Source organism: Acomys russatus, chromosome 12 (assembly GCF_903995435.1).
Source record: "Acomys russatus chromosome 12, mAcoRus1.1, whole genome shotgun sequence".
Taxonomy (NCBI): Eukaryota; Metazoa; Chordata; class Mammalia; order Rodentia; family Muridae; genus Acomys; species Acomys russatus.
Window position 1 is genome coordinate 36,967,862 of NC_067148.1, and position 144,179 is coordinate 37,112,040.

At 44.8% G+C, this 144,179-nt stretch overlaps 3 protein-coding genes across 3 annotated transcripts in view; all 3 read left to right on the plus strand.

Moving 5' to 3' along the window:
• Positions 1-48,513: 48,513 nt before the first annotated feature.
• Cab39 (calcium binding protein 39) lies at positions 48,514-118,681 on the plus strand. Its single transcript, XM_051154231.1, has 9 exons — positions 48,514-48,659; positions 79,964-80,120; positions 96,999-97,163; positions 98,965-99,083; positions 105,319-105,487; positions 110,804-110,863; positions 113,917-113,982; positions 116,874-117,017; positions 117,620-118,681. Exons 2-9 carry the CDS (start codon positions 80,007-80,009, stop codon positions 117,806-117,808), a joined length of 1,026 nt encoding a protein of 341 aa, XP_051010188.1. The 5' UTR covers positions 48,514-48,659; positions 79,964-80,006; the 3' UTR covers positions 117,809-118,681.
• On the plus strand, positions 73,456-74,385 carry LOC127196487 (transcription initiation factor TFIID subunit 9). The gene has a single exon (XM_051154238.1). The coding sequence runs from the start codon at positions 73,587-73,589 to the stop codon at positions 74,379-74,381; it is 795 nt and encodes a 264-aa protein (XP_051010195.1). The 5' UTR covers positions 73,456-73,586; the 3' UTR covers positions 74,382-74,385.
• Positions 118,682-141,424: 22,743 nt separating the features above from the next.
• Positions 141,425-144,179, plus strand: part of Itm2c (integral membrane protein 2C) — a 14,259-nt gene continuing 11,504 nt past the window's right edge. The window contains exon 1 of the mRNA XM_051154236.1: positions 141,425-141,653. Coding sequence (XP_051010193.1) covers positions 141,528-141,653 — 126 coding nt within the window. The 5' untranslated portion in view covers positions 141,425-141,527. The remainder of the gene's footprint in view (positions 141,654-144,179) is intronic.

Here is a 144,179-nt window from a genome sequence, read left to right on the forward strand (position 1 = left end):
TCATTGTCCTTCTGCCCCCTACTGTGGATATCATGTTTTAAATTCCCACCTTTAAGTCTCTAGTAGCAGACAGTAAAGCTGGGTCCAGAGGCAAGCTGATCTCTTCAAGTTCAAAGCCAGCCTGGTCTACAAAGTGAGTCCAGGACAGCCAGGGCTACACAGAGAAACCCTGTCTTGAAAAAAAAAAAAAGAAGAAGAAGAAAAGAAAGAAAGAAACTATGTCTTGAACAACCAAAATAATAATAATAATAATAATAATAATAATAATAATAATAATAATAATAATAATAATATAATAACAACAACAATAATAATAATAACAGTAACCTGGAATTGTAAGTCAAATAAATCATTTCTTGCCTAAATTGCTTTTGCTTGTTTGCTTGCTTGTTTATTTGAGACACGGTCTCACTACATAGCCCTAGCTGGCCTGGAAGTCACTATGTAAACCAGGCTGGCCTCTGACACTCACTGAGTGTCTGCCTCCTGAGTGTTGGGATTAAAGCCTTGTGGAACTCTGCAGCCCAGCCTAGTTTTGTTGTTGGGGTGTGTGTGTGTGTGTTTTATTTTTTGTTGTTGCTGCTGTTTTATTTGTTAAGTTGGTTTTGGTTGGAATATTTTGTCACAGCAACACAACTGAAACTATAACAGGCCACACCCTGTAGGTGGAACTCATAGGACTTTTTAGGGTGCATGTCCTTTCGTAGCTGGCTTGTCATAAAAGGCTCATATGGCGATTTCCTTTAGAGGTGGCTCTCTGGCACTCTGATTACATTAAATGAAAGACATGCATGAACTTCCCTTATCTGCCTCCCTTGTAACGCCCTTCCTCAGATCATTGGCTACAGGGAAGTGACTCATAAGAGAGACTGAAGGTCAACGTGTCACCTAGACAGACTTCGGCACAGCCTGTCCCCTATTCTTCCGGACCACTACCTGAAACATTGTCTACTTAACAAGCCGATCTCTGTTCACCATTCAGCTCCTCCTCTAACCCTCCCATAACCTATTACCACCTCCTCCAAAGCCTTGAACCCCTATTTTTTTTTCCTGGAAAGCAGAAAACTATAGGAACAGTAATCCTCTGCCATTTTAGTCTCCTATTTTACATGACTAGCATGCACATGCATAAAGTTGAAATCTTTTTTCTTTTGTTCAGTTTTTCTGCTTATTCCAGAGACCTAAACTATCAGATGTGCAAAGAGTGGAAGGAAAGCTTAAAATTCCCCTGTACATGGTGGAATCTTCTTCCTTTTTATGACTGAGTAATATTCCATCAATATGCCACATTTCACTTACCCGTCTATTTGCTGATAGACACAGGTTGCTTCCAAGTTTTGTCTATTGTGAAGAGCGTCCCTGGGAATGTATGAACATAAACATCTCTTCACATCTCCACTGGCAAGTCACTGAGCTTTTCTGGAATAGGCCAGGTCACCTCTGAAGCACATAATATGTCCCAATGCCCCGAGGCTTGCAAGCTGTTGTCTATTTGTCCAAGTGTGTTCCCATCTAATCTTCAGCTTGTTTGACTCACAGCCTGCAGGGCAGCAGGGAGATTACCACATCTATGGCCAGGAAACCAAGGGCAGCTTTCACAGTGTGCAGCTCTTTTACCCCATAAGATATTTCTAATCAGCCAAGGGCGGTGGCGCATGCCTGCAATCCCAGCACTGGGAGGCAGAGGCAAGAGGGTCTCTGTGAGTTCAAGGCCAGCCTGGTCTGCAAAGCAAGTCCAGGACAGGCAGGGCTACAGAGAGAAACCCTGTATCAAAAAAACAAAAAGGTATTGTCAACCCTACAGGATGAGAATAAGACGACTACCTCAATTCCTGAGCCAAGTCTGAAGCAAGATTTAATTAAATACTGTCCAAGATGATAGAGTGGCTAGGACCATTCTGGGTTCCCAGGAAAATGACAATGAGTAAGTCACCTCTTTTTGCAGAGGCTTCAAAGGTAAATACATGGGGTGGAGAGATGGCTCAGGGGTTAAGAGAACTGGCTGCTCTTCCAAAGGTCCTGAGTTCAACTCCCAGCAACCACATGGTGGCTCACAACCATCTATAATGAGATCTGGTGCCCTCTTCTGACCTGCAGGCATACATGCAGGCAAAACATTGTATACATAATAAATAAATCTTAAAAAAACAAAAACCCATAAGGCTACATATTTCCCACCAGGTCCAATCAGGGACTAACACATATCCTGACACACTTCCTGGCCACTTCCTTCCTGCCTACATCCAATCAAGGGCAAGCATACGTCCTGACGTATTTCCTACCTACATAACTCCCGCCTACGTGTGATCAAGCACATCTGGTGCAGTTGAGTCAAATAAACTTGTCTAGGGGAATGAAAACACGTGGCTTGTTATCTTAACATGAACACTAGCCTCCAGCATTTCAGGAAGTATCTGTCCTTGGGCAAGGGGCTTACAGGTTAGAGGCATTTTTGTTTTCTGAATCTCTTAGGTACAGTCCTTAAAATTTAAAACAAGGCCAGGCGTGGTGGCGCACACCTTTACTCCCAGCACTCAGGAGGCACAGGGAGGCAGATCGCTGTGAGTTCAAGGCCAACCTGGTCTACAAAGCGAGTCCAGGACAGCCAAGGCTAACACAGAGAGACCCTGTCTCGAAAAAACAAAACAAAAAAACAACTTCACACACACACACACACCTACCTGCTAGAGTATGTAAGTGACCCACATCCATTTCTTAGTGAAGTCTCAGGTAGGTCTTCTTCGCACTATTTTGTTTCTGGGGCTTGCTTTTGTTATACAGCTTCTTGTGGGATCAGGTGAGATTTTTTTTTTTTTTTTTCTGTCCCTGCACTCACAAGACAGGCTTACCCACCAACTTCCTCCTTCTAGCCAGCTGGGTGGGCCAGACACTGGTTTCTAAGAATAACCTTTAATCTCATTAAATTCCATCAGAAAAATTACGCTTTTTGCCAGGAATGTTGATCCCCATCCCCACCCCTGGAGGAGGTTAATAATTGTATTACTCACAAAATTGTGTTACTCAGACCAGTTTGGCCACAATTTTTCCTCTTACGGATTGTTGACATATATTAGAATTACCCACAGTACTTACTAAAAAGGACCAGCGTGTCACAAGGGCAGAGGGCTGTTCCCTTCATGCTCCACCTTTGTCCAGGTGACCCCACAGACTGGTTTGCTACTGTCACACCAAGCTCAAAATCCCCTGGGAAAGTGGGGCTCCCCCTAGGGTCCCTAAGAGCAGGGAACTTGGAAGAAGTACAAGTGGGAAAAGAACCTTGGCCTCCAATTCTTGTGCATCTGACCTTTAGTGGATATTTCAAAACAGCAAGAGTTTTGAATGTTCTCAACACAAACATTGGCGGACTGAGGTAATGGATACACTGATTACTCACATGTGAAAACGCACGCTGAATATTAGTGTTGAAATACAACAACAGTTCCTACACTGTTTCCATTAACAACAATAATGTGCAAGGGTGAAAGGGCTTTGCCAAGACAGGCCCCTCTCCACCACAATGGCAAGAAAGATGTGAATGTCCTAGGCCAGCCTCCCACACTGTCTTCCTGCCCTTCCTACTCACCCCTAGTCTGAGTCCCAGGCCCCAGCCCCAACGCTAAGAACCATTCCTGCTCACTTTAATAGCAGATGATCCTTAAACCTTATCCCTCTATTTCTTTTGCATATCAAAAGACTTATCAGGGGACTGGAGAGATGGCTCAGTGGTTAAGAGCACTCACTGTCTGCTCTTCCACAGGTCCTGAGTTCAATTCCCAGCAACCACATGATGGCTCACAACCATCTATAATGTGATCTGATGCCCTCTTCTGGCCTGCAGGTGTATGTGCAGGCAGAGCCCTGTATGCATCATCATCATCATCATCATCATCATCATCATCATCATCATCACCATCATCATCGACTTATCAGTGACTGACCAGGCTCATCCCACCCAGGGGAAGGACTTAGGTAGTTTAGTGGCCTTATTGTCTGTCACCTCTTCCTCTGTGCCTCTTTTTTCTCAGAGTCACATCTAAGGGTTTGGAACAGTAAGGACCCTTTGATAGGAATGAAGCCACCAGGCCCAGAAGTTGTAACCTTCTACCATCTGGGATAAAGTGCATCTTCAACAAAGACTAGCTGGATAAATGTCAACTCTAGATAAAGTGGGAGCTGGTGGCAGCCACTGTCAAGGGCACTCCTAGTGACATACCTCTTCCTGGACAGTGCTGCCTGCCTCAGAGGGCCATCCCAGCGTGGCTTCTGCTACAAACAAGGGGGAGAAAATGGAAGAAATAAATTTTTAAAAAGTGGTCTGTTAGGAAGGAGCATGGAATTTCCTAGAAGGCTAAGTAGCTGAGACACAGAACACATTGTAGAATAATAAAGTTTTCTTGATTTGAACCTACAGAGAGTTTTAGATGAGTTTAATGCTATCCATGTATTAAGCACCTAATAGGATTAAGAACTGTGCTGGGCACTAAGTGTTGGGTGTACTAAGAACTGCCAAAAGTCCTTTGCCCCCATTCTAGAGCCAGATTCTCCCTGCCTTCAATGACTGAGAGAAAATGCCCCGCCATCACTAAGAGCCAATGTGATGCATTTCCACCTTTGCTACCATGATGTATTTTTCTCTGTACCCAAGCTTCATACCACCTATAAAGTCTGCCATCATGATGTGGTCTGCCACTGTCTCCATCCTTTCTCAGAGGCAGCCATTTTGCACGACATCCCCTTGGGCCTCTCTCTATCCTCTGGCCCAATAAATCTCTTGCCTGAGGTCTGTTGCGTAGTGTGATTTTTTTTGTGGCATCCTTTGGCTCCTGATCACCAAGATATTCACAAAACCTTTTCAATGAGGACAAACAGTTGGAAAGAAGACCTCCAGGACCACAGGGTTGCAAGTGGGAGACAGCCATCGACAGGTGGTCCCGCCTGTACCATGTGCACACTTTTAATGTCAGGGAGATGCAGTAGGATTGCTGAGAGGGGAATCCAGAAGCCTTGTCCCCTGAGCTGATGACTCTTACTGGCCCTAGTAAGCCATAAACACCATGGAGGTCAGGACTATGGTGCACACCTTTAATTCTAGCCGTTGGGAGGCAGAGGCAGGATTCCTTCTCGGTTCAAGGTCAATCTCATCTACACAGTGAATTCCAGGACACAGAGAGACCCTGCTTCAAATAATCAAAAATAAATAAATAAAATGGATTAAAAAACAAAACAAAACAAAACAAAACCAGGGCCTCATTATAAAGCCCTGGATGGCTTAGAACTCATCCCATAAATCAGATTGGCCTCAAAATTACAGAGATCTCCCTGCTTCTATCTCCTAAGTGCTGAGATTAAAAGTATGTAGCACCACCTCTGGCTACAATGGATATATTTATTTAAAATGTGAATGGACCAAGTACAGAGACCCACAGCCAAATAATATACAGTGAGAGACCTTGGAACAGTCAAGCTAAAATATTTTAAGTAACCCTAAATATCAAATCTTTCCTCTCAGGGTTCAGGGAACCCTGAGGAAAAGGAGGCACAAAGAGTGTAGAAGCCAGAGGGAATGAAAAAGAATAAATAAATAAAATGTGAAAACTTAGAAAGGGAGATAGTGGCATAAGCATTGAAAATAAAATCCAGGAGCTGGGAATGTGGTTCAGTTGCTAGACAGCTTGCCTAGAATACACCCAGGATGTGGACACACACCCACACACACACACACACACACACACATTCTCTCTCTCTCTCTCTCTCTCTCTCTCTCTCTCTCTCTCTCTCTCTCTCTCTCTCTCTCTCTTAATCCTGGCACTTGAGAAACGGAGACAGGAAGATGCAAAATTCACAGCCATCCTTGACTATGTAGTGAGACTGAGGCCAGCTGGGCTACACGACCACTTCCGTGGGCCTGACCTCAAGTTTTGAGACAAAGACAGCTGGGAGTGTGGCAGACAGCTTGTCCACCGGGAGGGGGAGCCTGTTTGCCTTGCCTGGAAGGCTCTTGTGGAACCTGTAGGATCTGCATTTCTAAGACTGGCGTTGCTGTAAAGAAGGGCTTGGAAGGCAGCCAGCTGTGGAGTAGGCAAGGCGGTAATCAGTGGGCGAGGTTAAAGAAGATGAGGACCAGGAAAGGAAGGCAAGACCCAAAGAGTCCAAAGGAACCAGCAGTATAGTGGATGCTGTGTGGACAGGAAGTCACAAGGGGTCACAAAGGGGTGAGAGGAAGATTAGTACCTGCATGATGACCATCATATCGGTAGAGGAGTAGCAGGTTCTGACTTGCAGATGACCATTCGAACCCCACCCTTGCCTTCCCTGGCCTATTTATTGCTGGGATGGAGTTTCCTTGTTTACATTTGGAACATTCTCTATAGTGCCCCAGGGCTGTCCAAAAGCAGCTGAAAGGACACTGGGACCTACATCCAGGTCAGTGAAGTCATCTCTTCAGGGACCTCAGCAGAGTCCCTCCCTGTGGACCAAGGCAACCTGTCATCCCTGCTGCTCTACTAGGTCCTCTGGTTGGCAGTGGAGTCTACAGTTGTATTAAAATGGCTAGCCGAAAGGGCAGGCCCATAACTGAGTTCTCTAGAGATGGGAAGGAACTGAAGACAGGCACACCAGGAGTAGCGCTTCCACGAGGTCTGAGGAGGCTGGGGATGGGGTCCCCAGAGCTGGAGATAGGCAAGGAAAATAGAGCCCACCAGGGCCCTGCCCTGTAAATGGTCAGGGAAGGACAGAAAGGGCACCTAGCGTGGCTCCAGACGAAACTGGCTTCCTCAGTAATAACACAGCTGCTGTTGACCGTGGCTTGCCCTGGCCAGGCTTGCTGCCAGCATTTTTGAGCATCTCATTTTATGCTCATAAAAGAGACCAAGCACATCCTCCTAATTACTATTAGCTCTTGCCTTTTTGTCCTATGGCTCTGCCAATTGTCCCATGCCTGCCTATGACCTCTCTAGCCTCAGACGGCGACCCACCGAGCCCTCACCATCTAGTTTCTGGCATAATCCACGGCCCCTCACCCAGACGCCTCCATTCTGAGCGTCTCTGAAGTTCGTGGGCCTTTCAGTCCTCACCCACAGTAGGGTCCTCATACTGGAGCCCTGAGGCTGTCAGGTGGTTACACAACCTATGGACACGCCTTCCCTGGACTGCCTCCCTCCTCCAACCACCAACTTCCTCCTAGGTGTCCCATGCCCGTCCAGCCTGTGGGCCCTTGCATCAGCAATGTCCTCTTTAGGCTCTTCCCAAAGGAAGTGCCCTGTGCTCCTGTTCCTAGGCCTACCCATTTGCCCTGCTTCTTTCTATCCTTACCATTGTCCCATATCCCAATCAGGAGTACATAGGGCTCCTGACCAGACACTGCTGCCCCGGCAACACTTCCTGCTATTCTGTTTTCTGCAGCACCCTCTCCTGTTCCAGTCCTGGGGAGGTCAGGTTAGCCCTTGGCATCCTGTCGCTTCGGTTCCGAGCAGTGTGAAATGCCCCCCCCCCCCCCCGGCCCCCCCCCCCCCCCCCCCCCCCGTTTCACGGCACACCATTGCCTCCTTCCCAAGGAGGAGACAGACAGCCCCTTCAGAGGACACAGGAGCTTCTACTTTCGGAAACTGCAAATTGACCCAGAAAAATGAAAAGCAGGACACTGAGTGGTCTGCTAAGTGAAGCAAGGTGCCTAGGCAGGGTGTAGGCCACGGGAGGTGGGGAAATGAGGAATCCAGGAGTGAAGGCAGTTTTGTTCATGTTTCTTTTTAAAAGACCCAAGAAACTAGTCCCGAAGTAGGAGAGCTTGTGGTCAGGAGTCAAGAAGACCCCAGCAGGACCCGGAGAGACAGTCCCTACACTGTGGCCATCCTCCTTCAGCAGGTGCCAATCCCACCCCTGTGACCACAGCTTAAGAGGCTCCAAATGTGTACCCAGCAGCCTCTGCTGGGATATTTTCAGGCACCTAGATCTGGGACCCGACAGCCTTTTCCATTCGGGGCAAGCAGGCACGGCCTGTTGTTGCAAGCCCATTATGTCTACAGGTTTCCTATCAACGTTGGGTCCCAGAGATAACTGCTGTAATGCCACATCCATCTTACTACCTGCCCACCTGCTGCCCAGTGACCAGAAGCAGAAGGCTGTCTCCTAAGAGTCATAGGCCATGCTTCTGGCTTCCTTCTCCACTCCCTAACTCCATTCTAGCCCCACCTCAGTCCAACATGGTTGGCTCTAAACACTTAGTGTCCCTCTTGTCTGGGAAGGAAGGAAGGAAGGGGCCAGGATCCCAAGGTGTGACTTCAATAAAAGAGGCGGCTGCACACACCTTTAATCTCAGCACTCTGAGGCAAAGGCAGAGGCAGAGGATCTCTGTGAGTTTGAGGCCTGGTCTACAAAGAGAGTTCCAGGACAGCCAGGGCTATTACACTGAGAAACCCTGTCTCAAAAAACCAATGAAACAAAACAAACAAACAAAAAGCAATCAATAAATCAGTATGTGGTGGTGCATGCCCGTAATGCCTCAGGGAGACAGAGGCAGGCAGATCTCTGTGAGTTCGAAGCTAGCCTGGTCTACAAAGGGAATCCAGGACAGCCAAAGCTACACAGAGAAACCCTGTCTGGGAAAACAAATAGAAAGAAAGAAAGAAAGAAAGAAAGAAGGAAAAGAAAGAGGGCGAGGCCTCCAGGTAGCTTCCAGAAACAGAGTTTGCATGGCCCCTCAGGCTCTCACACGGAAAAAGAAAAGGAAACAAAGACTAAGAGCCAGGGATAGCCCTCTGCTAGCAGGAGATGGACAGCCTGTTGCCTCAAGGCTATTGTAGTCCCTGAAATTCCAGCCCCAAAGATATTGCCTTTGCTTGTTCTGGTGTACACTGGCCAGGGCATCTCACAGTCAGCTGCTGACAGAGGCAGAGGGCTGGAGCCCTTGGCCAACGCCTCTCTACAACCCTGTGAAAAATGGCTGATTAGTGACAGACCCTGAAGAGCACAAATCCAGACTTGAGTTGTGAGGCTGAGGTCATGGGTGGGGGAGGTGGAGCAGGCAGAGGGATTACAGACCACGTGGGCGGTTTAGATCTTTGTCACACTGGTTGGCAGTTTCCGTCCTCTTACGCCCAAGCTTCCTTCTTGGTTCCCTGCCTGGCACAGGCCTGTTGGGGCGGGGGGGGGGGGGCGGGGGGGTGCAGCCAACTACAACCAATGGCAGTGCTAGGCAGGGTGTGAGCAAGGGTTAGCTTCACGGTTAAGACAGCCGGCACAGACAGAGCCGCCGCTGCGTGAGCTCTTGCTCGCTAAGCCTCAGTCTCCTCTTTCGTAAGTGGTGATGACGTGACTAACCAACTCTCACGGCCGCGCAAGGATCATACAAAGAATTATAGGACACAACGAAGGCGTGGATCAGGGCCTCGGTGTGAACTCAAGGATACTGATGTGACTGCGTGCGGTAGCAGGAGAGCTAAGGATCCTCCCGTACTTTTCTAGCTACTGTACCTCCCCAGCAGGTCTGTGCAGGTCCATCACTGCCTGAGAACTGCAGCTGTGACACTCACATACCCTTCCCACCCAAAGCCGCCTCCTCCACCCTACTCCACCCTACCCCATTCCACCCCCTTGTCCCCCACTGACCTCAGTGTCTGAAATTAGAGACTAGAGCTTTGCACCAGACCTAACCCTAACCTAAGACCACAGGCCCTACACCCACACCCGGCACACTGTGGTCCTTGGAGGTACAGAGGGGTCCAGCCTTGGCCTTCTGAGGGGCAGGATGGAAAGAGACAGATCTGACCTTCCACAGGCTGCAGGGACCCCGGGGGTCAGTCTGGCAACGTCCTTCCCCAGCCCATAAGGCCTGCCTTTCCTTCCCCCAGGCCTCTCATCGCAGCTTTCCAGAGCATCACTTCTGCATTTGAGGATTGTGGTTAGGACGAAATGCGAAGAGCTAGGCAAAGGCCTTTCAAGGGAGCTAGACACAGACAGACGTAGGCTACCTTCAGCAAAGCAGCAGGAACCTAGGACTGCCTGATCTGCCTGAGAGCCTTTCCACCTGGCGGTGAAAGCTGCAGGTCTGAGGTCAAGTCCTCAGATGAGTGTTTCTCCCCAGGCCTCTGGTTGGCTTGCAGGGGGCTGCCTTCTCCCCGAGTACTCCTGTGATCATCCTTCAGTGTTCATCTGTATGCTGAGCGCCTCTTCTTATGCAGGTAGCAGACTCGCAGATTTGAGTGAGCCTCCTTTAAGACAGGCCACGTGTAGATGCTAGGACTCAACACATGATGAGCACGGGACTCAACGCATGATGGTGTTTTGTTTTGAGATTCATTTTGTGTGTGTGAGCACCCCTTAGTCCGTCTGTCTGTCTGTCTGTGTGCATGTTTATGTGCACTACGTGCATACATGTGGACGTGAAGGGTTAGATTCCCTACAAGCAGAGTTGTAGTCAGTTGTAAACTGCTTGATGTGGGTGTTGACAACTGAACCTGAATGCTCTGCAGGATTAGTAGGTGTTCTCAACTGCTAAGTTATCTCTCCAGATCTTGCTTGGGCTCTGTTTTGCTTTGTTTTGTTTATCAAAACAGGGTCTCACTATGTACTGCTGGTTGTCCTGGAACTCACTCCATAGGCTGGCTCCAAACTCAGAGATCTGCCTGTCTTCACCTCCCAAGTGCTGGGATCAGAGGTATACCACCATCACCTAGAAGTTTGTTTGCTTGTTTTGCTTTGCTTTTTGTTTATTTGTTTGTTTGTTTGTTTTGAGAAAGAGTTTATCGCTGGGCTAGTGGTAGCACATGCCTTTAATCCCATCACTTGAGAGACAGAGGCAGGTGGATCGCTGTGAGTTCAAGGCCAGCCTGGTCTACAAAGAGAGTCCAGGACAGCCAAGGCTATACAGAGAGACCCTGTCTCGAAAAAACAAAACCAACAACAACAAATCCACCTGTCTCTGCCTCTGGAGTACTGGGATTAAAGGCGTGCACCAAGCCCGGCTATTTTTTGTTTCTGTTTCAGTTTTTAATTCTATCTATTCTTTGACAATTTTATACATGTATATAATGTGTTTTGATCATCTTCACCCTCCCCTAAACTCTCCCATCAACTCCCACTCCCTTTGAACCATTCCTTCCCAAGGAGACCTCTTCCTACTTCCACGTTTGCTTGTCCAGCCTCTCCTGCCTCCACAATCACGTCCTGGTCTAGACATGTGTTACCATTTGCCTGAATCATCCCCCCAAGGTCCCCCAACTGGTCTCCTTCCTGGATGCTCAGCTCGGTCGCCTCAGAGCAGCAGCAGAGAAGCCAGCCCTTCCCTAGTTGAACGCCCTCTGCTATTTCCCTGTCTTTCTGATGGCTCAGCGAGTCACACATCGTAAGCACCCAACCACAGAACAGCTCTAGCCATGTGGGAACATACTGACTGTTTTCCTGCCGCAGGACCTCTGCACTTACCACATATTCTGCCCAAGAGCACTGGGCTGACTCTCACCCTCCAGACCTTGCCTGGCAGTTATCAGAGGCTTTCTTGGTCTCCCTGTGCTAATGAAAATGGCTCCCAGTCCTGCCTCTCCCCTGACCACTCCCCTGCCTGCTTTCCTTTCTCCATAACACATGTCACAATATATGAGAAGGGCTGGGTCTGTTTTATCCTCTGCTGTGCATGCAGCATTCCATCTGTGTACACTCTATGAGCAATTGAGTGAAAGAGCAAATGAGCCGGAGGGAGCAGTGGGGACTAACCAACTTATTGACCCCTCTGCAGGAGGTGGCATGGCTTATCCCACAGACTTGCCTTCTGCAGCCACAGTGAAGAAGAGGGAGAGAAGCCAAGCAGAAATTCCCAGCTGAAAGAGAAGCTGAGAAGGAGGTCAGTGGTGCTGGGAGACAAGATGTGCTGAGAAGCTCGTGGTCTTGGTGAGAGCAGCTACTCCTGAGACAGAGACTGTAGCTCAGTTGATAATGTGTTCCTGAGTTCAATCCCCAACACCATGACCACACTTAAAGCAGGTTTGGTGGTGCTGGGCACACTCCTTTAATCCCAACACTCCAGAGGCAGATGCATGCAGATCTCTGTGAGTTCGAGGCCAGCCTGATCTTCAGAGTGAGTTCCAAGACAGCCACAGCTGGGCATGGTGGCACATGCCTTTAAATTAATCCCAGCAGAGACAGAGGCAGGCAGGTCTCTGTGAGTTCGAGGCCAGCCTGGTGTACAGAGTGACTCTAGGACAGGCAGAGTTACACACAGAAAAACTCTCTCTCTCTCTCTCAGAAAATAAAAAATAAAGTATAGAAGTTCAAGGTCATCATTGACTTTGAAACCATGTGTGTTATTGTTGTTTTAAAGCCACTCCTAAAATAAATAAATAAATAAATAAATAAAGCCACTTCTGTGCCCCAGTCTGCTTTTAGGCTAAGAGAATAAATGCCATTTATTTGCCCTTCATTGCTCTTAAGCCATTGTATTCTGAGGCTGCCCTTGGTTTCTGTTTTTCCTACAACACTGAACTCTCCTTGTCCTTACCACAGAGTCCACGATGCATGTATGTCTGGAATTCCTGAAAGGGCCTGGATGTTGCAGTTAAGGTTTCTTTGGCTTTTTTACCATCCAAGATAGTATATGTGGGTGCCCGTGTCCTTGGAAGTTTAGGAATTGCTTCCAAATCTGAGCCACATTTCACCCAGGCCCCTGCTGGGGTCTTTGGTCACCCCCTAGTGTTGTGGGATAATGAGCCCTCGCGGTTTGGAGACACTACCTCCTCTAGGTAGGGTCCTTGCTCTCCGAGTCACCTCCCTCCTAAGTTCCCAAGACAATAGGAGTGATGACATCATCCTCTGACCTGAAGGGATGAGTGTATATGTTGTGTGACCAAAGACATTATCATGCCATTCAGATCCAACTTGGGCAGCTACATAAACAAAAAGCCCCACCCCCAACATATTTGACAACTCATGAAAGATGCATCATGGGAGTTTCCTCTCCACTTGACCTTCCACCCCTATACACTCTAGCACAGTGATTCTTCAACCTTCCTACTGCTCCAAGCCTTTAATACAGTTCCTCATCTTGTGGTGACTTCCACCTTTTCCGAGACAGGGTTTCTCTGTGTAGCCTTGGCTGTCCTAGACTCACTTTGTAGACCAGGCTGGCCTCAAACTCATAGCAATCCACCTGCCTCTGCCTCCAGAGTGCTGGGATTAAAGACGTGTGCCACCATGCCCAGCACGATACAATTATTTTTGTTGCTTTTTCATAACTGAAATGTTGCCACTGATTTGTAATGTAAATATCCGATATACAGATGGTCTTAGAGACCCCTGTGAAAGGGTTGTTTGACCCACCCCAAAGGGGTCACGGCCCACTGGTTAAAAACCACTGCAGTCTAGCAGTTCCCTGCATCACATACAGTGAGGTAGGATGTCATGCAACTGGAAGGAAGGCTGGAAGAGTACGTAGAATCCATGTGAAGGTCTGAAAACACACACACACACACACACACACACACACACACACACACACACGAACGCACACACGTACGCACATATACACATACACACACGCACATGCGCATACACACTTTCTCAAGTGCACATGCTCTCATACGCACACAACTTCCTTAAGGCAATGTTCATATGCCTGGTCTTGTGAAGGTTTCTGTCTGTGGATCATCAAAACTACAGCACATCTACTGCCCAGAAGACAGAATTCTGTAACAGCAGATAAGAGTGAAAACGTATCTGGGCCCAGACAGGACAAGGTATCCATATAGCCAACCAATGTCAGGGCGTGCTGGGGGCTGGTCTAGCTTCCTAGGTCTGCTGCACCAGTACCCTGAGCTCGGTGACTCAAGAACAGAAACCCACTTTAGCTTAGGAGGGAAGCTGTGTGAATTACACTGGGTCACACTTCCTCTGAGAATGCTGGGAAGGACTTAGCCCATATGCATCTCCTGGCTTCCGGAAACTTTTCTAGCAATCCATTCCACACCAAGCCTGTAGAAGCTTTGCTGTGGCCTCTGCCTTTACCTCCATGTAGCTTTCTCCCCTTGTGTGTGCCCATGTTCTCCATAGGGCCCACACTACCCTGGACTGACCTGTCTTAATAACCTCAATTTCCATGGATCACATGTGCAGACCTAGAAATTAGGCCTTTAACATAAGAATTTGGAGAGGGAAGAACTCAGACTTTGTGGAACTGATGAGATCTGGAAAGCAGGAGGTAGGCTGGCTACAGGGGCAGCCCCCAAATGTCACTGTGGCTCTTCAGGACTTGAAGAGAAGTCAGAAATTCTGACTTTCTGTCTAACTGATCCAACAAGTTAAAAAAAAATCTCACCACTGTCCCCACCCATCCACCCACTGAAATGTGTCTAATATAAGTGGCCAACTTGTTACCCATGAAGAATCTCCCAAAAAGAGGCCATGTTTGGTTTGACCTAATTTCCAAAGCCAGGTTGGACAACACATAGGGTTGTGGTGGGAGTGGGTGAAGACAGTTGAGAAAGGAACTGCTGCTATGTATGCAGGAGGCCAGCCAAGGGCAGGGGAGGGAGGGGTAAGAGTGCAAATAGAGGCAGACTGGTTTCTCACAAGGCCCTGCTTCCCTCATACCTTAGGAGGACTTTTTGGATTTTACTGCCCATGCTCAGCTGTGCTTTATTTTCCAGAAACTTCTAGCACTGCTGAAAATGAGAAGTCAAGCCAGGTGTGGTGAAGCACGCCTTTAATCCCAGCACTTGGGAGGCAGAGGCAGGTGGATCGCTGTGAGTTCAAGGCCAGCCTGGTCTACAAAGTGAGTCTAGGACAGCCAAGGCTATACAGAGAAACCTTGTCTCGAAAAACCAAAAAAAAAAAAAAAAAAAAAAAAAAAGAGAGAGAGAGAGAGAGAAGTCTAGTGACCACCAATAGCATTTATTAATATTAGTTACTGTTCTTACTGCTGTGACAGAATGCCTGGCAAAGCATGTTAAAGAAGGAAGGTTGGGCTGGGCGGTGGTGGCACACGCCTTTAATCCCAGCACTCAGGAGGCAGAGGCAGGTGGACTGCTGTGAGTTTGAGGACAGCCTGGTCTACAAAGCGAGTCCAGGACAGCCAAAACTACACAGAGAAACCTTGTCTCAAAAAAAACAAAAAAAGAAGATGGAGGAGGAAGAGGAGGAGGAGGAAGGTTGGAGGGCTGGAAAGATGGCTCAGAGCATAAGAGCATTGTCTGTTCTTCCAAAGGTTCTGAGTTCAATTCCCAGCAACCACATGGTGCCTCACAACCATCTATAATGAGATCTGGTGCCTTCTTCAGTGCCTTCTTCTGGCATGCAGCTCACACACCGGGGCAGAATACTATATAAAAAAAATAAATCTTAAAAAAAAAAAGAAAAGAAGAAAGAAGGTTGGGGGTTGGAGAGATGTCTCAGCAATTAAGAAACACTTGCTACTCTTGCAGAGGACCCAGATTCAATTCCCAGCACCCACATGGTGGTTAATGCCTTCCTCTGGCCTCTCCTGGTACTGCACACACATGGTACACATACATACGTGCAAGCAAATATATATAACATAAATATATATATATATATATAACATAAATATAAATACATTTGTGAAAAAATTTAAAAAGATAAGCAGTGCCTGGTCCCATTGCATTGTGGTCAGGAATCAGAGAGCAGCAGATACTAGTGCTTGAATTGTTTTCTCCTATCCCATTTGTTTTTCAGTGTAAGGCCCCAGCCTCCACATTCAAGGGCGGGCCTTCTCTCCCCATCAGACTTCTCTAGGAATGCCCTCACACCCATGCCTCCTAGGTGGTTCCAGGCAAGTTGACTATGAGGATGCCCCCATCAAATGACGTTTGTAAATTAGACTGACGTTTGTGATGGTCGGAGGAGGCCACCTGAGATTGGAGGAAGATGAGAAGACATGAGGGTACTCCAAGTACTCATTTTGATCTGTTTTCTGCCACTGTCATGGAACACTTGAGCCTGGGTCAACCTGTGCTATGATTGCCAGGGCTGGGACTCTCAGGAGAACGTCTCTGGCATCACCTTCTTGGTTTCTCGCAAAGCCTTGGTGCTTCTTCAACTCATGGGTAAAGCGTGAAAGGGCAAGAGGGCACACGGAAGAGGCCACACACCAAGGACACGGTTGTTGTAGGCCAAGTCACTCTCGTGGTAACTAATCTACTTGAGGGAACTCCTTCCAAGGCCCTAATCCCTGTTGATGACCCAATCGTCTTTTAAAGGTCCCACTTTTGGGACCAAGCCTAAGTGTAAGTTTTCCTGGGGCCAAACCATATCCAACCCACAGTAGCAATCTGGGAGGTAGAGCCAGGCCATGGCTGTCTGATGTGGGGACAGATGCTCCATGCCCTCAGTCAGGGACACCCCTTTCCCACCCACTCACATGCATACACACAGCTGTTCCTCACCCACTCAGACCAGCTTCTGCATTTTTTAAGGCATCCCAGAGTGTCTTAGCAACCTGTAAGACTCGGTGGCAGCAAGTGTACGACAGTTTTGGTGCTGGGATAAAGCAGAGGGGGTTTCAGGCAGAGTTGGGAAGGGTCTGGCTCAGGGTAAAGTGGGTGAAGGCGGCAGGCTTTGTGGTCATTCCTTCCCAGTGTTCCTGGAAACTGAGCTTGCCCACCATGGCGTCTGGTCATCAGGTACCACAGACCTGAAGGGGGAAAAGAGGAAGTGGAAGACCAGTGTCAGGAAGGAGGGGGGCAAGGCAGAGGCTCTTCTTCCCTCTTGCCAGACATTGCAGGACAGGGGACCTCCCTCACCCCACCACCCCCCATCCCCAGATGAGAGCCCACATTCCCACTGGGAGCTGTATGCCCTGCCACCCAGTCCTGGGTAGTCTGCTCTGCCTGGGCAAAGCACACCGTGCCTGCATGAACTTGCTATTTCTGAAACCAGAGAAGGCAAAAGGAGTGAGGGGGGAGTCCTCCCCAGCCTGGGCCAGCTGGTGGGGCTAATTATAAAATTGTCACAGCCCAAACAAAGCCCACTAAGCCCCTCTATTCTGGAAAATGTGTGTGGCTCAGTTGGTACCTTCGTTCATGGTGTCCTCTACCTCGCTCCCCTCAACAAGCCTTTCTCCATCTACTTTCAGTCTCCCTGTCAGCCTTCCTCTCTCCCCTAGCTGCCACCTCACAAAGATCCCCAGTTTGGAGCTCACAGTGAAGCCCTGTGTCCCTAGCCCTGGCATAGCGCTAGGACCAAAAATAAGCACCCAGTGAGTCTGATGGAATGAATGAACGAGCACTTTAGTACACAGTGCCATAAAATACTACTGGAGGGTAAGGCTAAACTTAGCAAATACTGTAAGGTTAAAAGAGCCCAGGCTTTAAATCATGCTAGAACCCATCAGGGAGGCCTCCCAGTGAACTGACAGTCTGTCTGTCTGCTGTCTGTCTGTCTGTCTGTCTGTCTGTCTCTCCCTCTCCCCCTCCACCCCCCCCCCTTGTTGTTTTGTTTTTCAAGACAGGGTTTCTTTGTGTAGCTCTGGCTGTCCTGGACTCTCTTTGTACTCCAGGCTGGCCTTGAACTCACAGCGATCCACCTGGCTCTGCCTCCCAAGTACTGGGATTAAAAGACTGACGGTTTCTTAACAAGTCCTGCCTCAGGCCCTCCCGCCTGCAAAGGGGCGCCTGTCCTCTCTCTCAGCCCTGGCAGCCGTCTGCCTCAGATTCAGCACTATAAGACATTGCTCAGGCAGTCTTGAAGTTCATGCTTTGTGCCCCCTGCCGAAGAACCCACACCTAGAACTCTATTGTTTGTTTGCTTGTTTTTTGAGATAGGGTTTCTCTATGTAGCTTTGGCTGTCCTGGACTTGCTGTGTAGACCAGGCTGACTTCGAACTCACAAAGATCCTTCTGCCTCTGCCACCCTAGTGTTGGGATTAAAGGTGTGCGCCACCACGCCCAGCGAACTCTTGTTTTATACTGAATTTTTATTTTATTTTCATTTTATTGAAAACAGATTCTTGCCAGGCATGGTGGCACATGCCTTTAATCCCAGCACTTGAGAAGCAGAGGCAGGTAGATCTCCGTGAATTAGAGACCAGACTGGTCGACAAAGAGAGTCCAGGACAGCCAGAGCTGTTACACAGAGAAACCCTGTCTCGAAAAACAAGTCAAAAAGAAAAGAAGGGCTGGAGAGATGCGTCAGAGGTTAAGAGCACGGTCTGCTCCTCCAAAGGTCCTGAGTTCAATTCCCAGCAACCACATGGTGGCTCACAACCATCTGTAATGTGATCTGATGCCTTCTTCTGGCCTGCAGGTGTACATGCAGGTAGAACACTGTATACATAATAAATAAAATAAATATTTTTTAAAAAGAAGAGAAAAGAACAGGTTTCTAAGAGATAATATTAAAATATAATATGATAAGATAAAACAAAAAATAAAACATCCAAGTTAAACAGGACAAACCAACAAGAAGAAAGAGTACAAGAGAAGACACAAAAATCAGAGACCCAGCTGGGTGCGGTGGCGCTCACCTGTAATCCCAGGACTCAGGAGGCAGAGGCAGGTGGATCTCTGTGAATTCAAGACTAATCTAGTCTACAAATGGAGTCCAGGCCAGCCAGGGCTACCCAAGGAAACCCTGTCTCAAAAAACAAAAAAACATAAAACATAAAGCAAGCTGGGCGATGGTGGCTCACACCTTTAATCCCAGGACTCGGGAGGCAGAGGAAAGTGGATCCCTGTGAGTTCGAGGCCAGCCTGATCTACAAAGTGAGTCCAGGAGAGCCAAGGATACACAGAGAAATCTTGTCTCGAGAAAACAAACAAAAACAAAACAAAACAATCCCCCCCTCCCAAAAAAAAGCACCAAACCAAAACAAACAAACAAATCAGACTCAGCTGGGCATAGTGGCACATGCCATTAATCTCAACCCTGGCCAGCCTTGTCTACAAAGAGTTCTGGGATAGCTAGGGCTGTTACGTGAAGAAGCCTGTCTTGAAAAACAAAACAAAACAAACGAAGAATCTGATACACTTGCTCTATACTCATAAATCCCACAAACACTAAACTGGAAGCTGTAATATATATGAAGAGAGCCTGGTTCAGAACTGTGCCGACCTGCGTATGCTGCTCCAGCCTCTGTGAGTTCATATAAGCTTTGCTTTAGAGGCCATGTTTTGCCTGTGTCCTCCATGCCCTCTGGCTCTTACACTTTCTGCATCCTCTTCCATGGAGGTCCCTGAGCCCTGAGGGGAGGGATTTGATGCAGACATCCCATTTAGGGCTGAATGTTTCAAAGCCTCTCACTTTCTACCTAATGTCTGACTCCACAGTCTCTGTATTTGTTCCCATCTGCTGCAGGAGGAAGCTTCTCTGATGATGCCTGAGCAAGGCACAGATTTATGAATATGGGAGAATGTCATTAGGTGTCATATTATCCTTACATTTGGTTGTTGTTCTTGTTGTTTTACCAGCAGTGTTTGGTTTTGCACTAGGTCCCTGGGCTATCTAGTCTCTGGTTCATGGACACCCAAGCAGTGCCGGGTATGGGCTCCATCTCCTGGAATGAGCGTTAAGTCAACTCAAGTATTAATTGGTTACTCTCACAAGCTTTGTGCGCCATTGCCCTAGCATATCTTATAGGCAGGACACCATTGTAGATCAAAGAGTTTGAACTTGCTTGGTGTTTATATTTCTCTTTTAGTAGCATGCAGAGTGTCTTCCTGTACTGAAGATGCTAGCCTGTAGAGATAAAGGCTCTAGGTAGGTACCGGCTTGACTTCTCCATGTTCAATGAGTTATGCAGGTGTTACCTTCAGCAACACCTTGCTGTTACCTTGCTGTCAGATTGTAGAAATCAAGCTATAGTCTTGGCAACAGCCTGGGTTGTTTGGAGATTCTCATGAGACCCCTTTGGCCAACAACTCAATTAGAAATAACCAAATCCCGGTATTGGAAGCTTCGTTTGTTGACAAGACATGGCCAATTGGGACTCTGTCTCCTCTATTATTTGGTGATTTCATTTGATGTCTCTCCCCACATCTTCCCATTCCAGCCTCCCCATCCATCCATCCATCTATAACTATCTAGTCTATTTTCCTTTCCTATCAAAATCTATCTGTCAGGGGCTGGAGAGATGGCTCAGAGATTAAGAGCACTGTCTGTTCTTTCAAGGTCCTGAGTTCAATTCCCAGCAACATAGGCTGGCTCACAACCATCTATAAAGAGATCTGGTGCCCTCTTCTGGTGTGCAAGCATGCATGTGGGCAGAATACTGTATAAATAATAAATAAATCAATCTAAGATCTATCTGTCCCCTATAGTCCTTTACTCTGTACCCACCCACTGTGGGTCTACAGATTGTAGCTTGGTTATCATTGACTTAACAGCTAATACCCACATATAATCGAATAATACCATATTTGTCTCTGAGTCTGAGCTACCTAACTCAGGATGATTTTTTTTTTTAATAGTTACAGCCATTTACCTGTAAATTTCATAATGTCATTTTAACAGGTGAGTAATGCTCCGTTGTATAAATGTACCACATTTTCTTTATCCATTCTTTGTTACGGGACACTAAGTTGTTTCCAATTCATGACTATTATGAACAGGGCAGCAATGAACATAACTGAGTAAGTGTCTCTGTGACAGGATGAAGTATTTTTGCATATATGCGAAGGAGGGGTACAGCTGGAGGAATTGACATGCTGATTTCCATAATGGCTGTAAAATCTTCACTCCCACAGCAATGAATGAGTGGTCTTCTTACCCTGCATCCTTGCCAGCATGAGTGTCACCTGTCTTGTCGAGCTTAGACATTTTGACACACATCTAGAGAGCTTTAGAAGCTTTGCATTGCCAACCTCCTTCAGGGGCTGCCCCTCTGTTTCCAGGTTGGCTAGGGCAGGGTTAAGGAACCTCAGATAATCTAAAGAATGAAACCAGAGGCCGAGAGGGGGCACCCACACACACAAGGTGGAAAATAGACAATGGGCCCTTTAGGGGCGACTAGAATGTCCCAGTGCTAAGGAGCGTAAGAGCATGAAGGACCATAAAAGCATACAGTGAAAAGAGATCGCTGCTCGGGCGGTGGTGGCGCAAGCTTTAATGCCAGCACTCGGGAGGCAGAGGCAGGCGGATCTCTGAGTTGGGAGCCAGCCTGGTCTACAGAGTAAGTTCCAGGACAGCCAAGGCTACACTGAGAAACCCTATCTTAAAAAACCAAGGGGGGGGGGTGGGGAAATCTGGGTCCAAGCAAAAGAGGGGGTACTCCAGGCTAAAACCCCAAAGGACCAAGCTGAGTCAGAGTCAAGTGAGGAGGTGCAGGCCCATGAGCCGGCAACTTGGGAAGCAGAGGCAGGAATGCTAGAGAGTTAAGGTCATTCTCAGCTTCATAGCAAGTTGGAGCTAGCCTAGATTATATGAGATCCCATCTTTAAAATAATGAAATAATGGGGTACTCGTCCTCATTTCCTCTCTCCAGTTCAGTCAGTTTTCCTGCCTTCTTATTTCCCAGTTTCCGAGCAGTGGAAACTAAGGCGTATCAGATGCCCCGCCCCCTCCATCTTTCCTCAGCAGCTATCTGTGTTGGCTGCCTTCTTTCTCCAACTGTATTTAAGGATTTCAAGAGTGAGCTGTAGACACTGGGACATGTCACATCCCCCAAATACTTCGGCTGCCTCTCCTAAGAATTGTGCACTGCTACATAACCACAAAGCCACAGAGTCAGTCATGAATATTTGAATTTTTTTAAAAAACTAAGTATTTCTTCTAAATAAAGAAGCTTTGCATGACTAAAAAATAAATAAATAAATAAAGGAGGGCTGGGGATTAGAACTAAACCATACTAACCTAAACCCAGATCCTCTCTGAAAAACTTCTAAATTAGGTTCTCCTGAGAAGTAAACAAGTGAGCCTTCAGCTCTGCCTAGCATCTTCTCAGGAAGCTTCTAGAATGGTGCATATTAAGCAGCAAGGCTCCCAGGCACATGTTTATGCTTCCCACAATGGTGCCTTGTGTTACTAGAGCTTTTCCATAGACAGGGGATCTGCATGCACATAGTAGGTGCTTACTAAATCCAAATATACTGTTAGCCTTTGTGGCAAAAAGTCCCAAAGTCCATACCATATAGGTCTGCTTGAGGCTAGCCCACCTTGAACAAACTCAAACTCAGCCTCAAAAAGATGGCTTTACTTACCCACAGGGCACATCCTCTAGTCCCATCAAGGCCCGAACTCAGCCGGGCGGTGGTGGCACATGCCTTTAATCCCAGCACTTGGGAGGCAGAGGCAGGAGGATCTCTGTGAGTTCAAGGCCAGCCTGGTCTATAGAGAAAATTCCAGGACAGCTAGGGCTGTTACACAAAGACGCCCTGTCTCAAAAAAACAAAACAAAACAAACAAACAAGACCCTAACTCTAGCTGCTCTGAGATTTCCCTGGCTAATCTTCCCAGCTTGTCTTCTCACATACATCCCTAGTTTATTTGTGCCCAGTGTGTATTAGTCCTTTCTCTCCTCCTCTTCCTCCTTTCTCCTCCTTATCTCCCTCCTCCTCTTCAGTTTGCTTTCGTTTTTGTGAGACAGGCTTTCTCTGTGTAGCTCTGGCTATCCAGGAATTCACTCTGTAGACCAAGCTGGCCTTAAACTCCCAGAGATCCGTCTGCCTCTGCCGCCTGAACTCTGGGATTAAAGGCAAGTGCCACCGATGCCCAGCTTGGCTTTAAGCTTCTGAAGTTCTGATTTACCCCAGAAGCCCTTTCAAACACATTCTAAAGGAATCTTCATAAAAGCAGACTCTTGGATTTCACATAACAGGGTGCCCCATAAGCACTCAGGAACCTGGGCAGGTAGAAAGAAGTGTAACTTACTTTCCTTCACTTTCCCCACTATGCAAATAGATGTCCAGAGAGCTGCAGACCAACCGTTGGCATCTGGATCACCTCTCTGATTCCAACTGGGAGCAACTGTGAGGAAGGTGCCTGCCCTCGCCTGCTCAGGTTGTGTCCTGAGACTGGGCATTGTCTCCAGGGGAATTGGTTGTTGGTTTTCTTTTCCACAACAGATGACCAGAGGAAGATACCTCACATTCTTTCATGACATGTAAGATAGCTGTGTGGGTTCCAGAGGGAGGCCAGAAATGGCATGCATGGAGTTGCTAGAAATTTGCAAAGGAGACAAAATAAAGGGCTGACTTTAATAAGTTCCTTTATCATTTGAAGTCTTCATGATTCAGAAAATAGGAAGAAAAAGGTAAGAGCACTTGGTTCTTTTCAAGTGGTCAGAAAAAAGTTGTTTTGTTTCTTGCAAAAAACAAACAAACAAACAAACAAAACGTTGTGCTGTGTATGAAGGATGGACGAATATGAAAATGTACCTGTTTTGAGATAAGGTCTCAGTCTGGAGTGGTGATGCACGCCTTTAGACCCAGCACTCGGGAGGCAGAGACAGGCGGATCTCTATGAGTTGGAGGCCAGCCTGCTAGTCCAGGACAGCTAGCGCTGTTACACAGAGAAACCTTGTCTCAAAAAAACCCCAAACCAAACCAAAGAACCAATCTGAAAAAACAAAACAAAACAAAAAAAGAAAACAAAACAAACACTCAAGAGGCAGAAACAGGTGGATCACTGCGAGTTCGAGGCCAGCCTGGTCTACAAAGTGAGTCTAGGACAGCTAAGGCTACACAGAGAAACCCTGTCTCAAAAAAACCAAAGCCAAACAAACAAACAAAAACCAAAAAAACCCCAAAAAAGCAATGAGGGCAGGAACCTGGAGGCAGCAGCTGATGCAGAGGCCTTGGAGGGGTGCTGCTTACTGGCTTGCTCCCTATGGCTTGCTCAGCCTGCTTTTTTTATAGACCGCAGGACCACCAGCCCAGGGATGGCACCACCCACAATGGGCTGGGCCCTGCCCCATCAATCACTAGTTAAGACAATGTTTACAGTTTGGATCTTATAGAGGCATCTTCTCAACTGAAGTTCCCTCCTTTTGGATAACTCTAGCTTGTTTGTGTCAAGTTGACATAAAACTAGCCAGCACAGGCCTCTGAGGGGAACTTACCCCTCCTGCCTCTGCAGGGACCATGAGGACAGGTTCCCAGGCTTCTATGGAGGTCCAACAACTGGGGCTTAGAATTCAGGGCTTAGTCTGTGGGCAGACACAGTTCTCTGAGAATGGCCTTCAGAGGCCACGGCAACTAAGCGGGGTGGCTGTAAGCTGAGCACTCACACCTCAACAGGCCAAGGGTGCGGTGCCTGGGCAGGCTGTGCTAAAAGCAGAACAGCCAGGCACCGTCCCAGCAGAGAACAAGTGGTCCTTCTTCTACAGAGAACCCCTTCCTAGCAGCAGCTCCCAGCAGCAAGGGCCAGAGTGAGGAAAAACAAGATGAGAGAGCGCAGCTGAAGTCCCCATCCACTCCCTGGCCTGCCAAGTCTTTGGACCATATCCCATCTTCTGGAGTGTTTGTCATCAGGTCCTAACCCTGACAGCTCCTATGCTGACCCCACTCCTAAGCCTCTCTTCTGTGACAGAACAAGTCCCCGAATGCCAGCTAGGCTCTATGGCCCAGTGTGACTGACTGCAGACTGGCTTAGCTTTCCAGTTTAAGAAGACGAGCACCAGAAGCTACCATTGCTTTTCTATCCTTTCACTAAGACCCCCTTGTACCTTCCTCTGTCAGTTCCAGCTCCATTCACACCCTCAAGCCTTTCAGTGCTGAGGGTACCAGATAGTCCTATCTTTTTTGTTTTGTTTTGTTTTGTTTTCCAAGACAGGATTTCTCTGTGTAACAGCCCTGGCTATCCTAGACTCACTTTGTAGACCAGGCTGGCCTCGAACTCACAGAGATTTGTCTGCCTCTGCCTCCGGAGTGCTGGGATTATAGGCATGTGATACCACGCCCAGCTGAGCTGTATTTTTGAGGCAGGGTATTGTGTAACTCAGGCTGTCTCAAGCCTGTTTGTAGCTGAAGACAATTTTAAATTTCGGGTCCCCCTGGCAGCACTTGAAAACTTGAGAGACTGGTATAGGAGGATTGCCCTGAGTTCAAAGCCATCTTGGCCTACATGGTAAGTTCTAGGCCAGTCTGAGCTATAGAGTGAGACTCTTTCTCAAAACAAACAAACAAAAAAAAATTAAACATGCCAAAATAAATACTACTACAGATCACATGCATAAATTGTTTGGTACTTTGTAGAGTGACACTACATTATCCCACTTAGATCTCAAAAGACAGAAGATGCCTGCAGCGTGATAATTTGGAAGCTGGAAACCCAGGACATAGCTTTCAGCCCAGGCCCCAGAGGCCACTGTGAGTCAGAAGCACATGAACTTGGTGTTCACTTCCTTCCCCGCGTGATCCTGGCTTCAAGCGTTGACTAGAGCCTCCCAGGACTCTTAGAAAAAGGCCCAGTGCTGGGCCTGGAGCTCAAGGGTTCAGATAAAAGGATTCCTAGGAACCTGAATGTTTAGAAAGCGCCAACTGATGCTGCGGCAGGTCCCCAGAACTCTACTAGGAACGAATCATGAGCCCATGGAACACATTAGCAGCTTAGAGAACTTTGTTCAGGTCCCAGCTTCTCTTGCGAGATCTACAGATTCAATACAACCTGACCAACATTCGTTTATTCAGACGAAGCTTTTTTTTTAAAGCTGGGGACAGAGAAGGACAGGATGTTACACAGAGAAAGAGAACCCAAAAGAATCCCAAATCATCTTTTCTTTTTTTTCCTTTGAAACAGGTTTCTCTCTGTGTAGTAGCCTTGGCTGTCCTAGACTCACTCTGTAGACCAGGCTGGCCTCGAACTCACAGAGATCCACCTGCCTCTGCCTCCCGAGTGCTGGGATTAAAGGCATGCGCCGCCACCGCCCAGCTCCCAAATCATCTTATAATAATGACCAGCTCTGTTTGGTTCAAGCACACAAGTTAAACAGACCAGTTAGACTATTTCTGGTTGTGAACAACAGAGAACTATCCTGTGACTGGCTAGACCCAAGAGATTCGTAGTGCCACAGTGACAACACATCCACAGAACCTGTCCCTCTCAGCTTCAGGCATTGTGCTGGGGGTGCAAGATATCTAGACAGGAAGCCGAGCTGGAATAACAGGTGGTTGGAAGCTGGGTGTGGTGGCGCACGCCTTTAGTCCCAGCATTTGGGAGGCAGAGGCAGGTGGATCTCTGAGTTCGAGGCCAGCCTAGTCTAAAATGCGAGTCCAGGACAGCCTAAGCTACACAGAGAGACCCTGTCTCAAAATAAAATAAAATAAAATAAAATAAATAAATAAAAATAAAAATAAAAATAAAGAAAGAAAAGGAAAAGAAAAGTGGCAGATGCCCTTGAGATCTGGATTGGGATAAACGCTGAGCACAAGCTTGAGCTCTGCCTGAGGCCACCACACAGGGGAAAGCCTTCTCTAAGAGGCAACACCTGAGTCGGAAACTGAGCTCCAGTGAGAATGAGGCAGAGGAAAAAGGAGTGGGAGAGAGATTCCACTGCATGTATCAGAACTCAGAAGGGTGAGGGGATGGATCCTGAGTAACTTAAACTGGAGATGAACACGTAGAAAAGGCAGGATCCAGCCCTGAGGCCCACACATCATGTTGAGGAACTTGGTGGTCTGCCACGTGACTACTGTTCATGGTGCAGCTCAAGATGCAGTTTGTGGGCTTCAGGGTTTGTTGTCGGTGTTTTGTTTTTGCATCGTGTGTGTGTGTGTGTGTGTGTGTGTGTGTGTGTGTGTGTGTGTGTATGTGTGAACTGAGATTGAATCTAGGGTTCACACATACAGGCAAGCACTCTATTCCTGAGCTGTATCTCCAGTCCCTTCCTTACCAATTCAGAAATGGATGCTGTGTTTTATATTAACATTGCTGAAATCAGAATGCAAGCACAAGCAATGGTGGGTTGTAGCATCATCCACAGGGCTTTCCCCCTTTAACATTAAGCAATAATGAATCTTGCATGCGGGTGTCTAGATTCCATTAAATTCAGCATTTTCCTTTTGTTTTAGGACCAAAAATAATACAAGCAAAAGAGCTCTTACCATGGGGCACCCACATTATGGCTTATCAAGATCTATGGCTTAGAGTTCCTAAATTTTGAAGACTTAAAAACACAATCAGAAGCCGGGCGTGGTGGCGCATGCCTTTAATCCCAGCACTCGGCAGGCAGAGGCAGGCGGATCGCTGTGAGTTCGAGGCCAGCCTGGTCTACAAAGTGAGTCCAGGATGGCCAAGGCTACACAGAGAAACCCTGTCTCGAAAAACCAAAAAAAACACAATCAGAAGAGATGGCTCAACTATCAGGGGCTCTTGCTACTCTGCAGAGGACCTGGGTTTCACTCCCAGTACCCACACTGGGCATCTCCCAACCACCTGTCTTTTTGTTGTTTTTTATTTTGCTTTGCTTTGCTTTGCTTTGTTTTGGTTTGGTTTTGGTTTTTGAAGACAGAGTCTGTCTGTGTTAGCCTTGGAAGACTGGCTTTGTAGACCAGGCTGGCATCGAACTCAGAGCGATCCGCCTGCCTCTGCCTCCCGAGTGCTGGGATTAAAGGCGTGCGCCACCATGTCCAGCTTCCAACCACCTGTTATTCCAGCTCCAGAGTATCCAATACCCTCTTCTGGTCTCCCTAGACACAAACACAGACACATACTCATAAATAATAAAGTGATTAAAGAAAAACCTTTAAGGTGATTGTGAGCTGTTAGGTGTCTAATCTTAGACTCTGTACAAATGTCTTTCTAGGCCTCTGAAGTATCCAAGAGCAAAGCGCACTGGCAAAGTAGGTGCTGTTAGAAAACAGGCTAGAGCTCCCAGAACTTGGGAGATAGAGATAGGCAGATCTCTGTTAGTTTGAGGCTAGCCTGGTCTACAGAGTGAGTTCTAGGACAGCCAGAGCTGTTACACTGAAAAGCCAAAAGAAAAAAGATAAAGAAAAAAAGAAGAAAAGAAAAGAAAACAAATGAGCCCAGAGGCAGAAAAACAGAGAGAGAGAAAGTGATGAGGTAGAGGTGCGTAGAAGACACACAGACAGAAAGAGAGGGACGCACTAAAGGTGAGTGATATTAACCCATCACCTCGTTGGAACTCTGATTAGCAAAAAGTCAAAGACGCCAACTCTGAGCCTGGGAAAGTGCAGATGAATTGACTGAGGCCCATGGATGCCTCTGCCAAGAGTGATGCCGAGCACCCGGATGAAATGTCCTTAGCCCCAGTGGGCTGGGATGTGAAAGAATTGTTAAACAGTGAATTCTCATCATTGTACAGTTGGAAGCCAGTTGTCTAAATCCCTTTCTTTATGATTTAATTTGGAAACGTGGAGGCTACTGATTAGTGAAAAACTGAAAGAGAAGAGAAATACTATCAAGGTTCAGACTACAGCCTGGCAGTAGTGTGCACACCTTTAATCCCAGCACTCGGGAGGCAGAGGCAGGCAGATTTCTGTGAGTTTGAGGCCAGCCTGGTCTACAAAGAAAGTTCCAGGACAGCCAGGACTATTACACAGAGAAACCCTGTCTTGAAAAACAAAACAAAAGAAAGAAAGAAATCACTTAAAGGAATGAGGCCATTTTAAAGGAAACTCAAGGTCAGATCTGCAGTTGTCTGGAGGATTGAGATTGATCAGTTTATAACTTTTTAGGGTCATTTATTTATTTATTTATTTATTTATTTATTTTTGGTTTTTCAAGACAGGGTTTCTCTGTGTAGCCTTGGCTGTCCTGGACTTGCTTTGTAGACCAGGCTGGCCTCAATATCACAGCGATCTGCCTTCTTCTGTCTCCCTTAGTGCTGGGATTAAAGTTTAGGGCCAATTATAAGAATAAAGAAGGGCATTAAAACATCCAGATTAAAAAAAAAAATCCAGATATATAAGCTTATACAAAACTCATGCAAGTACAATTCAGGGTGTTTGTTATTTTCTGGGAAGAGAAGTATCAGTGAGTCACTTTGGGGTAGAATTTTCAATTATGTGTACTCTTTATGGCAGGATCAATCAATTGTGAAGTTGCTCGGCTGTGCATGCAGCCCAATATGAGTCTGTGGATTAGTGTGGCTAATTCTGCAAAGTAGAAACTCAAAGTTAAATGAAAGTCTTACAGTCAGAAAACCCTGATGCTACAGAAATACAGAACTGATATTTTTATCGTAGAATACCTTGGCAAAAGCTGACCTCGGTGGCACTTAACAGTAAGCGTAGCATTTGGGAGGTGGAGGCAGGAGGATCAGGAACTCAAAGTCATCCGCAGCTACAAAGCAAGTTCAAGGCCAGCTTGAGCTACATAAGACCCTATTAAAAAAAAAAAAAAAAAAAAAAACAGAAGATAGCTCTGCAATTACTCACAGGTTTATAAATATCTATGATGTAATTTGTCCTTTAATTCAATCAAGATTCCTGTAGAGAAGAACTGCGTTAAGGAAATTGGTAATGGAACTTAATTTGAAATGCTGAGTTCAAACCTGACTTCTTTTAGTGTACTATTAACTGGAAACATTCCATGCTATTAGGGCTAATTTGCTTGGTAACTTTAACCGGGGCACACAATGCTTATTGGTGAATTCACTGAGATTTTTATGGTGGGTTTTTTTTTTAAGTGTCTCACCTATTCATAATCAAGCTTTCACCCTGGGGTGATTTGTGATGTAGTCATCATAAAATAAGGCTAGGCCAATGCACACCAGTGACTAACTAGGATATAAAAGCAGACTGTCACTTTAATGAAGATGTCACACTGCTAGTATTTTATACTTCACAAAAGGAATCGTTACCTCTTTTAATCTATAGGTCCTTTATTGAATAGTCATTCTATCTCTGGGCTGACTTCTGAATCGGCTGGTGATTTATTGTAACAATCTGATCCTAAGGGTGTGGAAAGCGTGCAGTAGGTGTAGGATTGGTATGGCTGGAGGATCTGGGCTCTGCAGAGCTTGTGCTGACAGTGAGCGTGTGACTCCTCAGCCTGATTGAAATCAAGTTTCATCTGTATGTACCTTGCATACTGTAACGGACTGTCCCCACAGACACTGTGACAATACAAATAACATCTTCTGCAATATTCCCAAAATAGCTGGAGACATTGCTGTTCCTTCTTATGCCCTGCTGGCAAGGACGGGCGAACGCCAAGTCCATCCACTGTACTTTCACTGCTCCAGTCCAGGCATGAGTCATCGCATGCTGTCTGCCCAGACCATGCCGGGACTAGAGAGAGCCTGCCTGGACCTCCAGATAGGTCTGAACAATCTTTTCTGGAAGCATCAGGGCTAAAGCCCAGAGGCTGGCAGTGTCCCTGGGCTCTCTTCACTGCGGCTTAATCATGAAAGGGCTAGACTCCAAGCCACGGCCGCCACTCAAGCATCACGCCATGATATCTCCATGCTATTCCCTGCATGGCCTTGACCCCCTCCCCCAACCACCTTCACCTAGAAAGTGAGCAGAGGCCACAGGTCACCCTTAGGAGGAGGGCAGCTGTGCCGTATTAGGGTTTATCCCACCTGAAGACTCAACCCAATGAATGGGTCTCATGTGTTTTTCTCAGTGGGGAATAAAGTGAGTGGAAGATGCAGGCTAATGGGGTTTCACCTCCCTTTGCTTTCCTAACTAGCCCAGCAAGCACTGTTTGGCAGGGGTGTGTGAACTTTCTGTCTACGTGCTGTGGGGTTCATCTTGCCATAGCTCTGTCATGCATCATGCTCTGTGTCATGCACAGTCATTCACCTGTATGCATTCCCCCAAAACACACCCTCAACAAATGGGCAAACTACTTGTACCACCAGGTGCTCTGTCTCTGTCTCTCTCTCTCTTTCTCTTCCTTTTCTTTGTTTTTTTTTTTTTTTAAAGATAAGGTTTCTCTGTGTATCCGTGGCTGTCCTGGAACTAGCTCTGTAGACCAGGCTAGCCTTGAACTCACAGAGATCCTTCTGTCTCTGCTGGGATTAAAAGTGTGCACCACCATCACCCAGCTCCGCTATGGTTCTTTAGTGGACCCGAACTCATAGAATTATGATATATTATTAAAGTGTGTGTGTGTGTGTGTGTGTGGTCTGTGGTGTACATGAACAGAGGCCAGAGGTTGATGTTGGGTATTTCCTCTACTCATCTCCATATTAATTTTGTGAGACAGGGTATCTCACCAAATCTGGAACTCGATGATTGGGTTAAATTGGACAGCCCCTCCCCGCTCTGCTTCCCAGCACTAGAATTGCAGGCATCCACCACTGGGCCCAACTTAAAAGAAAGTTTATGAGATGTGACTAGGAAGACAACAATAAGTAACTGTACACTGGGGAGACAGAGAACCCAGCAGCTTTTCAGTCTATGAGGCTACATGCCTCAGCAGGCCTGGAGAGGAATTTTAATCTAGCAACATGGCTACTCTGGCAAGGTATCATATCCAAAGACCTAGGTCTGTGTGATCTAGCTGAAATACACATCTTTAATCCCTCTGGATGGAATACAGATACACCTTGAGTATACACCTTTAATCCCAAACAATGAGGTCCTATTGAAAGGCAGACAAAGTGTCAGAGTCAGATTTGACAGAATGAGTCAGAGATAAGATTACCCAATGAGACAGAGAGACAGAGACAGAGAGAGAAGAGAGAGAGACAGAGACAGAGAAAGAGAGAAACAGAGAGAGAAAGAGAGAGAGAGAGAGAGAGAGAGAGAGAGAGAGAGAGAGAGAGAGAGAGAGAGAAAGGGAGGGCTACTTGAGAGCAGGCAGAGAAGCCAGAGCGCCTTTAATCCTGGCGCTCTGGCAACAGAGACAGGTGGATTTCTGTGAGTTCGAGGCCAGCCTGGTTTACAAAGTGAGTCCAGGACAGCCAAGACCACACTCATACAAACTCTGTCTGGAAAAAAAAAAAAAAAACCAAATAAAACAAAACAAAAAGAGCAGGCAGAAAGACAGACTGTGCAGGAATCCGATAGAGTTTGTGCAGTCGACACAGTACAGTTTGATGCAGTTCAGTTCCTGGAGTTCACAGGCAGTTTTTCTTTCTTTTTCTTGTTTAAAAATATTTATTTATTTGTTATTATGTATACAGTGCTGAAGAGGGCATCAGATCACATTATAAATGGTTATGAGTCACCATGTGGTTGCTGGGAATTGAACTCAGGACCTCCAAAAGAGCAGAAAGGCAGTTTTTCTTTTTTCTTTCTTTCTTTTTGGTTTTTGAGACAGGGTTTCTCTGTGTAGCCTTGGCTGTCCTGGACTAACTTTATAGACCAGGCCAGCCTCGAACTCACAATGATCCACCTGCCTCTGCCTCCCAAGTGCTGGGATTAAAGGCGTGAGCCACCACCGTCCAGCGAGGGGCAGTTTTTCTAAGCAGAGCAATTCAGTGAAAAGATAAAAAAGAAGCCAGTTTGAATCAGCCAGCTTGGAGAAGAGTTTTGAGCCAGAGCAGCTGAGTTGAGCCAAGCAACCAGAGTTTAGAAAGATCTACAAATGGCGTACTTATTCAGCAATAAGTCTCAGATGCTGACAACATTATAGGCCTAGATTAGCAGCAGAGGCTGGCAGCTGAAGTCTTCAAAGACTGGGATTACAGAAGATTAGATTGTACAGAGGCTAGAAGCTTCCAGGACTAGGCCTATGGATAGACAGAAATGCCCTGTCCTCAGCCCAAGGTGTGTATTTGTAAAGCTTGGGTATGGCTCTCATCTCATCTGAGGAAATAAAAACAACATTTACACAGCCCTAATCCTGCCAGAAGACCCCTGAAGTTCAGATGGCATTGATTCCACATGGGAAGGCTGAAGAAGCTGAAGAAGTATCTGATGCAAGCTGAGGAGAGCAACAGGAGTAAGGCGTGTGCTTCAGAAGCTGCAAAGTGGGGCAATGCACACTGCTTTTTCCTCAGGTCTCTATAGCAAAGCCATCCACTGGAAGGCTCTTCCTACTCTGAGAGTTGATCTCCCCTTCAGTCACTCCTGTCCTTCAGACATGTCCAGGGGATGTGTACTCTTGTGATTCTAAATTCCTTCAAGTTGACAATCAAGACCATCCATCAAATCACCTACATGGGTATGTTAGCGTTCTACTGCTGTGACAAAATACTTGAGAAAAATCAATGTAAAAAGCAGAAAGGTTTGGTGATGCACGCCTGTAGTCCCAGCACTCAGGGAAGCAGATGCAGGTGGATCTCTGAGTTCAAGGCCAGCCTAGTCTACATAGTGAGTCCAGGACAGCCAAGGCTACATAGAGAAACCCTGTCTCGAAAAACAAAGAAGGAGAAGAAGAAAAGGAGGAAGAGGAAAAGGAAAGGGGAAGTTTATTGAAGTCTGACTTCAGTGATCAAATTTCCTTTCACTAGGCCCCACTTTCTAAAGGTTCCATCACCTTTTAATAAAGGCCTAATAATAAGCCTTTTAAATATGGACCTCTGAGGGACACTGAAGGTCAAAACCATAACAATGGGAGAACTATGCAAACGGGCCAACATCTAAGAGAACCGTGATATATTGTTTTGCTTAACAGTAATCAAAACTCATTCCTGAGCAGAAAAGATCTAGTCCTCTGTGGATCTGTGATCTTTGAGACAATAGGTGATGGGGTGTTGGGGAGATTTCTGAGCACTGTGCCCTACTACTATGGACCAGTAGATAGCATAGTTGAGTCTCTGCTCTGAGGTGCAGAGGGACCCCACAGATCTCTTTGACTGCTGACTTATCTCCTCACGGACATCTCACTGCTGCTAGTGCCACCTAACCAAAAGCTCTTGGCCTTATCCTTACTTAGATACTTTGATGTGAAGCATCATCTGACTTCTTGCAATCAGCATCACCTGAGGCAGTGTGCTCCATCCTGATTATACCAAGACAGCTAAATAGTCATAACCATCTTTTAAAGTTCAGATCTTCCATCCAAGGCAATTGAGAAAAAACTTACTATTGGAATTAGCCAGTGTGTGCCAAGGCTGGCAGGTATTGCTGTCTTTGTAAAGAAAAAGAGCAGAGAACTTTATCAGAAAAAGGGTACCCCAAGATAAGAGGAAGCCGTTTGGAAGGAAAACTAGGAGCCTGCTCTATTTCACAGTCATCAGATCCCATGTAAATACTTAGATCCCAACACTCAGGAGGCAGATGCAGGAGAATATGAGTTCAAAGGCAGCTTGATCTACATAGCCAGTTCCAGGCCAGCCAGCTGTTTTGAAAAAACAACAGTATGGTGGAGAGATGGATCAGTGGTTAAGAGCGCTGGCTGCTCTTCCAAAGGACCCAGGTTCCATTTCCAAAACCCACTTGGCAGCTCACACCTGTCTGTAACTCCAGTCCCTAGGAGATTAGACACCCTCACACGGATGTATATACACACAAAACACCAATGCATATTAGCTAGATAGATTGATAGATTGATTAAAAACAACAGCTATGACTCAGAGCCATCATTTTCCTCCCTGAGGCCCAAACTTTGTCTTAGTAACTTAATCAGGCCCATCATCGTAAGAGACTGTCACTCACTCACTGGTGAACTTTTTCAAGGTATAATGTCAGCACAGAGGATTCAGTCTATTCATAAAATTGAACTTCTGAGATCACATGGCTCAGGTGTGGGCCTGCAGGCCAGTGAAGAAGCCTTTACAGACACACTTGGGCCAAATACTTAGAAATACTATGGGACTCCTCCTGTAGCACAGGGCATGGTTTTTTTTTTGTTTTTTGTTTTTGTTTTTTTTTTTTTTTTGGTTTTTCGAGACACGGTTTCTCTGTGTAGCCTTGGCTGTCCTGGACCCACTTTGTAGACCAGGCTGGCCTCGAACTCACAGCCCCTGCCCCTGCCTCCCGAGTGCTGGGATTATAGGCATGGGTCACCACGCCCAGCTCACAGGCCATGTCTTAATTAGGGTTTCCTTTGCTGTGAAGAGACACCATGACCACAGCAACTCTTATGAAGGAAAACATTTAATTCAGGCTGGCTTACTGTTTCAGAAGTTCAGTCCATTATCACTATGGCGAGAAGCATGGCAGCGTGCAGGCAGACACGGTGCTGCTGAAGAAGCTGAGAGTTCTACATCTGGATCTGCAGGCCACAGCAGCAGAAGACAGTCCCATCCCACACTGGATGGAGCCTGAGCATAGGAGACCTCAAAGCCTGCCCTCACAGCGACAAACTTCCTCCAACGAGGCCACACCCACTCCAACAAACATATGAATGTCCAGGACAGCCAAGGCTACACAGAGAAACCCCGTCTCGAAAAACAAAACAATACCAAACAAACACATGAGTCTATGGGGGCCAAACCTATTCAAACCACTGCAGGCTCATTTCCAGCCACCTACTTGCCAAGGTGGTGTTCTAAGTCACCAGTTATCTAGTGGTCTTGATTAGCACCCCAATTGTAGAGTCCTAGTCCATGGCTTAGTGTGGACTTATCTCTGTTTTGTTAAAATATTAAGTGACAACTGGGCAGTGGTAGTGCATGCCTTTAGTCTCAGCACTTGGGAGGCAGAGGCAGGCGGATCTTTTTAAGAGGCCAGGCTGGTTTCAAAAGTGAGTTCCAGGACAACCAAAGCTGTAGATAAAGAAATCTTGTCTCTAAATACATACATACATACATACATACATACATACATACATACATACATACATACACACACACACAAGCAAGTGAAAAGTGACTCAGGTTCCTGAGAGCTTCCACCATTGCCAGACACAGCTCCTTTTCAGCCAGAATTCACCCTGCTTAGCACTTGTCTGCATCTCCCTAGTTATTAACTTTTGAGAAAATATTTTCAACATCACCCCTGGCAACATGACACACAATCAACATGACCCGTTTCCCTGCCCGCCTCTGTCCAGTTTCCCGGCTCTGTCGTTCTTTTATGGTCCAGAAAACACTTTCCACAGTGAGTTTAGCTTCTCACTTGCCATGAAACGCTTGCTACCAGCACCATGCTGGCCTGAGAACACCACATAGGCTATCCAAGGGTGCTAGGAATTCTCACGGATTCTCTAGTGACCACTAGTCCCTGGGACGAGCTCCAGATATGCATATTTGCCCGTGAGGAGATAGATCCCAGTACAGTTGCAGATGGTGTCTCCCTTTACTCACTGCCTTCAAACATGTGTCCTGGCTGCACACAGTCTGTCCCATGGGGCTTTCTTTGCCAGCTCTCACTGCTCTGCCAAGGAAAACAAGGAAGTAGAGTTAGGTTAAAGTCTCGCATGTCTTCTTATTTTATATTTTTTGGCCCTCTATGGCCTCCCTGGCCCCAGTTTTCAGAGTCTCCTAAAGACTCACCCTTTTTCTTCATACTGGTAAGTAAGCTACCTGAGTGACCCCTGTGCTTCTGTCTGCCTTCTGCCCTGTGACAGACATTGGGTGACATCAACATTGGGTGTCTCCCTCCACCTGTTTTGTTTGGGCAGGGTGTGGAGGTTTGAATGAAAATGGCCCCCATGGACTGGAGAAATGGCTCAGTGGTTAAGAACACTGCATGCTCTTCCAAAGGACCTGGGTTCAATTCCTAGCACCCACATGGCAGCTCATGACTGTCTGGAACTCCAAGATCTGACATCCTCACACCAATGCACATAAATTAAAAAATAAAATAAAAAGGAAATGGTCCCCATAGGCCCATAGGGAGTGGCACTATTAGGAGGTGTGGCCTTGTTGAAGTAGGTGTGGCCTAGTTGTAGAAAGTGCATTGCGGGTGGGGGTGGGCTACTACTTTGAGGTCTCAGAAGCTCAAGCCAGGCCCAGTGTCACTCTCTCTTCCTGCTGCCTGCAAATCCAGATGTAGAACTCTCAACTACTTCTCCAGCACCGTGTCTTCCTGCGTGACATCGTGCTCCCTCACATGACGGTGAAAATGGACTTAACCTCTGAACTGTAAGGCAACCCCGATTAAATTGCTGTGGTCATGATGTCTCTTCACAGAAACAGAACACCAGCTGAGACACAGGGTCTCATATAGGTACAGCTAAACTTGCCACGTAGTCAAGGAAAACCTTGAACCACTGATCTGCCTGCCTCCACCTCCTAAGTATAGGGATTATAGGCGTATACCACCACAAAGTTTTGTGTAGTATTAGGTAGCAAACCCAGTGTCTCATATATGCTAACCAAGGACTCTAACAACATCCCCAGAACTCCTTCACTTTATTTTTTTGTTTTTACAGGGTCTCTCACTGAATCTGGACCTCATAAGTTTGGCTACACTGGCTAGCCAGCAAGCTTCTGGGATCCTCCTTTGGCTGTCTTCCTAGCACTGTGATTAGAGGCGAACACGAAAGTGCTCAGCTTTTAAAGTGGATGCTGAGAATCCAAAGCCAGCTCCCCAGAAGTGTGCACCCAGTGCTTTGCCCACTGAGCTACCCCAACCCCCAGCACCAGCACCTTCCTCCTCTAGTCTGTTTGACACTGGGATGGTGAATGGACTGTATGTAGTTCATAGGGTTAACACCCCCCATGACTAAAAAGAGCCCCAGGGCACAGATGGTTGTCTCTCCAGCAAGACAGTCAGGGTGATGCGTTGGCTACCATTAAAAGCAGTCCTCAGCCAGGCATGGTGACACACACCTTTGATCCCAGCCCTCAGGAGGCAGAGGCAGGCAGATCTCTGAGAGTGAGGCCAGCCTGATCTACAAAGTGAGTTCCAGAACAGCCAGAGTGACACAGAGAAACCTGGTCTTTAAAATAAAAAATAAATTAATTAAAAATGTAAAAAGTAGTCCTTAATGGTACAGTGATAGCTAAAATTAGCTGATAATTAAGAAGGCAGGTTTTTTTGTTTTTGTTTTTGGAGACAGGGTTTCTCTGTATAGCCTTGGCTGTCCTAGACTCACTCTGGCCTCGAACTCACAGAGATCCACCTGCCTCTGCCTCCTGAGTGCTGGGATTACAGGCAAGCGCTACCACGCCCGGCTAAGGAGGCAGTTTTACTCAGTTCTTATTCAGGATGATCAGACATCTTTCTTTATTGAGGAGTACCTCAAAGAGAGCCTGAGGTTTGTAGATGCAAGTTATAGAAAGGCACCACCCCTGCAGGCTACAGGAGTCACGAGAAAGGATGGAAATGGGGTTTCTGACTAAAGTTGTGAGTTCTATAAGGCCCTTTATAGTCAGATAGTTCATCACTTCTGAAATGTACAGGGCAGAGGCATTTCTTAACCATGACTAATGAAACTGCCTAAGACTCCTATATAGTGCTACACTGACAAGCCCAATTCTGCTCAAGGTGGCTGTCTTCCATCAGTGAACATCTCCAGCAAGCACAAACCTCCCAAGCGTGTCCAAGGACTGAGTTGGGTCTGCGTATTGTTTGATTTCAGTTCTGAGGACTGAATCCAGGACTTCACACACTCCCAGAAAGCACACCTCTCTCTCTAAACTCTACCCCTGGCCCTTGGAACCTTCAGTCCTCCTGACACAGCCTTCCAAGTGCTGGCAGTACAAGCTTGTACCACCACACCCACTTCTCCTTTAAAGTCCAGTTGAACAATCTGTTAAGAAGTAGGTTGTGGGGCTGGAGAGATGGCTCAGAGGTTAAGGGCACTGACTGCTCTACCAGAGGTTCTGAGTTCAATTCCCAGCAACCACATGGTAGCTCACAACCATCTATAATGTGATCTGATGCCCTCTTCTGGCTTGCACTGTATACATAATACACAAATAGATAAATCTTTTTGAAGAAGAAGAAGAAGAAGACGAAGAAGAAGAAGAAGAAGAAGAAGAAGAAGAAGAAGAAGAAGAAGAAGAAGAGGAGAGTTGTTTTGTTTGGTTAGTTGTTTTTGATACAGGGTTTCTCTGTGTAGCCTTGGCTGTCTTGGACTTGCTTTGTATACCAGCCTGGCCTCGAACTCACAGAGATCCACCTGCCTCCCTAGTGCAGGAATTAAAAGTGTGTGCCACCATCACACCCAGCAAAATGAGTTGTTTTAAGGTCTTAGAAAAGGATGCAAATCTGGAATGGTGTGTCTTACTATAATCCCAGTACTTGGGACACTGGAGGCAAGAGGACCATTATGAGTTGACACCAGCCTGGGATAGACACAGTCTCAAAATAAACACATAGTAAAATAAATAAAAGAAGGATTCCTGAGATAGAGAAATAATCATACAAAAGGTCCATTACCAAGCTGGTAAGATGGCCCTGCAGAAAAAATTACTTGATATTCAAGCCTGTCTGTCTGGATTCGATTCCTGGGACCTACAATAGAAAGAGAGTTGTCTTCTAACCTTCTTTGTTTGTTTGTTTTTGTTTTGTTTTGTTTTTTTGAGACAGGATTTCTCTGTGTAGCCTTGGCTGGCTGGCCTCCCTTTGTAGACCAGGCTGGCCTTGAACTCACAGTGATCCACCTGCCTCTGCTTCCCGAGTGCTGGGATTAAAGGTGTGCACCACCACACCTGGCTTAAGAGGAAATCTATTTGTTGTTGCTGTTGTTTGTTGTTGTTGTTGTTGTTGATCTTCTAACCTTCTTACATACACTGTGGCATACAAGTGCACAAATGTGCACACACATAATTATAATAATAATTAATTTTAGCTGGGCTTGGTGGCTCAACTTTTAGTCCCAGCACTTGGGAGGCAGAGGCGGTTGTCTAGGACACCCAGGGCTACACAGAGAAATCCAGTCATCAAAAAAAATAAATGCCAAGCATGGTAGCACATGCCTTTAAATCCCAGCACTCGGGAGGCAGAGAGGCAGTGTGTCCCAGTGAGTTCTAGGACAGCCTGGTCTACAGAGTCCAGGACAGCCAAGATAACATAGAGAAACCCTGTCTTGAAAAACAAAATAATATATATATGGCATACTTTGCAATAAAAATCCAGTAGCTGGACCGTGAGAGAATTACTTCAGTGGAGTCCAACATCACTAGAAGAAAACAATGTCCTGGTAGCAGTCCTTGCACTCCCTAAGGCTGAGTTGTGATGTTCCTAGCAGTATCCTTAGCCTTGCTCCTTTTCATATGAGGACATACATGACCTAAGATCTGGGCTAGACTCCTTAGTGGTACAGTGACTCACCCAGGGAGAATTCTTGTGGTCTGCTGAGGTGTTTCATGCAGTAAGGTTACGGCCAGGTCAGGGTTTCCATTTGCACAACTGCCATAGGTTCTGGGGCATAGGCCAGCTGCAAGGCAACCTCAACTCTTGCCAGCCTAGGCCAGTGGAAGGGAAAGTCGGGGATTACAGTGAAATACGAAAGAAACCTGGAGAAACGGGGAATGTGGTACAGGGGAACTATTTGGGTGAAGAAACACGATATGGTCCAAACAAAACAAAACAAAAGGAAACCATTTTTTTTTTCCTTGAGGAGTGGGGTAAGGAATCAATTAAATCTCATCGTCAGCTATCTGCATTGTATGAAGAGAAACAGGAAACTCAAAGACGCGGGGAGCAGCATTGTGTCCCATGAGTGGAAAGAGTGTAACATACATTAAAACATGAGTTTCCTTCTCTTTTCATAAAGATTGTCTGAAAGAACCTTCTTGATCACAGACGAAGGCCAGTCTCCTTAGTTTTGGCCACTGTTTCCCAGAAACAGGAAGCACGGCAATTTATCTTGAGCTTGATTTGCTGGGCAACCTCAATAAACAGCCTCAAGCTGTTTATTTCTTATTTGGGTTGTGATGTCCCAGTCTGGTCTCAAGCTCTTTCTGTACTTGACAATAAAATCAGACTTCTAATCTTCCTGCCTCTCCCTCCCAAGTGTTCAGATGGCAATGTTTTAATTCATTAATGTATTAATTGAATGCCCAGGTGCTGGAAGCCTTTGGAGACTAGAAAGCCAAAACCAATGAGTTCGTATTGAATTCATTTCCAGAACATATAAATTTGAACAGATTTGCCAGGAATTCACCTTCCTTAGTCTCCTATAAGGCTAGGAGCTCTAGAAGCTCTATATAAATTCACACTGGGCGTGGTGGTGCACGCCTTTAATCCCAGCACTTGAGAGGCAGAGGCAGGTGGATCTCTATGAGTTCCAGGTCAGCCTCCACCTGCCTCTGCCTCCCAAATGCTGGGATTAAAGGCGTGTGCCACCACGTCCACCTCCAATTTATTTTTTAGTACTTCTTTCCTTTTAAAGTGTCTTAGGGCTGGAGAGATGGCTCAATGGTTAAGGAAGGGCACTGACTGCTGTTCCTGAGGACCTGGGTTCAAATCCCAGCACCCACATGACAGCTCACATAGGCATGTATGCAGGCAAAACACCGATGCACATAAAGTAAAGGTAAGTAAAATCTTAAAAAATGGTTAAAAAATGTTTCTTCCAGGGTGGTGGTAGTGCACACCTTTAATCCCAGTACAGAGGAGGCAGAGGAAGGAGGATCGATGTGAGTTCGAGGCCAGCCTGGTCTACAAAGTGAGTCCGGGACAGCCAAGGCTATACAAAGAAACCCTGTCTCCAAAAACAAAAAACAAAAACACACAAACAACAAAGCACAGTGTGGTAGTATACACTTTCAATGCCAGTACCTGGGAGACAGAGGCAGGCAGATCTCTGTGAGTTCAGGGGCAATCTGGTCTACACAGTGAGTTCCAGTACAGCCAGGATGGCACAGTGAGACCTTGTTGAAAAAAAATTAAGAGAATATAAAATATTAGAATTATTAGGCAACATGGACTCCTGAGCCAGGTTAAGATCACAGTTACTAAAGTGGGCGTGGTGGTGCACATCTGTAATCCCAGCTCTCTGGGAGGCAGAGGCAGGTGGATCTCTGTGAGTTCGAGGCCAGCCTGGTCTACAAATGGAGTCCAGGACAGTGAAGGCTACACAGAGAAACTTTGTCTTGAAAACCAAAACAAAACAAAAGACCATAGGGGACTGGAGAGATGGCTCAGAGGTTAAGAGCACTGAGTTCAATTCCCAGCAACCACATGGTGCCTCATACATGATGAAATCTGGTGGAAGAATACTGTATCCAGAATTAAAAAAAAAAAAGATCACAGTTACTGTAAACTAATTCTTGACCATTTCAAGTCAGCATACAGTATTTTTTCTTTTAATAAATGTGGGGAGATAACATGATGAATTCCAATTTTTCTTGAGATTTATTTTTGTTCAAGTAACCAAGAAAACCACAAAGTCAGCAAAATCAACAAAGATCGTTCAGATAAAACACGGGTTTTTTATCCTTTAGGTAAACTATACAGGGGAAAACAATAACAACAACAACAACCAAAAACCCATCTTTCCACAAACTCCTGTTCATCTTCTCTTGCTGGTGTACCCAATCACTAGGAACCCACAGGGTTCAAACAACACACACACTACAAGAGAGTAAATGGAGACCCGAAGACCAAGATCAGCGCCACTGAGCCAATATGTAGCAAGCAGCAGGACACAGTCTTCCAGACTTGAACAGAGAACCCCAGCCCAGGTCCTTAACATCTACAGAGTTTCTTCTCACCGTATAATGTCTCTTCAGATTACAAAACTTCGGGCTTGGACATCTTTGGAGGACCTCCTTTAGGGAGACTTATAATCTCATTTTAACATCCAAATTCTAGCAGATGTGAGATTAAATCTCATTTTACATTTTGAATTTTATTTTATGTGTTTATTTACTTTTGGTCTTTCTTTCTTTTTTGTTTTTTCGAGACAGGGTTTCTCTGTGCAGCCTTGGCTGTCCTGGACTTGCTTTGTAGACCAGGCTGGCCTCAAACTCACAGAGATCCACCTGCCTCTGCTTCCCTGAGTGCTGGGATTACAGGTGTGCACCACCATTTAAAAATTTTTTATTTTGTGTGTATGAATAGTGCCCTCCGAGGTCGGAAGAGGGTAACTGGGTCCCTTGGAACTGGAGTTATGAATGGTTGGCCATCATGTGAGTGCTGGGAACTCTGTAAGAGCAGCAACTGCTCTTAACCACTGAACCATCTGTCCAGCCCCTAACGCTCTTTTCTACAGTCTCACAGACAAAGCCAGTGAGATGGCTCAGCCCATAAAGGTACCTGCCACCAAGCAGGCCTGCCACAGATTCTCAGGCTTGACCTCCCACATGGGCACCACAGAAAGTAGGCACATACATGTACACACACACACACACAAAACAAACAAACAAACAAAAAACCTCATATAAGTCTAAAAAGCAAAATGCTTCAAACCTCAGCCAGAATTGACCACGACAAAACTTCCTTTCCCAGAACCTTCTCAACTTTCTATATATCCATTCACTCTGTGTCCTACACTTTCTCTTTCTCATTCTAGAACAACTTGTCATTCACATCAAGATAAAAGCATCGCCCTTTCCCCCTTGACAGAACACATCTGGATCCCGCAGACGCAGGACCTTTTTCCCCTTCCTTCCACTCAGCCAAGCCTCTTCTGGAACCTCCATTTTCTTCTTTCTCTGCTATTGCAACCCTTTCCTTCCTGAGAGACCTCTGAAAGGCTGTGAGCTCAAGCCTCATCTGGTTTTCTAGAGCCTTCCAGCAAGATGCTCCTCTCCAGCTAGACTCCAAAACTTTTCTCCCTGCTCTGTGGTTTCATTGTACCTATTGTCACATCTTAGGTTTTCTGACACCTAGCTTCTTCACTCAAGCCTCTTTCCCCGAAGAAGAAGCTGTTGCAGCATTCCGCAGCTTCTCCTCAGACCTCTTATCTCTTCCCCTTCTAGTAGCTTTAGACTGCTAATTAGTCTTCCCCTGAGTGACAACAACGCTTTCCTGGTTTTCCTCCAGGCTTCTGATTGCTACAAGATAACCGCCCATCTTAGTAAGTAGCCCTATCAGCCAAACGGCCCCTCCCCCCACCAAAACCGGCTTGCTTCCTGGAGTCTTCCTTCTTTCTTATCCCTACCAAATCATTAGGTACTAACCTCTAAAGCTGCCTGGCTCATTTCGACTTGTCACCAGCCCCAGCTCAGACCTCCATTCTCTGTCACCAGCCCCCAGCTCAGACCTCCTTTACCTCTTGGCTGACCCCAGTAGCTTCCTACTGGTCTCACTGTCTGTAACCTGGTGCTCCTGTCATTCTGTGCATGTTTGATTAGAGAGATGTTTTGAATTCCAAAGTGCACATCTGAACGTGGCATCGGGATATCATTCAATGGGACACTGCTTGCTCTGCAGGAATGACAAGCAACAACAACAAAAACCCACACCTGCACATGGCACTCAATGGTGGCATCCAGTTTCAATGTGCACTCCCAGTACATCCATGCTGAAGTCCAGGCTCCTTAGCATGGAGGACTTAGCTTTTCAATGATTACAATTTTGCTTATCTTTGCAACTTTATCTAGTTCTATCCTTCCCCACGCCCAACCCTAAGCTCTAAATATACAACTACTTGTACATAGGCAGGTCCTCTAACTCACCATGCTGTCTGTGTTTTCCCTCGAGCCCCATTAGTCAACTTACTAGATCTCTTAGTAGCTTTGTGTCTCCCTCTCCTGTAATTGCCCACTTGACCTGAGTGTCTTCCCTGGACACTAAGTATCAGCCACTGCTTCGTTGCCATGATGCAAGGTCATCATTTACTCTCAAGAAGCATCTGTCAATGAGATTTGGAGACTCAGGTTTGGTGAGTTTGAGGGTGTGGCCGGGTGGGTGGATGAGAAGGGAAGCAAACAGGAGTGCTGCAGAGCTCAAGCTTCAAGGGCAGAGACATTCTGGAAACCACAGTGTCCAGGGCAGGGCTGGCCTAATGGCTGCTGAAGTGGAGGGCAAGTGAAGGTCATTGAGACAGCATGTGAGGGGACTGTATCCAACAGGGTGAGTTGCAACGATATAGCCAGGTGAAGGAAGGCACTGGGTGGGGTGGGAGGGAAGCCATGAGTCAGGCTCCAAAGTCCTTTCCTAGAGAGTCTAATTAAGGCAGGGAAAATGCTTGCCTCCTGTGCCCAGCTTCAGATAGGAAGAGAAAGAGAGGGATGATGGGAGATTGACACGGGATGGGCCCTGGCTCTAGGGAGACAATGACAACAACCCATCTTTATGACCCTGTGTTTTGTGGATACAACACAGGAAAACAAAGCACCTCTGAGAAAGTTTCAAGATGAAGACAGAGAACTTTCTAGAAAGTAGTGGCATGTACAGAGAAACAGTTTGGGTAGAAAAATTTCCAGAGACTCCTAACAAAAGAATATGGACAGCATCTCTCCAGTGTGAATTCAGGCAGAGATGGTGGCACACACCTTTAATGCCAGCACTAGGGAGGCAGAGGCAGGTGGAGCTCTGTGAGTTGGAGGCCAGCCTGGTCTACAAAGCAAGTCCAGGACAGCCAAGGCTACACAGAGAAACCCTGTCTCGGGGAAAAAAAAAAATCCAGCGGCCAGATTCAAACTAGAATTTGTTAACCCCCATTCTGGAAATGTCTATTGTCTCCCTGGTACAATTCTTAGTTGTTTTGGGTTTATGCAAATTAAAAGGTTAATCAAGAATGTTAGTCTGAGCCCTCAAGCAAAGGAGCCACAACTCTGCATGTGGAATTATGCATCCTATGCATTCTTTTCTTCTTCTTCTTTTTAAAAAAGATTTATTTATTATGTTTACAGTGTTCTGCCTGCATGTACATCTGCAATCCAGAAAAGGGCACCAGATCCCATTATAGATGTTGTGAGCCACCGTGTGGTTGCTGGGAATTGAATTCAGGACCTTTGGAAGAGCAATCCGTGTTCTTTTTTTTTTTTTTTTTTTTTAATTTATTTTTATGTTCATTGGTCTTTTACCTGCATGTATATCTGTGTGAGGGTGTCAGATTCCCCTGGAACTGGAGTTAGAGACAGTGATGAGCTGACATATGGGTGCTGGGAATTGAACCTGGGTCTTCTGGAAGAGCAGTCAGTGCTCTTAACCACTAAGCCACCTCTCTAGCCCCCTAGGCATTCTTTTATTCTGTGGGATGAAAAAAGCCTCTCCTCTTAAAACAAAGAGGGTCAAGTCCAGCCTAGTCTACATAGTAAACTTCAGACTACCCAGGACTATGCAATAAAACCTTGCCTCAATAAACAAACAAACAAACAAAACAAACAAAACACTAACAAAAACTTCATAGGCACACATCACCAACGACAACCCCAGAACCATGTGTACCAGTAAGTTTCAGAATTAGGTAACATTTGCTCACCCTTGAATTTCACTTGCAAAGGGCCAAGGGCTGCACCCACCTTTCACCCTCCCACAGCCACAGGGAGAACATGCAGGACAGCTCTTGTCAGCTGCCTTCCCATACTTGGAGGCCTCTTACAGAATCTGGCTAGGTTCTCTAGAAGCTTCCAGCCTGTTTGAGGTGAAGCATCCTTGGTTGAATGGATTTTAAGCGTTAGCATGCTGACTTTTTTGTTTGTTTCTTGAGATACATCTGGCTGGTCATGCCACATCACCAAGACGACCTTGAATGATTCTGTCTTCCCCTCCACTCCCAAGTGCTAGGATTATAGGAATGCACTATTACACCTGACTTTTACATACCTACACACAGTGGACATATGTTTTTGTTTTGATGTGTGTGGGATGTGAGACAGACTGTGTAAGGGTGTGCGGTGTTTTTCCGTTGAAAACAGAATAGGTGATGTTTGTCCACTAGAAAAGGAACCACCAAGCCGGGCATGGTGGCGCACGTCTTTAATCCCAGCACTCGGGAGGCAGAGGCAGGCGGATCGCTGTGAGTTCGAGGCCAGCCTGGTCTACAGAGTGAGTCCAGAACAGCCAAGGCTACACAGAGAGACCCTGTCTCGAAACCCCCCACCCCCCAAAAAAACATTAGAGTTTAACAGGTCCTCAGACCTTAGCACAACTGATACCAGGATGGAAGTACCATTCAGGCCTTGAGGTCCAGGACATAGGCAGCGACACCTGCCAAAAATGAGAACAAGGGCCTATTTCCCCAAAGTCCACAGTTTTGGGAAAGTCCATAAATGTACTAACCTTGCCTTTTGGCTTCTGCAGTCCCAATTCTGGATAACTGTTCTTGCTAACTGAGGCATGTCAACCCAGGAGATAGTTTTTTGTGCTTAAAAGCTCATCCTGGGAAAGGCTCAGGACTGCCCTTGTGTCCCAAACACCAAAAAGACTTTCTATTGGCTTGACCCCGTGCCTGAGTGGTTTTTCTCTGGTACATGCCTCACAACAATAGGCACAGGTCATCCACTCTGCCTCCCTCTTCTGAGTCTCAGCTTCCTCTGTGTGCACACAAGCCGCATACTAAATAAGACAAGCATTCAACACTCGCACCGTTCTAGAGGGTTTCAGCAACCTCTAACTCCGGTCCTTGCTGAAGTCCTAGGGCCCTTCACTCTGGTCTTCACACACGGTCACAGTGATCAACGACCTTTTAAGACTGCCAAAGCCTGTCCCTTTCCTGCTTTAAAGCCTACGGATAACTCGCCCTTCTCGGGGAGAGAAGTCCTCACAGGAGACTCACACTGCAACACACACCGTCATCCCTCCTCACCCAGGATTTTAAACTATTCATTAGTACATATTATTGCTTTGGTTATTTGCTCTACTTCACAGGAGCAAGGACTGCTTGAGGGTCACTGCTTCTACCCCCGCCCTCATAGTCCTTAGCACACCGGTAGTTGTCCAAAGAATCCTGATAATCTGCCATCAGACCTCTATAATGCATTATTTTCTTCCTGTGAGGGTGCTTGTGGCAGTTATCACTGTGTCATTGCATTTATTTTATTTTTTATTTATTTATTTTGTTTAGTTTAGTTTTGATTTTTTTCAAGACAGGGTTTCTTTGTGTAGCTTTGACTGTCCTGGACTTGCTTTGTAGACCAGGCTGGCCTCGAACTCACAGAGATTCTCCTGTCTCTGCCTTCCTGAGTGCTGGGATTACAGGCATGCACCACCACCGCCTGGCTTTTATTTTTGTTTTTTGAGACAAGGTTTCACACAGCCCAGGCTGACATGAACCTTTGAAGCCTAGGATGACCTTGGGCTCCTAATCCTCCTGAGTTCACCTCCAAATTACTGGGAGTACAGGCATCCCTCTGCTCCACTTCCCTCTGGAAGTAGGATTTGTACCCTGGTTAAATCCTACTTCTTTGGACTATTTCATTCTCATTCTCATTCCCTCCCTCCCTCCCCCCCCCCCCCCCCTTCTGTCAAGAGATGCCAACATGAAGTTACGGGCTCTGCAAAAGCATGGAAGAACCAATTTGAAACAGTTTTGAGTCCTCTGCAGAATTAAAGCTTTAAGATTTGAGGAAGTGAGCGTGTGTTCCTCCAGGAATGGGGATCAGATGCCCAGGACCGGTTGAACACCAACCAGCAAGTGAAGGGCACTTAAAGATAACTCCAGTTCCGTTTCTGCTTTTTTCTGTGCCCCAAGCCCTCCTCTTGCCCGAGAGTCAGGCGTCCTGAGTCCGCCCGGCCGTCCGGGGGCGCCCGAGGCCGCAGAGGGCGTTCCGGCGCCGCCCGACATCGCGCCTTCGGCGGCTGCGCAGTGCGCACGTCAAAGCCGGGCTCAGGCCGGAGCTGGGCGCGGGGCGCCAGGAGCCGCGCGGCCTGAGAGAGTCTGGGGCTTCAGTGTCCGCGCGTAGGCGGAGGCGACCTCGGAGGCGAAGGCAGTGCCGGACCTCACAGCCACAGCCCGACCGAGCGCAGCAGCGCGGCGGCCAAAGCAGGAACCCCTGGGCCACCGTCCGCCCGCGCAGCCGCCGCCGCCGCCGCGGGAGCCCGTCGCCCGGTGCAGCTGCGGGCGGAGGACAACGGAGGGCCGGAGCGTCCGAGCCGCGCCGCGAGGACCGAGCGAGCAGCCCGAGGCGGCGGCGGCAGAGGACGGGGACGGCGACGACGCGGAGAGGGAGCTCCCTGGCTCGGCCCAGCCTAGTGAGTGACCCCCCGGCCCGGCCCTTCTCGCGACGCGGACACGGACGCCCGCCGGCTTCCGCCCGACCCGCCTCCATTTTCCCGGGTGGCGGCGGCGGCGGCGGGAGCGGCCCGGGGTAGCCGGAGTCCCGGGCGCCGCCCTTGTCCTCGCCGGTGCTAGGCTCCTGGGGCCTGCGGGCCGGCGCTGCAGCTAGCCCGGGGAGAGCTGGCTCGGGCAGCTGTCACTCCCGCAGCGCCGGGGGACTCCGGGCACCCAGTCTCCCGAGCCCCGCGCAGCCTCCCTGTTAGCGGGACGCAGACACTGTCTTTGTAGGGACCTTTCAGGAAGACACCTAACTGATTTCTGGCTAGGAATTGTGCGGTAGGCGCGTTCCCAGATTCGGTTGGAGCAATCCAAAGCGCCGACTGCGTGCCGGTCCCCGAAGCGACTTCTAGATGAAGCCGGCCCGGAGGTCCCCTCCCCCGGGGGAGCTTTAACGTGTGATGTTAGAGATAAGACGAGAACACAAATAACCAAGATACAAGGCAGGAGGGGGCATAGATAAGTTCCGTTTAGGAAGTACCAATTGCTGAAAAGGTGCTCGGGGAAGACTAGACCTGTCGATCGTTTCCGCCTTCCCACGAACCTGGGAGGCTTCCTGGGCGAGGCGGTGCTGAACCGGGTGTAGAAGACTCGATTGGATTCTGGAGGAGAAGGGGGTTGCAGAGGAGAAGGGCGTGGAGGGGCAACAAAGCTGGAGGACAAAGGTACAAGGAGCTTGCGAATGTTGTTAATTCCTTCACCGAGTGCAGCGAAAGGTGGGGTAGACTAAAGAGGCAATTGGGGTCGGAGCTGTTTGAGCGACCTTCCACGGAAAACTTAGAACTCATTTTTCAGTGACTCATGAGGCCGGAAATGTATGCTAGGGCATATTAAAGACGCTCTGGTGAAAGACAGGAGAGCAGAGGAGGCCACAGTCAGGAGTTGACATTGTTCTTAAATGTAATGCAGTTTGAGATCGATTTTTTTTTTATTTTGACAGCTTCCGGGATATTTAAGCAAATCTATGTCCAAGCCAAGGAAAATACCTTTTGCAGAAAGTGTCACTTGATGTGTGTTTGTCCGAAGTTATGAAAAGAGGTGCTTAAATTAACCTCTGCCCACACAAGGCATTTGTGTTGAAGAGTTCTGTAAAATTACCTGAGCAGTGTATTGAAATAGAAATGTAAATGCCAATTTATAAAAATACTAATAAGAAAAACCAAACTGTTAGCAATAGTCTAGATAGACAGACATACACCGTTTTCTAGACAATTTCTTTTGCGTTTTTTGTTTGTTTGTTATTGGTTTTTCGAGACAGGGTTTTCTCTGTGTAGCCTTGGCTGTCCTGGACTCACTTTGTAGACCAGGCTGGCCTGGAACTCTCAGTGATCCGCCGGTCTCTGCCTCCTAAGTGCTGGGATTAAAGGCATGCACCGCCACTGTCCGGCTTCTAGAAAAATTATTGTTTGGTTTTTAGTTACAAAAATATTGGAGATCCAGAAGTGAAAGTTTTTAAGGTCTGTTTCATCGGTTAAAAAAAAAAAAGAAACTATCAAGTTATTTAGTAACAACGAAAAGCTTACAATATATACAATTTGTAGGAATTGGCTTAGAACTTAATATTGGTTTTGTAAGCTCTTATATATATATATACAAGGAAATACTTAGTTTTTTCAGTTTTATGATGGCGATGTACACTTTTAGTCTCTACATTTTGGAGGCAGGAGTTTGTGGCCAACCTAATTTACATAAGGAGGAGCTCCAGGCCAACCAGATAGATCTCAGTGAGACTTTTTTTTTTTTTTTTAAAGTAAGACATGCTCTTTGAAACGTGGAAGTAGTAGTCCATCTCTTTTTCTCTGCACTTCCCCCATCTCCCCTACCCCCACCTCCCCATCTTTTGAAACAGTGTCTCACTGTGTGTTCTCCTGCTTTGGGCTTCCAAGTGCTAGAATTGCAAAACCAATTTCCTTTTTTGTTCTTTCTGTGTATATTTTTCAGTAAAAAAAAATATTTTGTACATTTATTTATTTATTTGCTTGTTTATTGGCATTTTTGAGACACTGTCTTACTGGCCCAAGCTTGTCCTGGAACTTGCTGTGGTGGCCAGGCTAGCTTTAAAAACTCCAGGGAGTTCCGCCAACCTAGCCTTCTAAGTGCTGGGCATGAATCAACAGCCCCTGTCTGAAAATCCTCTTAAATGTTTTGTTTGGTATACCTGACAAGGTTGCATTGTTATTTAAGGCTTCTTGTTTGAAGTATATTTATTAGCTTCTCTTCAAGGTTTGCTGCTTATTGAACATATTTTTATTTGGCAGAATGCTTGTATGTGATGGTGAGGGGTGGAGAAGAGCACACAGGCCTGGTTGTGTGAGCAGTGCTTTTAGGAGGGCACTGCTGGCCTGGAGAGATGGCTCAGTGGTTAGGAGTCCCGGCTGCTAGTGAAGAGGTCCTGAGTTGTACTGCTGCTGGGTTCCCAGCACCCAGTTTGCTTCACAGCTGCCTGTTCAGCGCCAGCTGCTCCACATACTCCTGTCTTCCATTGTCAACTGAACTCAGGTTCACATACCCACATGTGTATACACAATGCTTTAAAAATTAAAGGACACTGAAAAGATTGCATTCATGGCTGACATACTGCCTCCTGTACACTATAATGCTGTGGCCCTCCCTGTTCTCTGTTCTACTACTAAAAAATAGTTTCTATTCTAGGAGTGTCCACAAAGGAAACTAGTTTTTGATCATGACATGAGGAGACAGACTGAATATATTTCTTTCTTATTTTCTTCCTTACATTTTTTTTCTTCTCCTCCTCCTCCTCCTCTTCCTCCTCCTTCTTCTCTTTGTTTGAGACAGGGTTTCTCTGTGTAGCCCTGACCTGGCTGGCCTCTAACTCACAAAGATTCTCCTACCTTTGCCTAGGATTAAAGATGTGCACCATTACCTCCCAGTTTATATTTCTTATTGGCATAGGACATTTCTTAGTGAAATGATATGCTATCATTACAAGGAGGACTTTGCTTTTAACTGAATTTTACATTAAATTAGCCTTTTCTTTTGTGTTTCACATTCTAAAATATATTTATATGGTTCCCATTCCTTTTTCTTTCTCTTTTCCTTTTCCCAAGACAGGTTTCTCTGGGTAGCCTTGGCTGTCCTGTACTCTCTTTGCAGACCAGGTTGGCCTCGAACACAGATCTATCTGCTTGCCTCTGCCTCCTCCTCCCAAGTGCTGGGATTAAAGGCGTGCGCCACCATGCATGGCTCCCATTCCTTTTTCTAATGGTACAGAAAGTGAGATGATGAAATAGGCTGGGTTTTTTTGTTGTTATTGTTTTGATTTTCTGTTTTTTTGTTGGTTTGGGATGTGTGTATGGTTTTCCTTTTGTTTGTTTGCTTTTGTTGATAAAGGATTTTCAAGACAGGGTTTCTCTGTGTGCCCCTGGCTGTCCTAGAACTCTATAGACCAGGCTTTCCTGGAACTCAGAAATCACCTGCCTTTGCCTCCCAAGTGCAGGGATTAAAGGCCACCACACCCGACTTTGTTCCTGTGAGTTTTTAGATAAGATCTAATTCAGTACTCCAGAGTGGCCTGAACTTAACTCTGTAGCCTAGACTGGCCTAGAACTTAGCCAGATGCTTCAAAGTAGTGATGTGTGTCTGCCACCACAGCCTCTAAACTCGGAGCCTTCATAAGATTGTATGAAATAGTTTGAAAAGTCCAATTACTTATTGGGCTTGGTTTTATAATTTGTCTTATGTGAATCTCTAGTATATAGTGCAAATGTATATACTATTTAGCATCTCTTGTTATTTTCTATTACTCAAAGCTTTTTATTTCCGGCAGTCTTTGTTATGTATAGATTTTTGTAGCAATTATTATATTTTTCCAAGAGCATAATTTTCCTGAGGAAGTTAAGCAGTGACTGTTGATTGATACTTGTCCTGCTGGCCTTATAAATACTTACATGGAGACTCAGACACAAACTCTCCCTCCCCACATGGATAAAAGATAAAACCCAGGGGTAGATTAGAATTTCAGGTAGTGTCTTTTGGTTACCATTGTTGATGGGCAGGTTTGGTTTGGTTGGTTTTTTTTTTTTTTTTTTTTTTTTTTGGAGACAGGGTTTCTCTGTGTAACAGCTCAGCTGTCCTGGAATTCTCTCTGTAGACCAGGCTGGCCTCGGACTCACAGAGATCCTCCTGCCTCTGCCTTCCGAGTGGATTAAAGGCGAGTGCCACCATGCCCATGCCCGGCTTTTTTTTTTTTTTTTAAATCAGTGTTCCTCTTTTCCAGGGATTTAAAAAAAAAAAAAAAAAAAAAAAAAAAAAAAAAAAAAAGACAGGGTTTCTCTGAGTAGCCCTAGCTGTCCTGGATCTCACTCTGTAGACCAGGTTGGTCTTGAATTCAGAGATCTGCCTGCCTCTGCCTCCTTTTGAATGCTAGGATTAAAGGCGTGCACCATCATGCCTGGTTCCATGAGTCATTTTAATAAGGTATTTGCTTTTATGGGTTTTTATGTGTTATATAAATAGGAATATCATAGGTAACATGGTTAATAGCAAAATTTTTATTTTTATAGACAGAATTTTGTAATAAAGTGAAAATGAAATCTCCAAGGATCTCTCGACTTGATTATTTTTGAATTTCAATATTTCATTCTGGAATTGTAAAGACACTGTATTTGTATGTTTGCAAAGCAAACCAAGTACCTGACATTGCACAAGTATATACTCACTCTGTTGGTGTTTTATCAGAGAGAGGATTGAGACTCAACCATTAGTAAAAGAACTCAAGCTTTGTGTGAAATTTCTTAACCTTGTGTAGTTTTTGTTTGCTTTAGGTGAGGTCCAGCTATGTAGTCCTTCCTGGCCTCAAACTGTGGTCCGTTTGCCTCACCCTTTTGAATGCTTCAGGTTATAGGCATGTGGTATCTTGCTTGGCTATAGTATTCCTAACTATGGAACTGTATCTTAACTATTTATTTATTTATTAAGACAGGATATTACTATGTAAACCAGGCTGTCCTCAGATTCACAGAGGTCCTCCTTCCTTTGCCACCCTCAGTGCTGGAATTAGTGTGAGTGCTGGGATTGAAGGCATGAGCCACCACACCTGGTTTAATGACTTTTATCAGTCTACAGTATGTTGTGGAGGGAACAAATGGAGGCAGTATTTTCACTACTAGTACTCGCAGACTAGTCTGGGAATAAAATTATAAGTGTTTAACCTCTGTCTCTCCAACCATCCAAGGATTATGAGAAGAGTTATTGAGGTTCTTGATAACAAAGCTGAGTTTGAATGATAATTGCTCATTGCCATCAGCATTGGGTGTGCACATGCATGTGTGTTGGTGTGTGTAGTCCTCTGCTGTGCCATTTTTATCTTACAGAACTTACTCATAGTGTCATTTTAACTTTCTCCAGGAAGGAAGGGGCAGGGGAAGATAGACTTGTGATCTATAGCAGCTGTGAATTTAAGCTGGCAGAGGAAGTGGGAATGGCATGCAGAGAATTGCAAGAGGTCAGTCAGGTGTGAAGTAGCCCCAAAGGAGGCCGTTTATGTTGGCTGTGTCCTGCGCATACCTATTCCTTGATTATTTCTTCTATCTTGATGCCTTGTTAGTCTTAATACTCAGATCCACAGCAGATTGTTTTAGGCTGTAGGTTTATGTTTTCCTGTTTATGTGGATATGTTTTTGGACAGTAGGACAGGGTCCCATTGTACCCTGTGTTGGCCTCCAATCCACTGTTGCAGACCAGTCTAGTTTCTAGTGTATTGTCTTTCTCCCTCAGTTCTCTGGGTACAAGCTTATAGGCAGGTACCACCAGGCTCAGCTTTGTGTGTCTCCATTTTCAGGGCGTTTTACAAAGAAAGAAAACCTGGTTAACCAATGTTTAGTAGCAGCCTGATTTTACTGAGCAATTATTCTTTGGGCATTATCCAGTGGGTACATTGTTTGAGACCAAGGAAGTACAGTAATGTTAAATAAAGCATCACAACTCATTGATTAATTTTGATAAAATGTTTGCCTGAGAAACAAAACATAGGTTTTGTGGCTTGGTGTTAAGTTGCTACTTTATAGCCTTGTGTAATGGCCTATCGCTTGCCCCCTGACAGAGTGCTGTTAATTGTATTGCCATAGTTCTTCCTCCACAGATGACAAACTTATATTAAGCACAGGGAAAAATAGCCTGAACAGGTTGTGGTTTACAAGTCTTTGTGGCCCACTCTTCGGTTCATGGGATTTGGAGGGCAGGATTAATTTTGGGGTAAAAGCATTGTGCTTTGTTTGGGATGCTTACTCTCCTTACTCTCCGTCGGTGGGTTCTATAACTCCTGGCGAGTTCCTGAACTCCCTTTTAGATTAGAGTCCTCAGATAGGAATGATTTGACTACATCTGAGAGGCTTGTGGCGGTAGAGGGCCTGGCACGTACTAACTGTCCAGACATCATAGGTTTTGTGATAGACTGTTCTGGGTGGAAGAGACTTTAGAATTTCAGAAACAGTCTAGTCAGAATGGTTCTTTCTGCGGATGGAAACACTGAGGCCACCATACCTGGAGGCGGTGTTTGGTTAAAGTGCTGCCACTTGCCCAGGGTTGTAATACAGCTTAGGAGCTGTGTGACTGGAGCTGAGTTTTTTTGTTCTTCATGTGATTTTTTTTTTTTATATATATACTTTATGTAGTGATGATATCTTTTGAGCCTGTTTTTTAACATTGATAGAAATTGTATTTCGTCTGTATTAAAGGGTCTTTAGCACATAGCATGCATTTTTGTTGTTGTTGTTCCAGCATACAAATATTTATAATGGTGTTTGGGGTGGCAGTCTCAAGATTAAAGAAGAAATAGAGAATCAAGGGAGATTCTAAAAATTTACTAGATAGTCCTGACATGGCTACCATCACATGTTGACATGTTGGACAAACCTGTAAGGTCGGTAGTGCCCCATCATCATTACAGACGAAGCAAAGAGAAAGGCTTGTCTAAGTCCTGCAGACACTGCAGTCAAGCTGGGATTGGAAACCAGCTCCGCCTCACTTCAAAACAGGAACTCACTGGACTGTGCACTCCTTCATCATGTGAGGTAGTTTGTTTCCTCAGTAAGGATTTGGTTTCTTATTGAGCATTTTTGAGTTAGTGTTTTAAAATGAAAGTTTACAAATAAAGGCAGTTGAGGATTTTTTAAAAATGTATTTATTTATTGTATATGAGTACTTTATCTGCAGAAGAGGGCATCAGATCACATTACAGATGGTTGTGAGCCACCATGTGGGTGCTGGGAATTGAACTCAAGACCTCTGGAAAAGCAGGCAGCGCTCTTAACCATTGAGCCATCTCTCCAGCCCTGAGGAGTTTTTAGTAGATTTCAGAATGATGGCCACATGTTATAATCCAAAAACTGGTGGTTTGTTTTAAATGCTTTAGTTGTATAGTTATAACTGCTTAGTAGTTTATATAGTTTAGTTAGGCCTGTAGGTAGCATTTATCTTTTATATTACTCATACTGTGAAGAAGGGAGGCATGTGGGCTGTAGGCAGGCCTAGGTTCTGATGGGGGTGACTAACGGTGTCAATTTAGGCTTCGGTCACCCTTGATTCTACCAAGAGGCCTTAGGTTGGAAACTGTACAATCCAGATTGCTCTCTTATTTTCTGTGATCAAGTGTGGGGATGTAACTTACCTTTTTTTCCCTCTGGGGTTCTGTTTGGTCTTGAAGGCTGTTTTCTTTATGAGAACTTAAAGGCATGTGACAGCACTTGAACATTTATTTCTCTGAGTTGGTCAGGTGCCTGGAGTTATTTCGCACTATTTAAATATCCTGTGCAAGGTAAGGTGAGCCACAATAAGTCTATTTTCCAATTCTCTACCTTTGTGCTCACAAAATGTTGAGAACTAATGTTATATGGTAGTAAAGTGCAAGTTTAGTAAGTCAGATAATGATTAACAACTTCTCAAAGCCTCTAGTGAGATGTTTGTCACAGTTGTGCAGTCCTGCGAGCTGCTTGTTTAGGGGAAAGGAAAAACATGAAGCCGAGGCAGTGAGTGGAAAGAACAGTACAGAATCTGTAGGGTCAAGTTGGAGACAGCACGGACAGTCGTGAGGCAGTTCCTGGGCTGCGAGCCTCCGATCTCTATTTCATAAAGCCTTTGCAGCAGCTCAGACAGCACTGCTTTCCTGCCTAGGGCTTAACTGTGTTGAAGACAAAGGGACACACTCATGAGTAACAGCTCCTTAGATGAGACTTTCATTCACACATATAACATTCTGTAAGTACTGTTTTAAGTGCCTGGCTTCAAGAAATTGTTGACCTAGCTAGGCAGTTCTCTGCTTTAATGGTAAACTATCAACCTGCTTATCTTTTAGCTGCTCCTGGTAGGCAGGAAGGCAGGAACTTGGCTCACCAGTACAATCTATGCAGAGTTTCTGGTTCTTACCTCCTCTACAGTCATAGCTTTATCAACCTTGGTGAGGTATGCTTGGTACAGAAGTTGTAAGTTGTTTGGAATAGAAAAGTTTTGAGGTTTTGTTTTGTTTTCTGAGACAGGGTTTCTCTGTGTGGCCTTGGTTATCCTGGAACTAGCTTTCTAAACCAGGCTGACCTCAAACTCACTGAGACCCACCTGTCCCTGCCTCCTGTGCACCACCCACCCTGCTGAAAGCTTTTGGTTTTGTTCTCACCTTTGAAAAACTTTTTGAAGTCTCTTCGTCACTTTGTATTTTTAGGAAATAGAATGTTTCTGTAAATAATATATAATGCAGGCATATGATAGTGTGATAAAATTTGTAGTCAGCAGAGATGGACTGCTTAACTAGAGTACATTTTTCTGTTCACTTGTCTCTGCTGTAATTGAACTTGAAAGTGATTTACACAAGATAAGAGATTGTAGCAGGAAGTTAAAGGATTCCCCCTGTCCCTGTAAGTTTACTACATGGTATTTTGTGGAGTATTAGTCTTTTGATTGCTCAATAGCTCTGTTATGGGCCTTCTGGTGGTGGGGGCGGGGGGGGGGTCGGTCTCACATCCAGGCTGGCCTTGAATTTCCACTATAGCTTAGGGTGACCTTGCATTCCTGCTTTTGCTGCTGCTGCTTCCCAGTTGTTGGTTACAGACGTGTGCCAGTCTTTTTTTTTTTTTTTTTTTTTCCTTCTTCTCCAGACAGGGTTTCTTTGTGTAGCCTTGGCTATCCTGGACTCACTTTGTAGACCAGGCTGGCCTCGAACTCACAGTGATCCACCTGCCTCTGCCTCCACCTCCTGAGTGTGCCACCACGCCCAGCGTGCCATAGTCTTTTATTTTGTCTTGTTTTAACATTGATCCTAGGACCACATGCATTCTAGGTGAATGTGCTCCACAACCCACCTTTAGCCTTAGCCCCAGATTTTTATCTTTGAAGGTGATTTTTTTTTTTTCAGAGCTTGTCAGAGAAAAATAGTGCATGTTATGACTGTTTCCAGCTGCACCGTATGGGCAATCCTTCCAGCTTCTCAGGTTATTTGGCCATGATGTCCCTTTCCCTAGGAAGACTGACAAAGACCTTAAAAGAGGTTCCATTGTGATATGTGAGAAATGTCCTTTTTGCACACTTATTGGTATGATTTTCATAGCATTTATTATTTAAGTTTTTTTTTTTTTGAAACAGGGTTTCACTGTGTAGCCCTGGCTGTTCTGGACTCACTTTGTAGACCAGGCTGTCCTGGAACTCATAGCAATCTGCCTGCTTCTGCCTCCTGAGTGCTGGGATTAAAGGTGTGTGCTGCCCACCCAACAAAAAATTTTAATCTTTAAAAAAAAAAAGATGTATCTATTTATTATTCCTACAGTGCTCTGGCTACACATATACCTGCAGGCCAGAAGAGAGCATCAGATCACGTTATAGATGGTTGGTTGGGATTGAACTCAGGACCTCTGGAGGAGCAGTCGGCGCCCTTCTGAGCCATCTCTCTAGCCCTTTTATTTTATTTTTTAAATAGCAGCCTTGCTTTATAATTCTGCCTGGCCTGGAACTTGCAAGATAGACTAGGGTGGCCTAGAACTTTTGGCACTTCTGTTTCTTGATTCCTGAATGCCAGGATTACAAGTGTGCTGCTACATCTAGCTGGGAGGTGATAACTTTTTTTGGTTTTGTTTTGCTTTTGGAGACAGGGTTTCTCTATGTAGTCCTGGCTGCTGGCTGTCCTGGACTCTGTAGACCAGGCTGTTCTTGAACTCAGAGCGATCCGCCTGCCTCTGCCCCCCTAAATGCTGGGATTAAAGGCATACACTACTATGCTGGCTTTAAATATATTTTTGTTTTTGTTTTAATTTTTAAATGTTTTTGTTTTTCAAGATGGGGTTTCTCTGTAGCCTTGGCTGTCCTGGACTAACTTTGTAGACCAGGCTGGCCTCAAACTCACAGCAGTCTACCTGCCTTTGCCTCCCTAGTGCTGGGATTAAAGGCATGTGCCACCACGCCCAGCTTTTATACAATTTCTTTCTTTTCTTTTTTGGTTTTTCAAGACAGGGTTTCTCTGTGTAGCCTTGGCTATCCTGGACTAACTTTGTAGACCAGGCTGGCCTCGAACTCACAGCTATCTGCCTGCCTCTGCCTCCCTAGTGCTGAGATTAAAGGCATGCGCCACCATGCCCGGCCCACAATTTCTTAAGTAAGCATATAATTAATGCAAACATATCCATACTAGCCCAGCGTCATGGTGCATGCCTATAATCCTAGCCCTCAGCTTGTTGAAGCAGGAGGATCACACATTTGAACCTAGCCTGGGCTTCATAGTGAGACCCTGTCTAAACAGTGTACATGTTTGCAACAATGATTAGTTTCTTACAGTTCTTTTAAAAATGATTTGTTTTTATTTTATGTACATTGGTGGTTTGGCTTTCAGGTATTTCTGTGTGAGGGTGTCAGATTCCCTGGAACTGGTGTTACAGACAGCTGTAAGCTGCCATGTTGGTGTTGGGAATTGAACCTGGGTCCTCTGGAAGAGTAGCCAATGCTCTTAACTACCCATCTGTCTCTCCAGCCCCCATTTCTTGTAGTTGTAATTCACTAAAAGAAAAATAAAAGTTGATGTTTCTTATTTTATCCCCACTTCTACAGGTTATTTTTAGTTCTCCTATTCATAATATTTTTACTGCTGCTGGGGCCTTAAGAAAAGAGACATTTAGTATCGGTGGAGGCCAAATCAACTATTATAGTAAACATAGCTGGCACATATATTTGTGTGACCCATAACACATTTGAGTTTTTTTTTTTTCTCCATTTGACTTTTCTCATCAAGACTTTTAAAAAATTATGTTTCACAACCTGCCTCCTGTACCCTCCCCCCAGAAAGCTCAGGTGTAATGGCTCACTTCTTTAATCCCAGCACCCAGGAGGCAGGCCTGTCTCTGTGAGTTGCAGGCAAGGACAGCCAGAAGTGCATAGTGAGACTGTTTCCACTGTAGGGTATTAGAGAATGGGTGTGTGCACATGAGGTTAGTGCTTGCAGAGGATGGGGGAAGAAACCCTTGGGGCTAGAGTTACAGGGCATTGTGAGTTACCCAACATGGGTGCTGGGAACTGAATTCAGGTCCTCCTCAGGAGCAGCGGGCACTCTTTAACTGTTGAGTCACTTCTCCAGACCCCTGGCGAACGTTTTTTATGGGAATTCTGGAATACCTGGAAAGGGGCTTCTCTTGTTAATTAAGTACAGTGGGTAGTCAGTGACGTCACTAGTCTAGAGTACACCAAAGGTGCTAAAGTAAGAGCTGTAGATGGCATCCTCTGCACATGCCAACTCTGGGTGGAAATAGCACATGAATTCTGTGTGGTGTAAGTAGGAAGAAAGGGATTTAAAAATAAATAATTGCTAACCTACACTTGTACATCAGTTGCTGGTACATTCTCAAGACCTATATAAGTAAGTATTCAGCCCATTTATCAGACTCAGTATTTTCAGATGTTTAATAAATGAAACGATGGTCTCAGTTAAAAATCTAGAAAGGGTCCGACATTCAGAACACTTAGCCTTGCTGTAGCTTTTTTGTGCTCACAAGAGAATGGGTTGTAGACGTGCCTTGGAACATAGCCAAGCCAAGCCTCCGAGTTGGACCCTTTGTTACCCAGTTGAAGAAGCTGAGAAGAAATGGAGCCATACAGGAAGACGAGAAGTTCAAGTACTGTTCTTCCACAGACAGGAAAGGTAAATCTACAAACCACAGAGCCGGAAGTTGGTATGATTGCCAGGGCTGCAGCCAAGTTGATTTCTAGATGCTCCAGGCCATTTACTAGCTGATTCCTTTCTCTCGGGGTTCTAAGTAGGAAAAATTTAGACTTTTTAAAGTTGGCATATTTTTCATGTTTTTACAAAGTAATATTATTGTGCTAGTTTTTTTCAGGGTTTTGGTTTGTTTGGGAAGAGGAAACCTCAACCGAGAAATCATCAGATTTGGCCTTAGTCAAACCTGTGGGGCCTTTTCTTGATCCCAGGGGAGATTGACACAGGCAGATCACAAGGTCAAGTGTAGTGACCAGCCTCAGTTACAGTGAGGTTTTGCCTTTAAAAAGAAAATGTCCAAATATTGCTATTTTCCTCCATTGCTTAACATGTTCTTCTGCTGGCCAGGATTGCAGGCAGCAGTGCTGTTCCCAGGAGCTTGTGCTCAGCAAGGACAGTCAGTTTAGCACTCTCATCTTGGAGTGTGGTAGACAGAAAAGGCCCAAGGTTAAACGTCCACTAGTGCCAGGCCCACCAAGGCTCTACAGCCTACATCCTAAACCCGTGTGTATTTCTCTGTCTGTGAGATATTTCTGTCAGATAATATAGGTGAAGTAAATAGAGCAGAGCCAAGTACATAATAAACACCAGTTGCTGCCCTCTTTTACAATTCCCTGTTTAACTAAACTTGGTATTTTATAGTTTCTAGAGCCATTTTGGTAAGTCTGGGATTATCAGCATGTTTCACTGCACCTAGCGGTTATAATCTTTTTTGTTTGTTTGTTTTAAGATTTACTTATTATGTATAGTGTTCTGCCTGCAGATGCCATAAGAGGGCACCAGATCTCATTATAGATGGTTATGAGCCACCATGTGATTCCTGGGACTTGAACTCAGGACCTTTGGAAGAGCAGCCAGTGCTCTTAACCTTTGAGCCATCTCACCAGCCTCCACTAGTTATAATCTTAAACTTAGTAAAATCAAGTTCAGCCCAGTAGCCATATCTTTTACAAAGACAGTTGATTTCTTGTTAGCAGTATTATAAATGTCAGGACAAAAATACTCTAGCTATGAAAAAAAAATGTCCAAATAAGAAATATTTGGACATGCCTATGATCCCAGCACTCTGGGAGGCAGAGGCAGGCAGATCACTGTGAGTTGGAAGCCAGCCTGGTCTACAAAGCCAGTCCAAGACAGCCAGGACTACACAGAGAAACTGTCTCAAAAAAACAAAATCAAACCAAACAAAAACCAAATCCATAAAGTCCTAATAAAAAGTGACTTAAGAGTTACTGTATTCTCAAGTTGGAAGACTAAGCAAGAAAAAACTCTCATCAGCATATTACTTGCCAGAGAGTACTATTAAATTCTTTTTTGGTTTTTCGAGACAGGGTTTCTCTGTGTAGCCTTGGCTGTCCTGGACTCGCTTTGTAGACCAGGCTGGCCTCGAACTCACGGTTATCTGCCTGCCTCTGCCTCCCAAGTGCTGGGATTAAAGGCGTGCACTACCACGCCCAACTTTAAATTATTTTTTTTAATTAAATTGTATTTAGTGTACATGCACTCATATGTATGTGTGTAAGCATTTGGATACAACTATGCCTGTGGAGATGAGAGGTCAGCTTGCAGGAGTTGGTTCTCCTTCCCCTTTGTGGGTGGGTCATAGGGATTCTGTGGTTAGACTTGACAGTAGGTCTACCATGCTGAGCCATCTCGGTAAAGCTGCCTTACAGAACTCAGTATGCAGGGGACTACTGAGTGAGTGCAATCACGCATTATTGGGAAGAAGAAAGGGTTTTTCAGGAGAGGGCTGAGACAGGGTCTCTCGATGTGTTACATTGGCTGTCCTGAAACTCACTCTGTATACAGACTGGCCTCGAATTTACAGAGATTCCCCCGGCCTCTGGCTCCCTCTTGCTGGGATGAAAGGGGTACCACCACACCTGGCCCTGAGAAAAGATACTTAGGAATAAACTTTTAGACAGTAGGGGTTGAAACGAGGTCATGTGCTTTGAGGCAAATGCAGTCAAATCAGTGTGGATCTGAGGGCTCACAACAAGAGTCCTTGCTTAGCATGCATGAGACCCTGGGTTCTTTCCTGATACCACCAGAAAAAAAAGTGCAAGTAGCAGGAGGAAAATGAAAATAATGAAGTGCACATGAAGTGGGAAATGGTTTTCAGTCCACTATCCAGGGTGGATGGCTGCTGATGGGAGATTGAAGAATTGGTAATGTGCCTCAAGGGAGAAATGTCATCCAATCTGCCATCAGGATGGATGGATGTTGATGGGAGATTAAAGAGTTGGGACGCTGGCATATTCTTCTGTAAATGTAAGGAACTGTCAATATTTGCCAAGGGAGAGTTGTCTTTCATCACTAAGAAATACCTCGGCACAGGTGACCCTGTGGAGGGCCTCTGCTCTTACGGGATCAGAATGGAAACATTGTCAGGATAGCAGGGGTAAACAAACACCCTAATTTGTCAGAGAAAGTGTGACTTTGTGTCTGTCCTCACACAATTGCTCAGTTAGTCTCTCTTGGTTCACCAAATTGCCTTGCTTTAATTAAGAAAGACAGTATCATTCTACCATTTACTGATGCAAGAGTACTGTTGTCTCCACCTTGCTTGACTCTAAGGCGCTAATTCTAAAGCAGTTCTTAGGAGATTAACTTCTCAGAATGAAAGCTGTGCTGTTGCAGTGCATCTAACTGTAAAATGTTCTGCCTAGCCCTCAGCCAGTCTTGAAAGGAGACATTGTAAGCAGCTGTGTGTGTATTCTTTCGTCCTCTGATATTACATCCTTCTCAGGAAGTGTTGCAAAGAGAATTTGGGGTTTACAGTATTGTCGTTTTTGCTAGCTTTTGTGTTTCATGTGTGTGTGCTCTCAGAGAGTTGGGGGCCATGTGTAAGCTACAGATGTCTTCTGAAGCCCATCTGCATTATGTTTGGTGGTGGGGTAAGATGGAATGGACTTGTTTGTTTATTTGTACGTAGGTAGGTCTCATTGTATAGCCCTGCCTGGCCTCACTAGTTAGATCAGATTGGCTCATACCACTTTGTTTTGTTTGGAAAGAAAGACGTGACTGAGCCTCAGAGCTCATTGACTTGATAGAGCCGCTGGTCAGTGCGCCTGTCTCTCCCTGTGCTCTCCTCCACCACCACCCACGCTCACGCCCCTCAAGCTTTCACCCATAAGACCAACCTTTAAATGTGGGAGCTCACAGAGCACTTGGGAGGCACAGGCAGGTGGATCTCTGTGAGTTGAGGCTAGCCTGGTCTACAAAATGTTCCAGGATAGCCAATGCTGTTACAAACAGAAACCCTGTTTTGCGGGGGGGGGGGAGTTCACTTTAGGATGATTGTGGGAGAAAATTTGCATTTCCTTATATAATCTTGAACTTTTACTTTGTGAGAATAAGCAGACAGCAGTTTTTGTTGCTGTTGGTTTAGGACTGGAGATCGACCCCAGGGCCTTGAACATGCCAAACAAGCATGCTACCACGTATTCCAAAGCCAGCCAGTTTTTGTTATTCAGTCTTTTGGTGGCACATCTTTAGTCCCTAAAGTGGGTATGCAGATCATATAGGACAGTCAAAGATGGTGCCCCTGTAGCCACTAGCCCAGTTTGTATCTCTATGAGGTTTAGAGGTCAAAGACCAAACTTGTGTGTAAAGCTGCTCTTCACAGGGAAAGAAGCACTGAAACCTAAGAGGTGTGCATCCACCCAACCCCCCCCCCCATAATCTGGACCCCTTTGGTTTCTTCCAACAAAGCAGGGATTTTAGTGTTAGTAAGATTTTATGTTGGGAAATACTCAAATACTTGGGGCGTGGGGGTAGGGGTAGGGTGGGGGGCGATGCACCTGTATCCTACAAATGGCTCGGACCAGGTCATAACCACTAAAGTAGTCTGTTTTTACTGCATTTCTCTGCTTATCCCATCTTGTGCAGAGCTCTCACCTGCCACCTGCATTCCATAAGTGTTCACAGAACCTAGTTTCTGGGTAGGGACTGGTTTTTCAGTTACCATGCAGGCCAGCAGGAATTGGTTCATATAGACACTCTCACGTGCCACTGGATCTGTGTGAGTGGCACGTGACAGGGTAAGGACTGGCAGGAGAGGATAAGTAGGTAGTATAGAGTGGCTTATGAGTGCATTCAGGAGGCAACATGACCAATGACTCTTGTAGAAGAGGGTTATTGGTATGCTAATCTGCTTCTTTAGATGTCTAGGATAATAGTATAACGAATTTCTTGCTTACTTATCTGCCTCACTACTCATTTGTTCCTATGTACTTCTTGACCTTTATCTCAGGCCCTAGCCTTAAAAGCAGGCTTTATTATTATTATTTTAAATAAATATCTATATCTTTAAGGTACCCAGGGTGTATGTGAAGAGCGGACCATCTGTAATTACAGGCATTCAGTCACCTTCTCTACCACCATCACTAAAAAGCCATGGTGCTTACAGTTACTCAGTGTTCCTGGGAGGGGAGGAGAGACTGGAGATTAAACTGTTTGTCTTTGATGTAAACCAATATTTGTTGCTTGGGCAGCATTTTTCTTTACCTCATCATTTGCATAGGTTTCCATTTACATTGTACAATTTATGTTCTTTGCCTATAGCTTGCCACCCCCATCTTCACTTATTCTTGATACTTAATGTCCTTGATGAGATGGGAATAAACTATGATAATGATATGCAAGTACAGCTCAGACATGATTTTAATTTATGAATGGAATTTTTTATTGCTTAAATAGAATATATTTTGTATACCTGGTAAAAATAATTTTCTGTGAAAGCGGACATTTAAAACTCAGTATCTACAATGCATTTCATGTAACAGCAACTTGAACAGTATGTTGCATAAGCTTGGAAAAAATGCTTACTGGACTACTGTTAGAGCTAGAATTTGGCTCTTAAGACAAAGTCCCCTCCCCTTTTCCCCCTGTAAATCATATGTATTGATTGCCTTAATATGCATTCTGTCTTTTGATATAGCATCTGCTTGGCATCATTACCTAATCTTACCTCAGGGAGATAATAACACACTGGATTTTGCAGTATTAAGCAAATTTATTATAGTGCTAAGATTAAAAGCATGTGTTTACACCCATATGCTAAGGTTAGGCTCCCCTCCTCCCAGTGTTTCTCACTGCTGTGTTTTGGATTTGATTTGGTCCTCAGGTGTCCATATGCTGAAGACTTGATCCTCAACTGGTCATAGTGAGGCTTTAAGAGTGGGCCCTAGTGCTCCTAGGTCACTGGGAATGTGGAGTTCCTCTTAGAAGGCTTTACAAATGTCATCCATACCGATAACTGCTCTTCCTGCCATTGTTACCTAATACAGTGAGTATGACACCAACACAAGGGCCTCATTAGAGTTACACTGATGCAGGTGAACCACTACCAAAAGAAAGCTTGTTTGTTTGTTTGTTTTTGTTGTTCTTCTTCAAGACAGGGTTTCTCTGTTACACAGAGCCCCAGCTGTCCTGGACTCACTCTGTAGACCACTCTGGCCTTGAACTCACAGAGAACTGCCTACCTCTGCCTCCCAAGTGCTGGATTAAAGGCATGCATCACCACACCCAGCTGAACTTGTTACCCTGGCTCAAACATTTTGTTACAGTGATAAAAAAACTGAGAAACACATATTAGTGTTTAGGAAACTGGAGAAAATTAGGAGTATTTTTTTTCTTCTCTTTCTTTACTGATTTCTCTTCAAGCTCCCATCTTCTACCTTACCATGAAAACAAGAAAAGTAGAAAAACAGGACAAATTGACTCTTGGTTCAAGGTGAACATACAAGTAAATACGTCTTGTATACTGTTAGGTGAAATATCCCACATTTGGCTTTGAGTAGGGTAGCTAGAATAAAGACCAGTCCCAAGACTATGGAAAACACAAAATAAACTGGTTGTTTCAGAGAAGCATGACTTTTCCAGGAACCCAGAGGGACAGTTTGGTATCTACAGATGAGCTACTCAGGTTTCAGATGTTGTAGAACACCTGAAAGATAATACTGTCCTGCAGTGCAGTATTAATTAGTAAATCATTACTTTTCTGACTGTCCTAGGCCCACTCGTAATTCCTCCACTTGGCCTCTGGAGTTCTGGGATGTAGGCATGTACCACTTTATCATGTGAAAGCTGTTGGTTTTCTGGTGCTCTGGAGCTGTCATAGTGGCCTTGTAATCATGCCTCCAAATGTCTTGGTAGACACCAGCAAGGTCCAAGGTTATAATCTCAGGTAACTGCTCTGGCTTTAACAATGGGCTAATCCTAGCGCACAGCACTAATAGCTGCCTCTGAAAAGTAAAGAGCCCATGCAGCAGCGCTTGATTTAAAGGTAGGTACCTGCAGTGACTTGGATGCCAATAAGATACCAAATGACTTGACATATGGGAGGCAGAGGGAAGAGGATAACGAGTCCGAGGTTAACTTGGGCTACATAAGACTTTGGTTTAAAAACAGATTATGTTTTATCTATAACATAGAAATTTATTATATAAAAAAATAAGAATGAAGCGTTTGGGCTGGAGTAGACTGACTTCCTCCTCCAAAATTCAGCTAGCACAAGGTTTGAAAGCGCCATTGCTAATACCATTTTTCTCTGAAGAAGCTTCTGACATTGTATCAGTCATCTCCCATTATTTTAAAACAAGTTCACCCTATTTGCTTCACTCATAGAATACCTGTGGGAATCTAGTTTCAATCAGTTTAAACCTGTTCAAATCCTGTTCAAACCGCTGATTCTGGCACTTTAGTTAACAATAATATCAATATTTGGAGGAGCTAAAAGAAAATTAAAAAGCCGGGTGTGCCCAGCACTCAGGAGGCAGAGGCAGGCCGATCTCTGAGTTCAAGGCCAACCTGGTCTACAAAGTGTGTCTGTTACACAGAGAAACCCTGTCTCAAAAAACCAAAACAAAGCAAAAGTCAAGAAGATGCTGAGCATGATAGTGCATGCCTTTATTGAGCATCGGGAGGCAGAGGCAAGCAGATCTCTAAGTTCCAGGGGTAAATTGCTAGACTCTCTCTTTAAAAAAAAAAAAAAGAAAGAAAGAAAGAAAGAAAAGAAAAACCTAAAACAGAAAACATTAAGAAATTGGAAAAATAAGATGAGAGATATGGGGTATCTGCATATGAATGATAATCTATGTGTGTGATTTGTTATTTACAGCACTCTGGGATACTTAGTCATTGTAGTCACTTAGGTCAATATCATTCCACCTTTGAAATAGTGAATGAAAAATGAAATTCTGTCGAAAATTTATAGAGGGGAGAAAGAGTTCAACACAAGTAGCTCTTCCTGGTTGGGGTGTCTCTCAGTTTAACTTCCTATGTCCCCCTGACTGCAAGAAGCTATTGCTTCCTACATTTCCATAGGGATTTCAGATGTAAAGGCAGAGTTTCCAGTTTGACTGTATTGTGCTGTCAGCACATCAGGAGTGAGAGACATCTTCGAGCAATAAAAGAAGCCCGTGGCCATTCTGTAAACAGCACTTGGGCTTTTCAGCTTTTGCCTTCCTTTCCATTCCATGCTTTATTACCCATAGACCTTGACAAAATTACAAAATAATGTTTCCCTATCAGACTTTAGGCTGGCACAGAGCTCTCCGGCCAATTGTAATACATCTTCTGGCTTTCCTCCAAAAGTGTCAGTGTCTTAAGAGCCAGTTCAGGCAGGGAGCATCTTCTTGATGCCTGCCTTTAGCATGCAGTGTGCTTTGCCTGTCCTCTGAACTTGGTATTGGTGAGGGTTTTCATTAGGATATAGTAATGTGCTGTTGTCTGTAATGTTCTATAGATTTGAAGTCTGCTCTGTGTGTACCTGTCTTCTTATTCCACTTTATATTATGACCTCATCTTTTTAGATCCACGAGCTGAGTAACTGTTGGTATGTGGTGGAAATTTTTATTTCCTCCACAAGCACACACAACCGCTTTCTGTATGATCCTGACAGCTAGTTGACAGCTGTGGTCCAGTTGCTTCCTCTGATGTTGAACTATTTAGCCTCATTGTTTCATTGAGAGAACTCTACTCTCAACCTAAGATTAAGTCTTCTTGTCCCAGTTAATGTGTTGACATGGAGGATAGAAAGGATATGGTGTCTGGCTGGGTAGGAGGAAGGTCATCATCAGTGGCTCTCTACTAGAGAGTTGTGACCACCTTAGGGGTCACATGTCAGATAGTTACGTTATGATTTATATAGTAACAAAATCACAGTTATACAGTAGCAGTGAAACTAATTTTATGGTTGGGAGTCACCACAACACGAGGAACATATGAGGTCACGGCATTAGGAATATTGAGAACCACTCTTGTATATGATCCTCGTAAGTACCATGCAGTTGTGCATTTGTCTCCATACATTTCTGCTGACATTACTATTTGACAGCCGTCGGATGGTTAAAAAGAAAACAAACTTGCAAATCTCCAACTTTGGTAGTGCAGCCTTGGTTGGCATTGCAGTATGCTTGTGCTTTTGTGGGCATTTGACCAGAACAGAAGAAGTAATGCTAGACCTTGAAGGAGAGTGATTTCCCAGGCTTATATCTGATTCTGTAAACATTTAAAGCTGTGAGTTTTCAAATTTTTTCAAAATATAGTTCTTCATCAGAATGACTAACGGCAAATTTAGTAATTACCTTTACAGATACGACTTTTTAAAGTCACCAGATTTCTAATACATTATTAAAATTTCAACCTCAAGATAATTTTTTAAAAGATAGCTTTGTCTGGCCATACTTGAAATTTGTTTCAGGTTTTTCTCATCTGTTTACAATTCTAGTTTGAATGTTGCGTTCTTCTTCAGGAATTCACTTTCTAAAGGGCAGGGTTGGCTATTTGCTTTTCTTATTTATAAAAATGTGGGCGAGACCATGATGTTTGTTCATGATCATATGGACTATGTTTGCACAGCCCTGGGGCAGAGCAAGGAAAAAGTTTACCTGAAAAAGTAGATTGCAGTTCCTTTCTTGAAGATTATTACTTTTTCATTCTTTAAAAAAATGTGTTTCTGTACTGGTTTATTATACGAATATGTACATCTCACTTTGCACACATGGAGGTCAGAGGACAACTTTCAGTAGTGCATTCTTTCCTTCATAGATTGAACTCAGGTTATTAGGCTTGGCAGCAAGTGCCGTAACCCACTGAGTCATCTCACTGGCCTTGTTTCTTGTACTTTTTAATTTCAGGTGTATGAGTATTTTGCCTACATATATGTGTATATACTATGTGAGTGCCTGGTGTCCCTTGACGCTAGGTGTTAAATTTCCTGGAGGTGGAGTTACAGTTGGTTGTAAGCCACAGTATGGGTACTGGGAATGAACCTGGGTCATCTAGTGTGCATGTGCATGCCACATGCTTGTCACTGTTGGCTGAGGCCAAAAGATGCTGTCATATCCCCCAGAACTAGAATCACATGAGGCTCTGAGCCCCCTGACGTGAACTGAGCCAGGAACTGAGCTTGGGATCTCTGGGAGAGCAGCATTAACCCCTGAGCCATCTTTCTAGACCCTTCAGCTCAGTCTCCAGTCTTTGTTTTGCTGATTGCAGGTCTCATCAGTAGGTTGAGAAATAACTTTAGTGAGTTACCACCATCTTCAGAAGGAGGGAGCAGGTTGGAACAAAAGAGAACACTATCATTTCATTATTAACAATCAGCACTCTTTGGTAATGTTGGTTGGTTGGTTAGGCTTTTCTTCAGTCTTCTCCAAACTGACCTGGAACTCACTAGCTGAGAACGATCTTGAATTCCTGATCCCCCTGCCTCTGCCTGTCACATGCTGGGGTTACAGGTTTGTGTTACTATACTTGACTTGATTCTTGGTTTTATTGTATAAATGTGTGTTGTGGGGTTAAAGAAATTGGTAAGCCTCCATTGGTATCAGTAATAAAGCTAGATCTCCTGGTCTTATAGTTGTTTAAATAACTACACAAAAGAAGCTAATGGCAGGCTTTAATTGGAGACTTCCAACACTGTGTCTTGCCTGGATTTGCACCTTTAACAGGAAGCAAAGGTAGACCTGTGTGACTTTCCCCTCAAAGTTGTAGTTGACAGGAGTTTGGTAGGGAAAGCTAATAATACAATAAACGACAGAATAAAGATTCAAGAAAATTTTTATTTTGTGTGTATTGAGGGGGGCCAGCTCTGCACACGTGCCTCTGTGCCTGTGCCCATGCTTATTGTTAATATTCTTGGCTGGTCAGGGCACATGTGGAGTTGAGAGTAAGTTGAACCACCACATTCAGAGACAAACAGCTGAGGACCTGGAGTATCTGCAGAATAATTGAGGGAATCCCTTGTTGTGCCAGCTCCTCAGCACTCATCATTTCTGTCTTTAGCTGAATGACCTCTAGAGGGATTCTGTGGCTAACTTAGCTAAATCTTGTGCAGACAGCTCTTAGGCTAGCTAGCATGGAGGTGGCAGTGTGTATGATGTCTGATTGGCTGTTGAGAATGTCTGCTTCATGACGCTCTCTCACTTTGTTTCCTATATGTAAGCCTGCATTCCTATGTCCTAGGAAACGAGAAAGCAGGGCTCACTGCAATGGCCACCCACACTTTCAATGGTATATTTTGACAACTTAGGATTCACCCCTTGTCCTTCATTTGGAACGATGTCTACGAATGGGAGGGTTTTTTGGTTTTTGGGTTTTTTTGTTGTTGTTTTTTGTTTTTTTGTTTGTTTTATCATTAGTGGAATTGATTTACAAAAGCTATGTATCCAAATCTTCAAGTAGCCTCAGCTAGGTGTGGTGGCACACACCTTTAATCCTAGCACTCAGAAGGCAAAGGCCGACGCCGACAGATCTCTGAGAGTTCAAGGCCAGCCTGGTCTACAAAGAGAGTACCAGGACAGCCAGGGCTACACAGAGAAACCCTGTCTCAAAGAGCCAAAAAATAAAAATAAAAAATAGCCTCAAATCAGAGGCTTATAATTGTGAAAAATGTATCAAATGTAACTGACTTTACTTAATATATTTACTTAATAGGTATTTAAGTATAGTTAGTGCATAATATACTATGCTCTCCAAAGTAACTTAATTAGATGGCTAACTGAATAAAACCCCAGAATTCACTTGGCACAGTGGACCGGGATTCTATTCCCAGCACCCACATGGCAGATCACAACTGTCTATAACTTCAGTTCCAGGCCATCTGACAGTCTCACACCAATGCTCATAAAATAAATGAAAACTATGTCTGGAGAGATGGCTCAGCAGATAAGAGTTCTTGCTGTTCTTGTAAAGAACCTGAGTTTGGCTCCTAGTACCAACAGTGAAGGACCTTATAATCATTTTGTCCCTCATGGGTACTGCCCAGATTCACCCACAAATGAAATTTTAATGAAAAAGAAAACTTTGTACATTAAATTGATGTGCAAATGACAGATGAGGAGAGCATATTTGTAAAAATAAAAGGAGAATATACAACATTTCACAGATCCATAAGAAAAAGACAGTGGGCAATAGAGATGTGCACAAATAAATAAAGCAGAAAGAGCTGGTTAGGCCAGGTGTCATGGCCCACACCTGTATTCCCAGCAGCAGAGGCAGGCAGATCTCTGTGAGTTCGAGGCCAGCCTGGTCTACAAAGTGACCAGGACAGCCAAGGCTGCACAGAGAAACCCTGTCTCAGAAAACAAACAACGAGGGAGACAGCTCAGTGATGAAAGTGCTTGCCGCGCAAGCCCAGTGTGAGGACCCAGACCCACATTCCATATACATGCTGGGCGGGCAAGGTGCGCCCTCCTGTAACTCCAGTCTTGAGCCACTGAGAGGAGAATCCCAGAGCAAGCTGGCTAGTAAGACCAGCCTCGTCAGTGCGCTCTGGGGTTTGATAAGAGACCTTCCTCTATGAATAAGGTTGAAAAACATCAAGTACATCCTTACATCAACCTCAAGCCTCCATGAATGCACACATGTACCCACCACACACTCAGATATGCATATATAACATGCTTACAACACACACATGAAAATGGAAAAAAGACTTAAGTAAATAGGCTGTAAATATTCAGATTGTAGGGAAAAACAGCAGAGTAGTGACATCAACAGGGCCCTTATTTTCATGGGACCTTTTAATAAGAGAGAAGGAAGATAGATAAATTGATGTCAGGTTGTATAAGATCTGGAAAGATAAGGAAAGAAATGTTTTAGAAACAACAGTTTAAAGGAAAGTGTGGGTAGCTATCCCCCTAAATTCAAATTTTTCTGTGTGCTTCAAAAGTATGATACATAGATTAATTTTTAAATTATTTTTTAAAATTATATATATGCACACACACACACAAACAGTAACAGAGGCCAAGAGTATCAGATGCCTCTGGAGATGGAGTTATGGTGCTTGTAAGTGACCTGATGTGGTGCTGGGACTTTAACTCCCGTCCTTTGGAAGAACAGGGCATGTTCTTAAACCACTGACCCATCTCTCCAGCCAATGATGGCCAAGGTAAAATACTTGTGTTTAAAGTATTTTCATTTTTACATCACATTGTAAATTAGCCATTGGTTTTCACATTTATGTAAAAGGAAAGGGGGCTTAGAAGTCTAAGTTGAGAAGCTCCCGAACATCCTGCTCACCGGTACACCAGGGGTTGGGAAAACCACACTGGGAAAAGAGCTTGCATCAAGATCAGGCTTGAAGTACGTTAATGTGGGTGATTTAGCTCAAGAAGTCTGATCACCGGATATCATGGAGTCTGGCAAGATGGCTTCTCCCAAGAGCATGCCGAAAGATGCGCAGATGATGGCACAAATCCTGAAGGATATGGGGATTACAGAATATGAGCCAAGAGTTATAAATCAGATGTTGGAGTTTGCCTTCCGATATGTGACCACAATTCTAGATGATGCTAAGATTTATTCAAGCCATGCTAAGAAAGCTACTGTTGATGCAGATGACGTGCGATTGGCAATTCAGTGCCGAGCTGATCAGTCTTTCACTTCTCCTCCCCCGAGAGATTTTTTGTTAGATATTGCAAGACAAAGAAATCAAACTCCCTTGCCGTTGATCAAGCCTTATTCAGGTCCTAGATTGCCACCTGATAGGTATTGCTTAACTGCTCCAAACTATAGGCTTAAGTCTTTACAAAAGAAGGCACCTCCTCCTGCAGGAAGAATAACAGTTCCACGGTTAAGTGTTGGTTCAGTTTCTAGCAGACCAAGTACTCCCACACTAGGCACACCAACTCCACAGACCATGTCTGTTTCCACTAAAGTAGGCACTCCAATGTCCCTCACAGGGCAGAGGTTTACAGTGCAGATGCCTGCCTCTCAGTCCCCTGCGGTAAAGGCTGCAATTCCTGCAACATCAGCAGTTCAGAATGTTCTCATTAATCCATCATTGATTGGGTCCAAAAACATTCTTATTACTACTAACATGGTATCACAAAATACAGCCAATGAGTCGGCAAATGCACTGAAAAGAAAGCGTGAAGATGATGACGATGACGACGACGACGACGATGATGACTATGATAATTTGTAATCTAGCCTTGATGCATGTAACGTGTACACCTGGTCTTGAGTCCACTGTACTAAAATTGAACAAGCATGTTAGATGTTTTAAAGCTGTATTTTAGAAAATAGTATTTAGTAAGTATACTTACTATGCTTTTTGGTTGAAATGTTCAGTTTTAATAGAGCTAGTAATGGTTTTTTTCATCAACCGTTATGCATAAAAAATAAAATTGTCATTTATCAATTTGAAAAAAAAAAAAAAGAAGTCTAAGTTGAGGGCCAGGTGTGGTGGCACATACCTCTAATCTCAGCACTCGAGAGGCAGAGGTAGGCGGACCTCTGTGAGTTCAGAGGCCAGGCTGGTCTACAAAGTGAGTCCAGGACAGTCAAGGCTACACAGAGAGACCCTGTCTCAAAAAACAAACAACAAGAAGTCTTAAGTTGAGGTCTAGTGAAGTAAAGATTTGAATCTAGTCTGAGACTATCTTTTGAAGCTAAGTAATTAATCACCATGCCTTCTGATACTGCCCTGTACTATCAAATAGCTTAGGACTTAGAAGCAATATCTGCTTATTTGATAATCATATGGATTAAGTAGCATTAACATGGTAGTGTGATTGCATCTTAGAGTCAGCTGAAAATATAAACGTGGGTTTGTACATGCGGGGTTCACTTGACTATTACTTAATCAGGAACCCTAGTGGGCACTGGATGCAATCATCTTACAGCATGTGGGCTTTTTTGTTCATTTATACTTTTTACATTTGACCAAGTTGATGAGTCAGATCTAACACGTGTGTTAATACAGAGTCTTAGGAAGTGAGCTGTCTAGGAATGTGTTGTCATTCCACAGTTTTTCTTATTGTCTCCAAACATACACCCACATCTATGCACACCAGAATTTTTTCTGGAAAACAGGCACTAGATGCCTTAAGTTTGTAGTAGATATTATGGAATGAATGACTATCCTGAGGCTGGCTTATGGGTCATTTGACTATTTTTCAGTATTTGTTTAGTATGTGAGTGAATAGGAACATGATAGGTAAGCCAGAGCAATCCAATTGCCAAAGTGGTAGTACCTAAGAAAACTAATTTTAATGGTGTAGATGTTCTTCTGGTAAAGTTTTTTTAAACAAAAGTGACCATTTCTAGCATCCTCTGGTCTCCCATCTGTTTTGGAGAAGAGAGTAGATACCAGTGTAACCAAGTACAAATATAAAAGCAAGAAATTAAAGGAATGCATTGAAGGCTGGCCAGTGGTGGTGCACACCTTTAGTCGCAGCACTCAGGAGGCAGAGACAGGCAGATCTGTCTGGCCAGCCTGGTCTACAGGGTGAGTTCTAGAATAGCGAAGGCTATACAGAGAAACACTGTCTCAAAAAACCAAAAAGGAAAAAAAAAGAAGAAGAAATAAAAAAGAATGCCTTGACCTGCTAATAGCTTCTTACTTTTTCTTAGGTAAGCCTTCATGTTTGAATTTTGCAGTATGAACAGTAAAACTCTTTGGGGAAAAAAAAAAGCTAGGTGTTTATTTCTAGGTGGTAGAGGTAGATACAGCAACAAATGGAAATATTCATTCTTCTGACTTACACCCCATCAAAGAATATGGAAATTCACAGGATTAGGCTTATGACCCCAACCAAAAAGCAGTGCTCCTTTTTTCAATGATGGTGGTGCTTTCTTCATCAGTCAGGTAATGCTTCACTCATTGTTGACAGCGATGTTTCCTTATCATCCTTGTCTTACTCTGTACTGCTGTGACAAAATACTTAGCATTAGGCAACAGTTCTGGAGGCTAAGTCCCATAATAAGTGGTGAGGTCTGTGTCCCCACACAGCGAAGGAAAGTGAATACATTCTTGCAATGCAGGCCATTATTAAAAGGCAGCATTAATCAATCCACAAGGTTCCATCCTCATGATGTGAAAACCTCCTAATTAAGTCTCAGATTCTCAGTGTGTGCCTCGAGATTGCTTGCAGCATATGATTTCTCATATCATGTCCTACAAGTACTGTTGGTTCCATTGCAACCCCTGGCCTATATAGAGAATACTGAGTGTCCAAAAGAACAGAGATTTACAAAATAGAATTTACTCAGATTGTGGGAGATTTAAGCAAGTGGCGCCTGCTGTCATGGCCAAGTGTTGTGGTGGAATGGTACTAGGAACAAGAAGCAGAGCTTGGCTGGGCAGTGGCGCACACCTTTAATCCCAACACTCAGGAGGCAGAGGCAGGCGGTGAGTTCAAGGACAGCCTGTTTTACTATCAGGTTCCAGGACAGCCAGGGCTACACAAGAAGAAAGAAAGAAAAACCCTATCTCGAAAAACCAAATAAAGAAAAGAAGCAGGACTTGAATAAGATTTGAGTGTTAGGGTGGCATTACAGGAAGAAGCACTGGACATGTAGGTATGAGTTGTTGGAACTACAGATGAGGCTGTCAGAGCAGATAAAGGGCAGGGAGACAGCCAAGGAGAACCCTGAGGGACAGTAACACCAGAGCAAAGATGAGTCATTGAATTAATTTCAGAAAAGTAACAAATGCAGAGAGAGGAGAGGAAGGCAGCTAGGCCTAGTGAGTGATGTGTACCAGTTCCAAGTTCAGCTTTCAGTGCTCAGTGCTCATTTTAGCATGAAGTGATGTGTTAAATTATCCTGCCCTTTTCAAGTCACCCTTAGTCACCCATGGCCTCCAGAGCCTTAGGATTCAAGCCCGCATCACTGACTACCATCACAAATAGGCGCTATACTTTAACTTCAGTTTTGTTTTGTTGGTTTTTTGAGACAGGGTTTCTCTGTGTAGCCTTGACTGTCCTGGGCTCACTTTGTAGACCAGGCTGGCCTCGAACTCACAATAATCCACCTGCCTCTGCCTCCCGAGAACTGGGATTAAAGGTGTGCACCACCACACCTGGCTTAACTTCAGTCTTAAAGCTTAATTATAATATATAAAGGAGGGGTTTGCATCCATCATGAATAAGTTTCCTGATATGATTGGATCCTGTGTGGAACAGCTACTTGTCTTAGGTATGGATCAGCGATTAATTACTTATCTCAGAGTATATTGGATTCAGTTTTTATGCTCCTGGTTGGATTAGTTAAGAAGAGCGATCATGTCATAACCTTTTTTGAATAAAGGAATTTGATATACACGTTCTCCCTGGCAGCTGTGTTTTGTGTTGTGACCAACACTCATGGACTTTTAAAACCTCCTTTAACTGGCCACCTCTTTCACAGTCTAGCCAGAGTGGAAAACATTGGTATAGCTCCAGAGTACTCCCTGCAGAATACCAGACACAGACAGAAGGGTTCTCTTTTCAGAGAACGTGTGGTGTGACCTACTGTGTATGCGGAGACAGCTGTTTGTTCCACCCCCAAGAAGGGCATAAGGACCAATAATAGAAGGGAACGATGCGGGATTTAAATGCCAGCCAGGCAGATAAGCAGAGACAGTATAGGACTCATCCAAACTTGTTATTTAAAAAGATGCTTAGAGGGCAGAAGAGATTCCTTAGCAGTTAGGAGCACTGGGTGTTCTTCCAGAGGACCTGGGTTCAATTCCCAGCACACATATGGCAGTTTACAACTGTCTAGAAGTCCTGTTCAGGGGATCCAACGCCCTCACATAGACATACTTGCAGGCAAAACACCAAAGCGTATAAAATAAATACAGTGTTCTTTTTTCTTCCTTCCTTTCTTCAAGACAGGGTTTCTCTGTGTAGCCTTGGCTAGGATTAAAGGCATGTGCTGCCACCACCACCTTGTTCTTTGTAAACAGGCATGCATTTTACTGTATCATGGGGGGCGGAAAGCTCAGATTTTCAAATGAATCATCAAAGGTCAAAGAAGGCATTAAGATGCTGTGCTGTGGAAGTATTGTAATATGCATGTTTACAAAACACACACACACACACACACACACACACACACACACACACACACACACACACACACACAAATAAATGTAGGGCTGCAGTATTTCAGACCTCTCTCTGATTTGGTGCAGGGGAGGGAGGTAAGAGGTACCTGGTACAACTAAAAATATGACATTGGAAGCCACTAAGAGATATTTAGGATTCTTCTGAAAAGTGTCATCTTCTTATATTTGATATGAAGGGGGTGCGGAATTTGGTCTGGTTTTGGTTTTGAGAGACATAGCTGTCCTGGACTCACTTTGTAGACCAGGCTAGCCTTGAACTCAGAGAGATCCACTTGCCTCTGCCTCCCAGAACACTGGGATTACAGGTATGGGCCACCACACCTGGCTGTTCATATGAAGTTCCTTTAGTTTAACTTTCAAATTTTTATTTTCCATTGCTGGGGATCGAACCTACGATTTGGCAAATGTTGGCCATTCTCCATTCTGAGCTATAACCCACGCCCAGCTCTTCTCTTCTGTTGTTGTAATGGAAAAAAAAAAAAAGTGGCTTCTATCGCCCTATCATGTCAGTCACTTCCATTGCTGTCCTGTTAAATTTGTGACAGCAGCTCAGTCTGTAGTCCTGGCTGCCTGGAACTTCTGTGCAAATCAGGCTGGCCTCTCCTCTCCAGTGCTGAAATTATGAGTGGGCCTGGCTGTCTTCCTGTGTGTGTGTGGTAGCTCTTTAGAATAGCTATAGCCCCTTTTCAGATAATGTGACGTTGTGGTTTGTGTAGTTCAAAACTTGCCCTCCACTATACAGAAGTTAAGAGCTTATTTGCATCCTCAGTGAGGTGTTCAATCTGAGATGGTTGCATCTACAGTAGAAGAGTAGAAAGTCCATGATGCAACAGGGAGATTGATCCAAGGTGTTGTCAGGGTTCCCTTCAGCTTAGAAATACTCAGATACCAAGGAAGTGCATGCCTGTAAGACAATTCTACTGGGTGTTGTGGGGGAGCAACATGAACTCTGGGGCAGGAGCATGCTGCTGCTGCTGCTGCTGCTATGTGATTGGGCTCCTTCTCTGGCTTTTTGCTTGACTTTTGTCAGCTGTAGAATAAACATTATCAATTGCAGCTAAGGACAACAAGGTCAGTAGAAACTGAACTTGTTTTACATTAAGCCAGATTGTCAACCTTACTACACCTCCATAAGGAAGCAGAAATGACTGCCAGGGTCATCTGAATGAGGAAAGTACTTTGTAGTATTGGGTCTGACAGTACTAGCTTCCCTGTGACCCCGCTACACATGTCAGCAGCAGCAGCACACACCTGTTTGGTGGGTGGTTAGGATAACAAATGGTTGGGAGGGAAATAAAATTGTGCTTTAAAAATCAAGAGTGTTTCAACAGGCTTCTCTATATCAACCAAAGCTGTGAACATCGTGTACAATGGTTTTAAGTTTTAGAAACATTTATTTAATGTGCATTGGGTTTCGCCTGTGTATGTGCCTATGCCTGATGTGTCCCTGTGTGTCTAAGGAGACAAGAACAGGGCATCAGAGTCTACTAGAGCTCATGCCACAGGGAGTTGTGAGTGCTGGGAACCAAAGCCCGGTCCTGGAAGAACAGCAAGTACTCCTAACTGCTGGGCTGTCTCTGGCCCGCAAGACGGCGTTCTCCACAGAATATAATGTGAAAGTGTGTCTTCTGTTGGCTCTACTTGTCTCACATGGGCCTTGGCTTGTGTTGCAGGTCAAGCAGGTAGAGTGCAGTGGAAGCCTCTGGTGCTGCCGTCATGCCGTTCCCGTTTGGCAAGTCTCACAAATCTCCAGCTGATATAGTGAAGAACTTGAAGGAGAGCATGGCTGTTTTGGAAAAGCAGGACATTTCTGACAAAAAAGCAGAAAAGGTATGCATCTGGCTTTAATCCCTTTATTAAGGACCAATTACAAGATGGACTACGAGGTAACTTTTGGGTTTTGTTTGTTTGTTTGTTTGTTTGTTTTCTAGACAGGGTTTTTCTGTGTAGCCTTGGCTACCCTGGACACATTTTGTAGACCAGGCTGGCCTCCAAGTCACATCAATCCACCTGCTTCTGCCTCCCGAGTGCTGAGAGGTAACTTTTAAAAACCAATAAACTCCCATTTGGATATAGTTTGTTTATTAAGTAGGGTCTCGCTCTGTAGCTCAAGCTGGCCTGGAATGTAGGAGTCTTCTGAATGCTGGGATGGGGTTACAGGTGTGAGCCACGGTGCCCAGTGTTCATTAGTCCATTCTTGAAGTGTTAGTTACCTGATTCTGAAACAGTTTTTCCACTAGGCCAGGGCTGGGCAGTAATAACCCAGTGCTACATCTGTGTGCTAGGCAAGTGTTCTACCTCCGAGTCACATGTTCTGCTCCTGGTTTTCTAGATTTTGTTTTGTTTTGTTTTGCTTTCTTCTCAATCCATAGTATTGCCATCAACCTAATGACCACAGTCTAAAACATGGCTTTACCAAGTCAGGCCTTGCCCAGTCTTCTCAGAAGAATCCTGTGTCTCCTGCTTCCTTGTGAAGAGACCTGTGAGTTCCACTTCTCCTTGTCATCAAACTACGTCATGCATCTGAGCAGTTTTCCAGCCTCCGTGAAGTCAGATAATCAAACAGACAGTTTGTAATGCCTTTGTCTTGTTGTTTTTCCCTGGAATGGTGATCCTTTCCTCCATTTCCACCAAAGCACCATTCATTTTTCAAAGCTCTTAGATGGATTTCTTTTTCTTTAGAAAGCATCTCAGAATCTTCCTTCTTCCATCTCACTCCTGCCCACTAAAACATCTCCACCATTTGGGCACCTGTGTTAAAATGTCAGAACAGGCACCATCTTGAGCGAGGTCACTCTTATATTTTGCCCCCATTGTTAGATTGGGAGCTGCAAGCACTATGCCATTACTGTCCCTAGGATGCCTTACACTAGTAGCCTCGTTTGCACTGACTCTTTTATGAGTGACTGCTGATGTAACCTTAACTAAGAGATCATCTCCTAGGCCTGGCGTGGTGGCGCACACCTTTAATCCCAGCACTTGGGAGGCAGAGGCAGGCAGATCACTGTGAGTTTGATGCCAGCCTGGTCTACAAAGTGAGTCCAGGACAGCCAAGACTATGCTGAGAAACTCTGTCTCGAAAAAACAAAACAAAAGAGAGATCAAGATCATTTCCTTTATAAGAAATGAAAGTTGGGTTGCTTAGCTACTTTGTTTTTTGTTTTGTTTCATGTAATCATTGATTGGAGATTCTTGTTCTCAAATATTATGCCACGTATATTATGAATACTTATAGGTTGAATTTGTAGCACATTTGACTGATTCGTCCTATTCTGAATGGTTCCAGAGGGGCTGAGGTGGCTCGGTGTTTAAGAGTACTTGTTGCATCTGCATTCGACCACCCACATTTGCCTATAACTCCAGCTCCAGGGGTCTTGATACTTTCTGCTGGACCCTGTGGCACTCACACTCAAACATACCCCCACACATACACACATAAGTAAAAATAGCATAAATCCTAAATAGTCCCAGAGTTTTTGGCTGTGGACCATCATTTCTGTTCTGTTTTCCTCTCTTGCTTTGGCAATGTCCTTTGGTGTATGGCTGACTGAGCCTGTCTCCTTCTGTTTCTTGTTTTATTTAATATTTGTAATGCCCATTGGACCAGAAAACTAAACTGAAGTTGTAAAAAGTGTGAGTCTGTCTGTCTGTCTGTCTAAGAGAACTCGATAAGGTTAAATGCTAGTGTCAACACAGAATGCTATACTGTCCCAACTTACTAACGTGGTTCATAAGTCTAGTTCCAGATAATAGAAACAATTATCTTCAGGAAATTAGAGGGGACAGTTAGCAGAACCACACAGGGCCAGAGGATGTTGGCCATCTACAACTGTAGAAAACACCTAGCAGTCCTGACAGTCCACGAGATCTAACATGAGGTAGACATAGCTTCAGCTAACAAGAAACAGAACTGGCACATGTGCTAGCCAGCTAGTCTAAGAGGGCAGTGTGAAGGAGAGCAGACCCCATAGAGGAATGAATGTGTGCTTCATGCCTATAGGAATTGCCTCAGTGGCTGTTCCTCCTTCCTGAAGTTGTTTATCATTGAAAGTATGTGTGTGTGTCATATAATGATATCCTTCTTTTGTCAGTTCCTAAAAATACAGTCCACTCCTTAAAATCGTTCTGTTCATCAAGGGATGTGTATGTTGTGGGGAGGGGGGCGCCTGGGGATTGAGTCAGGGCTTTGCAACTGCTAGGCAAGTTGACTACCACTGAGCTTCACAGCAGCCTTCTCATCACTCCATTTTTGGCACTAGGAATGTCATACATACAAGGTCTCTGCTTTTAGAGTTTCCATTGTAGTTGAGAAGGACAGATGATGGACACATACTGAAATGAGAATTTCGGGTAGTCATAAGTTCCATGAATGCAAAGGACTGACAGACTAACAAAGTGTAGTTTTGTTTTGTTTTTGTTTGTTTTGTTTTTAGACAGGGTTTCTCTGTGTAGCCTTGACTGTACTGTACTCGCTTTGCAAGACAGGCTGGCCTCAAACTCACAGAGATCTGCCTGCCTCTGCCACCCGAGTGCTGGGATTAAAGATGTGCACCACCATGCCCAGCCCAAAGCGTTGTTCTTAAGCTGTTTTTTGTTTTTGTTTTTTGAGACAGTTTTCTCTGTGTAGCCTTGGCTGTCCTGGAACTCGCTCTGTAGACTAGGCTGGCCTCAAAAATTATGAAGACCTAAAAAAAACTTTGCATGTAGAGTATCGATATTATCCCATTAGATATTAAAATCAAAGTTTTAAATACTCATTCAAAAAGTAATAAGCACATTCCAGTTAAACAAACAACATTTTATGGAAAATAAACATATATCATCCTAAACAAAGAATTCAGGAAGAACAGCAGCTTTTAAATCTCTTTACTATGCTGATGGAAGGGCACTGGATCCTCACACTTGAGCTGCCATCCCACTCTTACACATTATGCTGGTAAAGAGGGCCAGGGCTGTAGAGATGGCTCAGAACTTGCTATTCTTGCAGAGGACCCGGATCCATTCCCAGTACCCACATGGCATCTCAGAACCATCTGTAATTCCAGTTCCCCGGACCTGACACCCTCTCCAGATCCCTCTTGTGGGCTCCTGCATACATACAGTATCATGCACATACACTTTTTTTTTTAAAGAGAAAAGGCTGTTTTAATAACATTTTGGATAATTTTGAACATTTGATACTATCTATACAAGAATTTGATAATTGACAGCTAGACTTTCCTTTTAATCATCATGTTTATAAGGAACCAAAGCCATTTCCTATCTTTTGTTGAATTAAGATATTACCCAGAGACCTATTAGATTTATTCAACAAGAATGAAGCTCTATGACCGGGCAGATGTTCATCTGTTCTAACCTAGTCATGCTGGTCTAGCCACTTCCCGGCCGCGGGCCTGTTACTTGCCATTCCAGTCTCGCCCTGGCCTTCTGCTGTAACTCTCTGTCCTCATGGTGAACTCTTCCTGGGCCTTCTCTCTCTGCTCTTCTTTCCTTCCTTCTCCCCCTTTTTCTGTCCCTCATTGGGATCTGAAGTCCAGCCTTCCTATCTCCTCTGCCCAGTCATCATTTGTTTTGTTTTTGTTTTTTGAGACAGGGTGATGGCCCTGACTGTCCTCGACTCACTTTGTAGATCAGGCTGGCCTTGAACTCAAAGAGATCCACCTGCCTCTGCCTCCCAGTGCTGGGATTAAAGGCGTGCACCACCACATCCAGCTTAAAATTAAGTTGTTTATTAATTAATTTATTTATTATGTATACAGTGCTCTGCCTGCATGTACACCTGCAGGCCAGAAGAAGGCATCAGATCACATTATAGATCACAATTGTGAGCCACCCTATTGTTCCTGGGAATTGAACTCAGGATCTCTGGAAGAGCAGTCAGAGTGCTCTTAACCTCTGAGCCATCTCTCCATCCCCAAGTCAGTCTTTTGTTTCTTTATTTTGTCTTATTTTTTCAAGACAGGATTTTTCTGTGTAGCCTTGGACTTGGTTTGTAGACTAGGCTGGCCTTGAACTCCCAGAGATCCACCTGCCTCTGCCTCCCAGGTACTGGAATTACAGGTGTGTGCCACAGTGCCCAGCGGCAGCTGTTCAGCTTTTTATTAACCAAACAGAGATAGTTAGGGAACGTTCTTTACACAGCATTGATACAGGAGATTCTTCAGTGAGTGATCATGACAGTGCCCATGTCGGGACTGCAACCTGAACCAGGGCACAGAAATCAGCATCTGAATACACAGTGCACAAGACCATCCCCCAACAATCTTTTATACCAAATTCTGTACTTAAAGAAGAAATTTTAAGCCAGGTGGTAGTACACACCTTTAATCCCAGCACTCAGGAGGCAAAGGAAGGTGGATTTTTGTGAGTTCCAGTCCAGCCTGGTCTACAATGCAAGTGCAGAACAGCCAAGGTTACACAGAGAAACCCTGTCTTGAAAAACAAACAAAACAAAACAAAAGGAACAAAATGTAATAACCTTAATGACTCCTCCCCCCTCTCTGTTTTTGTTTGTTTGTTTTTTGGTTTTTATTTTTATTTTTTTAATATTTATTTATTGTATATGAGTGCTTTATCTGCAGAAGAAGGTATCAGATAACATTACAGATGGTTGTGAACCACCATGTGGTTGCTGGGAATTGAACTCAGGACCTCTGGAAGAGCAGGCGGTGCTCTTAGCCACTGAGCCATTTCTCCAGCCCCTGTTTTTTGGTTTTTCAACACAGGGTTTCTCTTGGCTGTCCTGGACTCACTTTGTAGACCAGGCTAGCCTCGAACTCACAGTGATCCTCTTGCCTCTGCCTCTCAAGTGCTGGGATTAAAAGTGTGCGCCACCATGCCGGCCATTAATGACTTTCTGCTGCTTCCTCATAGGTATACTTTCTTCCTTCCCTCCATCTTCTCCCTTAGCTTAGACTTTTCTCACACTTGTCATCCTCCACCCTAAAACTTTGAGTTCTAACATTACAAGTGTGTGCCACTGTGCACAGGTCTCCTGGACATTCTTAGATGAAACCAGCAGGGTTTTTTAATTTGATTTGTTTTTGTTTTTTGTTTTTTTTTAACTAAGTATGTGGTCATGCAGGTTTAAATAACTGGCACTACCTTGCACTGTTCTAGAGTATCATTCCTTTTAGTATAAATAGCAGTGCAGTGGGGTCAAGGCAAATGATGTCATATCATTGATGTGAAAACCTCAGACTTTGGAAGCCCAAGAGTCCACCCTTTGCAATGTACTGTGATAGTGGGAATTATGGCATGGAGGGGACAGGCTACCCAGATGCAGAATAGCCAGATATTGATAAGATTACAGACAAAACTCTTAACTAAGAGGCTTGGTGGAAGTAATATAAGAAAGTGGTGGAATCCATATCATCTACTTGACTGAATCAATGTTTTTTTGTTTTTTTTTAATTCACAAGCTGTTTTGTTCTTTTAGAGGACAGTTGGAATGCCAGGATCATTTTTGGTGATAGCACTAGGGGAAGTCTGCTGCTGGCATTCAGTTAGTAAAGCCAGGCACGCCAAAAATAGAACAGCAACAAAAAAGAATTACCCAGTGAAAATGCCATTAGTGTGGAGGTTGAAAGCTACTACTCTAAGCCAGCATTGCGCAAGAGTAGACCTGCTCTGAGCATAAAACAAACATGGGAATTTCCGAAAATAAATTTAGTTCAAGGTGGTGGGGCTGTTAGCATAGAAGCAGCTTCACAAGCCTCCCTCTTCCCTCCCTCCCTTCTTTCCTCCCTCCCTCCCTTCCTCCCTCCCCCCCCACGCTTCTCTCTTTTTCCTGCTCTCCCATGCTTCTATAATAAACTTCTCCATATCTTATCTTGCTTTTCATATTTAACAGATGCAGTCTGAAGAATTACATGTAAATTACTTATTTTGAAACAGATTAAGAGTAGAGGAGAAAACACCTGAGATTTCTGACTGATTTGTCAATATCTAAAAGGAAATGGTGACTGCTGTACATGGTGAAGGAGAAAGAACTGAGACCTAAAATATAACTATTGCAAACAAAATGGGGGGGAGCGCAATTGACAATAGTAAGCTATTAATGTTTACAAGATGCAAGAAGAGCTAGGCCAGAAGTGCTGACACCTTTAATCTGAGTACTTGGGAAGCAGAGACAGGAAGATCTCTGAGCTTGGGGCCAGCATGGTCTACCCAGTAAGTTTCAGGGCAGCCAGGGCTACACAGAAACACTATCTCAAACAAATAAGCAAAATGTAAGAGGTGATAGGAAAAGTTAGAAGTAGAACATCTGGCCTTCTTTAAATAAAATGTGTCTAGGTTCGTATCGGTGTCATCTGTCTGTCTCATTCACTGTTTTAAAAAAAAAAAAAAAGTACAGACCGTCCAGGAATACTTTAACCAGGAAGTATGCAGAACCCAGTTCAAAAGCACAGAACGGTGGACGAATGTTACAAATTAGGTGAAATGTGCTTTAGATGTCCTTTCTTCCTAGTGTCTTATTTAAGTCTAAAACAGTTATGTTTAGATCATCACAGAATCTTTTGGGGACATGACAGATACAGACTACTCTGAGGGCATGCTCTTAGACTTACTCTGTTTGGTCTGTATCGTCCTAGGACATGACTCCATGCTTGTAGCCACAGACCAAAAAAGTACCCATGATTCTTCCCAAATCAGTTGTTTGAAGAAAATAATGTTTAACCCAGAATCTAATCCTGTCTGTGGTCCGAGCTATCTCTGACTTTGGGTAGGATTTCTACAGTGCCTATAACCATTACATGCGTCAAAAGTGCTGTCTTCAGGCGCATATTGTCTAAGTCTATTTTGTAAGACCTTTTGAACAAAAGATGATTTTTAAATTCCTAAGAAGTGACAATCCAAGCCTGTTTTTCCCTGCACTCCAGAGGCAGGCAGAAGGTCTCTGTGAGTTTGGAGCCAGCATAGAGTTTCAGGACAGACAGGATTGTATGAGAACCTGTTTCAAACAAACAAAACCAAGTACATGAAATAGAAATTGTATGTGTCCTGCAAACCTGAAATATTTATCGCTATCACTGGACACCGAGGTCCGAGCTTAGTGTCCCCCCACTCCCATCCACACTTTCCCTCTTTATCTACTCACAGTCCTGCCTTAAGCCTTTGCATTTGGCCCTTGTCTTTCGGCGAGAACTTCTTCCTAGCTCCCTCTGTGGTTCCAAGTCTGCTCAAATCTTGTTTGGGCAAGGCTGGTCTTGAACATGGAGAGTTCTTCCTGCCTCTGGGACTAAAGGCACTCACCCCCACATCCTACTCTGTTTTGCTTTAAATATTTATTTTCCTTCTTTCACCCAGTGGGCAATAGCATTATTCTGTCTTCCCTTTGTATGCTTAGTGCTGATGTGTGCTAGCTCTGTTCACATTGACAGTAGTGTGGCTGAGCTTCAGCAACACATAAGTGTTGTAAGGATATCAGGTTTAAGGCAGAAAGGCTTTCTGGTTTGCCGGGGTCCTGAAATAGGCCAGTTGCACCAGGGTTTAGTTTCCTGAGTACTTAATTTTTCACTTCATGTACACATACACCCTCAGGTATCACTCTGCTACCCAGGCTGGCCTTAAATTCCTGTACCTTTGCCTTAGCCTCCCTACTTATATTTTTGAGGGGAAAGTCTCATAGCCAGAGTGCTACCAGGGGAGGTTATACTAGACACAACCATAAAGGCTGGAGAACATCCCTGCCTTCCTGCCATGGGTAGGAGAGAAGCATGGGTTATGAGGTTCAGGGGCTATTTACATTGATCCAGTAACTTAAACATTTTAAAAATAATTCCTAAAGCTAAATAAAGTTCTCATGTGGTTGCATGTGGATTCTAAGAAACCTTCCTACTTCAGGGGTCACTTGCCTACCTTCCAAGGGACTGAAGCTCTGCTCATCTCAGGCGCTTCTGGGCATTGCTATGTGCAGCTCCTTTATAGGCCCCCTCTCAAAAGTCTAAGGAAACAACTTAACCAAATTCTTTCCTTCTTACCCGATGGAGGAAACAGTAAGGGACATGGGACTTCATTTTCCAGTCAAGTGAGTAGCTTGTCACAAGGGATACTCCTGAGTAAGTATTTATATAAACCGTTGGCTGCTGTTAATGAAACAATCTGCCTGTGAAACCTAATATGAGGCTCCCTGGCCATGCAGGAGTAGCATCTGCGTCTCAGAACACCATGTCCAACTGATGAACACTTGAAGAGTGTCCTGCCAACTAACAAAATCATGAGGTCATTCCATGTGTGAGTTGCTATCAGATGCTGGAGTGCAGGTAGAGCTAGGGGTATGAGTCAGCCCTTTCCAAGGAAATGAGAGGCACATGAGAAGGAGGGTCAGCCCTTCAAGGCTGGCAGCTGAAGGAAGGCACAGTTGCTATTAGATATCAGAAAAGGATGGAGTCCAGGGAGGGAGGGCAGCTGCAGCACACCTGGAAGGGAGTGGGGAGGAATGTTAACACTCAGCTTTCACCTGGAGCAGAGAGGAAGATATTCAAGGTGAGAATGAAAGTAGATGACAGAACAAAAGAACTGAAGACCCTTATTTGAGATCTGAAGTCAGTTAAGGGATCAGATGATCCTCTAAGACACAAAGGATATCCTTGAGGTCCCTTGTTTAAAGGACCTGAACACAGAGATAGAGCCATAGATTTTGTTACTGAAATGAGATTTCCCCTACTTGGGAAGAAATGGCAGAACAAGAGGGTTGGTAAACTTGTCAGACTCTATCCCACTTCCACAAATGTTACATTTAATATTACCACACTGAGAAGACAGAAATCAAGAAAGTAACAGGGTGCACTGCAGTTAATGGATTTAGCCTTCAAATAACCTCTGGACCAGCGTCCAGGTCAGGGTCACACGTGACATTAGTTGCATTTCCCTAGCTGCTTCAATCTGGAAGAGCTTTTCAGTCTTCCTTTTACCTTGTGACCTAAATACTTGAATGTTTTATAGAATGATCCCTGATTTGGGTCTGGTGTGCGTTCATGATCCATGTAGGAGGGACAGTCTAGCAGGAGCCCCTGTAGCTTTGTTAGAGGTACTGTTCATAACAAGCACTTGGTCAAAGTGGTATTACACTGTAAAGCTAGTTTGTTTTTGTAGTTAGTATCTTGGGAACTGGGGTTAAACCTCTGTGGTAGAGTACTTAACTACCATGTTCAAACCCTGTGTTCGGTTCCTAGTACTGGAAGGTGGGGTTTGTATTTTCAGTCATACATGGAGGCATATGCCTATACTCCCAAGAGGGTGAGGCAGATTACCGTCAGTTTTAAGTTAATTCAAACTGTATGGTGAGTTACAGGTCAGCCAATGCTACAAAGTGAGGCCATGTCTCAAAACAAAAATATTCGGGGCACAGCACATGTATTCCAGGATTGAGTCAAAAGGGAGCAGTTTCAGTATGGAACAAGAGTTTAGGAAGTGTTCATTGGATGGTCTCATCATAGAGGGGTAAAGCGACATGTGCATATTCCAGAGTAGGATACTAAACAAAAGTCTGGAGGAAAGCGCAGCCAGTTTGAAATGTGTACTACTAGGAGTTACTATTTGGAAATCAGTCCAGCTGACAGTGTGTCTGAGCTGGGTTGAAGTCAGACAAGCAGCACAGATCATCAGTAAATCAGGTATGGAGGTCCGTCACCATTTACAGTGGCTACAACTCTGGGAGCTAGCTGGGCCTTGTGGCGCTTGCCTTAATCCCAGCATTCAGGAGGCAGAGGCAGGCAAATCTCCAGAAGGCCAGCTGGTCTACAAAGCAAGTCCAGCCCAGCCAAGGCTACACAGAGAAACCTTGTCTCAAAAAATAAAACAAACCAACCTCTGGGAGCTGGGGTAGAAAAGTTGTGGGTAAAATCATCCCGGAGTGTAAGGAATCCAGAGGCATTGATCTCTTGTGGCAGCACTGAAGCACACAGTATTAGCACACAGATAATGTCTCATGAGGGGCCAGGAGGAGTGTTTAGACTTACCGTGTGACTAACAGCCGTGGATGTGAGGACATTAGTAGGAAGTGCAGATAAGAAGAATGTGGTCAGAGAAGCATAGTGTACATTGGCTAATGCAGACTCTCCAGAAATGGGGCTTGGTGTGGCCTCAACAGAACACTGAAGGAACCAACCAATTCCAACATGATCATTCTCTCTGTGGCAGTTTAAGTCAGTAAATATCCTGCCTTGTGAAACCCACCCTGCACTTTTGTACCGTGTGTGTGTGTGTGTGTGTGTGTGTGTGTGTGTGTCTGTCTGTCTGTCTGTCTGTCTGTCTCTGTTCTTTTTCACTGGTTTGCTTGCTTTTTGTTTAATCAGTTGGAAATTGTTCAGGTAATAGGGATCAGAAATCACACAAGTAGTTGAAATAATTAGACCCTGGCTTTGATCCCCACTGCATAAATGAATACTCAAACAATAAATACATGGGTAAATTAAATAAATAAGCCATAAATTGGCAGAACATTCAAACAAGTCTGAAGTAGAGTGAGTGAAAAGAAGCTGACAGACAGTACTCAATTTAGTGTTTGACTAATGGTTCTCAACCTTCTTAATGCTGTGTCCCTTTAATACAGTTCCTCATGTTGTGGTGACCCCAACCATAAAATTATTTTCATTGCTACTTCATAACTATAATTTTGCTACTATTATGAACTGTAATGTAATTATCTGATAGGCAACCCCCCATGAAAGGGTTGTTGAGCCCCCAAAGGGGTTGTGACGCACTGTTTCAGACTGTGCAGTTACAGTGATTAGGTTGCAAGTTGAATAAAAGGCACACTTACCTTTGAACTTACTAGTTTCCCATACAGAGTAATATACAGTGTGCGTGTGCTGTGACTCAAGATTTCCAACACAAGAGGCATAGAAACAAACTGTTCTTTTCAGTTAGTTGAATACCAAATGCAGGAATTGATTTTCCTTGGGGTTAGCTTGAGGAGATGTCTGCACAATGACTATGTGGACACCGGGATCCAAGTTTAGAATACTTGGTCCTTAAGTAAAATGGCAGCCTTATTTGGTCAGGCAAATACTGCTGTGCTTAATTTGTTGATTCCTTTCCATTGAATTGTGGTTTCTAGCCCCAACCCCATCTCAGGTGTTTTGTTTCTTTCCTCATCATTAAAGTATGTTTTTTCCAGTACCAGGCAGAGCATTTGATTCCTAATTCTAGTAGTTGCCCTCTTTCCTTTCTTTGTCAATAACTGAAAGATAGCTCAGTTGTTACCTTGCTTTGCCTCTTTGGTGAACCAGGAGTGCTGGGGGAGTTAAATGAAGAGTGAACATTAGTTGCTTCTTTCTAGAAGTAAACCAGACGAGCTGCTTCTAACCACCACCACCCCCTCCATACGCACACAATAAACTGTTTTTACACAATCTAATCTCCTTCTGGGCTCTTTTAAACACTTTTCCTTTTGCTTTCTCAGGGGGGCGATTGCTCTGCCTCTGTATCTGCCTCATGTTTGGAGCACCTACAAGCTCTCAGTGTAGCAGAAGGGAACAATAACTGGGAAATCACAAGGAATAGGAAAATCATATGTAACTGTTAGAAACAATGTGAGGAAGAACTTGACAAATGCGTGACAGAATTTACCTAGGAAGACTTTCTGGGGTGGAAGGAGGGAATGGTCAAGACAGGGGTTCTCTGTGTAGTCTTGCATGTCCTGGACTCACTTTTGTAGACCAGGCTGGCCTTGAACTCACAGAGATCTGCCTGCCTCTGCCTCCCAAGTGCTGGGCTTTTAGGCTTGTGCCACCGTACCTGGCTATCTAGGAAGACTTTTGGGAAAAATGACCCAATACTGAACTAAGCCCTGCAGAAGAAAAGGGAGTTGGCCAGGAGGTAGGCGCAAAGAGTATATGAGTATAGGAAAGCACACCAGCAAGGACTCCGAGGGACAGCATGTGTGCCCATGACATCATGAGTAAATAGATGGGGGAGAAACTATAGTGCAGGTCTAGCTAAGACACTAGGGCCAGGCTTTGTAGGGATGGGTTATAGATCATGTTAAGAAAGAGTTTGCACCATTCTAAGAGAAATAAGTAATCATTGGAGTATTTTATTTTATTTTCCATTGGAGCATTTTAAACAGAATGTCTTTTTCACTTGTGTTATGATTTAGAAAAGAATGTAAGAGTCTTAACAGGAATACAAAGAAATCCATCAGTAGGCTACTTAGTCGTTTCCACAGGAGTTACAGGACTTTGATTCTGATGATGATGACCGAGGAGACAACAGATGTTTGGATCTGGGAGAGTTGGGGACAACTTGCCCATTGCTGACTCAAAAGAAGAATTGGTGACCCCTGAGTTTCTAATATGTGCAGAGGCACCTGTATCAATTGCTACCTGGTCTAAGAATGCTAGAAGAACACCAGGCAGTGGGCAACAACCTGAGTTCTGGTTTTTAGTCATTGGATTTGAAGTAGGTACCATATCATAAGACTTCTAAATAGAGACATTTGTGTAGACTGCTGAATGTCAAAGCCTGGGAGAACTGGAGATAGGAATCTGTGGGCATCTGCCTTTTAGAGTAATTAAAGCAATGGTTGTGGCTGAGATCACTGAATGAGAAACTATAGAATAATAAAAGAAAACGAAGGAAGGAAGGGAGAAAAAAGACCTCATACCTGGCCTTGTGGAACACTTGCTATTGAAAGGTTTAGTTAAGGATGACAAACTGAAAAAGAGACCAAGAAACAACTACAGAGTAGGAAAGGTAAACATTAGGATAGGGAAGAGTACAGTAAGCAACAAGTATAAATGTGCAGCCGTCCAGGAGTAATGGTGACAGGTGATTACCTTTAGTGGCATGTAAGTCACCCTTAGCTAGCCAAAAGCAATAAAGTGGTAGGTGTAGGAGCCATGTGGGATTGGGATGAGCAGTGAATACAGGAGGAGATGTGGATTGCGGCAGCCATGGGCAAATATTTGAGAGACTTAATTATGGGTGAAGTGGAGCTAGGAGGAATTTGTGGTGTCCAGAAAGAGCTTATTTGGTTCTGTTAAGGGGAGTCTTGATCATGTGTAAAAACTGAAAACCAGGTGCATGAATTGGCTATATGAGGAGAAGAGACAATACGTGGGGTTCCCAAGAGAGCAGAGGGGGGGCATCAGAATCCAAAAGCAAGAGAGCATTGAGAAGTGGATGTGTGTGGCTCATTGACATGCCTCCCCACCATAATGTGGCAGGCAGTGCATCATCTGAAAGGGAGGGGTCTTTGCTAGTAAACCTAGCTTTCTGCTCAGAAGTATGATAGCTTTCTAATTTGTCCCTGCCACTCTTGTGTCTTTAAAGACAACTTTATTGACTTTACATGCCATGAAGTTCACCCATTAAAGTATGTAATTCTGTGTCCTTTTAGTTTATTCATAGATGTATATGACCATAACTGCAGTCAGTTCTAGAACACCTCATTACCTCAAAATGAAACCCTTGCCCTTTAGCTATCACTTTTTCAGGTACCTGTAGCTGTCAGAAGAAAGCATGGAATTTGACCTGAATTCTAATTTTTAAATTATAATCATTTCAAAATGAATAAACTGAGAGTTTCTTATCTACCTTCCTCTGCCTCCCAAGTACTGGGAATAAAGGCGTGTGCCACCACCACCCAGTGTTTTAATAACATCTTTAGCTTCAAATAGTTTGTCTTCAGGAAATATGATACTGCATTATCTACACCTCCAACACTGTATTTCCATTACCCCTCTTGAGCTATGGCTGTCATGCATTTTTGTTCTATATTCAATAACCTTAGAATATGCTATTTTTGCTTTAAACAACCAAATTTTCTTTAAACTAATCATGAAGGAAAACCGTATTTACTAATTTTCTCCTCATTTTTATCTAATTTTAATGCATCCCAAAATCCCAAAACCTTTCCATTTTTGTCTTGTTCTGTTCGTGTGTGTGTGTGTGTGTGTGTGTGTGTGTGTGTGTGTGTTATTTTGAAACAGGGTCTCTCTGGAAAGCCCTGGCTATCCTATAACTCAATATGTAGAATTATTTTTATTTTTAAAACATATTTTCTTCCTTCCTTTGTGCCTTCCTTCCTTTTTTTCTTTTTTGGTTTCCCGAGACAGGGTTTCTCTGTGTAAGAGCCTTGCCCTGGATTTATTTTGTAGACCAGGCTGGCCTCAAACTCACAGAGAACCTCCTGCCTCTGCCTCCCACATATTGGGATTAAAGGTGTGCGCCACCACACCTGGCTGCTTAAAACATATTTTCATTGGAGTATAAAATTCTGAGATGATAGCTAGGTAGTATGTTTTTCTCAATAGTTTATTATTGTTGTTATCTTTCGAGATAGTTTTTCTATGTAACAGAGTCCTGACTGTTCTAGAGCTCACTCTGTAGACCAGGCTGGCCTTGAATTCACAAAGATCCAGCTGTCTCTGCCTCCCCAAGTGCTCTGATTAAAGACATGTGCTACCGTTGCCTAGCTCTACTAGGGTTCTTTAGTGGAACTAATAAAATTACGATATATTATAAAAGGGGATGTGTGTCTGTGGTCTGTGGTGTCTGTCTGTCTGTCTCTCTCTCTCTCTCAATTTTTTGAGACAGGGAATCTCACCCAAGGTCCAGAAGAGGGAGGGTATCATATCCCTTGTAACCAGAGTTACCAGACTGTTGCGAGCACACACGTAGGCCTAAAACACAAACTTGGGTCCTCTGGAAGAGTAACCACTGTTTTTAAGACTGAGCCATCTCTCCAGCTACCTTATCCCTATTTCTTACACTTGAGATTTATTTGCATTTTCACAGTTTTTATCAAATTTATATTTTGTTGTTTAGGGTTTTGGTTTGTTTGTTTGTTTGTTGAGGGTCTCTATGTAGTCCTTGCTATCCTGGGACAGTGTAGAGACCGGGCTGGCCTCAGATTCATAGACATCTATGCCTGACTCTACCTCCCAAGTGTTGGGATTAAAGATGTGCATCTGGCAAATCCGAAGTTGTTTTCATTCATCACATTTTAAAATGTTTTGTCTGCCCTTTATCTTGCTTTAGGGACTGTAGTTATAAATATCACTTTAAGTTACTCTAAAGCTCATGAGTGTGATGTCCCCCTCTACTTCACTCCTATGATTCAATTTTGGGTAGTAATTACGTCTACTCAGCAATGCTTTCTTCTACAGTGTCTTATCTGCTGCTAACGGTAATTTATGTCTCTAGTTTCCCCATTTAATATCCTTGGGTTTTCTTGAATATGTTACATATTGGTATAGTGACCTTTTGCATCCAATTTATTCTATCAGCATCATTTCTTTTGGTTGCTTGTATTTCTAGTTTCTCTCTTCAAAGCTTGATGTTAGACTTTGTTGGATGAGATAAAAGCAGAATGTAGGCTCCACTACTCTTGGGTAACTACTGAGGCAAACCACTTGAGTGTTCTGCTTGATGCCCTGTGACTTGGAGAGGAAAGGCCTTATTTCATCTTGTGGTTTTACATCATGAAGGGAAGTCAGGGCAGGAACTCAAGCAGAGGTTGTGGAGTAATGTTGCTTACTGGCTTGCTCCCATGGGTTGCTCAGTTTACTTTGGGGGGGGTTGGGGGCGTGGTTTGAGACAGGGTATCTCTTTGTAATAGCCCTGGCTGTCCTGGACTGGCTTTGTAGACCAAGCTGGTCTTGAACTCACAGAGATCCGCCTGTCTCTGCCTCCCAAGTGCTAGAATTAGAGGCATGCGGCACCACTGCCCCGCCAGTTTACTTTCTTATATCCCAGATATGGCATTGCCCACTGTAATCAAGAAAATGCCCCCAAGAGCCAATTTAATGGAGCCATTTTCTCAATTAAGATTTCCTCTTCTCCATGACTCTAGCTTGTATCAGGTTGATAAAAAACAAACAAACAAAAAAAAAAAACAAGCCACCACTAAACAGTGCAAGTTCACAGTTTTAGAGGCTTCAGTGTTTTGTTGGTTCATTGCTTTTAGGGTTGAGGCAAGCCAGAAATCAGAAACAGTAAGAGAGGAGGGATCTGGGGACAAGGCACATTCCTAGCAACCTTCTTCTCCCAAATAGGCCTTAGTATTGCAATGGTGCCATCAAATTATTAATCCGTCAATAGGTGGATGTACTTATGGGATTTTGAGCTAATCATTTCCTCAAAGCCTACCAACTACAACCAAGCCTCCTGCCCATGAGCATTTTGAGGGATACTTTAGATCCAAACTGAAATACAGGCCCTGTACTTTTCCGTCTCCCTTGTGTAGCCCCTGTTCCCTGACAATTGGTTCGTAGTCAGACAGACAGACAGACAGACACACACACACACACACACACACACACACACACAATTGGTTCGTAGTCAGACAGACACACACACACAGACACACACACACACACACCCTACCCCCACCAGCTTACATGCCTCTTCTGAAGTGCTTCCCTAAGCCTGAGGAAGAATCCAGACTTGTCATTCCGGTTTCTACTGTACATTAGCTGGGTTTCCATTGTATACTCACATGTCATCCTTGCTGTCGGGGAGTGCATGCATCTCCTCCTCCCCCCCCCCCCATATCTCATACACACACACACACACACACACACACACACACACACACACACACACACACAGTATCCATCTCCTGAGGACAGAGATGGAGCTCATGCATAGGTCTGAGGGTAAGTAATATAGAAAACGGACAATTTGCTAACACAGATATGGTATCTGTTTGTTAAAAAGAAATTGTTTTTCTCTTCTGCATCTTTCTCACAAAATCAGGCTACAGAAGAAGTCTCCAAAAATTTGGTTGCCATGAAAGAAATTCTGTACGGCACAAATGAGAAGGAGCCTCAGACAGAAGCGGTCGCTCAGCTGGCTCAGGAGCTGTACAATAGTGGGCTCCTCAGCACCCTGGTAGCTGACTTACAGCTCATTGACTTTGAGGTAAGCCATCCATTTCTTAACTCTCAAAAACACTTCTTCTGATGTGGTCCTTTTCCGTGTATTCTGTCCTTTGGGACATTTTAAAATCCTTGTTGATTCAGAGGCCCCTGACCTTTGTAATCACATTTCACCACATTGTATGTGAAATTTCTTGGGTGTTCATGATGCCCTTTCATTTAGATTGTATTTCATAAATAGCTGTTCTCTAAGTCAGGAAATGAGCAGCATAAAGAAAGTCATAGAATGTTATATCCTTAAAAAATGTCTGAGATCATGTGTTTTGTATTTGCTTGACACTGCTTTTCCTTTTTTTATTTAGTGTCATGTTGAAATCCATTTTAATCACAATTCTGACTTCTTTAAACTTTGTCTCTGGTAACATTGAGCCTGTGCTCCTTGGCCATGCAGCTAGAGCCATTCACTGTTGGGCTAGCTGCAGACAGCACAGCTTGCCTTTTCTCCCAGGGTCTGTTCTCCACGACCCCTGGATTTTGGTGCGGCAGTGTATGCAGCTGACCATGTGTGTTAGGTGTAGAGTGAGTTCATGAGGATGGCGGCCTTGATTCCAGCCAGAGAGGACCTTCCGCCGTGACCGGCATGGCACGTGTGCTTTAAGTCTCAGAGTTTATCAGCCTGAATGATTAGATGTCTGTGCAGGTTTTGGTGGGGAGAGGGATGATACACTTTGAGGAAAGGAAACGTGGATACGTCAATAATTCTTAGAACAGGAAAAAATTTTGTCCTACTATAGAGAAGATAGAACGGAGATATTTCTACTTGTACATTTGATTTTATGTGTTTTTAATAGTGTATTAAATTCTACCTTTATTTTTTCTGCTAACTTGAAGGGTGCATTTGGGATATCTAATCCTTCTCATTTACCTCCATCCATTCTGTTCCTTAAACTGAACACTGAATTTAATATATATCTGAGACTTTAGAGGCATCAGGGTTTTTTTCGGCGGGGAGTGTTTGTTTTGCCTTTTTTATTATTATTATTATTATTTAAAGTGTGTGCCACGAGACTGGTTTGTAGAAGTTACCATTAATGGCCCTGAGCCAACACAGCCCCAGGATGACCTGTCCATGGGCTTCAGTGTTCTTTGGGCCGTCTCAGCCTATGACAGTGGCTATACATCTCTTGGGGGCCAGTTCTCCATTATTAGTTTCTTAGGTAGTTTTCTGACTGTTAAGGTTCACTAGATGATCTGTCTGTTATGTACAGTGGTATTGTAAAGTTATCATCTCTGAATTACTCTATCGTAATACTTAGTACATTCATTATTAATATAGTTTAAGTTTTTCCTAGGTGTCTGAGTTAAATAGGGGAATTTATCCTGCCCTTAGAGATCAACTTTTCACAGAATTCTCTGATGTCATTACTCGAAGAGTACAATTTCCTCCTTTTCCATTCTGGTAAAAGAAAAGTGCACACTTTTATTCCTCACAACAGAAGTACCCATTTGTGTAAGGCTCATATCCTTATAGATTACAGGTATACTGCCAACAGCTGCTTTCTACAAGTGAGTCAGTGTGCTTCTGAGAACTAGAGGGGGTTGAAATTAATGTGGATTATAATGAGATTTTACTTAGTTGATAAAATTGTGGTTAAAAATGCACACTATTAAAACTAAGAATTTGGGATTATGACTAGATAAAATAAGATTTTTAATGTCTACAAATGTTGCAAAGTCAGATATTCGGTCATAATAGACAATGGCTCTTTGACTTTATATTGAAAGGTGGATGGACATTTTAATATTTAGACAGGTAAATATTTTAATGATTGTATTCCTAATAGGGCAAAAAAGACGTGGCTCAAATTTTCAACAATATTCTCAGAAGACAGATTGGTACAAGAACTCCTACTGTTGAATACATCTGCACCCAACAGAGTATTTTGTTCATGTTATTGAAAGGGTATGTACAACATGATAAAGTTTATATTCGTAGTTGAAATAAAAAGGAAAAATTGTTTGGGTGGGGAAAGATAACCAGGTTGGTGAATATGGGAGGATTTCCTCTATAGTTTTAGCTCACTTTTCTGTAGCTTTTGAACATGTTATCCTTTTAAAGTTTTGATCTATAAGCTAAACTAATACAAAATGCCCTGTAGGTGTAAGCTTAAAATTGGGTGAATTGTGAGCCCCTAGGTTCACAAATCAAATACAACTGAAGGAAAGAAGTAGAGCCTGTGTGGCCTTTTCTGTTCTATAAGATTGAAACATTTGAAGTCCATTGAAATCCCAGCTGAGTGGAGTCCAAAGATGCCTCCTCTGCATCTGACCTTACTCCCTACACACAGCAGTGAAAAAGCCTCCTAGTGGGGCATGTGTGCTCTTCACCCTTCAGCAGAGCATGCGCTATGGGGTCATTGTTGCACATTATTTCTGGACTAATTATGCATTTATGATTTGGGTAGTTGTCCATTTCAGAAACAAAATTTTAAAGTGTAAGATCTAAATTAACAAAAATGAAAAGATCTTCTTTCTCAATACTAGCCTACCTGGCTGGAAAGGTAGTCAGCCTCCTCCACTCCTGCGTTGCTCAGCTCTTGGGATCATCCCAGCCCTGGCAGTGTTCTGCTAACCTAGTGGGCAAGCATGTTTTCCCACTAGCGTGACTACTGGTGTGAATCAACTTGCTTCCCTACCCCTAGCTTTACATCTTACCTCATCTGGATTCGTATCTCTGTGGTTTAACACTTCCCCCAAGTTCAGACTTGCTCAGACAAAGCATGAGTCAGTGACATGTCACATGCCAGCGTCCTGCTTCCTCCTTTCTATTTCTACCCATCTGCACTGCCTCCTCACCTGTGGCTGTAGCAGAACTTTTGTTGTATCAATCCAGTGTTCCTTTGGAAACATGCTGTGTGAATAATATGAAATTTGGGTGTCTTAAAACAGTGTGATATTGAATTTCCTTTGCCATAGAACCCAAAGGTTTGTTGAAATATATAAATTAGTTAACACTTCCCATTATTTCCTGGCACCTTTGATTAAGTTTTTGGTTTTTTTTTTTTTTTTTTTTTTTTTTTTTTTTTTTTTTGGTTTGTTTTAGACAATGTATAAAATTAAAAAACAACAACAAACTTTGAGGTAGGGTCTCATTGTATAACCCTTGCTGACCTTGAACTCACAAAACCCACCTACTCCTGCTTTCTGAATGTTAGGATAAAAAGCATATGCTGTCACTCTAGGCTAAAATAAGATTTTTAAGAGATACTTTAAAGTATGAAGCTCTCATCTGAGCTGGTCAGAACAGAGTCCTCAGCCAGGAGGCAAGAAGGAAAAGCCTGAGAATGGAGCTCAGTTTGGGACCCACTCCCACTTCTCCCGCCACACTTTGTTAGGGAACTGAGCACACAACCAGAAAGAAAAAACAGCAGAGCTGGGTGCAGTGGCTGCACACACCCGCAATTCCAGCACTTGGGGAAGCAGAGGCTGGTAGGTCTCTGTGAGTTCAAGGCCAGGCTAGTCTACAAGTCCAGGATAGTCAAGGCTACACAGAGAAACCTGTCCCTAAAAAAAACAAAAGGACAACAAACTTTCCCTACCCAAAACCCCACTTGAGAGTCATTAGCTTCATGCCTTTCCTGCTTTCTGGGGTCCTTACTCTTTCCTCCCTAAACATAACTTGACTGCATTGTTCACCCATGTCCATCGTGCTCTGCACGTGCCACTCAGGCTGTATCACAACCGTAGTGCCTTCCACACATGTGGTACAATCCAGTGCCCTACTGTTGTATTTCATGATGTTAACAAAATGAGTTTGTTTAAGATGGGCTGTAAACAAGGTCCACAAACTGAATTTTATAGATAAAATTCTTAGCTTCCTACTACTCTATAATAGTTAATCCATTACTTTAAAATATGCTATTTATTGAGCTGGAGAAATGGCTCAGAGGTTAAGAGAGCATGGCTGTTCTTCCAAAGGTCCTGAGTTCTATTCCCAGCAACCACATGGTGACTGATAATCATCTATAGTGAGATCTGGTGCCTCCTTCTAGCATGTAGGCACACATGCAGGTAGAATATTATATAATAAATAAACAAAATATTTTTTTTTAAATATGCTATTAGCCGGGCATGGTGGCGCACGCCTTTAATCCCAGCACTTGCGAGGCAGAGGCAGGCGGATCACTGTGAGCTCGAGGCCAACCTAGTTTACAAAGGGAGTCCAGGACAGCCAAGGCTACACAGAGAGTTCCTGTTTACAAAAATAAAAACAAAAAACAAACCCCCAAAAATGCTATTTATTAAGCAACTGGGTCATTTGATCTATTGAAAGTTAATTATTTTAGCATGTGTCTATCCCAGCACTTAGAAGGCAAAGGCAGGCAGCTCCCCCAAGGCCAGTCATTTTGTTGTGCTGCATAGGGAGCTTAATAGGCCAACCTCAGCTCAGTAGTAAGACTGGGTGCCTCTGAAAAATGTTTATTTTAACCATGTGTGTACATTTACATTTCAGTGGTTTTATTCAGCGTGTTTTACCATCTCCCACCCCTTGGAGTTGGTGGTTAGGGTTAGATTCACCTTGAGCAAAGCATGAGTTCCTCATGGATGATGCCACGTACTGCCTGTCAAGTGTCATTGGCATCATTGTCCTACTGAAATGAAATTGAGAGTGCTCACTGGATACAGGTCTTGTTAGTCTGTCCATTTTAACTTTGCTATCAAACTTTGACCTAATGACTGTAATATCCACCAAGGATATTATCCTGATTTAAAGTATTAGTTTACTAGGCCAGGAATGGTGGCACATGCTTTTAAATCATAGCACTTGAGAGGCAGAGAGAGGTAGATCTCTATGAATTTGATGTCAGGTAGGGTTACATAGCAAGTCCCTGCCTTTAAATATATATATATACACACACACACATACATACACACTTTACTGACCCTGGTATTGCTCTTTCTAATTAAATGTTTTTCTTCCATAAAATAGAGCCTCTCCACATTGATGACCTGACTATCCTAGATACAATCTGTATGGGGAAAGCCAGTGCCATTATTTAATTAATTTGTGCTGTAGCCACTAACTTGAATAAGCATTGACTATATTGTTTAAGCAGTGTTAACTCAAAGAAGATATATTAGATGTTGTATTAGTCACTTTCTCTGATGCTACACTCAAGTTGTCCTGACAAAATCAACTTAAGGAAGGAGGATAAGCTTTGTGACACACAGTTGGAAGTGTGGTGGGCAGCCACGGTCAGGGAGTGGAGAGTGCTAAACGCTAGTGCTCGGCTCACTTTCTTCTTTATGTAGCCCAAGGCTATATGTAGGCCTAGCCCATGCAATGGTTGGCAGTTAGGTGGGCTTCCCATACCACCCTGATCACTATTCTCCTTTCACGAGTGTGCCCAGAGGCTGACCTAGTCTAGGTTGTTCTCACAGATGCGCTGGAAGGCTTGCCTCTGAGACGATTCTTATCCTGTCAAGTTGACAGCATATTAACCATCACAAACCTGTTTTAGTCTACTGTAAACATTACTTTTTTATATTTAAATTGTCCCATCTTAGGCCACTGTGCTCGTTTGGTTAGTTCCTTTGTTCTTTTGATAGAGCCCAGTTGGATTCTTTGCTTCCTGACCCCTTACTCATCTACAGATCCTGGAAGGTAGCATTCTTTAAGAAGCACTGTGAGCCACCTTTCAAGGCATCAAGCCAATTAATTAATAGTTTAGACTACCTATGTCCAATGTGGTTTGCTTTGTAGGCTCTAAGTACATTGATGGAAGCTTTTGGGGGGGAGGCGGTGTTCTGCAGATTCTACTGTGCATACAGGAAGTACCAGCATTTATAGCATTTACATGGCTATTTACAGTCTAACATGCTCTCCAGTCTAGTGTTAGCAGGTTGTACAGCATAACTGTTTGCCTTGTGCTCAGTGGTTTATGGTTTTTAATCATTTAGACAAGCTTGACAAACTCCCATGAAAACCTGCCAAACTTGTACCAAACTGTCTTACCCTTGTCCTGTGAGTCTCCTGTTTATTAGAGATAAGCAAAGATTAATGGTATGATCAGCTATCTTGTGAATAGACATTTTAATTAAATAGGAGCCAGTCAGCAGCTGAATGCCATGCCCTAACTAAGGCTGAGGAATGCAGTCCTACTCTTACTGAGGATCTGTGATGATCACATATCCAACAAAAGGACAAGGGTAGTGTTTGCTAGGCACCAAATTAAGACTGCAGGACTTCAGAGGATAAGTGGATTGGTAAAAGGAAAGGATCTTAAGGTTGGAGTTGCAGACAACTTTGAATTTACATAGGCAGAAAGAAGAATGCATCCTGATGGGATGTCATTGGTGTCAAGGTACAGGGACCAGAACGAATACCATGTAATAAGCTGCAAAACCGGGCCATTTTTATGATAGGCTGGGAGATGGCTTGTACTAGAGCAGTAGATCTAATAAGGGAAGACTGGACAGTGATCCCAGAAGTTTGTTTGTTTGTTATTGGGGGGGGGGTGGCATTTGTTTTGAACTGCTAAACTAAAAATGCTGGTGGTAAACTTGTTTGCTGGATAGATGGCCTAAGGTAGAGCTTGAACAAATGTGCTCATTAGGATGCATCTGCAGTTCTTAATTCACGGTATGAGTTTAGGCAGCAGTGGAAATAGATAAAAAGGAAATAAACTAAGAGACTCCAAAAGAAGTGTGAGAAGGCCCAAATGATTCCAAATGTAGGAAGTGCTTCAAAGCTGAAGATTTGGAACAAGGATAGAAAGAAGGGAAGTTTTTGAACTACCCTGTCTTAATATAGTGCCATATGCAGTAACCATATGCAATGATTTAACTTTAAATTATGGCTATTCCGCCCCTCATTTGCACTAGCCACATTTCAAATACTTACTCATAGTCACCTGTGGCTTAATAACCAACATAATGAGCAGCATGGGTACAAAGCACTGTCCCCACCATGGAGAGTCTGCTGAGCTAGGTGTCAGAGGCAAAGCAGCAGTGTCAGAATGAAAGCTGAGGGGGCCGGAAGATGAGGCTTAGTTTTGAGTGTTAGGCTTGCGATTTTATGTTAGATATTTTCAGCTCAGAAAGCCCTTACCTGAGGTTTTCCAGATACACTGGGAGTCCACAAGGGGGATAAAAGGGAGAACTGGGAAGGTTTTTTTCTTCTCTGTTTTTTTTAAGAGAGAGGGTGCTGGGGTATAGCTCACTGATAGAGTACTTACCAAGTATCCACATGGCCTTGAGTTCAATCACCAGCATCAAAAACAAGAGAAAATGACAGACAGGCAAGCAAAAATCAGCACCGTCAGAACATTACACAGACAGATCTTGGTCAGTCCTGTTTTAGCCAGGAGGAAGTCTCTGCTGGCCAAATAATTAATTATTTTACTAGAGTATTGGGAAATGCTGTTGACTACCAAAAATAACAATGTATGGGAGCTTGTCAGTGGGAAAGAAGTACAGCCAACCCAGAAGAGAGCAGCCTGTCTGAGCAGGCCTCCATCTCTTGAGAAGGCAGTGTGCTTGTGAGAAGCTGAGAGAGTTTCTTCTGAGACAGCTGAGAATAAAGGGAAAGGCTGTGTGTGGAGTTAGTGAGGACACGCCAAGGTCTTGGAGGCCACTGTATTTTTAGTGTCCCCACATTCTCCATGATGGAGATGCTTTGTAAAGTCTTTAGAGTGAGGCTGACAATTCTGTGGGATTTATATGTCTCCAAGAATCTGGAAGCACTGTTTTCGGTGCTGAAACAATGAAGTATAAATGCTGTATACCTGATGGCCCTGTGCTTACACTGCTGATTTCTGAATTGGGGCAGATATTCTGTATTACTATTCTATTCAGCTTTTGGTTCTTCTGTTTGCTGTGAGCACAGTAGGTAAAAAGCAACGCTCTTGGATAGCATAAGCCTGGCACTTCCTCTAGACTTTTCACATACAGAATTTCTACTCTCCTGGTCTCTGCCATAGCTGACCTTTCTTGATTGAAGGCAGCTTACCCACCTCTGTACACAGACATAGCTTCAGGTTCCAGAATAAGCGACCCTGCTGCAGCCTTTTTTGTAACTTGCGGTGGTCACTTAGTTAGGAGCATCTGAAACCTCTGTTGAGAAAGGTTGAAATGTCCACTTTTGCTGTTTTGAAAGAGAAATCATGTATAGCTTTTGTTTTGTTTTGTTTTTACAGGTATGAATCTCCAGAAATAGCTCTTAATTGTGGGATAATGTTAAGAGAATGCATCAGACATGAACCGCTTGCAAAGATCATTTTGTGGTCGGAACAGTTTTATGATTTCTTCAGATATGTTGAAATGTCAACATTTGACATAGCTTCAGATGCATTTGCTACGTTCAAGGTAACATTTAAAAACTTACATTTCTAAGCACACTTGCAAGTCAGATCTGGTTTCTTTCCCAGTCTTTGTCTCCTCTACTCTACACATGACTGCCCTCTAGTGGGAATAGAGAAGGTATATTTTACATATATTGGTATGCTTTAGGTATTTGCAGTAAAACCACAAAAACAGCCTAAAAATATGAAAAAATTAGACTCTCAAATCTTATCAGAAAGGCAAAGTCCTGGAAGGTCAAAATTGCACTTTCCTGTTAAATTATTCATTAAGTGTGGCACAGATAGTATACAAAACCACACTCAAGATGGAGAAGCCCATTCTTATTGACAGGATCAACACAGAAGTTCACCTCCTTACACTAGAGCCGAACTGAATCCCAGCAGGGAAGCAGGAGTGTGTCTGCACTGCTCCCTCTGTTGTCCTTCCATAGTCACATCCAACCCCCACCCGCCCCGTCTGCCTTGCCTCCCATCGATTTGTGTAAGCACACAGTCCCTTTAGTTGCAAGCTTCTCTTTATAGGATAAAAATGAAGCAGCAATCTTGTGTTTTTTCCTTTTTTTGTTCCCAATGAGAATACATTTTTCTATACTTCATTCCTTTAAATGGCCTTACAAGTTGTTGAATTGATGTTTAGTATACCTACATGTAGCTCACTCATTCTCAGAAGCCATGAACACTAACACAGTGAGAAATGGTCACTTTCCTTGTAGGAACTCAGCTTCTTAATAAAGAGCCCCCAAGGTAAGGACTTGGGCTCTGGATAGAGTACAAATGCGACGGTGATGAATACTTTAGTATAGGATGAAGGCCTAGGGACTGGCCAGTAGGGTCATCATGTGAGTGGTGCTGAGAATTTATTTCCCAGAATCAGTACAACTTCTGCAGAAGCTCTAGGTAAGACCTCATGCATATATACAAATGTTGTGTACACAGCAACTGCAGTGAATTTGAGATCGTAACATAGAGTGGTCACTGTGATGTCTTAGGTATCACCGCAGTGGTGGGATAGGACTCATGATTAGAATGCATCGATGGAAGGGAGTGCCCGTGCAGGAGCAGCAGCCCGGCATGAAGGGAGGTGTAGTAGCGGCTTGTGTCGAGCCTGTGTGGAAAGACAGCCAGGACCCCGAGAGTGACAGCACTCTGGGCACAGGAGGGTGAGGGAAGAGGATTGAGGAGCAGCAGGTATGGGAGAATGCAGCCAGCCCCCTGACCACGTGGAGGACGTGGATGACATGCTCCTGGCACAGATGGCCAAATTGGCTTCAAGGTGAGAGATATGGGCTGGCTACATACCTGAAATGTGATGTCTGATGGTCTTGTTTGGCCTTGCTTCTTTAAGTCTCCTCAAAGAGAAAATGGTGGTGATAGAACCACTGTGGGTAACAGTCTTGTCAGGTTATAGTAGCAAGAGAGGGACAGATCTGGCAGAGCCACGCAGGTGCTTTCCTTGAAGAAAAGAAATTTGAAAACTACTTGGGATTCAGAGGATGAGCTCCAGAAGAGAGCTCTGAGCCAGCCTGGCTTCTGGATCACAGGTGTTCCAGGTGACACAAAAAGGGAGAGCTCATGATAGGCTCCAAATACTGAACAAAACACACCCATAGACAAGGCCATATATATGCAAGGAAGAGAGGCCTACCTTCTAATCCCAGACCAGCTAAATACCAGACAGATCCAAGCTACCTCATTCCCTGACAGACTCTGCTTAGAGCAGGAAGAACCCTCAGGGTCAGCTCAGCGGCGTCCCAGCAGAAGCCCTGTGAGGAGAGAGGAGGGCTTCTCCTTTCCTGTTTTCCCAGAGTAGTTTTATGCATTCCATGCTATCCTTTGAGAAAGCATGCTCTGTACAGTTTGCAGACATGCAGCTTGTGGAACAGGTGCTATGTCTTCAAGCTTAAAGCCATATTTTCTAAAAGTATCCAGGACCCAGAGCTTGAATGGGGACAGAGCTAGCAAGCCAGGTAGCCAAGTGCCTGTTAGTGACTGGGGTTTGTTCTGAGTGATGAAAGAGATGGAGAGAAACACTTGGAAGTTGACAGATACCTGTCATTTTCCAGAATTAAAGAATATAGATTCCGAGCTTGGCGCAGGGGCACACTCCTATAATCCCAGCACTTAGGAGGCAGAGGCAGGAGGATCTCTGTGAGTTTGAGGCCAGCTTCGTCTACAAACTGAGTCCAGGACAGCCAAGGGTACACAGAGAAACCCTGTCTCAAAACCAAAAACCTGGTAGAGATTGGAGCTTGAGGTTATAACTGTCTGGGTCTAGAGTTTCCAAAAGATGATTTGTAAGCACTGAACGTCACGCATAGCTCACTAAGAGTGTTCAGTCTGTCAGTCCTCTAAGATCCCCCAGGTCAGGAGTGCAAAGGGTGTGTCTCCTAGTTAACAGGTAAGATACTAGGCAGTGGTGGTGCACGGCTTTAATCCCAGCACTTGGGGGTCAGAGGCAGGCAAATCTCTTGAGTTTGAGGCCCTCCTGGTCTACAAAGGACAGCCAGGGCTACAGAGAGGAAACCTGTTTCAGAAAAACAATAAATGGCTAGGTATGATTCAAGTCTGTGAGTGTATGCACTTAACACTACCATGGTGCATACAGCAAGCACATTGCTATTACATGAGCTTAAGGACATGGTGGATAGTTCCTACCCTTCAGGTATTCTCCTTGAAACAAGGAAGGTGAGCTCACAACTCACCTTATTGATAAGCTGAGTGCCACCACTCAGAGCGGGCTCTGTAGCAGAGATCTAAGGGTTCTCCAGCTCAGCTGAGCCTTTTTATTAGTGACTGGAGGGTGACTAGGTATACTCATCACTTCTGTAGGTCTGGCCAGAAACTGGACCCTAAGATTGCTGGAGAGTGTGAAGCCACAGCATGTTTAACTCTAGCTCAGAGAACTTTCTGACCCTGTGACTTCCAAAGGGTGAACTGCACAGGTAGAATTGAGTTCTGTGTCTCTGGACATAGTCAAGCATTAAGGGGGCACGGGCCAGCTTACTTGCCAAGGCTCTGAGAATATAAGCACCCCTCCTGGGAGGTAGCAGCATTCTTTCTGGAGCCCCAGCAGCATCTCAGCACCTGCTCTCTGCGCTCCTGGGAAGCTTTGTGATTTAACCCTCCTTAAGTGTTGGCAGCTCTCTCTCTGCTGGGCTTCAGACACAATGCATACAGCCTTTCCCCAAGTTGTACTTGGGGGTTCTGGTATGTATGTCAGATCCCTTTTTCTTCCCTCTGGTCTACCTCAGATTAGACCCACTTTTACAAGTCACTGGCTACATGCCCTTTACCCTTCACTTTGGCTACTATCTACTCTTGCCTCCTATTTAAGGTTCCTTCCCTGTTCCAGGAGATGGAGGCACTGCCAAGGCTCTGTCTTTTCCCTATTTCTTAGCAAGTACTCATTTTCAACAAATCCGCTGCCACCCCAGGCCCTGGATGTCTTACCAGGTGTTCATGCTGTTATACATGAGGTCCAGCTTCTGTTTTAGTTGCCTAGAGTACCTTCCTTCAGTCCCACATACCCTCATGCCGTAGACATTGGCTTCTCTCCTTGGCCACAGTCTCCGTTCCCAGACGATAGCACATGGGTAGAGAATGTTGGAGGTCTCCTTTTCTCCACGTGGCCCTTTTGTGGACCTCTTGCTCCTCTTTACACCACAGACCTTTGCATTTTAGAGTAGATCCTTTCTGCTGACCTGTCCTGATACTCCAGGCTCAGTTGAGAGTCTGCATCTCTCAGATGCCCTCTCCCTTAGCCTTCTTTTAGACTGTGACCAGAAAGCAGCAGGTCTTTTAGCTGCACTTACTCAGATTGCTCACAAGGATGATCCAGCCACAAAATCGTGCTGAACAGCCCCTGGGTATTGAAGTGGCATCACTTTGTACAGATCCTGACATATAAATCTCTTCCTCCATCCATCCATCTATCAAGTTTCCGGTGCCTGACTTGTTTCAGGCACTATTCTAGGGTCTGGGGATTCATCAGTGGCCCATACTTATATTATAGGCCCTGTCCTTGGGGTGGCTACTTGAGGACACCAGCCTTAAGAAACATGGTAGCAGGCTAAAGGGTGGGGATGCTCTTTGACAGTCAGGCTTAGATGCTTTCTCTCTTGGAAGTCATTGTGCTTGGTTAGGCTCTGGACACACGACCACTTTCCTCTCTGCCTGTGGTAAGAGAGCTTGAAGCACCTGTCGAGTGGATGCTGTACGTAAAATTACGCTGAGCAGCAGATGGGTCCTGAAGGCTTCAGTAAAGTGACTGTATCTCCAAAGATGCTAGAACTGAATTCTAGCCTTTTAATTTTCCCTGTTTAATTCTCACAGGAGACTTGGAGAAAATTAGCAAAGTTTGCTGAACATCCTGTTTAAATGAGGGAATGCAGCACAAACCATCTCCAGCAGTTTGAATAGCTATAAATCCTTGGGGTGGGCCTATAAGCCTTCTTAAAAAGCATACCATGAAGAACATTTAGTGTGATGTTTTCCCAAATATGTCTTCTGATTTTCCTGGTTCGTTCATTGATTTATTTCATACTAATCCCTTAGTATGTACTACTCAGTGCTTAAGTGCCAGGAACTCAAAGCTTGTAAAAGCCTTGTGTTTATGGAACTGACAGTCTAGTGAAAGAAGGACTTTACTAAATAACTCTACAAGCAAATTCAGAGTCACAACTGTGACCCGTCAGGAAGTCTTCTGTGGACATGATGTCAGTTAGGGGTAGATGACTGGGCATGCAGAAAGCCTCTGTCAGCGGGCAGTGGTGGCGCATGCCTTTAATCCCAGCACTCGGGAGGGAGAGGCAGGCGGATCGCTGTGACTTCGAGACTAGCCTGGTCTACAAATCTAGTCCAGGACAGCCAAGGCTACACAGAGAAACCCTGTCTCGAAACCCCGCCCCTTCCCCCCCCCCCCAAATTTAGAAAGCCTCTGTGAAGTGAAGTTACTGGGAGCCATCTAGCAGATCAGCTACCTGGAGACCTGGAGTCCCAGTATATCTCCACGAAAGACTCAGGCTGGATTACTGTTCCTGTGCAGGACTCAGAGCCAGTGCCACCCTCAAGCCAGCCCAGAGAACTGTACGGAGCTACAAACAGTTCCAACCCAGTGAGCCCAAGGTCATTTCATGACTAACTTTATGGTCCTGAGTAAAAATCATGATGAGATATTAAGTACTTACTGTGTGCTAATATTTAACAGCAGTTTATGAGGTAATTTGGCACAGATATTTTAGAATTCTCTTTCCTAAGAGCATTAATGGAGAACGATTGTAAAAATACATATTTTGTTGTTTTTTGTTTTTTCCTTCCCTAGGATTTACTTACAAGACATAAATTGCTCAGTGCAGAATTTTTGGAGCAGCATTATGATAGAGTAAGTATGTGAAATATTTTAAATACTATTTATATATTTTTTAAACTAAGCTAGGTTTTGAATCAGAACATTTGACTGTGTGTGTGTAATGGTGCTGTAATCACTTCTGTATTGAAACAGCATGGAGCATTACTTAGTCTAAAGCAGAATTTGACCTTGACTCATACATTGCCCTTTACATCTTTTCTTACTTTAGAAGCGGAAAATGATTATTTTTACTCCTGAATGTTAATCTGATTAAGATGCAAAGACAAATTAATCTGACTTTTATACCTTTTCTTCATTTTTCATCAGTTGCTGCATACAAGTAGAGAGAAAGAGGCAGTGGCTGATAGGATTTGAGCAGCACTGGCCTAGAGTAGGCAGGGCCCCAGCTCTGCTCCGGCTTCACTGCTTTCTCCTGTGTGGCCATGGCCAAGACACTTACTGCTTGGGGGCTTAGGAACCCTCCTGATTTGTAAAATGAGGGCATGGACTAGCCATCGGTGAGGCTGTTTCCAGCTCTGGGTCAGTGTCGGTCAGACCTCACAGCTGTGACCTCCAGGGAGCTGAGTGCTTGGACAACCTGCTGTCCCTCAGTCACACGGCTACCCCAGGGCTACAGTGCCTGTGTTCACTCCTGCACATCTGCCCTCCTCTGGGGGCTTCTCACAGTGCCTCAGTAGTCCCTACACACTGACAAGATCTGATAGGCACATTAAAAGAATGTAGAGTAATGACCGGCCACTTAAACTTCCTGTCCTTCCACAAGACTTGGCTTAATTTTTAATTCTTCTACTAGTAGTTTTAAAATCTTGGAAGGTTTAAATGTTGTTACTACTTCACGTTTGCTTTCCTGCTCCACTACATTATCAGGTTCTTGGAGGCAGAATCTGTGCTTCCCCATGTGTCCCTTTTTGTCTTCCTTCTCTCCCAACAGCGTCACAGCATCTTATTTCTGCCGTGACTGTTGGGATGTAGGCGTTTCCTTTTCTGTGTCTTTGATTGAAGGTGGCAGCCTTCATTTCAGTGGAGCCTCACAGGCTTTTAATAACACAGTGTTTCTCAGCCAGAGTGTTCATATCAGATATTTACATTATGAGTCATAATTTTATAGTAGCAAAATTACAGTTATAAAATGATTTTATGGTTGGGGCGGTGCGCACAACAACCTGAGGAGCTGTATTAAAAGGCCCCAGTACTGGGTGGTAGTGACACATGCCTTTAATTCCAGGCAGAGGCAGACAGATCTCTGGGTTCAAGGCCAGCATGGTCTACAGAACAAGTTACAGCGCAGCCAGGACTACACAGAAAAACCCTGTCTCAAAAACAGAACAACAACAAAAATCTATTGCTTTAACATCAGACTGCTTGCTTCTGGCTTCAAGTACTGAAGGCTTTCTGCACTTTGTGCCTTCTTGAGTCTTCGAGCAGCACCTGCCCTCTAAGAGTGCATGTGTGGGGCTGGGCGTGGTGGCACACGCCTTTAATCCCAGCACTTGGGAGGCAGAGGCAGGTGGATCACTGTGAGTTTGAGGACAGCTAAGGCTATACAGAGAGACCCTATCTCAAAAGAAAACAACAAAAAAAGAGTGCGTGTGTGTGCCTTCTGACGCTAAGGCTCATGGAGATAGTGCTCATACATAACAAGCCGTTAGTAGTTGTCACCTGTTTATTTCCACAAGGCCTCAGACCTTTTTTAATATGCTGCTATCCTAACTTAAAGCCTCCCACAGATAGACTACCTTATTTAAAGAAATTTATTATAGCCAATGAACTCTGCTGTAATGTTGAAGTAAAATAGTTTCCTACATATTACTTGTGGATGGGATGTCAGCTAACAAGGTTTTCAGAAAGACATGTGTGAGGCAATAGCAGAAATGTGTGAAAACCAGTCAGATCTGAGGGAGAAGAAATGTGAAGTTCTAAGGGGAAAAAAATGTATGTTCCTAAAACCCTGACCACTTACTAACTAAAGCACGAGGGGAAAAAAAATCAGTTAAAAGACCAAAGATGTGTGCTCTGCCCAGAATTTTCTATTGACATTCTTGAAGGGGAGTTGGGTTGCCTGACATGGATTGGCTTTAGTGCCTCCTCCACTGGTGACATGTTCTTCTTAGTGTCACCACTTTGAAGACCTGGTAGGTTCTTACCAGCTCATATTTGCAGCTTTACACTCCCCAGGTCTCTCAAACTATGACTTCCTTATATATCTTCCAGGAATATCTTGCCCCTCCACATTTCCAAATAATGTGACTCCCTTCCTTCACCTTTGAACCCAGTTCTCACCTTTCAAGACCTCTACCTACTTAACAACTGCTAGGTTTCCCCTCAACTTTATTTCTCTCCTTGCTTGATATCTTGAAAGAACAGGTTCTTTTTCCTTTTTTTGTTTTTTTTTGTTTTTTTTTTTTTAATGTTGGTTTAGATTAATTGAATTTTTAACATCAAGAAATGAGTATGGCCGGGCGATGGTAGCACACGCCTTTAATCCCAGCACTCCGGAGGCAGAGGCAAGCGGATTGCTGTGAGTTCAAGGCCAGCCTGGTCTACAAAGCGAGTCCAGAACAGTCAAGGCTACACAGAGAGACCCTGTCTGGAAAAACCAAAGAAAGAAAGGAAGGAGTGTGGAAACTGTGAGAAGTTGTTAATGCAGTGGTTCTCAACCCCTTTTAGCCGTCACATATCAGATATTTACATTACAATCCATAACAGTAGCAAAATTACAGTTAGGAAGTAGCAGTGAAGTAATTTTATGGTTGGGGGTGACCACAACATGAAGAACTGTCTGAAAGGGCTGCAGCATTGGGAAGGGTGAGAACTGCTGGACTAATGCTTTGTGCACGTGGAGTTCAGGCGTAGAGGGGGACTTTGTCAGAGCAGTGTCTGGATCTGGCAGGACCTCCCTGCCTAGAAGTAGCTGGTGGCACAAGGGAAAGGGAGGTTGGGCATCATTGTCAGCAAGAGGCGAGAGAGCTCGGGTCTTTGTTAATGTTGAGCTTTTGCCCTGAATTTCACTGTTATTTATCTAGCCTTCTTTTCCATAACCTGATGTATGTTCTTCTGGTCTTTAGTTTTTCAGTGAATATGAGAAGCTACTCCATTCAGAAAATTATGTGACAAAGAGACAGTCACTGAAGGTATGGCAGATTCTCTTTCTTGTGTCATTCATTTCTCTTCATTATGTATTTGGAACTTGAGTTTGGAGAATCAGGAACATGCTGAAGTTGGTTGTAAACCTGTAGGAAAAATACATTTGTGATTTGGACATAGTCGGGATTTTTGCAGGGTTTGGAATATAATAGTGGTCTGTATACCCACTATGTAAAGTAGAGATACCAAAGGGGACTATAACAGGAGATGGAAGAGGACTTAATCCTCTAACAGTATAGTATTTTAGATTCTGAAATATTTTTATGAGGATTGAAATATTTGTTAGTTTTGGTTTTGAGACAGGGTCCTGCTATGTTGCTAAAGTCACCCTGCCTAACTCTCCCAATGGGCTGACAAGCATCAACCACCATGCCTTGCACAAACATACTTTTAAATGGACTTGTGCTAACTAGATAAAGCATTCCAGGTGTACGACACATGTGGTATAGACTTGGCAGTAAGGGGTGGGAGCCAGCATTTGAACAGTGGAATTGAACTGCCATAGCTTTGCCTGCTTTGTACCAACACAGGATATGGACACTTCCATTTGGACTTTAAACATGCTAAATGTAAGATTGGCACTCTAGAACAGACATGGCAATCTAAGGAGTTGGAGATAAAGCTCAGCTGAGCCAGTACTTGCTGTGCAAGCATGAAAGTCAGAGTAGGTTCCCCGCCACCCACATGGATGCTGGGCAGCCATGGCAGTATCCCTGTGCTTGGTGGTCAAGCTGGCTTGCTAGGCTAAATCAGCAAACTCTAGGATCAAGTAAGGAATTCTACCTCAATATGGCAGGTGGAAAAGTGACTAAGGAAAACACAAGTATTGATCTCTGGCGTACAGACATACATACACACACATGCAGCCACACACGTGTAGCTGACAAACCACAGCCTATAATCCAAACTCAGCTGACTGCTTGGTTTTGTAAATAGTTTTATAGGAACCCAGACATTTATTTGTGCATCATGTTTGGCTTTTTGAAACTAACAGCAGATTGAGTTGTTGTCAGAGATACCATTTGGCCTACGAAGCCTAAAATGTATATTGTCTGATGTTTTACAAAACAACTGCTGGCTCCTGTGTTTATATGTCTGTATGTAGCAGCACATCCGATTCTATCAGCAAGTAGTCCTGACATCTAGAGGTGGGGTTGCAAGGACTTAAGATCCTACTTAAATGTTTTACTGAGTGTATTTTTAAATTCTATTTTGCTCAGAATTCCTCAAAAGTATCTTGTTATGACTCCATTCCCTCCTGCTGGCAGCAACTCTGTATCCCTGTGGAGAACTTTATTTTCATTATGTCCAAGAATTTGTGTTCCCAGTTACCTTCTTTTAGAAATTAAACCATTCTTTCTTCAGAATGCTTTCAGTTTCTGTGATAAAAGATGAACACATGAAAGCTGTACCCCCATGACACTCGCCTGAGACTATAGAATGCAAGCGGGCCGTGTTTTAGCTTGAAAATTAGTAATTATGTAATTCAGAGTGATAAGCCTGAAGTTAGTTTTTATTTATTAAAAATCATTACATAGCCTCTGTTTGTGTGAGGAGTGGGGCACATGTGGAGGTTAGGGGAGTCAATTCTCTCTGTCCACCATGTAGGTTCTAGAGATTAAGCGGTCAGGCTTGATATGCAAGAAACTGTACTCACTGAGCCATCTTGCTGCTCTGAAATGTACGTTTCCTAAGTTCCTTATGAATCCTGGGCAGCAGAGATTTGATTTTCTGAACAGCAGATTGGGAGGTGGGTAGTATGGACCTAACTTTGGTCTTCTGCAAGAACAAGGCTTTCTTAACCACTGACCTGTGTCTTTAGCCCACAACAGTTTTTGAGTTTTAGTTTTTGTTTTGTTTCTGTTTTTCAAGACAGGGTTTCTCTGTGTAGTCCTGGCTGTCCTAAAACTAACTCTCTCTCTCTCTGTAGACCAGACTAGCTAAGAACTTAGATCCATCTGCCTCTGCTTCCTGAGTGCTGGGACTAAACCACCATTCCAACTGGTGTTTGCTTTTGTGTGATGAAATGTCAGGTATCGAGAGTTCAGCTAGGAACCAGATTGGTTGCTACAAAAGCAGCTGCCATCAGGCACAGTCTTTCTGTGCTTCTGTTCTCTCCCTTAGACCCTGCTCAGGGAAAGGAAGCTCCAGCCTCTGGCCTAGCATGTGCTTTACATATGTTCACACTTTAGTTTCTTACTACATTCTCCAGAGGTCAGGATCATTTCCACTTCACTGTATACATGGTGAACCTAAGGCACAAAGAAGGCAAGTTACACACTCAAGTTACAGATCTGAACCCAGGCAGGCTGGCGGCAGGACATGCCCTCAGCTGCCTGTCCACAAAGATGATGCCTGCTCCCGGTAGGGTACATAGCTGATATACTGGGCCTCAGCTAAAGCTCAGTACAGGAACAACCTGGAGGAAAATCTCAACTGAGCAGTGACCATTTGCACAGTGAGGAAAAACTGAAACAGAGAGATGGTTTCAGCTAACTGCTGTGGTTCCTTAACAGTCAGCGCTGTCTTGAGAAACCTCCCCGAAGACACAGCTTTGTGAGGCAGATGTGAGAAAATGAAAACTTGAGCATGTGTTTAGGCAGACACCTCCCTTCATCCTAGAAAGCTCTGCCAAATGTAGTTTAAAACAAGGAACAACTTAGCTAAGGCTAATGAGCAGAAATTCCTAGTGCCCTTTCTTCTGACCACTTTTTCTGGGTAGTGGTTGTTTGTTATATTGTTCATTTTTATTTTTGTTACTCTATTTTGAAACCAGTCCCGTCTAGCCTCAAGTGATGACTATAAAATGGGCTCTTTAATTTTTATTTGCCTTAAGTCTTAGTAATAATTTAATGTAATGGTCTAAATGTCTTCTCAGCTTCTCGGTGAGCTACTGTTAGACAGACACAACTTCACCATTATGACGAAATACATCAGTAAACCTGAGAACCTCAAGTTAATGATGAACCTTCTCCGAGACAAGAGCCGGAACATCCAATTTGAGGCCTTTCACGTGTTCAAGGTGGGCTGCAGAGGCAAATGGTGCTTTCTTCCAAAAGTGTCACAGTTACTAAAATACTGCCTGCCCGTGGTAACTGAAGTGATACCCAGTTCAGTCAGAACATTTAACCAGCAGCAGGACCTGGATAGGACTGGGTGGCGCCATTTGGACTTGAGAATGAGAGTGTGGTCAGGCAGGAGCGCCTTCTCCTCAGCATGCACAGGAGCTCTTCAGAGAGCAAGCGTTGCTCCCGCGGCTCTCCTCCCTCACTGCCCCAGCTGACAAGGGCCTCAGATTAGTCTTTGTGCAACTGATGAGTGGAGGCCAGTGCAAAGCCAGAGAGATTTTTAATGCTTTCCTTGAGAGTTTTCTTAAAATTCAATCTGACCTCCTATGCTCAGAAATAACTTACTTGATTCTGAACTTCAAGTTGGTATTTAGTCCTACTACTGTGTTTCAGGGTGACAATGTGAGCTTGGCAGTCTTTGCACAAGATCATGTGATCGTCATTATTTCTCCCCATCATGTAAAGATAGTTCTTCTAAAGAAAATGTAATTGCACAAATGTTGCTACCTGCCCAGGAGCTTGCTGGTGGTCACTGATGTGGCTTTCTCTTATGCAGGTATTTGTGGCCAACCCCAACAAGACGCAGCCCATCTTAGACATCCTCCTCAAGAACCAAACCAAACTCATCGAGTTCCTCAGCAAGTTCCAGAACGACAGGACCGAGGACGAGCAGTTCAATGACGAGAAGACCTATTTAGTCAAACAGATCAGGGATTTGAAGAGACCAGCTCAGCAGGAAGCCTGATCTCCAGCAACCCTGCGCCAGCCCATCCAACTTCAGCACGTGCTGTTAGCTCCTCAGCATCAGGCACTCGTGTCGGCTCATGAGGAACATTACTGCTAATCTGCTGTTAAGTGAACGGTTTTTCTTTTTGCCTTTTTGTTTTTCAGTCCAGGTTGGAGAACGTAGCTGCTGCTGCTTGCACATTAGAGCGCACGTGGTCTTTCCCTTGATCTCTGTGTCATTTCAGAACTCACAGACGCCATTTGCTACAAGAGTTCTGAACGTGGCTAGGTCCATGAAGGCAAATGTACGATGAAAGTGGTCTAGGGAAAAGACATTGGTGACATCAGCTGACATCTATACATCGGCACTGCTCTTTGCAGCTCTGTGCAGAATTGCATGGGCACACCTGGCATCCCAGTGCCAGATCATCCACCTTCGCTGAAGGAAGATGGCGCATACAGGGATCTGTTGGAGTCAGAGGGGAACTGTATCCAGTGTGAGCTTTGGGGAGGATAAAGTTGATGTGCAAATAAATTGATACTGAAACTTAGCAATTTCTCAAGTGTGGAGCTTCATAAGGTCATAAGGAAAGTGTATATATGCTTTTCACAGCTTTCTAGGACTTTTTGACATTTGATTTTTCTTGAAACTTGTAAACCTGAATATGTTGAAGGGCGTTTGTTAATTTTGCTTTTGAAGGTGTTTTAAACAGTAGAGCAGCAGCAACACCTTACGTTTCATTTCAACACTGCTTACAGGTTTCTTTTGTATATAATTCTTAGAATGCTCGTTTCTTTTCAATCGTTTAATTTGTACAGCAGAGGAATGTTATTGTAGCAGTATGTAACTATTACCTGAGTTTTGCAAAAAAAAAAAAAAAAAGAAGAAGAAGAAGAAAGAAAAAGAAAAAAAAGAATGCTCATATGTAATTGAAATACTTGAGATCACATGAAAATGCTGATTTTAACATTTAAGAATCAAAGCATTGAAAAAAAAAGAACCAACCCCTTGTATCCAGTTACCCAGTGGGGCGCCACTGGCAGGTGGAACTACAGACCTGGAACTCAGTCTGCTCCACGTTCTTGCAGAATATTGGCCTTATTCATTTAAAATGAGTCCTGAGATTGCCATATCTATGAATGATACAGATTATGCTAAGTAATGCTGATTCTTTGTGGGGAACCTCTGTAGAGCACCCGTTCTTTCTTAGAGTAAGTAATATCCAGTGCAGTAGTCGTGAAACTGAATAATTAAAAGAAGAGCCCTAGTCCTAGATGTCCTCTGGGGGGATTAATGGTTTTTAATGTCCTTTTCCATAATGCTGCAAAGTATCAGTATTTATAAAGGAACTGATTTACACCACTCTTTGTGACTGTGCCCACAGCAGAACAGTGTCTCCTAGACTGTATCTACATAAAGTTACTAGAATGGTGTCTGTTCGTCTCAGTGACACACAGATCACAACTAACAACTTAAAATCAGAGTTTGCCCGATCCAATTCAGCATGGCTGTAGCTGACTAAAAAAATTTACATAATTATTCTTTGCTAGCCTCTCTTACTAACTGAACTACTCACTGGCCAGTAAAAGGAGCCTCCCGGCTGATGCTTTAACAGGGTTTAAGGTTTCCTTCAAGGAACCACTCCAGAAAATAGAATATAGGTCTGCTGTATTTCATTTAAATGGTAGTCTACTACAATAAAGGGTTTCCAAGGCTCTCATCACCAGGGTGTGTGTGAGAGAGAGAGAAAAAGACAGACAGAGAGGAAGGAGGAGAGAGAATTCATGTTCTCTAGTAGAAATAGGGAAGCATTCAGTCTCCTGGAAAAAGAAATCTTTAGCTGGGTAGGGGGCAGGCTCAGCCGAGCCAAGTGACCTAGTCCTTGCTGCCCTGTGCTGTTTCAGGGTTTGATAGCGGCCATTATTACACCAAGTGGAAAGAGTGTCTCCTTGCGGAGCTAGCTCTTAGAGCCTGAAACAGCAAGATTGTTTCCACTTGGGCAAACACAAAGTAGTGCTAGAGTCTTGGTATTAAAGATGGGGTGTGGTGTGTCAAAGAAATGTGTTACTAATGCCTTGGGAGCTGAAGGTGGAAAAGACTTCTGGATTGTTTTTAAACAGAACAATGTGAAACCATTCAAAATTGAAAAGTTGCATTTGAAGTGTGATCATTTCTAGGTTCCAATTACCAGAACGATTGTCCTGGATGTGGTTTCTTTGGTGTTATAAAGGGTTAATTTTACTTAAGGCAGTTACTTAATGTGATTTTTTTTTTTTTAACCCTTAAAAAAAAAGTGGGAGATGTATACAATTGTTAATGACATGAAAGTGTTTCCTTTCTCCTGAGGAAAAGTGAATTTCTTATCAGAATATCTGGCTGGCCCTGTAATTTAAATTAAAATAAAATTTTGGAGAAACTGCCTTGTGATGTCCTTTAGACAGTCACATTATGTCACTGTGGAGAGTCCCATCAAGAGACACATTTTGTCAAAGACTGGACAGGAAACAGTTAACCCACACTCTTCTCTTTTTTCCCTACTCAAGATTCAGTGTATCTACCATGCAGTTCTCCCCCATCCTGCTCCAGTGTGCAGCCTGGTGATCTGTCACTTCACCCTTCCTTGTCTTCAAGTTTAGTATCATACCATTTCAGGGTACCGTCCTCCCACCCCCAACATTTGGAGTGCAGATCTGTCTTTTGTTCCTTTTTATCATCAACACTTGGAAACAGCACCAACTGCTTGGCAGGAAGATTCACACATCACTGGGGCATGTTGATGATGGTGAAAGTAAGACCTATGAAGCCTCTTCTTACTCTGTGGCACCAAGGCCTATCTGGCCCCTATTCTAGACTGTCTCTGGAGACCTTGCCTGTGTACAACCCTGCCAGCACTTAACCTTATCAGTCAGTAAGCTGCACATTCAGGCAGCAGGGCGGGGGACCTGCTCTAGCCAGACACTTCGCCAGAGATGGCAATTTACCCTGCAGCTCAGATCCCATTCCCCTCCCCCATTGTCTCCCAAGTCACCATGGAATCCTTGCAGTCTTCCAGCTGCATGCTGACCAGGCACCCTGTGCTGTTTTCCTCCATCCTAACCTGCAAGGACTAGAGGGACTCATAGTCTCCATGGACACCCCAATAGCTACAGTGTTGCAGTCACACCAGGTCATAGGGGATTCCACAAATGCCAGTGAGATCACCCTTGCATTGCTCCCCTTCACGGGCTGTTTTCCTCACCTCTGCCAACGATCTCTTAGCTGCTTCCAGAAGCTGAGAATGAGGTAAGTTTCCCAAAGCCCAGCTGCTTTCCTAAAACTCAACTCTTAGGCATCGGGAATGGTCTGAACACTTCCTACCAAGTGTGACCGTCAGTCCAGTCACCATGTATCTCCCGCCACTGAGCACTTCAAAGCGGAGACTGTCTGCTAAGGCCTGGACGTCCTGGGACTCCCTGTGCTCACACTGCCTGGAGAGGGCCAGTGATTGCTCAAAACTAGCAGTTGTGACACCATCAGCTCCGGTGACCTCAGAAACCTCTATGTCTGATTCTCTATGTGCCTGTCCCTGGAGAGTGGGTGATACCCACCCCAGCTTCCTAGGCGAAACGCTTCTGTACTTACTTTTTACAACCAAAAGTACCTTTCAGTTGCTGTCTATGGACACATTTGCTTCCACACGGGTAGCAGGTTTTGTAATTTTGCCTGATCAAAATTAAAACATACCAGCCAGGCATGGTGGTGCACATCTTTAATCCTAGCACTCAGGAGGCAGAGACAGGTGGATCACTGTGAGTTTGAGGCCAGCCTGGTCTACAAAGCAAGTCTAGGACAGCCAGAGGCTACACAGAGAAACCTTGTCTCGGTGGGGGGAGGGGGAGTGAGTCCCAGGCAATATGACACCTGCACCTCTGTGGTCCCTGAAGCTGGCCCTTGGGGTGAAAATGGGGGCACATATTTTGCAGTGGGTGATGCTTCTTTCCGTTTAGATGGAAAGGTGAGCAGTGGCTTCAGTTAGTGACAGGCCATTGGAAACCCCCAGGTGCCATTCCCAGAAGTTCTTTGGTCCCGTCTGATCCTCATCCTCCACCAGTGGGTAGGGCTGTATGCCAACCTGTAGCAAGGACCATCAGTGCCTTGCACAGGATGGCCACAAGGCCCTCTTCTGTGGCCCCAAGTATAGGAGTGGCTGTACCCAGCAGCTGCCCTAGCTGATGATGAAGACAGCTGTGGCTGGTGGGAAACGAATGGCCACTTTTCAATCTCAATCTGAAGCAGCTCTGAGCTCCAACATCCACCATGGTAGCCAGCTTTGATCCACCCAAGTGTTTCCCAGGACCTGGTGGGAATAGATGATAGTGCCTCATCAGAAGCCTTGTCCCAAAGCTGGCCAAACAGCCTGACTAGCACTAGGCTGCTGTGCTGAGCTGCTTTTACGCTTTAAGCCCACTGGAGGGCAGTGTAACTACTTGGTTTAGTGCTGCAGCCTTACTGAAGAGACACAGGAGTCCTGGGTCTCTTGTGCTGGGCAACCTAGAGCTTCTAGGAGGGACAGCAATTTCAATGGAGGCATTTGTAGGGTAGGGTGGTTATAGAAATGGGTGTGGGGAGCAAAGGAAACCCTATATGAATGTGTGTTGCTGACATGAGCATAGCAGTGGTGTTTCTGCCTCCTGCACCAAGCAGGCAGACACGGCTCTTTGGTTTTTAGAGTTTAAGTAGCAAGCCCTGATAACCCCCTCATTTTCCAAGCATCAACCTGTTGGGGCAGCATAGGGGGACCAACAGTTTATGTTCCTGTGGGCCAAAGAGCATGCGGACATGCTCTTGTAGAACACACTGCTAGCGGAGGACAAGGTGACGTCTGAAATGTGCTCTCCTCTCTTACTGAATGTCCCATGGCACCCGCCCTGAGGTTAGCCTGGGATAAGTCAACACTGACCAGGGCCTGCTGGCTAGGGAGACATGATTCCTCCTATGCCCTATCCCCACCCCTAGAAGACCAGAACCAAAGCTGTGGGGACTGAAGAGCAGCGGGGGAAACAGGCCAGACCTTGATACCCCTAGGAGGTTTATAAATGCACTGCATCAGGGTGTCTCTTATGTACATCTAAATAACATCTCTGAGATCCTTGAAGGGAAGGAGACAACCGTAGGTGTGAGAGTGGGATAGCTGGGTGGCAGTTTGCTCCTCGTGGGCCCCACAGACACAAAGGGTATCTACAGAGCCCCTCCAACGCATACCTTTTATTCTCCATGGAAAATGTAGAATTTTGACCCAGATGTGTGGTTGTGAAGAGCCAGGTGTTAATAGCTGTCTCATTGAAAGGATCTGTCAATTTAAATCTGGCTGTAATTTTTTAAAACAGATGAGACAAAATGTCAAGTTCACCTGGAAGCAAAAAGTGAAGAGCCATGACAGCAGATTTTCCTGTTCTCCCAGAATGCCTTGCTTCACTTCTGCTCTTCCCTGCTGGCCTTGCCACATGTCTGTTCAAGAAGGGGAGAAGAATAAGAGCCAACTCTTGAGCTTTCTAGGGGCGCTGAGAAAAAGTGTCCAGCACACAGTAGGTCATCAATACATGATGGTTTGGAAGACACATTGTGGTCTCATGTGCAACAGTGCCCTTCAGAATACTCCCCAATTTTGATTCATCCTCCAGTTTTAGAGGAAAAAAAAAATCCTTTCTGGATCTGATCTCTAATCCCAACACTCTGGAAGCAGAGACAGGTGAGTTCAAGGCCAGCCTGATCTACATAGTGAGTTCCCGAAAGCCAGGCAGGGCTGCATCATAAGACCCTGTCCTAACAAAACAAAAAAGGCAATCCCTTCACTGGCCTTGTGCTTTGTCATCACTGTGACATGTACTGTTGACTGAAGACTGACACCTGCCACTCATAGCACCAAGGCACCAAGTCTGTGTGCACTGACTCATTCCACCTCACCATATAGGCCAGCAGGCAGGTGAGTGGGGACAGCAGCAGATGGGCAGGCAGGTGTGTAGGGACAGCAGCTGGAATGACTGCACCTGAGAAGCTCTGGCCTCTGCCTCTGCTTCTGCCAAGTACCGTTCAGAAGTTTTAAGTCTCTGGTCTTGTGCTAATAAGCAGAACCCAAACAGCACCTGTCTGTTCCCCCAGTATAAGTGGAGGCAAAGTAAGCCAAAGGAACCCCCAAAATGATGAAGGGTTTCACCTGAACGCCTCATCTGATGGAACACCTCATCTAAACCTTGAGAGGTTGATGAAGGTGAGGGGGAAATCACCAGGGCCCTGGCAAGTAGAGTGACTCTATAGGACAGATTAGAGCAGGGCTTCTCAGACTGTGGGTCTTGACCCCACTGAGGTCAGTTGCTTACAGATCAGTTGCTTACATTACAATTGATAACAACAAAATTACAGTTTTGAAGTTGCAACAGAAACAATTTTATGGTTTGGGGGGGGGGGGGGTCATCCCAACCAGAGGAACTGTCAAAAGGCCAAAGCATTAGGAAGGAGGCTGAGAACCACTGGGTTAGGGCCTTAGAAGAGCCCTGAAAATAAGAATAAATCACTTGGCACAGAAACAGCTTCCTTCACATTTTGCCAAGAAGCAAATGGCAGGCTGTAGAAGGAACTGCAGATCCTGAACATTCTTGGCTGCTTTGCTTTGTTTACACAGCATCTGTCTTGCTGTGTCATCCTGGCTGGCCTCAGATTTATCAATCCTCCAGCCTCCATTTCCCAAATGCTAGGATGACAGGGTTCACCATACTCCGTCCAGAATCCCGAACATTCCCGAGGAAAGCAGATCCTATGGTCCTGCCAGAATCTGATCCAAAAGCAAACCAAGAGGAGATAAAATAGGAAATAGTCAACTCCAGGTTCAAGTGCACGCTGGGCACTGGGCACACCAAGTTACAGAGACAGCTGGTCAAGGCCATCTTAGTCTAACCTGAAGGTCAGTTGACAGTCGCCCACACATAACAACACCGTTTGTCCAGCGCACCCAAGACACTCAATGAACTCCTGAATAAGATCAGTGCAGAGATCCCCAGAGGAGGCCTGCAACTGTGACAAAGCCACTCACCTAGTCAGAGCAATGACACCTGCCTCTGGTCTCAACACTCAGGAAGCTGAGGCAGGAAGCTACAGACTAAATTGAAGGAGAGATAGACCTCTTTTTTAGGATCCCAAGTGCGGGATTGGAACGGTCTTGTGAGAGAACAGGTGAGGTTAATCCACTAGAAGACTGACCACCTCGTGGGGGAGCTTGATTGTTGTCAGCTGAAAAGATCCAGTGAACAGACTCTGGGAGGAGATATATAAATGAGCCCAGAACTGGAGTCGAGGCTTTTTGGAGACTTGGGATAGTTTTGGCTGTTCATCTCTGTACTTCAAGACACTCCTAGAGAGATCCGTTCGAGGGAAGGCTTCGGGGCTCCAGCTCCTGCTGAGGTTCTGGGTTCTGGTTACTCTAGGTTCTAGCAGAAGAAATCCTGCAGATTGTGCCAGGAGAATTGTTCCTCGGAACTGATATCCTTACAGTTTTGTTATTGTGTCCATTAATCCTCATTTCCTATTGTTTTGGTTAGTTGGGTTATAAGTGACTTATGCTCGGTCACTAAGTTGTTAATAAAATATATTGGTTAAGAAAATTGAGCCTACACTAAATAGTGAAACACTGTCTCAAAACAAAAAGTCAGAACAAGAACAAGACCTCTCAGAGCAACAATGATACAATTGTTTCATCTAGAGAGATAGGAGCCAGAGGGGACTGAGTGGGGAGGGGGAGGGCAGGTGGGAGAGAGCGAGAGACTATGTCTGGGAAGCAGTGAGGTGATGGGGCTCAGGCAGTAAAGGCACGTGATATCTTAACTTTGATCCCTGGTACCCACGTGGTAGAAGGAACGACCAATCCCAATGTGGACACACAAATAAGTAAAGACAATCGCAGTGGTGGTGCTCGCCTTTAATCCCAGCACTTGGGAGGCAGAGGCAGGCGGATCTCTGTGAGTTCGAGGCCAGCCTGGTCTACAGAGTGAGTCCAGGACAGCCAAGGCTACACAGAAAGACCATGTCTTGAAAAAACAAAACAACAAGAAAAAGACTCTCAGTTGAGGAAGTGCCTCCATTAGTTTATGGCCATGTCTTGGGGGGCATTTTCTTAATTGATTCCAAGGGGTCTTCTGAAGAAAATGAAAGCATGGGTCTGCAAATGCCATGTACCAAATGCCTGCAGCAGCATTCTTTAGACAGCTTTGAAGCAGTCCAGGTGCCCAACAGCTAATGGAGATGTGAACCATACAGGGAACACTATGTGACTGACGCCTCCTGCCACATGGAAGGGCCTGAAAAACATTGCACTAACGAGGAATCTTGGCACCAGAGACTGTATCTCAGCCACTCCCTTATGTGACATATCCTGTGTTTGGTGGGCAGAAAGTAGATCAGCAATGATTTTGTCCTGTGGACAGAACCAGGAATTAGCTACAAACGGTGTCAGAAAACATTTTGGAGCAAGTAAGATGTTCTGACACTCAATTTTTGTTCTTCCAAGACCTGGTTTCTCTGTGTAACTTTGGCTGTCCTGGACTTGCTTGTAGACCAGGCTGGCCTGGAACTCACAGTGACCTGTCTGCCTCTGCCTCCCAAATGCTGGGATTAAAGATGTGCACCACCACCGCCTGGCTTTTTTATTTTTTTTTTTAAAGAATCATTTTCTTTTATCCATCTGTCATTTTGGTAACACTTTAGCATAAAAAGGAAGTTGGTAGTTTTTCTATTGGATAAATATGATCCATTGAGAAATTAATAATGATAATGTATTTCCTGAGCACAATGCTGATAAATTATCATTGAGATGAAAATAAGGATAGTGAGGCTAAGGAGGCTGGCTCGGTGGGTAAAGGGCTTGCTTTGCAAGCACGAGGACCTGCATATAAGTTAAAATGAAGGGCTTTACATAAACACACACACACACACACACACCCCAAACATACAAACACTAATTACATCTGGTATGCCCAGATGAGCACTAATAAAACAGAACAAGAACCATCACCAAAATTCAATTTCCTTTCTTCCTTGCTCATTATTAAAAGAGAAAAATGGGACACTTCACTTACCTCTTTCTTGGTGTTGAATGGGAAATTGGTGATGAGACAAAACCCACTACAAGGCTCCCACACAGGCCTCCTGCATCCCTCCCTACACATTTAGGACTCTCTACCCCCAGACCAAGGGGGCACTGAGCTTCAGGGGCACTGTATGAGCTTCAGGTGGGCAAGAGGAGGCTTCCAGAGGGTCAGAATGAAAGGTTTCCTCCTGAGAAGACAGGGCCTCAGTCCCATGCATTCCACTTATTCCTTGCCCAGTCCTCTATTGGGCTCATTGACTGGTGTGGCCCAGGTGGAATGCAGTTTGCACTTTAGGCTGCTGTGCCCTGCGGGTCCTGCCAACCTAAGGGATTCTGAAGTAGACTCAAGGCCACATAGTTTCTTCAAAGGACCATAATGCTCTGTGTCATACTAATTGTAAAGGCATAGTCCCATGCTGTGGGCAGCAGCAATAAAGGGACCTTGGACCAGGCTCTGCTCATCTGGAACCTTGGGGCATGGTGGAGGTGCTGGGACAGGGGTCATGGAGTTTCCTTGGGATTACTTTATGCAGGTAGAGACAGATGGGCCACTGGAATTTCTGCCTTCCTAAGAAAAAGGCATAAACATTTTGAAAATTCAGTGTTCTGAAAATGACTAAGGAGGGGTGGGACAGATGCTCTTCCAGAGGCCCTAAGTTCAATTCCCAGCAAGCACCTGATGGCTCACAACCACCTATAATGTGATCTGATGTCCTCTTCTGGCCTGCAGGTGTACATGCAGGCAGAACATTGTATACATAATAAAATAAATAAATCTTTAAAAAAAGAAAAGAAAATGACTAAGAAGACTTTGATGAGGAGGGATGTGGCTCAGTGGGTAACAGTGCGTGGCTAACACTAGTAAAACTGGGTGTGGTAACACATGACTATAACCTCATCACAACAGAGGAAGCAGGAGGATCAGACGTCCACGGGTATCCTCAGCTACGTGGTGACTGTCCTGCTTCGGCTATTGGTGTGTGATTAAAAACATGCACCAAAATGGCGAGGAGGAAAGACTTTATTTCAGCTTACAGTCCATCATCAAGGGAAGCCAGAGCAAGAGCTCACCACAGGAACCTCAGGCCAAAACCGAGACCCTGGAGGAATCCTGCTTGCTGGCTTGCTTCCCCTGGCTTGCTCAGCCATCTTTCTTACATAGCCCAGACCCAAGTGCCCAGTGATGAAACTCACAGTGGGCTAAGCCCTCCTCAAGAAAATGCCCTATAGACATGCTCAAGGCCAAGCCGAGGGAGGCAACTCCTTGAGATAACCTCCCCACCCTGTGTAAAGATTTACTTACTATGTACAGTATTCTGCCTGCATGTATGCCTTAGGCCAGAAGAGGGCATCCGATCTTATTATAGACGGTTGTGAGCCACCATGTGGTTCCTGGGAATTAAACTGAGGACCTTTGGAAGGGCAGACAGTGTTCTTAACCCCCGAGCCATCTCTCCAGCCCCTTAGTTACTTTTCTATTGCTGTGATAAAACACCACAATCTAGGCACCTTATAGAAGAAAGGGTTTATTTTACAGTTGCAGAGGGATAAAATTCATCCCCGGCTACAGCATGGAAGTTGGACCACCAAAGCTGAGAGTTTACACCTTAAGCCACCAACAGGAACCAGAGAGAGTGAGCTAGACATGATAGACAGCATTGAAACCACAGTGAGGATCTCCTCTCGTCAGGCCACCCTTCCTAAGCCTACCACCACCTGGGAGCCAAGTATTCAAACACCTGAGCCAGTGGGGGACATTGTCACTTAAACCACAATGCCAGGTGCCTGTCTGCATGTGTGTCAAGTTGACAAGAACAACCAACAACCCTGTCTCAAAACAAACAAACAACAGCCACAACAAAAACTTAATGGAAACCAGGCTTGGTATTAAAGTATTGGGATGGGTAGGGCAGTGGTAGCACACACATCTAGCATGCACAGAACATCTTCAAGACCCACAGACAAGTACCAGAAATCGATCAGAGGCCATTAGTGCAAAGCTCGAGATCAATAACTTTATTTTGGCTTAAAACAGAGGTTTTTGGGGAAATACACAAACAAAAAAAAACAAAAAAAAAAGCTTACACAAAGCAACCTTTAGAAAATGCATCTGGCGGCTGGAGAGATGGCTCAGCTGTTAAGAGTGCTGACTGCTCTTCCAGAGGTCCTAAGTTCAATTCCCAGCAACCACATGGGATGGTTCACAACTATCTGTAATAGGACCTAATGCCCTCTTCTAGTGTGCATGAAGACCGTGTACTCATATACGTAAAATAAATAAATAAATCTTTTTTAAAAAATGCATCTGGAACAAGCTTTGGGGTGGAAGGTGGGGAAGAGGACCCTTAGAACAGGGTTGAGGGGGGCTTGGTGTGGAAATGATGACTCCAAGGGTACAACCAAAGCAAGGGAGTGGGCTAGGAGAGCAAGCAAACGAAGGATCAAGCCTGTGGAAGGCCACTGGGGGAGACAGGGCTTCTGGAAAAAGAGACAGCGCGGCTGGTGGGAGCTTGAAACCAGCTGTAACAAAGCCAGTTCAAAAATGGATGCCTCTTGGGAGGCATCTGAAGAACCATGCAAGTCAAGGAGAGCCTTTAAAGCAGTGTAAAAGGCGCCAAATGTACATGGAATCCGCTGACGTAGCTGATGCCTTCTTATGTAAAGTCTGAAGGAGGCTTTGGTGGGGGTGGGTAACCGCTCCAGCAAGAACAGCAAGTCCTTTCTGGATGCAGGAAAAAGCACGGGGTGCTCACCAGATACCCAACGGGGAGAAAATTTACCCTTTAATGCTGAAGGAGACCGATTCCAGAGCAGATGGTGAGATCAACCATGCCGGACACTCAGAGAACACAAGCCAACATTCTGTCAGGAAAATTCAGAGGAAGCATGCCAGCTTCCTGTGAGAGAAGAAAACTCCCGATGATGGACTGAGAACCCTGTGGGTTGCGAGAAGCCTCAGCTGTTTAAGAAAAGTTACACAGCAGACAAAAATCAATAGGTAAAATGATTTAAAATTGAAAAGAAGGCCTGGTGTGAGGGCCAAAATTATGTCTTAAGTTTACATCGCAGTGCTTAAGAGATCCATAAAACAAAAATACCTTTTAACCTGTGAGCCCACAGCTAATTTCCTAGAATGCCAGGGGCTGTGGTTCATGTAAGATAGCAAGCCATGGAGTTTCCACTTCTGTAAACAAGCTTTGTTGCCCCAATTTCACAGAATGTGCTTAATCACACACAGGCAGGAGTTACACAGGCAGGAAGCACGTCAGGATGTGTGCTTGGCCCCCGATTGGATGAAGGCAGGAAGTATGCAGCCTTGTAGGTTCTGCCTTTAGTGGGTCAGTCTCCTGACTAACCTAATTCCTGCCCATTCTCTGGGAATCTCAGGTATGGACCTGGCCAGTTGTCCATCGTCCTGGCCAGTATTTAATAAAGCTTGCTTCACGTTTGGCTCAAAAATTCTGGTAGTGGTCATATTCTCGACTGACGGGATCAGCACTGGAGAGAGAGCTCAGTTGATAAAATGCTGTTGATGCAGGCATGAAGACATGATTTAAATCTCCAGAACTCATATAGAAAGGGTAGTGGAACATGTAAATTTCAAAGCTGGGGAGGCAGAGACAGGAGGATCCCTGGGGTTTGAATGGCCATCCTAGCTTGATTGATGAGTTCCAGGCCAAGCCAAAGACAGTACCCAAGGTTGACCTCTGACCTTCACATACACACAAGCGGGACGGGGTGAAGGAGGAGGAGAAGGAAAGAAAGAAGAAATGAAGAGGACCTGCATCCCAGATGCTGAAAATAGTCTCTGGGCAGAGGCCAGTTGGGTGGCCAGATTGAATGCTGGGGCGCAATTAAAAATGGACATACTTATACTCAAAATTACTATAGTATATCTGAAATTCAACTTTCTCTAGGCCTGAGATCATGAGTCCTCTGGGCAGGCTTGTGAGACAGTGTCTTGATTTGGGGTTAGTTAATGTGGGAGGGCCCATCTTAATTGTGGGTGGGGCTGCAGAACCCTGACTAGCTAGGGACAGCAAGGGAATGAAAAAAGGACAGACACACAGGACGCGTGCAATGAAGCTAGGGTGCTGTGGGGCTCCTTACTGCTCATTCGGGACAACACAGGGAGAGGGGAAAGCTAGTCTCCGTAGGAGGCCTCACTTAGAAGGAGAAAGCCACAGTCACCAGTCTTTTCGCACACTGATCCCCAAACACCCGTACTCTACTCCAGAGGAAAGCTTTACCATCCCTCTTGAGCCTGGTCCATATAGGTAATGGTTTTGTCAATTTCCCACCCTGAGCCAATTGGTCTTGGAGTCTTTGACAGGTCATGCCCGGGTCAAAATACACACTCATGGTTTGGAGAGATGGCTCAGGTTAAGAGCACTGGCTGCTCTTCCAGGGGACCTGGGTTCAATTCCCAGGACCCATATGGCCCCTTGCACCTGTCGGTAACTCCAGTTCCAGGGGATCCAACACCCTCACACAGACATACATGCAGGCAAAACACCAATGAACATAAATACGTGTGTGTATGTGTTGGACCCTAGAGTCCACTCGGGTAGGGGGTCGTCACGAGAGACCACTTGAGGACCACAGTGTTGATGCAAAAGCACAAGGTTTATTGCTGACACGTGTCAGGGGGCCTCAGCACTCACTCGGGAGGGAGGCACCCCGAGTCACTGTTACAGACTGCTCTTAAAGGCTAAAACCGCAAAGGTTAGGAGGGGCTGCGTGCCCTATGTTAGGATTGGCTCTGGTGGTCACTAAGGGTGCTTGTCTAAATGTTATTGGCTATTGCAGGGGTCGTTGGTCTTGGGGGCTATTCTTGACAGGGAGGGGTGTTGGGGAGTTTCCAGAGAGTTTCCAGATGGTACTTTTCTGAAAATTGTTTACCTTAGTTGAAATGGTTTATCTCAGTTGGCCACTTTGATCTCAGAAACTGAAACTGGCCTTCAATTCTTTCTGGATCACTTTCCCAAGCTTGTCTGTCAGGGTCACGTTCCCAGGCTTAGGCTGAGAGAGAGAGAGCCTTACATATGTACGCATGTGTGTGTTTTTATATGTACAAATATATTATATAATATAATGATACATACATCATATATCTACCAATATATCATATATCACATCTGAATGCCACAGCCTGACCAGCAAGATACACCAGGCCAACGGGAGTTGGAGAGAGGAAGAAACTTCCCACACATCTAAGAGTAGATTTGGCTTTAAAGTGAACTTTTTAGCATTCATCTTCCAAGTTGCATTTATATTTTTCTGAATGCAAAGTCTTGACAACCATCTACCTTCCCTCACAGAGGGTAAGTCAAGTGTCTAAGCAAAGGCAGAAAAACGCAGAGGAGGGAGACAAGTAGAATTGAAGCTCAGCACAAGCCAGGCCCACAGGTGCCACAAGGGGGTGGTATCCACCAATCACAGGCAAGTCTGATGTGTTAAGTTTTTCCTGTTTTTGTTGTTGTTGTTTTTTAGTTTGTTTGTTTTGTCTTGCTTTGCTTTTTGAGACAGGGTTTCTCTGTGTAGCCTGGGCTGTCCTGGACTCCCTTTGTAAATCAGGCTGGCCCCAAACTCACAGAGATCCGCCTGCCTCTGCTTTCCAAATGTTTGGATTAAAGGTGTGTGCTACCACACCCAGCCTTAGTTTATTTCTTAACCTGACTATCACACAAATAATTGAGATTCTTTTGTATTTGTTTACAAGGCTTTACAACACAATATTGAGCCCTTTAAGTCTGTTCTTAACCCTCTACGCTATCCTGACCCTTATTTCTGCCAAAACCCCCAACTTACTTGCTTTTTAGTTTTCTTTGCTCCAGATGAGTCTTCTTCATCTCTCCTGCAACACTGCTTGTGGCTGAGTCCCCTGCTTCCTCTTCTAACTCCTCCTCCTCCCCTGGCTAGCAGGAAGTCCAGCCCTATTTTCTCCCCTGCCCAGCAATTGGTTGTAAGCTGATTTATTGGCATGCAATGGAACAATTGGGGAGCAGAGTTTACACAACATTGAGGCAGGAGATTCTCAAAACAAGGCTTGCAACCAGATGTAGGGTATACAGAAATCAGCATCTGAATTACACAATAACCTTATGCCAACACAGGTGGGTATCCAAGTGCTACCTAGAGGCTCCAAGATGCTGCTCAGGTCTCTTGCAGCCGACCCTGCCTCCAAGTCCATTGTCAGCAAATGCATCTGCACTGTCTAGTTGCCCTGACAAATCACAAAAGGCAATGATAATGGCAATGTATTGTCATACATAAAATCAAGAAACTGTATTAATTATTTTTGTGTTGCTGACCAAAATTTCTGATGGAAAAAAACAAAAAACCAAACCAAAACAAACAAACAAACAAAAATAGAAGGATGGATAGAAAGATTTATTTTTGGCCCACTGTTTTGCAGGGCTCAGCCCATGGCTACTTGGACCCATGTATGTGGGCAAGACATCAAGGCAACGAGAGTCTTGAGAAAAACTGTTTGTTTCTTTGTGGGAGAAAGCAGGGAGAAAGACACAGGAAGAGGCCAGAGCAGGTAGGCACCTAAGGACAAGCCCCAAGTGACCTACCACCTCCATCAGGGCCCCACCTCCTACCTCTCTCCACCTCCTGATAATGACATCCAGATCATGAATCTGCTGATAGATTAAACTGTTGATTAGCTCAGAGCCTTCATGATCTAATTCTTTCTGGAACCATCATCACAGACACAGCAGAGCAGAGTTTAATATCTTAGGCACTTCTCTAGCCAGCACACACACTCACTCATATTCACACACATGCACACACAGTCACATGCTCACACACAAACACACATGCAGATACTCACACACTCATAGACACACTCACTCATACACATCCACAGTCACACACACACACACACACACACACACACACACTTATGTTCACATGCTGCAGTTATTTTACCAGTATGGCCTAATAATAAGCATTATTAGGCCTATACTTATTATTACGGCAGTATTTTCTGACCTGCTAGCAATCAATCAAGACACAGGCACCTGTTATATCTTAAAATAGCCTCGGTTAACCTGGGGGCAGGCCAGATATTCATCCCTTAAGCTACTTCTTATGCCATCTGTTTCTAATAACTTCTGTCATGATACCTCCCATCCATAATCCCAAATACTTGCTAATTTTCATCATCTGGGCCAAATCTCCATCCACACTGGCCATGTGCTTCTCCTCCACCGAACCCATGGCGCAACCTTCTTATTCCTTCTTATTCCTCTCCCTTCCTCTGGTCTCTCTCCTCCCAAGATTCTGTCTCTCCAAGCCCTGGAACCTTAGCCATGCCTCTCCCAGTCGCCCTGCCCAGGTGTGATGGTCAGACAGATTAGGCTCTTAGGAAAGGTACAGGTGGGGCACAGAGACAGCAAGCAGTAATTAGCACCAAAATATATTAGTCCAACCTCCAATACTCACATGTACACACACACACACACACACACACACACACACACACACACACACACAAAATTAGCCTTGACAGAGATAAACCATATTTATAGATGAGGAAATTGTAAAATGTCAACTATCTCCTGAACTAAGCCAAATCCAAATCCAGGACAGCCAGAGCTACACAGAGAAACCCAGTCTGGAAAACAACAACAATAAAACAAAACAAAGTAGTATAATATAACAGATAAGGGTGTTTGCTTGTTGGTGACACTGGTTCACACCTGAGGCTTGCACATTCTAGTGTCTCACTAAGTTGCCTGGCTGGCTTTGGACTCACTCTGTAGGACAGGCAGGCTTTGCACCTGCAGATCTGCCTCAGCCTCTCAACAAGCTGAGATTACAGGCCTATGTTAGCAGACACAGCAAAGGTTTTGGGTTTTTTTTGGGAGGGGAGGCTTTCTTTCTTTCTTTCTCTTCTTTTTTTTGGGGGGGAGCAGTGTTTCAAGACAGGGTTTTTCTGTGTAGCCCTGGCCGTCCTGGACTCGCTTTGTAGACCAAGTTGGCCTCGAACTCACAGTAACCCACTTGCCTCTGCTTCCCAAGTGCTGGGACTAATGTGTGTGCCACCTCACCTGACAGGCAAAGTATGTTTTAACTTGTCAAAATGAAGGGCATGGTTTTTTGGTTCATTTTGGTTTTTTGAAGGGCATGTTTTGACCAGCTCTATTTCTGACCTTTCACTTATTTACCCCTCCTTAAGTAACCTGGTGCTCCATACTCCTGGAATGCCCCACTCTAGGGATGCAGAACTCATACCTGAGTCCCAGGTTCAAATACCCCCCCAACTCTTGAGTGGTGAAACTACACATACCCCACTATGCCTAAAAGCACATGGTTTAAATCATGTCACTTTTTGTAGATAAGGACACAGAGTAGCCAGGTCTCTCAGATCTGGTGATAAGCTAAAATAACAGCAATGCGAAAAGAGATTTTCTAATGCAAATGTAGTAATATTTCTCAGAAGCCTGTGATGGGCCTCCAGTTTCCAGGACTCAGTGAATGGTGTCTGGCCACACTGTCTCTAGCCCTCAACGCCACAGAGCCTTCAGGCTTCTCCACTCTGGCTCCTGCCTTGTCCCCCTCACTGTGGCCAGAGAAGCATCTCTGCTTTCAGGGGTGTATGTGATAAGAGTGAACACACACACACACACACACACACACACACACACACACACACACACACACGAGAGAGAGACAGAGACAGAGGTGTCAATTCTATTAAAAACAAATGTTGCCCGGTGTGGTGGCACATGCCTTTAACCTCAGCAGAGGTGAGGCCAGCCTGGCCTACAAAGCGAGTCCAGGACAGCCAGGGTTACACAGAGAAACTCTGTCTCCAAAAAAAAAAAAAAAAAAACACCAAACAAAAACCTCACAAATTTCGCAAACACATGCAGCTGGGGAGAGAAAGAGTTAAAAATAATAGCTAGGCAGATCTCTGTGAGTTCAAGGAAAGCCTGGTGTACAAAGTGAATCCAGGACATCCAAGGCTACACTGAGAAACCCTATTTCAAAAAGCCAAAATAAAAAATAAGAAAGGGTCTGGGCTGAAAAGATAATTCTGGTGATTAAGAGCCCTGGCTGCTCTTCCAGAGGAAGGAGGTTCAATTCCCAGCACCTTCATTGTGGCTCACAGCATCTGTAATTCCAGCTCAAGGGGATGCAACGCCCTCTTTTGGACTCTTCAGGCACTGCATGCACATGGAACACAGACATATGCAGGCAAAACACCCATACACATAAAATAGTTTTTTAAAAAAGAAGTAAATGTTTTTATTTCATGGTCATTCTACCTATTTAATAAGTTTGAAGACAGCCTGGGCACATGCAACCCTGTCTCAAAAAAATTTTAATTTTAATTGGAAAATAATGAGGTGGTATAAACAGTGCTATTGTGGGTTTTATCATAATAGTTATTTTTTTCCCTTTATACTTTCTCATGCTTTTCAAGATAAATACCTATTCTGTCAAATCACTGGTTCGCAAAGCCAGGTCTCCGTGCTCAGATTCTCAAAGATGAAGTACATGGCTGTTTTCGGAGGAGACCAGCCGAATGTTCTCTCCTGTTCCAAGGACTGTGTCTCTATTCACAGCTAGGCTGCTGGCTTTCTTTTGTATTTGTCAGAATTTTGTGTCAAAATATATCTTTGCCTACAATTAATCAATTCTACAAAAAGTAGAATGAGACGTTCCTTTCATCTGAGAGACACTGCAGCTAAGTGGCTTGTCTGTTCTGAGCCATTTTAGGGGAGATAATTGCCTGAGAACGTTTTTCAGCTGCTTCCTCGATTATAGGCCGTTATGATTTTCTACTTCTTCTCTAGTCCATTTTGGCCATTTATACTCTTCTGGAAAAAAAAATCATTTACTCTACATTGCTTATATTAACTAGAGAGAACTGTATGTAAAAGGGTCCTGTGCCGGGCGGGGTGGCACACGCCTGTAATCCCAGCGCTCGGGAGGCAGAGGCAGGAGGATCGCTGTGAGTTCGAGGCCAGCCTGGTCGACAAAGTGAGTGCAGGACAGTCAAGGCTACACAGAGAAACCCTGTCTCAAAAAAAAAAAAAGGGGTGGGGGGGGGGGGGGTGGGGTGGGGTGGTCCTATAATTTGTATCATCTACCATATCCACGGTTTAAAATCATCCTCTTTGTATTGACATTTTCTCTTGTTATTCGTTAACTTTTCTAGAGATTATCTCTTTTGTTTTTATTGTTGTTGTTTTCTTGACTCTTTTTTGCTTTTTGATGATGATGATGATGATGATAATGGTTATGATGAAACACCTGAGGCAGGCTAATTTAATACAGAAAGGAGGCCTATTGACCTCATTGCTTTGGAGGATCAAGGGCACAGCACTGACCTTGCTCATGGTGAGGGTTTTCTGGGCACATAGGCATCTTGTAAAACCCAAAGCCAGAGAGGACTAGTAGAGCCAGGCTTAGGTTTCCCTGACAGGCTTCTTATGAGAAAGGATGAGGGCCCCGAAAGAAACATCTAAATTCTTCCAAGAGCAATCAATGCCCCCAAATAGGACCTAAGTACCTCCCACTGGGCCCTACCTCCTAAAAGTCCTACCCTTCAACAACATTGTCACACTGAGGACCTGACCCCCAGCACACGAACCTTCTAACTACATCTACACTGTATCAACCACATTCCTGCAGAATGCGGGGCTGTCGTTCGTGGTATCTTCAGACATATAAGTATTTCAAGTGTTCATCACTAGTTCGGGTGAACTTAGAAAGTCCCCAGTGTGAGCTTTATCTTCGGTGCATTTCCTTTTCACACTGTTGCTTTGGTTGCCTCAACATCTCCAAGGCATTAAACATTTCTGCATTAACCAGGATTCTCTAGAGGAACAGAAATGAGATTGTCACAGTTACATGTAATATATTATATAATAATTACAACATATCTCTTATACATATATATATGATTTATTAGAATGGCTTACAAGCTACAGTTCAGTGAATCCAACAATGGCTGTCTCCCAGTCTGAGATTCCAGCTGTTGTTCAGTCCACAAGGTTGTCTGTCTCAGCTGGTCTTCAGTATACTCCAGAATCCAAAAGAAGTGAGCTCCCACGCCAGTGCAGGAATGGGCTTCCCAGCTAGAGTTAGGGGAAGCAGGCAAAGAAAGCCAGTTTCCATCTTCTGTGTCCTTTATACATACGCTGCCAGAAGGAGTGACTCAGATCACAGGGAGATGTTTCCACTTCAGAGCACTAGTATTGAAAGTGGGTCTTTCCACTTCATATGATTTAATTAAAAAACAAACAACAAACAACAAACAAAAACCCAAAACTCCCTCACAGGCATACCCAGCCACTTCAGTTTTAGTTAGTCTCAGATGCGGTCAAACTGAGAGGCAAGAAAACCCATCACAGCTTCTTTTCTCCCCCCCGCCCCACAGTTCTTGCTAACTGCAAATGTATGGCTTTGCAAGACAGAATTCTTATTTCCCCCCTTCTACTGTGCCCCCAAATCTTTCAGGGTTTTGCTCACATCTGCTTTACTTTGAGAGAAAGCTGGTAACTTTATTATCTTCCATTCTAGGAATGTGGTATTTCTCCATGTACTTGTGTTATAAACCTTTGTTAGAATTTTGTGCCTTCAAAAAACTTTATACAGAGCGGAGGAGCTGGCTCAGTGTTAGGAGTGCTTGCTCTGTGAGTATAAGGATCTGATTCCAGATCCCCAGAACTCGGGTAAAATGCTGCATGCATTTGTAAACCCAGCACTTGGATGAGAGAGGGGACAGAGACAGGTGACTCCTGAGGACTTGCTAGCCAGCCAGCTTAAGGTTTAGTGAGAGACTCCATCTTTAAGGACTAGGGAGAGCAACAGCAGAAGACACACAATGTCAATCTTTGGTCTCTGCACACACTCATACTGTATAGCCCACATGCATCTTGCAACCACGTGCACACACACACACACACACACACACACACACACACACACACGCACACACACTTATTAATGAAATAAAAGCAATTCCAATAAATGCTACATTATAGTCACCGTTGTGAAGGGAGCTGCTAACCTGTTTTTTTCCAGTTTTGTGGTCCTGATAGTATCTGTCAGTGTGACATAGTACACGTCAGTCTCCGATCACTGCTGCAGGCCAGCCTTCTGGTGAGATTAAAAAGCTAGCATGAGGAGGCCCGTGTGTGAGGAAGTGGTGGGGGTAGAGATCTGATCTGTCTCCAGGCGGCCACTTAATCACCCAGGGCCTGAAAACTTGCCTAGAACACACTCACCTGTCAGTGAAGTAAATACTACTAATCACAAAGTGGGCAGTTCCCAAGACAGTGCCCCACCATGCACTGTGCAGGTGTTCATTGATGACTGGGGCCAGAATGTCTGTGACAGCCTCAGCCTAGAAACAATCCAGACATCCCCCCAATTCTGGAACCAAGAAGCAAACTGTAGAATATGCTAGAATGTTTCACAATGAGAATGACCTACCAGTTCCCACCATGGGAAAGACTCCCACAATGGTCACATACCATGAGATTCTTGTGTATGGCGTGGGTGGTTTTTTTTTTTTTTTAATAATCAAGGCTCATATGCAGGAAATCATACGCAGGAAATAATGAGCACAGTGGTTATTCTTGGGTCACAAGCTGTAACAGAAAGGAAGGCGATGGGCCATGGGTCTGTTAATGTTCTCCTGTCTCTTGATCAGATACTTGGCTAAATTAACCCTAGGAAACTCAAAGCCACACCTAGCCATAGGAACACGCCTGGAAAATGCGTTACAGTGAGAATTCATCTTGCAGTGGACCTCAGAGGGTGAACTTATTCAAATTACAGTGGTGCCTGTGACAAGGAGACCAGGAAAGAGGAGAGTAAGGTCTTGTTTACTGAGGATTCTTCGTGAAATACCGTCACTGAGAGTGGTCAGCTGCACCACTACAAACCTCTTTCTGGGACAACCCCAAAAGACACCAGGGAAGCGAAATCTTCACAGTTGGCAGAACTGCAGGCAGTGTCCTTGGTCAGACATTTTGTTTGGGAAGAGAAATGGCCAGATGTGTGATCATTCACTGAATCATGGGCTGTAGCCAGTGGTTTGTCTGGATGGTCAGGGACTTGGCAAGAGCATGATTGGAAAACTGGTGAGAAAGACACCTGGGGAAGAAGTGTGTGGGTAGATCTCTCTGAAAAGGCAAAGGATGTGAGGATCCTTGTGTCCCGTGTAAATGCTCATCAAAAGGTGACCTCAGTAGAGGGGCTCAGTAATCGGGTAGATAGATAGATGACCTGTTCTGTGGACAGTCAGACTGTTTCCCAGCTGTCCCTCTCATTGCTCAACAGGCCTATGACCAAAGTCGCCATGATGACAGAGACGGAGGTCATGCAGGACTCAGCAATATGGATTTCCACTCACTGAAGCAATCTGGCCACAGCTGTGGTTGGGTGCCAGATCTGCCACATCGGCAGTGACCAACAGCCAGCACCTGATGGCAGGTTGGCTACATTGGACCACTTCCTTCATGGGAAGGGTAATGCTTAGTGCTTACTGGAGTGGAAACTTATTCTGGTTCTGGATTTGCCTTTTTCTCTCACTTTCTTTTCCTCCGGTGCCAGTACCCTTAGCACCATCTACACATTCCACCACCTCCAGCTGTCCATCTCCTGGGCTGCCTGGTTCAGACAAGATCTAAACCAAGATATACCGGTCTAGCACACGGGCACCAAAGGCCTAAGGCAACTGTCCAAGCCCTGACAGATAGGAGACAGCAGCGGAACTTACTGAGCTGTCAACAAGCTGGCAGGATGCCCTGCCTCCCATTATCAGCACCACAGCAGAACCAACGCCAAGTGCAGCAGGCTGGGTGTTATCACAGCATGGACTAGGGACTGTGAGGAAAGAGCCAGGGCCCTGCAACATAAGCCTTGGCTTCTCCCCAGTACCTGGGATACTTTGCAGGAGCAGAATCGTGTCTGGAACCCAAAACCTTTGATCCAACCCCTGTAATTCTTTTCATCATCTTCCAGTCCCGACTCTGCTCTTGCAAGGTGTCACTGGTCTTGTGCACCACAAGTTGCCCCCACCCCCTGAAGGTTTTGCAGAATGAAAGATGGAGAACCGAGGAATGGTGGAGAATGAAGGGGTTCGGGATGGATTCAGAATTTATGATAGAGGGAAGCAATTAGGCGCCTGGACTTGAAGGCCCTTTCCAGCCTAACACATGTTAAGGGAGGAAAGCAAAGCATGGAAAACAGTTACTCTAGGGATTCAGCGTCATCAAAGAGGAGGCTATGTCGAGGTGCAGTTTGTTAGAAGCACGTTTCCAGGCAACTCCGTGTTAAAAGAAATATGAGGATGCTGGTCATGGGCAGGGAGAAGGAAAGGGAACAAGCTCCAGCACGACGGCTGAATGGATGAATATGAGCGAGAGAGGAAGCCCTCAGCCCTCTTCAGCAACAGCGCTGCACGGTGCAGCTCGGCGCAGGCGCCAGGTCCTTCCGTGGAGGGCGGAGCGGGTTCGGGGCGGGGATAGAGTCTAGGACTCCCGAGCCATTCGAACTTCCGGTGCCTGGGGCGCAGCAAGAGGCAAGCACACCGCTCGAGGTTGCATTGGCAGAGGCTGCAGGGAGCAGGCACTGGTCAGCGCAGCCATGGTGAAGATCAGTTTCCAGCCCGCAGTGGCGGGCGTCAAGGCTGATAAAGCCGACAAGGCAGCGGCGTCTGGTCCGGCCTCGGCATCTGCCCCGGCCGCGGAGATCCTGCTGACGCCGGCGAGGGTGAGAGGCACGGGGTCTCAGAGGGTGGGGGGTGGGTCGGGTCGCGGGGAGGAGGCGAGATCGAGAAACCTAGGTGTTTCCCCCTGGCTAAGAGGACCGGCGGGACCCCGGAGTCACGAGCGGAGACGGAGTGAGAGGTCTGAAAGGGCTGGTCCATCACCAACCGGGAGTGTCCCGTTTTTTTCCCCAAGTCGGCACTCGAAAGCAGAGCTGGTCCTTAAGTGGGGACTCACACAGAATCTCTTCCAAATGTAGGGGATTCTAGGTGCCCGGTTCTAGGATGAGGGAAGGTGGCCGGCCCACGAAAGTTTGGGGAATGTTGAAGGTTTGCGTCTGGTTCCAATCAAGGGGGAGGGGCCGGCAATCCATTCCCCTGGGTGGGGGATGGGAAAGGAGTTGAACGCAGTTACCCCAAAGTCGGGTGGTGGGTCTGCCTGGTTGGGGAATTTGTCTGTGGAAACTAGTTAGTAACAAAAGGGGAAGTGACATTGCTTTGGTCCCCAAATGGACTGTGGAGGGTGGCGTTGGAACTGGCAGGCCTTACAGTGACGAGCCTTTTCCCATTTCACACGTGCGCGTCTTGCATCCTTGCCTTCTTCTCCGATCTCCAGCCTCGCTGTTACTCTCTTGCTGCGTGGGCTCCTCATTGCCCCCGTGCTCTCGGCATCCCTAGTCACTCAGCTGGCTTTGTGCGGGCTGGTCTCCGTGTGCCCCGCCTTCCCACTGGCTGAGGGGACCCAGGTCATTTCCGCCATGGAAAACTGTGTGCTGTGTGTCGGGAGAGGATTGAGAGGACTCATGGCGATCACTGACGAGAAGAATGAGAAAGGAAAGCTGACCCAGCTGAGCTTCATTTTGCTCCAATAAGGGTGTTTTCATGGCCGCTGTCACACGCCCTCCAGCGGTCCCTGGGCACACCAAGCCTGGCCATTCTGTCTAGGCAGAACTGCAAAAGCTCTTCCATTTCCTCCTCCCCAGGTCAAGTTTTGAAGCTCTGATTCAGTCTTGCCCGGGCATATTGAAGGAGCCTGTGGAGAATGATCTAGAAGAGATCGTCATCCTTGCGTTAATAGTCACTACACCATCCCCCAGTTCACACACCAAGAATTCATTGGCCACCTAGGCCTGGGTTGAAGGGTCTCTGGGCACCCCCACACTAGCAGCTTCTTCATCTGAAGCCTAAATAGAAAGGGACACCCCAGACTTGTCTTTGCAGTTTTAAAAGTTTGCCCTGGTGGAACACGCCTTTAATCCCAGCACTCAGGGAGGCAGAGGTAGGTGGATCTCTGAGTTCGAGGCCCCGCCTGGGCTACAGAGAGAGTCCAGGACAGCCAGGACTACAAGAGAAACCTTGTCTCAAAAAACCAAAAGGAAAAAAGAAAAGAAAAGTTTGCCCTGGGCTTAAGCCTCCTTTATTACTTCCTGGAGGGGCCCTCCTCCCTTCCTCTTAGCCTGGGTATAGGGCCGCAGGAACTGGTAAGTGGTATATTGTCTGTTCTCGGGTACTCAGGGAAGACTTAGATCTAAGAAGAAGTGGGGAGGACTAAGGTGAACAACTCAAGAATGTCATTATCACCCCTTGAGAAGGAAAGACTCCATGCAGGGCCTGCTGATGGTGTTAGATAGAGTGGCTGAGCCCAGGGTGAGGACATTTCAGATTTTCTCATTAACCTCGGGAGCTAGTTATATATAAGTCTATGCCATAAGGTTACTGTGTACAGAGGTAACACAAAACACGTGCTAACAATGAAGAAACTGTACAGAAACTATGAGCCTCGAAGGACCAGGTACTTGGTTTTTATGTAATGTAAGGGAGACATCAGAGGCTAGGTGAGGGGAAGAAAGGTGCACCAGAAACAGAAGAGGTTTTATTATGCAAGCAAAACCATCTCCCTGACAACAGCCCTCTCTAAAGACCACCGCTTTGTCTCTGTGGGCCAGGTACCCAACCTTCAATCTTTTCTTTCTTTAAAAAGATCTTTCCATCATAGAGAAGGGGGGGGGCCTTGCCTGTCTGTATCCCTGAAATAGCCGTGCATATCAATCTTTAAGGATCCAAATCTTCCCCCAAGAAGGACAGCTTTTCAGAATTATTTCTACATCCGCAGCCCTTCTCAGTGGCCATTTCCGAATAGGCGGCCTGTTTGAGGGTGGCCTGTTTTGATCTCTCCCACCAGTGCAAAGTGAGTGGTAATCTAGCTTCCTGCTCTTATCAGTCTCTGCGAAGCTGCTCAGCAGCCCGTCCCGCCCTCACACAGCGTGAAATGGAAATATCAACCTTGTCTGCCCTGTGTGCTGTTAGTCACAGCCCAGAGCCTGCCAGGCAGCCTTCCCTATCACTATTGGCCAGTAAGGAGCTTAGGGAAGCAGGCTAGGCAGTCAGGAGGAGGGATTAAAATACCTACACTTGCAGACAGAACTGTTTATTGGTTAACTCTACCCCCACACGGCTTGCCCAAGCTCTGAGCTGGTGTGAAGGGGACCTTTGGCGGTGTGTGTTGGTTTTGCCTGTGTCTCAGCTGCAGC

Excerpts from the sequence above, each read along its gene's own strand:
- LOC127196487 (XM_051154238.1), top strand. The coding sequence starts at position 73,587 with ATGGAGTCTGGCAAGATGGCTTCTCCCAAGAGCATGCCGAAAGATGCG.
- Cab39 (XM_051154231.1), top strand. The coding sequence starts at position 80,007 with ATGCCGTTCCCGTTTGGCAAGTCTCACAAATCTCCAGCTGATATAGTG. Across the intron at positions 97,164-98,964 it reads TACAGCTCATTGACTTTGAG|GGCAAAAAAGACGTGGCTCA; the intron begins GTAAGCCATCCA and ends TATTCCTAATAG. Across the intron at positions 117,018-117,619 it reads AGGCCTTTCACGTGTTCAAG|GTATTTGTGGCCAACCCCAA; the intron begins GTGGGCTGCAGA and ends TCTCTTATGCAG.